We start from the raw sequence: 121,896 nt of genomic DNA on the forward strand, positions 1-121,896 counted from the left end.
GAAAAGGAGCCGCATAGACCCCTGTTTATTGATGAGACTGAGGTGGAGAGGGTGAAAACCTTCAAGTTCCTTGGCACACACATCAGCGAGGACCTCACCTGGTCTCACAACACCCAACAAATTCTGAAGAAGTCCCAAAGGAGACTGTACTTCCTGAGAAGACTGAGGAAATTTGGCATGTCCACCACAATCCTGAGTTGCTTCTACAGATGCACTATGGAAAGTGTCCTTACCGCCTCCATCACTGTTTGGTACGGTAACTGTACAACACGTGATAGGAAGGCACTCCAGCGGGTGATCAAGACCTCACAGAACATTGTTGGGGCAGCCCTCCCCTCACTGCAAGACATTTATAAAACTAGAGTCCTACGAAGAACACACAACCTCATCAAGGACAGCACACATCCACAACACTCATTATTCACACTCCTACCGTCAGGCAGACGCTACAGGAGTTTGAAGTCCAGGACCACAAGGCTGGCAAACAGCTTTTACCCACAGGCCATCAGGCTTCTCAACGAAGCACTCGCACACGCCGCACGCAACACACGCACACACTCATAGCACTTTTATTTATTTATTTATTTATTTGTATTATTTATTTGTATTAATGTCTCTTCTGTTGTTGTTGCTTAATTTATTGGTATTTATGTTTCTTATGTTCTTATTCTTTCTTGTGTTTTCTTTCTTTTCTTGGGAGAATGAACAGAATAAGAATTTCATTGCATAGTAGAACTGCTGTTTTACTATGCATATGACAATAAAACTCTCTTGAATCTTGAGATGTCAGAAGAATACAGTATAGCAAATGGTATTCCACAGGGGAGTGTAATTAGCCCAGTTTTGTTTAATGTAATGATAAATGATATATTCATGAATCTGGATAGAAGGATTGGGTCGGCCCTACATGCAGATGATGGAGTGATTTGGGCAAGGGGACGAGATTCTATAAATGTGACAAGTAAAATGGAGGAAGCAATAAAGAAGATAGAACAATGGTCATATGACTGGGGATTTAAGCTATCACCCAATAAAACATGTTACATGACGATTACCAGGAAAAAAGGCATGAAAAATCAGAACCTGATGCTGTATGGACAAAACATTGCAAAAGTAGACAATTTGAAATACCTTGGTATGTGGCTCGATCAGAAAGGCACATGGAAGACCCATGTGGAAAAGGTAGAAGAGAAATGTAAGAGGATAATAAACTTAATGAGAGCTGTCACAGGTAAGGAGTGGGGGGCAGATAAACAATCACTGATGTGTAAATATAGAGCTTTGATGAGAGCAACTATAGAATATGGAAGTTTTGTTTATGGAGCTGCAGCTAAAACACATTTAATGAAAATAGAAAGAAATCTTCCCAAAGCATTTAGGATACGTACAGGTGCAATCACATCAACACCAATGAAAGCAATGCAGGTGGAGTTAGGAGAAGTAGCGTATGATCTGAGAAGAGATCAACTTATGTTAACATACTGGAGTAGACTTAAAGGATGTAGGCATGGACATCTGGCCAAGGATGTGATGGAGGAATGTTGGGAGTATAATACAACTAAAAGTAATAGCTTTGGGTGGGTAATTAAAGATAAAATAGATAAATATAACATAAAAAATATACATATTAATAATTCTACACCCATAAGCAATATTCCTATCTGGCTATTTCCTAAACCTGAAGTAGATATATACATAACAGAGTTAAAAAATAACTGGAAAGATAGTGAAAAAGGACATAAGGCAAGTCAATATATTAAAAAGAAATATTATGGTTACTTAGATATGTATACAGATGGATGAAAAAGCGAAGAAGGGAAGGTGGGGATTGGAATCTATGTACCAACAATGAATTATAGCATCATTAAAAGATTACCTGACCAGCTCTCGGTTTATACAGCAGAAATGATGGCAATTATTATAGGCTTGCAATCGATAGAGGAAATAAAAGCAGATAGAGGGGTATGTTGTGTGGACTCTCTGGCAGCATTATATAGTATTAAAAATATGGAATCAAGTGGAGAGGATTTACTATTAGAAATACATCAAAGCCTGTTCTTTGTGCTGCCTGCCCCTGTGGGCCTGGTGGCCTTCTGGCGGCGGGGGCTCGGCCTGGCTATTTGGGGCGGGGCTCTCTGGGAAGTGGAAGGCGGCGCCTTTCCTTTCATGCATTCTCAGTGACAATTACACACCCACACATTCTTGCACCTTTATATATATGAAGTCTTCCCCACATACAGAGATACCTGTACATATGCACACTCACAGTACATACGTACTTCCCCACATTACTCACTGAGTTAACCAGGGTGTTATTATGTTGTTGGTTTTATTACAGCGACGGTGATATCAGCAGTATGATTATAGTTTGTTTTTTTTTACAATGATGTGCATTACAGTAATTATCATTGTGATCACTATCATGGATAATCATTTCATTACTACTATTATGTGTGACTGTTTCAATGCAGTATTGTCATTGTGATCACTATCATAGTTCATCATTTCATGACTACTATTATGTGTGATTGTCATTGACAGCGTTGTCATTGTGGTTGTTGATATTATTTTGTCCTTTGTCCTTATGTCCTTGTTCGTCTTTATAGTTGTCACAGACATTTATTTGCTGATGTTGTTCTGTATGTTTCTGTTGTTCTGTTCTTGTTGTCACAATTGTTGTTGTTGCTGCTGTTGTCCTTGTCTCTCGTCTCTTTCCTCTTTTTTTGTAAAGTTAAGGAAAAGGATTAATAAGACGGGAAGGGACTGGAGCATTGAGGGTATTTTAGGAACAGGTGGGGAGGGGGTTAGAAATATATACAGAGGGCAGTGATAGAATATTTGAAGGACACAGGATTATGTAATAGAATATAGATAATTATTAGAATATTTTATTATAGTATTATAAAGATCATTATTAGTAGTAGTATAAGTAGTTTCCTCATTATCTAAGTTAGCATAAAGTAAGATACTATATATGGCCCATGTTACATACTCTGGTACAGTAGGTGGCGGTATGCACCTTTTCAAGTCATGGTTGCAACCCGCCATTAAACTAAAAGAAGAAGAAGAAGACGCTGCCCTTGTGTTTTGGTTGTAACAAGTGGAAAACATGGCGCAAACGTGTTGTGTTATCAACTGCCACAATCGTTCACGCGATCGCTTCGGGAATAAAAAGGATGGGGGGAGATTTTTCTCATTTCCGACGTGGAAGCAAAGCCAAGGAGCTGTGATCTGTGAGCTAACAAAGAGACGCCGAATGGCCTGGATAGCAGCCGTGAGACGACCAAACATCACTTTCAACGCCATCACCCGACACATGTTGGTGTGTTCACGGCATTTTCACACTGGTAAGTTTGAATCAAAGCATGTGTTTTGCTCTTTCACACCTAGCATTTAGTAGGCCGCTAGCGTTAGCCAAGCTAGCTGAGGGCACCGAACAAAGTACCGTGTTTTGGGAATAAAACACGTTGTCTGTTGACTTTGAGTGATTTGTAAGCTCAAGAATGAACGAAAGAACCGTGATCAATGTACACAGTTTTAAAAGTAATAAGGGGAGTGTGTGTTTTTCAGGGAGACCTGCTAATGAAATGGATGAAAGCCATCCAGACTGGGCACCCTCATTACATCTCGGACACACGGAGGTGAAAGCTGCAGATAACGAGAGACTACAGATAACATTGCACGAGGAGGAACTTTCTCCAACAAGAGAGCAGAACGAGCGACTACGACAACAACTGGAAGATGTTTGCAAGACTCAAGTTGTGCTGCACGTTGAAGGTATGTTTCTGCCCTCTATCTGATCAGGAAATGAGCAAATTTCACAGTTTTTACACATTACATGTTAAAATCATGTTGAATACATTTACAACGCACTTCAATGGCTAATATTGATATTTTAAGTTATGATTTTTTGTTTTTCACCTGCCTCCTGATCTTCACTGTTCCATATCCTGTAGTGGCCAAAAGTTTTGAGAATCAGTATTGGTTTTCACAAACTGTTCTGCTTCAGTGTTTTTAGATTTTTTTCTTTGTCAGATGTTATTATGTTATTCCCCAAGCCACTTTGTTAGCACTTTTGCCTTTGGAAAAGGCATTGTTTGTCACTAAACTGTTCTTGGATGGTTGGGAGACGTTGCTTTTGGAGGTTTTGGTATCATTCTTTATTCATGGTTGTGTTCTTAGGCAAAACTGTGAATGAGGCCCCTCGCTTGGCTGAGAACCAACCCCACAAATGAATGATTTCATGTTTCTGCCCTCTATCTGATCAGGAAATGTGCAAATTCAACAATTTTTATTCATTACATGTTAAAATCATACCGCAAATACATACATTTTAGAGAAAATGGTTTTACCCCAGTCTTCAGCAGTCCAACACCTGTATCTTTGCAAAATATCCGTCCTGGTGTTTTTCCTGGAGAGAAGTAGCTACTATGTACAGTTCTTGATGCCTGACCATCTTCCAAAAGTTGATCCAAAAGCACTGGTGGTTCCCCGATCCCACAGCTAAATCAACTTTCAGAGACAGTGCAGGCACTTGCTGGCCCTTTTGGGGCGCACTGATCTGATGCCTTCTTCACCTATACAGTAGTGCAGGGTATGGATGGGGCACACGGATATTTCAAATTGGCTCCTGATACAGAGTTTGTTGACAGAAAGGAACACACCATCATTAAAGCTAAACAGTATAAATTTATGTTTTTGTTTTTACAGTGCACAATAAGCTTACGCTTTTTGTGTCCTGCAGACACCCAGCAGCTGATTGGTCATCAAGAAGCATGTCCCCCTCAGCCACAGGGGCAGCAACAGCCTATTAAACAGGAAGAGGAGGAGCCACAGCCCCCTCACATTAAGCAGGAAGAAGAGCCAGAGCCCACCCACATTAAAGAGGAAGAGGAGGAGCCACAGCCTCCTGCAATTAAAGAGGAAGAAGCGCCAGAGCCCACCCACATTAAAGAGGAAGAGGAGGAGCCACGGCCCCACTTTGTTAAAAAGGAAGAGGATGAACTCTCGATCAATCAGGAGGGAGAGTGTCTTCTAGGACCAGAGGAGGCTGATCTCTCCAGGTTGCAACTGACTGGTGTCTCTGTGAAGACCGAAGACCATGAAGACAAACCACCTGAGTCCTCACAGCTTCATCATAGTCCAAGTGAGGAGAAGAGAGAACCTTCAAGCAGCAGCTCAACACAACACATGACAACAGAAGCTGATGGAGACCACTGTGGAGGATCACAAGCAGACAACCTCTTAGCTCCACTGTCAGATAGTGACGACACAACGTCTCACTCTCCTGAAGATGAAGACAGGGACTACAACCAAGAATCTTTGAGCAGCGATACAGACTGTGAAGGTGATATGACGACTCACACTGGCAACAAACACTCTGAATGCTCTGAAAAGAAGACAGGTAAAAAAACTTTTAACTGCTCAGTTTGTGATAAAAAATTTCCTTGGAAGAGTTTTTTGACTCGACACATGAGAACACACACGGGAGAAAAACCTTTTACTTGCTCACACTGTTTTAAAGGTTTCATTCAAAAGGTACAATTGGTATTACACATGAGAACACACACGGGAGAAAAACCTTTTAGTTGCTCAGACTGTGGTAAAAGTTTCACTCAAAAAGCAAATATGGTAACACACATGAGAACACACACAGGAGAAAAACCTTTTGCCTGCTCAGACTGTGGTAAATGTTTTGCCCTAAAGAGAACTTTAGCATCACATGTGAGAACACACTCAGGAGAAAAACCTTTTACCTGCTTAGACTGTGGCAAATGCTTCAATCAGAAATTTATTATGGTAAAACACATGAGAACACATACAAGACAAAAATGTTTTAGTTGCTCAGACTGTGGTAAAAGCTTCAATCGCAAAGTGCGTTTGGAATCACACATGAGGACACACACGGGAGAAAAGCCTTTTAGTTGTTCAGACTGTGGTAGAAGCTTCACTCACAAAGTAAATATGGTCTCACACATGAGAACGCACACAAGACAACGTTTTGTTTGCTCAGACTGTGGTAAAAGCTTCACTCACAAAGTAAACATGGTATCACACATGAGAACACACACAGGAGAAAAACCCTTTAACTGCTCAGACTGCGGTAAAGGTTTTGCACACAAAGTAACTTTGGCATCGCACATGAGAACGCACACAGGAGAAAAACCTTTTACTTGCTCAGACTGTGGTAAAAGCTTCACTCAGAAATCAAACATGGTAAAACACATGAGAACACACACGGGAGAAAAACGTTTTAGTTGCTCAGACTGTGGGAAACGCTTCTCTCAAAAAGTAGAGGTGGCAAAACACATGAGAACACACACAGGACAGACGTTTTAGTCAAATTGTGGTGATGCATTTCCTCGGAAGTCCTCTTTGAAAAGACTCATGTAGAGCCACTGATGGTCTACTGTAGTTAAAGGTATTTTATTTGACTGTATGCCCTAATTGCTAAAGGCGGTAACTGATGAAGTCACTTCCTGTTCGATTACTTCCCGATTTGGTCCTGAAAGTAGCGATTTGATTCCTTTTACTGACTTGAATATATTATTCACTCATTAAACTGATCTATTGTTTATGTTATTGTTACATTGTCTTGTGTTGTATTCTACATTCAGGCTTTCCGCTACATGTCATGGATCGTGGCGCAGCGCCACAGTAAAATAAAAGCCGCCGCATGTTGGAAATTAGTTTTTTTTTTTTTCATGTAAAAACAATGTTAAGTAACACATTGTATGAATGGACACGTGGTGCCCATTACCGCGATCACAAAGGTAGTGTAGGTCGCATGTCACCTACATCATAACCGCCACTTTATAGATGTCATGTATCAGTCAACTGACATTTAGCCTCCTCCTCCTGATCCGCTGTTGTGCTTTAGCGGAAAATGTTGGAGAACAGATGTCGGCAGTCACACACGAATAATGCAACTTTCATCTTACTGTAATTATTCCTATTAGGAATAAACTGAGGGCCTCACGGTGGTCTAGTGGTTAGCATGTTGGCCACGCAGTAACAGTCTGGAGATCGGGAAGACCTGGGTTGGATTCTCCCTTGTGCATTTCTATGTGGAGTTTGCATGTTCTCCCCGTGTGTGTGGGTTTTCCCCGGGTACTCCGGTTTCCTCCCACATTCTAAAAACATGCAGGTTAACTTCATCGGTGACTCTAAATGGTCCATAGGTGTGAATGTGAATGTGAATGGTTGTTTGTCTATATGTGCCACCAGTCCAGGGTGTCCCCCGCCTGTCGCCCGAAGTCAGCTGGGATAGGCTCCAGCATACCCCCGCGACCCTAATGAGTAGAAGCGGTATAGAAAATGGATGGATGGATGGATAAACTGAACGGTCAGATGCCTATACCTTTTTACAAAAATTCTGTTCACTTGTCGTGGTTGGTTATGTTGGAAAAAGTGTATTGTCTGTTGCGTCATGAACTCCACTATGGAAATGTGTGTTTTCCTCATGTTTGTTTGTCAAACTACTATTTCACGATGAATTGGAAAATGTGCCCAATGCTGAAAGCTTTTTAATATGTTGCCTTGACTTCGGCGGCATTGTCTTTTGCATAAAACTTTTCACTTGTCATTATATGATGTTTGATAGAAAATATTACTCAGTTTATGGACACAACTATTGGGGAATTATGTGTAATTATCTTTATTGCCATAGTGATTTGATTGGGAATTACTGAATGATATCAACTATTTTGATGACCTGTAAACCTTGAAACTGTGACTGTAAAATACTAATCATTGGTATTTTGTATCGTAGTTGCAACGTTTACTGGTTAGGTTTTATATATGTATAATATATAACATACATAATATGTATGTATGTTTTATAGTAACGGGTACATCATTTGGATTGTGTGCACACCTAATATTCATGTACAATGTACATACTCATATTTGTAAATATGCTAAATGTATATAAATATTCCATCCATTCATTTTCTTTAGCGGGTCCGGGTCGTGGGGGCAGCAGTCTCAGTAGGGAAGCGCAGACTTCCCCGTCTCTGGCCACCTCTTCCAGTTCCACCGGGAGGACACCAAGGTGTTCCCAGGCCAGCTGTGAGACATAATCTCTCCAGCGTGTCCTAGGTCTGCCCGGGCCTTCTCCCGGCTGACACAGCAGCGGTAGTCCGCCTCCCATGACGCCTACCACCACAGCTTCAAAAAATCCTAGGGGAATCCTCTAAAATTGATACACAAATCAAAATATTGATACTTTGGGTACTTTTAGGGGGTACAAGATGCAACTCAACAAAACCTAACATCCGCAATCAGACTTAATTGGTGCCACGACGGTGGTTATCAACTTACTTTGTCAAGTCCGGTTTTCGGCATTGTGCTAAGTGCACGTTCACATGAAGCGGGCGTTTGACGTCATATTATACTACTTCCGCTGGAAAGTGAAGCCATACCACTCAGTGTGTTTTACAAAAAATGGGTACACAATTATTATGGAGCGTTATGAGGAGTTCCCAAAAGATTATGACTGCTAAAAGCAACGCTGTCGCCGCCAATAGAGCGACGGAGGACAGCCGACAGAATAATGCTGACCATGTAATGCACAAGTTAACACTTCGTTTCATTTCAACGGTCGACATTGCACAACTTTGACATTTTAACATAACTATTTAAAAAAATAATGTGGAGCAAAAAAATCCAAATCTTTGCAGTATGTCTTCTTGTTGTATCTCGTTGTGACCACTAGATGGCAGTGTTAACGTGAGTACTCCCGCAACGACTGTAGTGACGTTTACGTCCGCTAATGGTGGCCTAATTATTAATATTTCATCTCGCTTTTTATTCCTGGTGCTCGCGTGAGCATATCGTATATCGTATATCGTATTGCCTCGTCTGAAAATCTATCTCACTTAAAGATGGATAATATCATCAGGGAATGCTCTTTTTTTCATTTTTTTTGTCCATGTCCCCTGGCAGGGGTACCCAACCACCGGGCCGTGGCCCAGTACCGGTTCGTGGGCGGGGCCGAACTGGGCCGAGGAAACCTTTCAGGCGCAATGATAAAAAAATACACACACACACAAAAAATACTTTTGTAAATCACTAAATACTGTTTTAAATAAATGCATATTAATTTTGGAAATATGGGCCATTATATTAAAAAAATAATATAGTTTGAAGTTTTTGCATGTTTATTTTGTTTGTTGCAAGTGTCCCACTTTTTTTGACAGTCCTTGAACGCACCATCGTAGTGCGCCAGCCTTCTCCCACTCTGCACAGATCTATACTGTATTTTTATCGGCGTTTTTCACTTCTTATTTGCTCCCAAATGCTGATACTCTGTGGGAATGCGTAAAGGCAAAGTTTGATGACGTTATTGAGTGCTAATGTGTATATTTGTTGTACAGCTTCAAGTTAATTCATGCTAGCACACTGCCTGTTAGCACACACATCACGCAGCGGCGCTGTAATCTTCTCTCTGAAAAACAAACTCCAAGCTTATAGTGGTGGATGGTGGGTCTGTATTCACTTTGTGCTTTTAATTTGATGTTCCTGTCTTAGTTTTCCACAATACAAACTAAATGAGATAAATGACATCACTATGCGACCCCCACCACCACCCCCCCAGGTCCGCGGAGATTTGTGGGAACACGAGCCAGGCCGTGGGTCCAAAAAGGTTGTGGACCACTGCTTTAGGGTGTAAAATAAATACATTACTTACATTCATTTAATAAATGAATTACAAATTAATTATATAGCATTCTTTATATTCTTGCTAATGTGAAATACCCCCGCAACCCTCGTCAGGACAAGCAGCACAGAAGATGGATGGACGGATGATATGAAATGCACTACTTTTAAAAATTGACCAGACACATTAGGTGAATTTGCAGGTGAAGTTTGGGTGTCAACAATCCTACTTGGTATCGAATTGAAAACAAAATCAGTGGTATCGCACATTACTACCTTCTTCAACTACTTCTGACATGACTGTTCGAGCCAAAATAGTTTGTTTATAACTGTGCTTTCTTTGCACTTCTTGGTGTGATCAGTAGCGGGTGCTAAGTTACACTGTTGGGGGGTATAAATCAAGGCTGTGAAGTGGTCCATCATGATCTGGGGTGCTTTTTCATTCGGTGGTGCAGGGTCGTGAAGCGGCGGATGCTTACGTGCAGATGTTGCAGCGGGCATCCCTCATGACTGAGGGCCCTCGTCTGTGTGGTACCAGCTGGGTTCTTCAACAGGACAACGCTGCAGGTCACAATGCTGGCTTGACCAAGGACTTCTTCAGGGAGAATAACATCACTCTTTTGGACCATCCTGCATGTTCCCCTCATTTAAATCCCATAGAGAACATTTGGGGATGGATGGCAAGGGAAGTTTATAAAAATCGTGAGAAGGGACTTACATTTCACAGGTAGGTAAATGCTTATAAATAATAAAAATAATTAATAAAATAGATACTTTAAATCTGTAAGCATCTTTTCATCTAAGTAGTTGTAAATGAGCCCTTATTCTCCTTTAGATTTCCACACTGCAATGCTCAACTTCTAAAGCAATGGGTAGTAAATATGCGGAGAGACAGGTGGATTCCTGCAGCCAGATCGCAACTCTGTTCAAGTCATCACGATTTGTGCAATTAATAGCAGCATAAGACGGCATCTCGAACTCCTCTTAGTTCTGAGGCTTTCTTGTTTTGGGTGAAACAACATGGCGACTTCTACACTTCCGGCGGCTTCAAGCCTCCAATCCGCAGCAAACGATCGGGGCCCTTCCAGTTATAGAGTTCAGTGGTCATCGCCAATGAGCTAGCCAGATATTTAATACAAATCAGTGCTACCGACCCGTTTCTTCCTCGCAAACGCCACAATCTGGACCAATGAGATGAGCCGTCATGCTCACGTGTGAGGGTGCTGTTACCTCATTGGTCACAGAGCAGGAAAACACTGGCATAAGTGGGCCTTAACGGCGCCTTGTCATTCAATAATTACGTTGACATTTTACGAATTTTGGATTCGCACGGTAATACAGAATATGTCAATCACGGAATTTAAAACGTGTTCGTAGTAACAGTATCACTTTATACCTCTATAACTGTGCAGTAAGGGATGCACAAATGCTTAAGATGGAAAATAAAGGATGAATTTCCACCCGATTTTCGCTAAGTGTAGGCACGCTATGACCGGAAGTGCGTGCCGTAGCCTCACATAGATTTGCGAGATAAAGCAAAAATGTGTGTTCTACTCTAATAATAATAATATATATGAGATAACGCAAAATTTTGCGAGCTCTCGCAAAAAAAATCCTCCTTTTCTCCATGTCCCCCCGGGGCTCCTTAACAAAGTACAACGGACTATTGGGTGATAGAATGTAGTAATTTATAAGTACATATATGTACACACACATACAGAAAATGAATGGATACACGTATAAATATGGGAGGGTTATAGGGAGCCCTGGTTCCCACTCCAATGCAGAAGGTGGCGGTAATGCGACTTTTCCTTGAGTGCCACCCGCCATAAACAACAAGAAGAAGAACCGCACTGCATTGTTCGGCTTGAGGGGAAACTGCAAGGTTTGTTGACGTCTGCTGAATGTCGACGCTAGCTTGTTTTTGTTGTAACAAGTCAAAAACATAGTGTAAACGTGTTGTGTTATTAACTGTCACAATCGTTCACGCGATCGCTTCGGGAATAAAAAGGATGGGGTGAGATTTTTCTTATTTCTAACGGGAAGCAAAGCCAAGGAGCTAGCATATAGTAGGCCGCTAGCGTGAGCCAAGCTAGCTGAGCACAGCCAAGAAAGTATCGTGTTTGGGGGAATAAAACACGTTGTCTGTTGAGTTTGAGTGATTTGTAAGCTCAAGAATGAACGAATGAACCGTGATCAATGTACACAGTTTTAAAAGTAATAAGGGGAGTGTGTGTTTTTCAGGGAGACCTGCTAATGAAATGGATGAAAGCCATCCAGACTGGGCACCCTCATTACATCTCGGACACGCGGAGGTGAAAGCTGCAGATAACGAGAGACTACAGATGACATTGCACGAGGAGGAACTTTCTCCAACAAGAGAGGAGAACGAGCAACAACTGGAAGATGTTTGCAAGACTCAAGTTGTGCTGCACATTGAAGGTATGTTTCATGTTCACTAACCTTCTTCCCTCGTCTCAGCTTTCTGCCCTCTATCTGATCAACAAATGTGGAAATTCAACACTTTTTACTCATTACATGTTAAAAATCATACAGAAAATACATAAATTTGAGAGAAAGGGGATTTACCGCAGTCTTGAGGAGTCCAGCACCTGTATCTTTTGCAAAATGTCAGTCTGTCCCTGATGTTTTTCCTGAAGAGAAGTAGCTTCTATGTGCCCTTCTTGATGCCTGGCCATCTTCCAAAAGTTTTTCCAAAAGCACTGGTGGTTCCCCGATCCCACAGCTAATTCAACTTTCAGAGACAGTCCAGATGCTTGCTGGACTTTTTGGGGTGCCCTGATGCCTTCTTCCCCTGGAAAATACTACACAGCACTGCAGGGCATGGTTGGGGCACACAGATGTTTCAAATTAGCTGCTGACAACAGTTTTGCTGAAAGAAACTAATATGAAACTACCAAGAACCCATCATTAAAACGAAATAGCGTCCACAATAATTCCTGTTTGTGTCCTGCAGACACCCAGCAGCTGATTGGTCGTCAAGAAGACTGTCCCCTTCAGCCACAGGGGGAGCAAAAGCCTATTAAAGAGGAAGAGGAGGAGCCACAGCCTTCATTTGTTAAAGTGGAAGAGGACAAGCTCTCGATCACTCAGGAGGAAGAGTGTCTTCTAGGACCAGAGGAGGCTGATCTCTCCAGGTTGCAACTGACTGGTGTTTCTGTGAAGACCGAAGACGATGAAGACAAACAACCTGAGTCCTGTCAGCTTCATCATAGTCCAAGTGAGGAGAAGAGAGAGGCGGAGCCTTCAAGCAGCAGCTCAGCACAACACATGACAACAGAAGCTGATGGAGACCACTGTGGAGGATCACAAGCAGACAACCTGTTAGCTCCACTGTCAGATAGTGACGACACAACGTCTCACTCTCCTGAAGATGAAGACAGGGACTACAACCAAGAATCTTTGAGCAGCGATACAGACTGTGAAGATGATATGACGACTCACACTGACAACAAACACTCAGAATGCTCTAAAAAGAAGACTGAAAAAAAAACTTTTACCTGCTCGGTTTGTGATAACAGTTTTTCTTGTAAGAATGATTTGACACGACACATGAGAACGCACACAGGAGATAAACCTTTTACTTGCTCAAAATGTTCATTTTCTGTCAGGCATTCCCACTGTCATGCCCTCCTGATGGCTAAAGCTAAGAAGCTTTCTCTTTTTGAACGTAGTCGGATTGTGGAGCTGCATAAGCAAGGCCTCTCGCAGCGTGCCATTGCTGCTGAGGTTGGGCGTAGTAAGACAGTCATTCAAAATTTTTTGAAAGATCCTGAGCATTATGGAACAAAAAAGTCAAGTGGTAGACCTAAAAAAATCACACCTGCGCTGAGCCGGAGGATCCGATTGGCTGTCCATCAAGACATAGGGTGGTCTTCGTCCCAAATTAAGGCCCTTACTGGTGCCGACTGCAGCGCAATAACCATCAGACGCCATCTGCGGGAAAAGGGTTTAAAAAACAAAAAATGAATTCAAGACTCAAAAGTGCCCGTTTGGACTTTGCCAGGGAGCATCAAACATGGGACATTGAAAGGTGGAACAAAGTTTTATTCTCTGATGAGATAAAATGGAACCTTGACGGTCCAGATGGCTTCCAGCGTTACTGGCATGACAAGGAGATCCCACCTGAGATGTTTTCTACCCGCACAGTGGAGGGGGGTCCATCATGGTCTGGGTTCATTCAGTGGAACACTGGAGCTTCAGGTGGTGCAGGGTCGTCAAACGGCGGGGACTTATGTGCAGATGTTGGGGCGGGCATCCCTCATGACCGAGGGCCCTCGTCTGTGTGGTAACAGCTGGGTTCTTCAACAGGACAACGCTGCAGGTCACAATGCTGGCTTGACCAAGGACTTCTTCAGGGAGAATAGCATCACTCTTTTGGACCATCCTGCATGTTAAATCCCATAGAGAACATTTGGGGATGGATGGCAAGGGAAGTTTATAAAAATGGCCATCAGTTCCAGACAGTCGATGCCCCTGGTGAAGCCATCTTCACCACTTGGAGCAATGTTCCCACTAGCCTCCTGGAAACACTGGCATCAAGCATGCCCAAAGCCATTTTGGAAGTGATGAACAAGAACGGTGGAGCTCCTCATTACTGAGTCCTACTGAGAACATTTGTTGTTCTGGTTTGGAGAGTTTTTTTTTTTTTTTGAGCGATGGTCTTAAACTCTTGATCAGCTGACAAAAAAACCATTTGTTTTCAATAAATGACTTTTTCAAAATGCTTTTTGTCGCACTCCCCCTTCTTGCTTTTGAATATTGTAGCTCTACTTAAAACCTCATTAAGATTCAAATGTGCAAAATGCAAATTTTAGCAATTTTTCAACCGATCTTAAGCTTTTGATCAGGATGTTTTTGTTGTTATAAGCACCTTTTTATGAGTTACAGTACAGTATGTTAGTCTGGTGGCAACAATGTTTTAATATGTTAATATGAATATAAGACATTTCATGCCAATGTGTGCTCTCTGTATTATGTACAGCATTTAAAGACAACTCAGGAAAGTTACTGCTGTTAATTAAACTAGTTTTGGGGAGTTCGTTTTTCATGTGGCTTTCCTTTTTTTAGGAGACGTGCATGAAACGTATTCAAGTTGCTGTAAATTTTATATGTTGTGCACAGTTATGTCTGCTCCCTCTTTCTGCATGTTTTGTTTAAAATTCTTCAGTCGCCTTCTGGACTGGTGAGGAGAGGAGACGTGTGCATGAAGCTTATTCCGGTTGCTGTACATTTTATTTGTTGTGCACAGAGAATAAACGCCCCCTCTGGCGGGCAAGAAAACTGCAGCTGTCTCCTAGTCACTCACAAACGTCAAAGAACACAACGGAGAATCTATTTTTAGCCATTGTCAGCACCGACCGGCTATATACACTGCTCAAAAAAATGAGAGGAACACTTGGAAAACACATCAAATCTAAACTGCGGGGAAAATGAGCTTGAATATGTTTCCTGATAATAAGTGGGTGATGTATTAGTAACAAAATGATGCCACATCATTTGATAGAAATGAAAATGATCACCCTATAGAGGGGGGAAATCGAAGACATCCCAAAAATGAAAGTGAAAAAATGATGCAGCACACTGGTCCATTTTGCTAAAATGTCATTGTAGCAACTCAAAATGATTCTCAGTAGTTTGTGTGGCCCCCACGTGCTTGTACGCATGCCTGACAACGTGGGGGCATGCTCCTAATGAGACTACGGATGCTGTCCTGGGGGATCTCCTCCCAGATCTGGACCAGGACATCACTGCGGTACCTGGACACATGGAGGAGATTCCAGGAGACAGGTAGTTACTCCAGGAGAGCTGGACAGGGCCGTAGAAGGTCCTTCAACCCTCAGCAGGATCGGCAGATAGATGCTAACGAGCCAGTATCAGAGTCGTTCATACCCAACTCAGGGAGCGACACTTCCCTTTTATCGGAGGTGCTAATAGCAGGAGAGGATTAGACCACTACTCCGCCCAGGCTTAGTGTAAGGAACCAATAGAAGGAGGGTGTTGGCACACCAATTCCGCCCACACTTACTGTATTTAAGGCCTAGGCTACCAGCAATTATTAGTTCGCTGACGAAGCTCTTCGGATGAGGAGCGAAACGTCCGACACCTTCTTCACAGAAGTACAGATGACGTCTCAAGAAGCCTTTCCCTCGATGGACAACTCCTGTACGACTGAGAGCCTACACAGACGCATCCTATGGAGGGTATCAATGATGGTCTTCTGGCCAGTTGTCATGTCTGCAGTCTTCCCCATATTGAACCAAACTGAAGCTATTTAATGACACCTGGGGAAGCCTGTGCAAGTGATTTGAGTTTAGTAGATGATTAGTGTGTGACACTCAGTTTAAAACATTCATGCCCTCCAAAATTTGGGTTGATTTCTTCACAGTATTCTAATTTTTTGAATTCCTGTTTTCGTGGGTTTAATGAGCTGGAAGCCCAAATTATGTAAAAATAAACAAATAAATACTTGAAATCGTTTAAATTGTGGGCCCTGAATCTATAATCTATGAAAGTTGAACTTTTTGAATGGAATTATGAAAATTAAACAACTTTTCCATGACATTCAAATTTTTTGGAAAGGGTCTGTATATATATAGCGGCCACTAGAGGGAGACTGCAAAAGTGGCTGCTATAGACAAGCGGCCTCTACAGACAGGTTGGCGACCATTTTGAATGTTGACCAGTAGAGGGAAAAAAAAGAAAAAAAAGGGGTGGGGGGAAATGAATGTTGACCAGTAGAGAGCACTGTGGGACTGCGGATAAAAGTTGTACAGCACTGCTAGGCTTGTTATTATCCACGACCCACAGAACAAAGCTGTGCTAGTAATGTCTTACGCTTGTTTTTAATATTTTACTTTTTATACGGCAGAGTGTCATTACTGCTTTAGTTCATCAGGAAGTGACGGGAAGTGAAGGTGGGCGTCCCGAGCAGGAGAGCTGGGCTCAGTGCTAGCTGTGAGTTTGGAGAGAGTTGGGAAGTGTGTTTATGTTGGCGTGGATGTAAAGTCCTGCAGTGTTCTCCGCTGTTAATAAAGCCATTAAAGTGCATCGGCGACATGAGTCTCTCCTTCCCCACAACAAGCGGCATTACAGTATTGACCAGTGCACACCAGAAAATAAACGGTGTCATTTCTTACAGGCATTGGCTGGACAGCTATGTAGTGGGGCTTGTTTAACCTTTGCCTTGTGGGCAAGCAGGAAGGAGAGACGATGCTGAGAGATGTGTGTGTGTTCTGAGCTGCTGTCTGGTGGCCGCGTTCAAGAAATAAAGTTGGCAGAAGCAACAGGAGAAGTTTCCTTCTTTGCTTCGGAGCTGAATAACACTGACAAGTTAACAGACTAGTAGCGAACGGAAAAGAAGACGGCTTTTTTGTGTCGAATACAGAAGATGAGGACTTTGATGGATTTGTGGATGAGGATTGATGAAAAATAACGTGAGTACATTCTAAAATACTTCAATTAAGTACAACCAAACTCAGTTTTGCTCCCGCTGCCGCATGCATGCTAGCGTATTTTTTTTTTTATTGTAGCGTCGCTGGGAGCACGTCCTGTTCCCAGCCTATTTTGCGGTAATGTTTTGGTGCAAATGCTCTTAAAGTTACATGTTTGACCAGGAAATAGCAAGCTCAAAAGAAGACGGCTTTTTTATGTGGAACAACTGACAGTTTGTGTGGATCTTGTGAATGATTGTGACTGAGCTAGGACTCAGTAATTAAAGTCTACACACGACGGCTTCATTGATTGAAAAACCAAACTTTTTCGTGCATGAAGCTTCTACTTGAGTTGGTAATTTGGCCGTGAGATGACCAAACATCACTTTCAACGCCATCACCCGACACATGTTGGTGTGTTCACGGCATTTTCACACTGGTAAGTTTGAATCAAAGCATGTGTTTTGCTCTTTCACACCTAGCATTTAGTAGGCCGCTAGCGTTAGCCAAGCTAGCTGAGGGCACCGAACAAAGTACCGTGTTTTGGGAATAAAACACGTTGTCTGTTGACTTTGAGTGATTTGTAAGCTCAAGAATGAACGAAAGAACCGTGATCAATGTACACAGTTTTAAAAGTAATAAGGGGAGTGTGTGTTTTTCAGGGAGACCTGCTAATGAAATGGATGAAAGCCATCCAGACTGGGCACCCTCATTACATCTCGGACACACGGAGGTGAAAGCTGCAGATAACGAGAGACTACAGATAACATTGCACGAGGAGGAACTTTCTCCAACAAGACAGGAGAACGAGCGACTACGACAACAACTGGAAGATGTTTGCAAGAGTCACTACACATTACTACACATTGAAGGTATGTTTCATCTTCACTTCTACCCTCGTTTCATGTTTCTGCCCTCTATCTGATCAGGAAATGAGAAAATTCAACAATTTTTACTCATTACATGTTAAAATCATACAGAAAATACATACATTTCTGAGAAAATAGTTTTACTGCAGTCTTGAGGAGTCCAGCTCCTGTATCTTTTGCAAAATGTCAGTTTGTCCCTGATGTTTTTCCTGAAGAGAAGTAGCTTCTATGTGCCCTTCTTGATGCCTGGCCATCTTCCAAAAGTTGTTCCAAAAGCACTGGTGGTTCCCCGATCCCACAGCTAAATCAACTTTCGGAGACAGTCCAGACGCATGCTGGGGCGCCCTGATGCTTTCTTCACCTGGAAAATACTACACAGTACTGCAGGGCATGGTTGGGGCACACAGATGTTTCAAATTAGCTGCTGACAACAGTTTTGCTGACAGAAACTAATATGAAACTACCAAGAACCCATCATTAAAACGTAATAGCGTCCACAATAATTCCTGTTTTGTCCCACAGACACCCAGCAGCTGATTGGTCGTCAAGAAGACTGTCCCCTTCAGCCACAGGGGGAGCAAAAGCCTATTAAAGAGGAAGAGGAGGAGCCACAGCCTTCATTTGTTAAAGAGGATGAGGATGAACTCGCGATCATTCAGGAGGGAGAGTGTCTTCTAGGACCAGAGGAGGCTGATCTCTCCATGTTGCAACTGACTGGTGTTTCTGTGAAGACCGAAGACCATGAAGACAAACCACTTGAGTCCTCACAGCTTCATCATAGTCCAAGTGAGGAGAAGAGAGAACCTTCAAGCAGCAGCTCAACACAACACATGACAACAGAAGCTGATGGAGACCACTGTGGAGGATCACAAGCAGACAACCTCTTAGCTCCACTGTCAGATAGTGACGACACAACGTCTCACTCTCCTGAAGATGAAGACAACCAAGAATCTTTGAGCAGCGATACAGACTGTGAAGGTGATATGATGACTGACACTGACAACAAACACTCTGAATGCTTTAAAAAGAAGACAGGTAAAACACGTTTTAACTGCTCAGTTTGTGATAAAAGATTTTCTTGTAAGAATAATTTGACGCGACACATGAGAACACACACAGGTGATAAACCTTTTACTTGCTCACACTGTTTTAGAAGTTTCATTCAAAAGGTACAAATGGTATTGCATATGAGAACACACACAGGAGATAAACCTTTTAGTTGCTCAGAATGTGGTAAAAGTTTTGCACAAAGGGTACATATGATATCGCACATTAGAATACACAAAGGAGAAAAACCATTTCCCTGCTCAGACTGTGGTAAAAGTTTCGCACAAAAGGGAGCTTTGACATCACATATGAGAACACACATCGTAGAAAAACCTTTTAAGTGCTTAGATTGTGGTAAAAGTTTTGCACAAAAGGGAAATTTAGAATCGCATATGAGAATACACACAGGAGAAAAACCTTTTACCTGCTCAGACTGTGGTAAAAGCTTCAATCACAAATTAAACATGATAAAACACATGAGAACCCACACAGGAGAAAAACGTTTTAGTTGCTCAGAGTGTGGGAAACGTTTCACTCACAAAGTAGATGTGATGAAACACACGAGAACACACACAGGACAGACGTTTTAGTTGCTCAAATTGTGGTGACACATTTGATCGGAAGTCCTCTTTGAAAAGCCTCATGCAGAGTAACTGATGGTCTATTGTTGTTAAAGATATTTTATTTGACTGTATGCCGTAATTGCTGAATGCAGTAACTGCAGAAGTCACTTCCTGTTTGATTACGTCCAGATTCGGTTCAGAAAGTAGTGCTTTGATTCTTTTTACTGACTTTTGATTCACTCATATTTTTGAGTCACTCGTCAGAGAGCGCATGGTTTGATTTGATTTTGCTCAAATGATTGTATCTAATGAAAGGAAATAATGATATTATGTTATTGTTACATTGCCTTATATTGTATTCTATAGTCAGGGTTTCCGTGAAATAAAAGCCGCCACACTTTGGAAATTAAGTTTTTCTTCTTTTTTTATTTTATTTTGTTTTACGTGAAACCAATTTTAAGTCATACATTGTATGATTTGAGATATATGCGATGTCAGGGGTGCCCATTCCTCGATCACTTTGTCATGACATCTACAACAACAGAGTGCTCCTATCTTATAGATATTTTTTGCAGCAGATTCCTGAAAGCAGCGGGGCGCTCAGTCAGCTGACATTAAGCACCCTGCTGATTCATTGAGAATCAGTTCAGTATGGCCCAGCCCTATCAACTGTATTTCTCTACCTGTCATCTCTAAATTAAAAACAAAGTCCCCCTAATATATTTTTTTGATACTGTATTTTATTGTGGACATTGAATCGTGATACATGGGCCACACAGTGGTCTAGTGGTTAGCATGTTGGCCAACACAGTCACAGTCGAGATCGGGAAGATCTGGGTTTGATTCTCCGTTGGGCATTTCTGTGTGGAGTTTGCTCCGAGTACTCCGGTTTCCTCCCACATTCCAAAGAAAACATATACACACACAGAAAACATATATCCACACAAAAACCATTCACACTGTGAGCGTGAATGTGTGCTGCATCATTTTTTCACTTTCATTTTTGGGGTGTCTTTGATTTCCCCCCTCTATAGGGTGATAATTTTCATTTCTATCAAATTATGCAGCATCATTTTGTTACTAATACATCACCCACTTATTATCAGGAAACATATTCAACATCATTTTTCCCCCAGTTTAGATCTGATGTGTTTTCCAAGTGTTCCTTTATTTTTTTGAGCAGTGTATATACAGACCCTTTCCAAAAAATTAGAATGTCATGGAAAAGTTATTTAATTTCCATAATTCCATTCAAAAAGTTAAACTTTCATAGATTATAGATTCAGGGCCCACAATTTAAACGATTTCAAGTATTTATTTGTTTATTTTTACATAATTTGGGTTTCCAGCTCATTAAACCCACGAAAACAGGAATTCAATAAATTAGAATACTGTGAAGAAATCAGCCCAAATTTTGCAGGGCATGAATGTTTTAAAGTGAGTGTCACACACTAATCATCTACTAAACTCAAATCACCTGCACAGGCTTCCCCAGGTGTCATTAAATTGCTTCAGTTGGGTTCAATATGGGGAAGACTGCAGACATGACAACTGGCCAGAAGACCATCATTGATACCCTCCATAGGATGGGTAAGCCACAAAAGTTCATAGCTAAGGAGGCTGGTTGTTCACAGAGTGCTGTGTCCAAGCATATCAATGGAAAGTCTGGAGGAAGGGCAAAATGTGGCAGGAGAAGATGCACCAGCAAAAGAGATGACCGTGGGCTTCAGCGGATTATCAAACAGGGAAGATTCAAGAATCTGGCAGAGATCCAGAAAGAGTGGAATGAGGCGGGAGTCACAGCTTCAAAAACCAGCACATTCAGACGCATCCGGGAGATAGGCTACAACTGTCGGGTTCCTCGGGTCAAGCCACTTGTGAACCTGAACCTGAGCCAACGTAGGAAGCGTCTCCACTGGGCCAAGGAGAAGAAGGACTGAACTGTTGGCCAGTGGTCCAAGGTCCTCTTTTCCCATGAAAGTAAAGTGTGCCTTTCATTTGGGAATCAAGGTCCAAGGGTTTGGAGGAAGACGGGTGAGGAACAGAACCCAAGCTGCCTGAGGTCCAGTGTGAAATATCCACAGTCCGTCATGATTTGGGGTGCAATGTCCGGTGCAGGTGTTGGTAAACTCTGCTTTCTTAAATCCAAGGTCACCGCAACAGTCTACCAGAATGTTTTAGAGGACTTCATGATTCCTTCTGCTGAGGATCTGTATGGAGATGCAGATTTCATCTTCCAGCAGGACCTGGCCCCTGCCCATACCGCCAGAAGCACCAAAACCTGGTTTGATGCCCATGCCATCACAGTGCTTGACTGGCCAGCCAACTCACCGGACCTAAACCCCATTGAGAATCTATGGGGTATTCTCAAGAGGAAAATGAGGGGCACCAGACCCAACAACAAAGAAGAGCTGACAGCAAGCATCAAGGAAATCTGGGCTTCCATAACTCCCAGGCAATGCCACACGCTGATTGCTTCAATGCCACGTGGCATCGAGGCAGTGATTAAGGCAAAGGGATTCCCAACCAAGTATTGAAGATTGACATATCGTTTTGAAAGTACCATATTTTGATTGATTTGATGTGATCCTAATTTATTTCTTTTTTTCCTGCAAAAACTGAGAAGTAAATGGTGATTTCTTCACAGTACAGTCAAACCTGTCTTAGCGCCACCTTTATAGAACGGCCACCTGCCTATAGCGGCCACTGAAAAATCCCCCGCAGCAAATTTGCATGTTATAGACCCTGTGTATAGCAGTCACCTGTCCAACGTGGCCAGCGGCCACCCATTTTGTCTCCCTTGGTCAATATCTGACCGCATATAGTGGCTAAATTACCGACTCAAGTAGAAGCTTCATGCACGAAAAAGTTTAGTTTTTCAATCAATCAAGCCGTCGTGTGTAGACTTTAATTACTGAGTCCTAGCTCAGTCACAATCATTCACAAGATCCACACAAACTGTCAGTTGTTCCACATAAAAAAGCCGTCTTCTTTTGAGCTTGCTATTTCCTGGTCAAACATGTAACTTTAAGAGCATTTGCACCAAAACATTACCGCAAAGTAGGCTGGGAACAGGACGTGCTCCCAGCGACGCTACAATAAAAAAAAAAAACATACGCTAGCATGCATGCGGCAGCGGGAGCAAAACTGAGTTTGGTTGTACTTAATTGAAGTATTTTATTGTATTGTATTGTATGTACTTTATTTATCCCACAGCGGGGAAATTTACTTGTTACAGCAGCAAGCAAGCAAGACAAGTCAAGAGAACAGTAAAGTAAAGTAAAGTAAAGCATCGTGACTACAACATGGTTCAGGTGGTGCAGGTGTTGTAGAGCCTGACAGCGGTCGGTATGAAGGACCTGCGGAGCCTCTCCTTCTTACACCGTGGGTGTAACAGTCTGCTGCTGAAGGAGCTGCTAAGGGAACCCACAGTGTCATGTAGCGGGTGAGAGGTGTTGTCCATGATGGATGTCAGCTTAGCCAACATCCTTCTCTCCCCCACTTCCTCCACGGAGTCCAGAGGACCGTCCAGGACAGAGCTCGCTCTCCTGATCAGCCTATTGATCCTGCTCCTGTCCCTGTCCGTGCTGCCCCCTCTCCAGCAGCCCACAGCATAGAAGATGGCTGAGGCCACCACAGAGTCATAAAAGGTCCGTAAGAGAGTCCTGCACACACCAAAGGACCTCAGTCTCCTCAGCAGGTGGAGGCGACTCTGGCCCTTCTTGTAGAGGGCGTGGGTGTTGACGGACCAGTCCAGCTTGTTGTTAAGGTGAACACCCAGGAATTTGTAGCTGTCTACCAACTCTATGTCCGCTCCCTGGATGTTCACCGGTGTGAAGTGAGGTGTTTTCCTCTGGAAGTTAATGATCATCTCCTTTGTCTTGCTGGTGTTGAGCTGCAGCTGGTTAAGATCACTCCAGCTGACAAAGTCCCTGATGACCGTCCTGTATTCCAGATCATTCCCCTCTGAAACACAACCAACAATGGCTGTGTCATCGGAGAACTTCTGGATGTGACACTGTGTGGAGTTGTGTGTGAAGTCCGAGGTGTAGAGGGTGAAGAGGAAAGGGGAGAGCACCGTACCCTGAGGGGCACCTGTGCTGCAGAGTACCATGTCAGACACACAGTGATGGAGCCTCACATACTGTGGTCTGTTGGTGAGGTAGTCTATAACCCATGCAGTCAGGTGTTGGTCTACTCCCACACTCTCCATCTTCACTCTGAGTAGTGCCGGCTGGATGGTGTTGAAGGCACTGGAGAAGTCAAAAAACATGACCCTCATAGCGCTCCCGCTGTCCTCCAGGTGTAGCAGTGATCTGTGCAGCAGGTAGATCACTGCGTCGTCCACTCCGATCCGAGGCCGGTAAGCAAACTGCAGGTGGTCCAGCTGAGTGCCCACCAGGGGTCGCAGGTGCTGCAGGATAATCCTCTCCATGGTCTTCATCAGGTGAGAGGTCAAGGCAACAGGCCTGAAGTGGTTAGGCTCCTTGGGACGCGGTGTCTTTGGGATCGGGACCACACAGGAGGTCTTCCACAGGGCCGGGACTTTCTCCAGGCTCAGGCTGAGGTTGAACAAGTGCCTGAGAACTCCACAGAGCTGGTCAGCACAGTCCTTGAGGATTCTAGGGCTGATGCCGTCCGGTCCCGGGGCCTTCCTTGCCTTGATCTTCCTCAGCTGACTTCTCACCTGATCATCAGTTATGGAGAGGGGAGTAGAGGATGGCTGGGATGTGGATGTGGGGGTGAAGAGTGGTGAGTTGGTAGGGGAGGGAGGGAGGGCAGACTCAAATCTGTTAAAAAACACGTTGAGTTAATCTGCCCAGATCTTGTCCCCACTGGCTTGGTCTCTCCCCACTCCTTTACCATGGCCTGTGATGGTCTGCAGGCCTCTCCAGACTTCCCTAGCATTATTCTCCTCCAGCCGCTTCTCCAGTTTCCTCCTGTAGCAGTCCTTCCCCTTCCTGATCTTGTGCCGGAGTTCCCTCTGGACTCTGCACAACTCCTCCTTGTCCCCTGAGTTGAAGACCCTCTTCTTCTTGTTTAGCAGGTCCTTAATCTCAGAGGTCACCCAGGGTTTGTTGTTGGGAAAACACCGCACCAACTTGGAGGGCACAGTGTTCTCCACACAGAAGTTGATATAGTCTGTGATGCAGTGCGTCATGCTGTCAACGTCACTGCCATGGGGACTACAGAGCGCTTCCCAGTCTGTTGTCTGGAAGCAGTCTCTGAGCCTAGCACTGCTCTCCTCAGACCACTGCTTCACAGGCCTCTTCACAGGGGGTTGTCTATTCACTACTGGAGTGTAGTCTGTGACGAGATGGACGAGGTTGTGATCAGAACGACCCAGCGGGGGGAGGGGGGATGAGGTGTATGCATCCTTGATGTTTGCATACAAGAGGTCCAACGTTTTATTGTCTCTAGTGTGGCATTTGACATACTGGGTGAAGGTGGGAAGAGCAGAGGACAGGGAAGCATGATTGAAGTCACCGGAGATGAGGAGGAGGGATTGGGAGTGCTGGTTCTGAAGTTGAGAGACGATGGTGTGGATCTGCTCTATAGCTGCAGCAGCGACCCCTGAGGGGGGGATGTACACAGTCATAGCAATAACATGTGAAAACTCCCTCGCAAGGTAGTACGGCCGCATGCTAACCGCTAACAGTTCCACATCTCTGGTGCACAGTTGCTCCTTCACACAGATGTGTCCCGGGTGGCACCATCTATCATTCACAAACACAGCGATTCCCCCTCCCTTCTTCTTACCGCTCTCCGTTGCATTCCTGTCCGCTTGTACCAACTGGAATCCGTCCAGTGTGACATGTGAATCCGGAGAAAGCTCACTCAGCCACGTCTCCGTGAAGCACATGGGGCTGCATTCCCGGTACTCCCTCTGCAGTCGGGTCAGCGCCGTTAGCTCTTCCATCTTGTTGGGGAGAGATCTTACGTTCCCCATGATGACAGACGGTAGACATGGCTTGTACCGTCTTTTCCGCTTCTTACACTTCACTCCCGACCTGCATCCTCTTCTCCTCCTCTGCAGCTCCTTGGGGATCTCCGGCCTCTCCACGCAGAGAGGGGGTGTGTGGCACAGGGCTAACAGCTGATCCCGAGTGTAAACAATGGAGCCTTGGTTGAATGGGGAGCTGTGGCTGAAGAGGTTTCCCACAGTTGAACTGAAAAGTTGAACTGTTTAGAATGTACTCACGTTATTTTTGATCAATCCTCATCCACAAATCCATCAAAGTCCTCATCTTCTGTATTCGACACAAAAAAAAGCCGTCTTCTTTTCCGTTCGCTACTAGTCTGTTAACTTGTCAGTGTTATTCAGCTCCGAAGCAAAGAAGGAAACTTCTCCTGTTGCTTCTGCCAACTTTATTTATTGAACGCGGCCACCAGACAGCAGCTCAGAACACACACATCTCTCAGCATCGTCTCTCCTTCCTGCTTGCCCACAAGGCAAAGGTTAAACAAGCCCCACTACATAGCTGTCCAGCCAATGCCTGTAAGAAATGACACCGTTTATTTCCTGGTGTGCACTGGTCAATACTGTAATGCCGCTTGGTGTGGGGAAGGAGAGACTCACGTCGCCGATGCACTTTAATGGCTTTATTAACAGCGGAGAACACTGCAGGACTTTACATCCACGCCAACATAAACACACTTCCCAAGTCTCTCCAAACTCACAGCTAGCACTGAGCCCAGCTCTCCTGCTCGGGACGCCCACCGTCACTTCCCGTCACTTCCTGATGAACTAAAGCTGTAATGACACTCTGCCGTATAAAAAGTAAAATATTAAAAACAAGCGTAAGACATTACTAGCACAGCTTTGTTCTGTGGGTCGTGGATAATAACAAGCCTAGTAGTGCTGTACAACTTTTATCCGCAGTCCCACAGTGCCCTCTCCTGGTCAACATTATTATTATTATTCCCCCCCCCCCCCCCTTTTTTCTTCTTTTTTTCCCCCTCTACTGGTCAACATTCAAAGTGGACACCAACCTGTCTATAGAGGCCACCTGTCTATAGCGGCCACTTTTGCAGTCTCCCTCTAGTGGCCGCTATAGACAAGTTTGACTGTATATACATATGTATATGTATGTTTATATGTATATGTATATATATGTATGTGTGTGTGTATATATGTATATACAGTCAAACCTGTCTTAGCGCCCACCTGTCTAGAACGGCCACCTGCCTATAGCGGAGGTGTGCAGAAAATTTACGTGTTATAGACCCTGTTTATAGCGGCCACCTGACTAACGCATTTTGTATCCCTTGGCCAATATCTGACGGCATATAGCGGCCAAAATACCGACTCAAGCAAAAGCTTCATGTGACGGTCACCTGATGCTGCGCCCCGTTTTCTCGCTCTTTCTCTCTCTCTCTCTCTCTCTCCCACAGCTGGGCGTGCAACAGGAGCAGGAACAACTGGACACACCGGCAGCTAATTAATCCTTCCACTACTTAACTCGAAGTAGGGGCTGCTATGAGACGCCGGTTCCTTTTCAGTATAATTACAGTCAAACCTGTCTATAGCAGCCACAAAAGGGAAATGGCAAAAGTGGCCGCTATAGGCAGGTGGCCGTTATAGACAGGTTGGTGGCCATTTTGAATTTGTGCGCGCACATATTAACATGTCTGTGATTAGAAGCTTGTTGTGTTTGCAGATACAGTGGTACCTCTACTTACGAATTTAATTCATTCTGGGAGGAGCTTCGTAACCTGAAACCTTCGTAAGTAGAGACGCCTTTTGAATGTAAATGCGCTAATCCGTTCCAAGCCCCGCAAAAGTATGATATTTTTTTTAATAAATCATAAAAGAGCATCAGAACACGAAACAAATACATGTTAAAATTAGATTACCGCAAAATAAACATAAAACGAGAGGCTCATAATGTAAAAAATCAAAGAATAAAGGAAATAATAAAAATATTCATTTACCTTTTAACTGTCACTTTTTGGCCTCTTTGTTTACTGGTCCAGCAGTGTTTTTGCCTCGCGTTTCTTGAAAAACTGATCCAATGACGTCTGCTTTTGCCGGCTTTTGACAATCCGTCCGACAATCCCCTTTTCATACCTTTCTATTATCTCTTGCTTTGTTTCTATGGCCAGAAAAAGTCTTTTCCTCTTCTTTTCTCCTTGTCCACTTTTCTGCATGTCTTTCTTGGGGTCCATTGTGAATGATAGCTGTTCGTAGTGGTACCATAGACTGTTTACAGAGCGGGACGGGGACACGAAGAGCATGCTGGGATACACGCATACGCACCGGGTTGCCAGGTAGATTTTAGGCGATAGCCAATGGCAGAGCAGCTACAAGTTTGTTTACGTTCGGGAAACTCTGGGAGCGGCGAATAGCAGCGCGTACTGTACTGTATTTTTGACTTTGTATCCTGAAACGCCTTCGTAACTAGAGACAATATTTTCCCGTTCTGGTACTTCGTAACCTGAAAAATTCGTGTGTAGAGACATTCGTAAGTAGAGGTACCACTGTACATATAATTATACTGTTACATGTTGACCAGTAGAGGACACTGTGGGACTGCGGATAAAAGTTGTAAAGAACTACTAGGCTTGTTATTCTACACCACCCACAGAACAAAGCTGTGCTAGTAATGTCTTACGCTTGTTTTTAATATTTTACTTTTTATACGGCAGAGTGTCATTACAGCTTTAGTTCATCAGGAAGTGACGGGAAGTGACGGTGGGCGTCCCGAGCAGGAGAGCTAGGCTCAGTGCTAGCTGTGAGTTTGGAGAGAGTTGGGAAGTGTGTTTATGTTGGCGTGGATGTAAAGTCCTGCAGTGTTCTCCGCTGTTAATAAAGCCATTAAAGTGCATCGGCGACGTGAGTCTCTCCTTCCCCACAACAAGCGGCATTACAGTATTGACCAGTGCACATTGTCTCACACCAGGAAATAAACGGTGTTACTGTCTGCAACAAGCTCCAAAGAAGATGGCTTTTTTATGTGGAACAACTGACAGTTTGTGTGGATCTTGTGAATGATTGTGACTGAGCTAGGACTCAGTAATTAAAGTCGACACACGACGGCTTTGTTGCTGAAAAAACTAAACTTTTTCGTGCTTGAAGCTTCTGCTTGAGTTGGCAGTTTGGCTGCTATATGCGGTCAGATATTGACCAAGGGATACAGGGGACAGGTGACCGCTATACACAGGGTCTATAACACGTAAATTTTCTGCAGGGGATTTTTCAGTTGCCGCTATAGGCAGGCGGCCGTTCTATACAGGTGGCCGCTAAGACAGGTTTGACTGTATATGTATCTGCAAACACAACAAGCTTCTAATCACAGACATGTTAATATGTGCGCGCACAAATTCAAAATGGCCGCCAACCTGTCTACAGCGGACACTTTTGCCGTTTCCCTTTAGTGGCCGCTATAGACAGGTTTGACTGTGACTATGTTTATGTGTATATATATACTGTATATATATATATGTATATGTATCTATGTGTATATATATATATATGTATATGTATGTGTGTATGAATGTATTAACAGTATATGTATATGTATAAAGGCAAGCGGTACAGAAAATGAATGGATAAATGTGAGTGTATTAGGGAGACCTGGTTCACACGCCAATGCTGTAGGTGGCGGTAATGCACCTTTACGTTGAGTGCTACCCGCCAAAAAAAGAAGCACCACAGTGCATTGTGGGCTTGTGGGGGGGAAACTGGAAGGTTTGTTGACACCGGCTGCGTGCTCAACGCTGCCCTTGTTTTTGTTGTTGTGTTGTAACAAGTGAAAAACATGGTGCAAACGTGTTGTGTTATCAACTGCCACAATCGTTCACGCGATCGCTTCGGGAATAAGAAGGATGGGGGGAGATTTTTCTCATTTCCGACGTGGAAGCAAAGCCAAGGAGCTGTGATCTGTGAGCTAACAAAGAGACGCCGAATGGCCTGGATAGCAGCCGTGAGACGACCAAACATCACTTTCAACGCCATCACCCGACACATGTTGGTGTGTTCACGGCATTTTCACACTGGTAAGTTTGAATCAAAGCATGTGTTTTGCTCTTTCACACCTAGCATTTAGTAGGCCGCTAGCGTTAGCCAAGCTAGCTGAGGGCACCAAACTGAGGAGCCCCCTAGGGTACACGGGAGTATGGAGGGAGAAACAATTTTGTGTTCGAATTAATTATTTTTGTTTATTTTTTCAAAAGTCGTTTTTTGTCACCTCTCTGTTACAAATATTGAAATCTGTAATAAAATATGACTCGAGCTTTAATTTGTTACCAAATTCACTTCTTGACCCCAAATATTAAAGACGTTAGAGCAGATTTTATACGGGAAAATAGTGCCTTTGGTCCCCATTGCTTTAACGTTGAGTCAAGACAAAAGCTGTGATCGACCAACAGACCTCGGCGAGTACGACCGTACTACAAAATGTATAGTAAGTGCGGCTGTGGAAATCTGTTTTAAAAGTCAACAGAGTAGCCATTTACATTTTTTGAAACTCAAAAAGCCCACGGAAGAAAATCAAGTGTCATGTTTTTCATGTCAGTGCAGCAGCAGGCTGTGTATTCAAGATTCAAGAGTTTTATTGTCATATGCACAGTAAAACAGGCAGTTATACTATGCAATGATATTCTTATTCTGTTTATTCTCCCAAGAAAAGAAAGAAAACACAAGAAAAAGAATAAGAACATAAGAAACATAAATTCCATCATAACAAACATAAATACCAATAAATTAAGCAACAACAACAGAAGAGACATTAATACAGATAAATAATACAAATAAATGAATAAATAAATAAGTAAATAAATAAAAGTGCTATGAGTGTGTGTTGCGTGCGGCATGTGTGAGTGCTTCGTTGAGAAGCCTGATGGCCTGTGGGTAAAAGCTGTTTGCCAGCCTTGTGGTCCTGGACTTCAAACTCCTGTAGCGTCTGCCTGACGGTCGGAGTGTGAATAATGAGTGTTGTGGATGTGTGCTGTCCTTGATGAGGTTGTGTGTTCTTTGTAGGACTCTAGTTTTATAAATGTCTTGCAGTGAGGGGAGGGCTGCCCCAACAATGTTCTGTGAGGTCTTGATCACCCGCTGGAGTGCCTTCCTATCACGTGTTGTACAGTTACCGTACCAAACAGTGATGGAGGCGGTAAGGACACTTTCCATAGTGCATCTGTAGAAGCAACTCAGGATTGTGGTGGACATGCCAAATTTCCTCAGTCTTCTCAGGAAGTACAGTCTCCTTTGGGACTTCTTCAGAATTTGTTGGGTGTTGTGAGACCAGGTGAGGTCCTCGCTGATGTGTGTGCCAAGGAACTTGAAGGTTTTCACCCTCTCCACCTCAGTCTCATCAATAAACAGGGGTCTATGCGGCTCCTTTTCCCTTGTTCTTGGGTCGATGATCATCTCTTTAGTCTTATCTGTATTGAGAAGGAGATTGTTATCACGACACCAAGCTATGAGGTCCGCCACCTCTCTTCTGTATGATGTTTCAACACCACCAGTGATCAGGCCGATGAATGTAGTGTCATCCGCAAATTTAATGATGCTGGTGTTGTTCTGGGAGGCCACGCAATCGTAGGTGAAGAGCGTGTAGAGGAGCGGGTCCACAGTTGCCAGGATGCTCTTTTTGATGTGGGTCATGACTCATCTTTCAAAGCACTTCATAACAATAGGAGTGAGTGCTATAGGGCGATAGTCATTCAAGCAGGTCACGTTGCTCTTCTTGGGTACGGCACTATGGTGGTGGACTTAAAGCAGGTCGGTACAGATGCTTGTGCAAGCGACAGGTTAGATATGTCAGCAAGCACATCAGCTAGCTCTGATGAGCAAACCTGAAGTGCACGTCCTGAGATGTTGTCTGGGCCTGCTGCTTTTCGTGGGTTTGTTTTGTTCAGAACCCTGCGCACATCAGCTGATGTCACCATGAGAGGTGAGTCCTGTGTGCTCCCCAAGTCCAGCCACCCTCTCTGCTCATCAGGAGTTTGGGTGTCAAAGCGGGCATAGAACTCGTTCAGCTCATCTGGAAGTGTGGTTTGGCTGGACGTGGCTACGCTACTCCGCTGTCGATAGTCTGTGATGTGCTGGAGCCCCGCCCACATGCGCCGAGGGTCTGAGGTGGAATAGTTTTCATTTTCACCCCACACAAAGTACAAGAAATACACCTAGCTATCATCGTTAACCGGAATGTATAACATCCACTCCATATTTGAGAACATGTTTTATAGCCTGATTTTGTTATAAAGAAGCAGCATAGAAAATGTATATGTAAAATGTAAATGATATCTAAATTATCCATATTTTATTTGCTTTTCTATTTACAATCAATGTATCAATATGGAAAATAGGATAATCGAAACACAACATGTAGTATTTCCGGGTCAAAAAATCTCAATCATACTTTCATTAAATTTCATCAGCAGATAGATATTAAAGTAAATGAATATCCGATATACCTTATATCATGTCCTGACACGCCGATCCATGAGTTTGAAAGGCTTAAAGTTGTAGTTAACTTTCCAAGCACTCTTTTAACTTGCTGTGGTCCAACACTAAATATAAATCCAATACGAAATTGAAGATGATAAAGTAATCTACCTAACAAACATGTATACAAATGAAAATACACCCAACATCACAATAAAAAATATCATTTTTAAGGACTCTTAACAGAGCGCACACGCTTAGCATCAGATTTTTGCATTGCTAAAATATGGGTTTTGTAACATTGCTACTCTGTGTTGTACGTATTGTGCAGTAGGGCCGCATCTAACGAGTTTTTTTAATAACCGATTAATCGGTCGATTATTTTTTTCAATTGGATTTTTAAAAAACACTTTTGAATTTCCGTCTCATAGCAGCAGCCCCTTTTAAGAATGCATAATGGGACCTTTTCCCTCCCCAAAATCATAGCAAGGAGGGTGAGGAAGAGAAATTTCTCCGACACCGAAATTGAAGTAGAGAAGTATAAAAAAATCAACTGACAAACATCACAAACACTCTACTGCAAATCATCGAGTCACTGGAGCAGGCTACTACATGTGCATCACCAATAAATAAATAAGAAATAACAAATGAATAAACTTTAGGGACAGTCTTTGCGTTTGGCATCGTCTTATCTGCTCTGGGGCGAGGGGCGGTGCCTTGTTTGATGGCCAAGTTGTGAAGCACGTAGCAAGATGATTTGGCCTGGAGCCATAACAATTTGTAGTTTCACTGTTCCACCACTAGGTTTTGTGCGTACGCATGGTAAGAGTTATGCATAAATGTACGCATTTTCCTACGTACAAGCACAAGTGGATAAATCCCATACTTTGGTTGGGAATGTTCTTACGCGCGCTCTACGCACACGTCTCTGCGGTGGTTTGCATCGCAAGATATTCGAAAGAGGCAAAAATGACGACTGCTCTTTTCCCCGAAGTCTAAGCAGATGTGTGTGACCATCTTGTTTTGCCTGAAACACAAAGATAATTTGGTCTGCTTTTATGGATGACTAAGGAAATTAAAAAATAGTCGCATTTGAGAGGCTGAAATCGGGATATTTGCAGTATATTTTTAAATGAAATGTTTAATCGATAACCGACATAGTTGTCGATTAATTGGATAATTGATTAATCATCGATTAATCATTGCAGCTGCACAGTGCAGTGTAGCACGATGGTGGCATGGAATTCACTTCCAGTTTTTGATTTTTGGAATTACAGTAATTCAGTAACCTCTCATAAAATATTGGGTCTGTATATATTTTCACAAGAATGATTGTCCAATTTGTGTTAGTTTATTTTTATTTTTAATCATTATTTGTATTTTTTTTGTTATTGTTGAGCTGGGTATGTGTACAGTGTTCCCTCGTTCATCGCGGGGCGTAGGTTCCTTTGGAGCCCTATAAGAGACAATCATTCGAAGTGGGCGCAATGCACACTTTGCAATGTTGGGCTCAGCCAAGGAGAGTATATTGTGTGTTTAATTTGGGATCATTGTCGGGGCGTTGTATCATCTTTGAATGTATAGTTACTGTGCATGTATCATTACTTTTTATTGTCTTGCATGTGTGTGGCCTATATTTTAAAAATGGTTTGAAGTCCGCCGACCCGAGGAAGTATAGCTACTCCTTCAATGCATCCGTTTCCCTGTCAGTGAGATGTGAAAAAGATGTCGTGAGCGTGTACTACCCTCGTGGTAATCTATCCATAACCATGAATACATCCCCAAGAAGAAAAATATCGGAAGAAAATAGAGAGTTTATTTGTGAATGGATATATTCCTTTGCCTTCGCTGCCTATGATGCTGGCTTACCCACCCGTGTGCTTGATATGTGAGAAATTAGCAAACAACAGAAAATGTAATGTTGAAAGACATTTTCAAAACAAGCAGTCAGCTTCTTCTGAAAAGTACCCAACTGCAGACGGGCGTAAGGGAACGAGTGCAGAACTGCTACGGAAGGTTGAGCATAGCAAACATACTCTCAAGAAGTGGATGAAGGCTCCAAACTGAACTACAGCTGCTAGCATTGTGACTGCACTGGAGAGAGTCAGGGTGAGGAAGCCGCTCACAGATGGAGAATACATGAAAGAATCGTTCACAAAAATACCAGGGCATCTATTCTCCGAAAAAATAAATTATCTCAGAAAATGAAAGAAATGCCCCTCCCTGCAAAGACAGTCAAGGACAGGACAAATAGAATGACAACAAACATCACTGGTAGGCAAATTGATGCCATTCATTCAGTGCAAGCATATTGAATTGCCTGTGATGAATGAAATGATGTAAAGCAGTGGCTCCCAAACTGTTTACAGTTCCGTACCTCTTCTGACGTACCTGAAGCCATGTACCCTGTACTCCTGCACACCTAAACATAAACCTTTTTATCTTAATTAACTTGAGAAATTGAACATTAAATGGTTCATGAATATTTTGGTAATTCTGGGTCAAAAATTAGCATTTTGCATGGTCAGAGTTTGCTAAAGTTTCACATGAGCACTGATAAATAGATAAGTACTCATCCTACATTTGCTTTATTCCAGGTCTGATGTTGGCATCCTTCCGTTTGAGTGGCTTGAATTTGAGCTTCACTTTTTTATTCCACTCGTGATGGCTGTGGTTTAAGTCTGCATATTTTTTTCATTCCAAATCGAAGGGGAAAGTTTAGCAATCATGACAAAGCAGCATCCGAAGTACAAAATTGTGCCTCCAACGGCACAAATTTCTTTTGATGCGCGATTAACATGCTCACGTCTTGTTTGACCTTCGGCTCACACCGTAGTTTAAGGAAGTAGGGTGACTATGGTGCCAAATATTGAGCAGAAATGGACAAAATCGTCTTCATGCTATTTTGTGGTCATTTGTCATGATACTGTATATGGGCATAAAGTCTGAATCGAACTGTTATGATGCAAAACTAAGCAACTAATTGAAGCAAGTATTCTTTTACCTTTTGTGAGCTACTCAAAATCACTTGGCGAGCTAGGAGACCCCTGTGATAGTATCACCATCATAACGCTGGATTATTATCATTCAACATCATGGATCATTAAACAACTGCACACAAATTGTGTTTTGAGGACAATACATAATTAGTATAATTACACCAAGATAGTGATATTTGAAAAGTATCAGTGAACGTGATATCTACTTCCCCATGGGACAAAAACGAGCTCCGACCTAACCGCATTGCTTGTTTGCTTTAAAAGCAAAATGTCATTGTGGTAAAAAGTCACATTTGGAGTCTGACGGTGATAAGTGAGGCGGATAACTCGAGCTAGCTGGCTAGTTAGATGTGACCATTGACAACTAGGCAAAGCGTGTTAAATAAGATTCAAGAAAAGTTGAACACCAATAGGTTTGGCAAGGAACGAATCAAACACTTGGCATCGATTTGCGTAGCCTGTGTCAAGCTGTCGTACTGAAACCATTGAGATTTTACAGTCTAGTGTTGATTCTCACGGCAATGCGGGACAAAGTGCGTTTGTTGTTGGTTCAAGACGGTTGTTGGCAAACCAACGCGACGAAGCACACATACACATTCATGTCGGGTTTGTGTTGTCATGACATGAACTACGACCTTTTTATTCACAGTGAAAAACAAAAACAACTAGTTGTGGCCGGTTGGGAGGCGGGGGGAGATGAGAGATGGTCTTCACTCTCCAGGTGTCTCCTCTGCCGTTTATGGAAGGCTGGTACCATGTTGCAGCCAATCCAGGGAGCAGGAGTCAGAAAAAGGAACAATACGACCTCAGTCATAACACCAGAAACGGGAGAAAACACCAAAGCTGCTTCACAGACCACAAGGACCACAGTGTCTTAGTGCCCATAGTGGTAGGGACTGCTGGTTCGTGCCAGTGACCATGGTTCCTAGACAGACCACAGAATCTGCTACAATCCCCTCTCCCCCAAATTTGGTCATGGTTGTCTGCCATACATCACAAACAGGAAGCCTTGCCCTACGTTGTTCCACTAATGACATAATTTCTCAGATTCAGTGGCCAACATCAGCTGTCAAACCGCAATGGTGACACTTTAGATACTACAACATTTAGGACGTACATAGTCCAAACTGTGAACATCAGCTAGTAGCAGATGTTTGCATTGAATCTTCAAATTAAGGGCCGCGCATTCGTTCAGTTTCTGACATGACAATGTTTACTTATAGGACAAGCAGTGCACACAAATGAAAGAATCTGATGTATGGCTTATCAATGTATTTCCTTTTGAGTACCAGTACTGAAAGAGACACCAGCTAGGACCGGATGTTAGCAGTTTATTTTTAAAAGACAATCCAAACAACCGCCGTACAGTGGTCGAGTGGTTAGCATGTTGGCCAACACAGTAACAGTCTCGGAAGACCTGGGTTTGATTCTCCCTTGGGCATTTCTGTGTGGAGTTTGCATGTTCTCCCCGTGTGTGTGTGGGTTTTCTCCGGGTACTCCGGTTTCATCCCACATTCCAAAAACATGCATGTTAGGTTAACTGGAAACTCTAGGTGTGAATGTGAATGGTTCTTTGTCGATATGTCCCCTGCCACCATATGTGCTGGCCACCAGTCCAGGGTGTACCCCGCCTGTCGCCCAAAGTCAGCTGGGATAGGCTCCAGCATACCCCGCGACCCCAATGAGTATAGAAAATGGATGGATGGATCCAAACAACCATCACGGATCACTGAAAACTTGTTCCTGTCATAGTATCACTCTAGACCTCTAAAATCATGCAGTAAGTGATGTGCAAATGCTGAAGATGGAAATGAATTTATGCATTTCCAACCAATTTTTGCTATGTGGAGGCAACGCGTTGTCTGCTGACTTTGAGTGATTTGTAAGCTCAAGAATGAACGAAAGAACCGTGATCAATGTACACAGTTTTAAAAGTAATAAGGGGAGTGTGTGTTTTTCAGGGAGACCTGCTAATGAAATGGATGAAAGCCATCCAGACTGGGCACCCTCATTACATCTCGGACACACGGAGGTGAAAGCTGCAGATAACGAGAGACTACAGATAACATTGCACGAGGAGGAACTTTCTCCAACAAGAGAGGAGAACGAGCGACTACGACAACAACTGGAAGATGTTTGCAAGACTCAGGTTGTGTTGCACGTTGAAGGTATGTTTCATGTTCACTAACCTTCTACTTGAGCTTTAAACACACTATTTATGTCTTATTTTTATACAACGCAAATAAGTTATTCATTCAAATTCTACGCCGTCAGAAAGTCGGTAGTTTTTACGAAGGTCATGGCTAGTGAGTGCATTGAGTGGTTTGCTTTGGTGCGGAGTTAGAAAACAGAGTAAGAAATATATATATATATACACAAATATACATATACTTATACAGACCCTTTCCAAAAAATTAGAATGTCATGGAAAAGTTGTTTAATTTCCATAATTCCATTCAAAAAGTTAAACTTTCATAGATTATAGATTCAGGGCCCACAAATTAAACGATTTCAAGTGTTTATTTGTTTATTTTTACATAATTTGGGCTTCCAGCTCATAAAACCCACGAAAACAGGAATTCAAAAAAATTGAATACTGTGAAGAAATCACCATTTACTTCTCAGTTTTTGCAGGAAAAAAAAGAAAGAAATTAGAATCACATCAAATCAATCAAAATATGGTACTTTCAAAACGATATGTCAATCTTCAATACTTGGTTGGGAATCCTTTTGCCTTAATCACTGCCTCGATGCCACGTGGCATTGACACATCCGACACGTCCGACACATTCTTCACAGAAGTACAGATGACGTCTCAAGAAGCCTTTCCCTCGTATGTAAATATATAAATATGTGTTGTGTGTGTGTGTGTGTGTGTGTGTGTATGTATGTGTATGTATATATATATATATATATATATATATATATATGTATGTATGTATGTATGTATGTATGTGTGTGTATATATGTGTGTGTGTGTGTGTGTGTGTGTGTGTATATATTTATATATATGTATATGTATATACAGTCAAACCTGTCTTAGCGGCCACCTTTATAGAACAGCCACCTGCCTATAGCAACCACTGAAAAATCCCCCACCGCAAATGTACATGTTATAGACCCTGTGTATAGCAGTCACCTGTCCAACGCGGCCAGCGGCCACCCATTTTGTCTCCCTTGGTCAATATCTGACCGCATATAGCGTCCAAATTACCAAAAGTTTGGTTTTTCAATCAATGAAGCCGTCGTGTGTAGACTTTAATTACTGAGTCCTAGCTCAGTCACAATCATTCACAAGATCCACACAAACTGTCAGTTGTTCCACATAAAAAAGCCGTCTTCTTTTGAGCTTGCTATTTCCTGGTCAAACATGTAACTTTAAGAGCATTTGCACCAAAACATTACCACAAAGTATGCTGGGAACAGGACGTGCTCCCAGCGACGCTACAATAAAAAAAAACATACGCTAGCATGCATGCGGCAGCGGGAGCAAAACTGAGTTTGGTTGTACTTAATTGAAGTATTTTAGAATGTACTCACGTTATTTTTCATCAATCCTCATCCACAAATCCATCAAAGTCCTCATCTTCTGTATTCGACACAAAAAAGCCGTCTTCTTTTCCGTTCGCTACTAGTCTGTTAACTTGTCAGTGTTATTCAGCTCCGAAGCAAAGAAGGAAACTTCTCCTGTTGCTTCTGCCAACTTTATTTCTTGAACGCGGCCACCAGACAGCAGCTCAGAACACACACACATCTCTCAGCATCGTCTCTCCTTCCTGCTTGCCCACAAGGCAAAGGTTAAACAAGCCCCACTACATAGCTGTCCAGCCAATGCCTGTAAGAAATGACACCGTTTATTTCCTGGTGTGCACTGGTCAATACTGTAATGCCGCTTGTTGTGGGGAAGGAGAGACTCACGTCGCCGATGCACTTTAATGGCTTTATTAACAGCGGAGAACACTGCAGGACTTTACATCCACGCCAACATAAACACACTTCCCAACTCTCTCCAAACTCACAGCTAGCACTGAGCCTAGCTCTCCTGCTCGGGACGCCCGCCGTCACTTCCCGTCACTTCCTGATGAACTAAAGCTGTAATGACACTCTGCCGTATAAAAAGTAAAATATTAAAAACAAGCGTAAGACATTACTAGCACAGCTTTGTTCTGTGGGTGGTGGATATATTCTATCAGTTATTATTAAGCCTCTAGCTTCCTTTTAGTAAGTAAAAACCTTGGTTATGATTGCACTACATTGTCATGTAGACCTACAAAGTACACTTGGAAGAACAAGAGGTGAATAAATGTATTGCAACTGATGTGAAACTGATGAGGGGTAGGATTAAATAAGCTTTGCTTCTTCCTACTCCTTTTTGGACATGCAAAATTGTACTATGTGATGTGCTACTGTTTGACTCATATGCATGTTCAGGATTAAAACCATGAACCATGAACCATGATAATAACAAGCCTAGTAGTGCTGCACAACTTTTATCCGCAGTCCGCAGTGCCCTCTACTGGTCAACATTATTATTATTATTTTTTTCCCTCTACTGGTCAACATTCAAACTGAACGCCAACCTGTCTATAGAGGCCACCTGTCTATAGCGGCCACTTTTGCAGCCTCCCTCTAGTGGCCGCTATAGACAAGTTTGCCTGTATATACATATAGATATATATGTGTATATATATGTGTGTGTGTGTGTGTGTGTGTATGTGTGTATATATATATAAATATATATACATACACACACACATATATACATATGTATATATGTATGTACATATACATATACATTACTGTACATACATACACACACACACACACAAAATAGTCTCTGCCCTATCTGCCCTAAAATGACACCACAATATAAAAGGATAGTTTTTATTTTTTGACTTTTTAAAATGGACTAACCATGGTGTTTATATTATAATAATCGCTTAAAATGATTAATCGAACGATAGAAAAAACAAGGTCGATAATTTTGATGCCTCGATAAATTGACGTGTGCGACATGTACGTATGCCTGTTCCATTTCCTGTTCCATTTCCTGGTCTTGCTGCAGCACACAGGCTGGATGACAAGAGGTTCACTCTGCTTGTGTCTGAGCACATTGGTTGTATGGTCAAATTAAGGGAAAGAGTGAGCCTCCTGTCAGCTATTCAGCGTCTTTTGTCACAGGCGGGGGCTAGCTACATAGTGATTGAATACACTGAGTGTCAGCTAGCAGTTAGCAAGCAAACGCTAATGTGAATGAAAGCACAAAAGCGATAGTTTCTAAAACGAATGCCACAGTTCCAGTGTGGATGTGCTGTGGGGCGGTTGCCGCTTGCTGGGGCGTTTGATCGGCGAAGTGAATGTATAGTGCCGGGCGGTGTGAGCTTGCGGTACCCAGGGTATGTGAAGTGGTGACACCCCACGATTCCTCAGAGGTATATTAGGCATCTTCTGTGCCTCACACAGATACACTACACTTGAGTACCATCCAGTGCCTCAAATTTGACATGACACGGTGATCATTGAATGACAAACATAATGATAATATGGTAAAAAAAAAAAAAAAAGGTTGAAATTATCGATTATTGTCGATAATTTATAGCACAATTATTGACCAGCAAAAATGATTGTGACAGGCCCATATTAATGAAACAATCCTATGAAGGAAAACTTGATGGGCATCCATATCCAGGAAAATACTACACAGTACTGCAGGGCATGGATGGGGCACACAAATATTTCAAATTAGCTCCTGACACCAGTTTTGCTGACAGAAACACAAAAATACCAGGAACCCATCATTAAAACTATCAATAAGCGTTTTTTTTTCCAGTGCACAATAAGAGTCCAGAATAATTCTTGTTTGTGTCCTACAGACACCCAGCAGCTGATTGGTCATCAAGAAGAATGTCCCATTCAGCAGTTGGGGGGGAGCTCCACTTTGGAGCAGGAGGAGCCACAGTCCCCCTATGTTAAAGAGGAAGAAGAGGAGCTCGAGCCGATGCACATTAAAGAAGAAGAAGAGGAGTCACAGCACCCCTGTGTTAAAGACGAAGAGGAAGAACTCTCGATAAGTCAGGAGGGAGAGCATCATCAAGGGCCAGATGAGGCTGTTCTCTCCAGGCTGCCACTGACTGGTGTCTCTGTGAAGACCGAAGACCATGAAGACAAACCACCTGAGTCCTCACAGCTTCATCATAGTCCAAGTGAGGAGAAGAGAGAGGCGGAGCCTTCAAGCAGCAGCTCAACACAACACATGACAACAGAAGCTGATGGAGACCACTGTGGAGGATCACAAGCAGACAACCTCTTAGCTCCACTGTCAGATAGTGACGACATAACGTCTCACTCTCCTGAAGATGAAGACAACCAAGAATCTTTGAGCAGCGATACAGACTGTGAAGATGATATGACGACTCACGCGGACAAACACTCTGAATGCTCTAAAAAGGTAAAGGTAAAAGGTAAAAAACGTTTTAACTGCCCGGTTTGTGATAAAAGATTGTCTTCTAAGAGTAATCTGACACGACACATGAGAACACATACAGGAGAAAGACCTTTTAGTTGCTCAGACTGCGGTAAAAGTTTTGCTGAAAAGGCAAGTATGGTATCACACATGCTAGCACACGCAGGAGAAAAACCTTTTAGTTGCTTAGACTGTGGCAAAAGCTTCACTCAAAATAAAGGCCTGCAAAGACACAGGAGAGCGCATACAGGAGAAAATCTGTTAATTTGCTCAGTATGTGGTAAAAGCTTCACTCAAAATAGAGCCCTGCAATTACACATTAGAACACACACAGGAGAAAAACCTTTTAGTTGCCCAGACTGTGGTAAAGGCTTCACTCAAAAGAGAGACATGCAATTGCACATGAGAACACACACAGGTGAAAAACCTTTCAGTTGCTCAGACTGTGGTAAAAGCTTCACCCGAAAGAAAGGCCTTCAAAGTCACATGAGAATGCACACAGGAGAAAGACCTTTTAGTTGCTTACACTGTGGTAAAGGCTTCACTATAAAGAAAGTGATGAAATTTCACATGAGAACGCACACAGGAGAAAAACCTTTCAGTTGCTCAGACTGTGGCAAAAGTTTTACTCTGAAGACAGCCATGCAGAGACACATGAAAATACATACAGGAGAAAAACCTTTTAATTGCTCCAACTGTGGAAAAAGCTTCATCCAAAAGTCAGATTTGCAATTGCATATGAGAACACACACAGGAGAAAAACCCTTTAGTTGCTCAGACTGTGGCAAACGCTTCATTCAAAAGCAACGCATGCAATTACACATGAGAACGCACACAGGAGAAAAACCTTTCAGTTGCTCAAACTGTGGGAAAACCTTCCTTCGAAAGCAACACATGCAAAGACACATGAGAACACATACAGGATAAAAACATTTTGCTTTCTCAGCCTGTTTTAGAAGTTTAACTACCAAACTAAATTTGGTGTCACATGTGAGAACAGGAGAAAAAATTTGTTGCTCAAATTGTGGCAACACATTTCCTCTGACGTCCTCTTCGAATAGATAGAATAGATGCAGAGTCACTGCTGGTTTACTGTATGTTGTAACTGATGTCTGTATGCCGTCGTTGCAACTGATGAAGCCACTTCCTGTTTGTCCAGATTCGGTCTGGGAAGTCGTGATTTGATTCTTTGAGTTCTTATGAGTCACTCATTGAAGTGAATCAGGTACTTAAGTCTCCCATCACAGAGCCCATGAATTGATTTGACCTTGCTCAAACGACTGCACGTACTATAAGGAAATTACTACATTATTTTGTTTATAGTGTTACATTGTCTTATGTTGCTGTATATTGAGTGTGTTGATACAAATATTTTTTGTGTGCCAGAAATTTTTGTCAGGTGTTTTATTCTGATGACAAACATGATCAATAAATTAAAGGCTAAATGAATCAATTTGATTGAAAAATTAAATTGAAAGGTTTTGATATCAACATCAACAATACTGGCTCTGTCTGTACTTGCTGTACTGACTTGGTATCAGACGGATACCAGAAGTTCAGTATGACCCAGCCCGATCTATCTCGCTGCCTGTCAGCTCCAAATTAAAAACTAAGCCCCCCTAATCTATTTTGTTTTATGCTGTATTTTATTGTGGACATTGAATGCAACACCTAATAGTTCTTGATGTGCCTGTCAGTATCTGAGTATTGTTTTCCAATGTGTTTGTTAGAGCAGGGGTATCCAAACTTTTCCACAGAAGGTCGCATACAGAAAATCAAAGGATAGGAGGGGCCACTTTGATATTTGTATATATTCAAAAAATTATAAAAAGGTTTTTAAAAAATGTGTACATGTATTTAAAGCTAAAACTTTGTGCTATTTTTTTTTTTTGCTCTTTTTTTCCCCCATTTTTGCCTTTTTTTGTGTTTAATTTTATTTCTACAACATGCCACAGGCCAGTAATGAACGAATCACGGCCGCACTTTGGACACCTCTGTGGTAGAGCCTAATTTGCATCATGTCTGTGTTTTGTTTTTCACTACTTGTGTTGGTCAGTAGGGGACACTATGTTTACACGCTTAATTGTTTGGGGGTGGAAGTAACAGTCTACCCCTTGGGCTGGATTCTGTTTTCTGGATTCTGTAGATTTTAACAACTTTGAGCGCTTAAACTGTAATCTATGACGTTTTAATGCATTGTCAAATAAATCTGTAAGTGTGATTTTAACTCAAGTATACGTCTGGAGGTCTGTGATTGACTTTACTGCTTCCCAATAAGTAGGGGTATCACAAGATCTCGCAAGATTAAAACTGGCAGGACTTCTTGTTCAGAAAAAAAATGTCTGGTGGGCACTAGGCCTGGGGCGTTAATACACAAATTAATTAATCACACAATAAATGAAAATTTGTGATTATTTTGCTGACCTCAGTATATTGCCATGTGCACAGGGTTCTGAACAAAACAAACCCACGAAAAGCAGCAGGCCCAGACAACATCTCAGGACGTGCACTTCGGGTTTGCTCATCAGAGCTAGCTGATGCGCTTGCTGACATATTTAACCTGTCGCTTGCACAAGCATCTGTACCGACCTGCTTTAAGTCCACCACCATAGTGCCCGTACCCAAGAAGAGCAACGTGACCTGCTTGAATGGCTATCGTCCTATAGCACCTATAGGTGGAGAGGGTGAAAACCTTCAAGTTCCTTGGCACACACATCAGCGAGGACCTCACCTTGTATTGGTGGGAGAATGAACAGAATAAGATTTTCATTGCATAGTATAACTGCCTGTTTTACTATGCACATGACAATAAAACTCTCTTGAATCTTGAATCTTGAATAGCACTCACTCCTATTGTTATGAAGTGCTTTGAAAGGATAGTCATGACCCACATCAAAAAGAGCATCCCGGCCACTGTGGACCCTCTACAGTTTGCATATCGCCAGAACCGGTCCACTGATGATGCAGTCAACACTGCCATCCACACAGCCCTTTCTCACCTACAGGGCCAGGACACATACGTCAGAATGCTATTTATAGACTATAGCTCTGCTTTTAATATAGTCAGCCCCCACAAACTCACAAATAAGCTCCTCACACTTGGCCTGTCTCCCTCCCTCTGTAACTGGGTGTTTAACTTTCTAACAGGCAGAGCCCAGTCAGTCAGAGTCCACAATCGCACATCCAGCTCAAGAATTGTGAGCACTGGGACCCCACAGGGGTGTGTGCTGAGTCCGCTCCTCTACACGCTCTTCACCTACAATTGCGTGGCCTCCCAGAACAACACCAGCATCATTAAATTTGCGGATGACACTACAGTCATCGGCCTGATCACTGGTGGTGTTGAAACATCATACAGAAGAGAGGTGGCGGACCTCATAGCTTGGTGTCGTGATAACAATCTCCTTCTCAATACAGATAAGACTGAAGAGATGATCATCGACCCAAGAACAAGGGAAAAGGAGCCGCATAGACCCGTTTATTGATGAGACTGAGGTGGAGAGGGTGAAAACCTTCAAGTTCCTTGGCACACACATCAGCGAGGACCTCACCTGGTCTCACAACACCCAACAAATTCTGAAGAAGTCCCAAAGGAGACTGTACTTCCTGAGAAGACTGAGGAAATTTGGCATGTCCACCACAATCCTGAGTTGCTTCTACAGATGCACTATGGAAAGTGTCCTTACCGCCTCCATCACTGTTTGGTACGGTAACTGTACAACACGTGATAGGAAGGCACTCCAGCGGGTGATCAAGACCTCACAGAACATTGTTGGGGCAGCCCTCCCCTCACTGCAAGACATTTATAAAACTAGAGTCCTACGAAGAACACACAACCTCATCAAGGACAGCACACATCCACAACACTCATTATTCACACTCCTACCGTCAGGCAGACGCTACAGGAGTTTGAAGTCCAGGACCACAAGGCTGGCAAACAGCTTTTACCCACAGGCCATCAGGCTTCTCAACGAAGCACTCACACACGCCACACGCACACACTCATAGCACTATATATTTATTTATTTATTTGTATTAATGTCTCTTCTGTTGTTGCTTAATTCATTGGTATTTTTCTTTTTTTTGGGGGGGGAGAATGAACAGAACAAGACTTTCATTCCATAGCAGAACTACCTGTTTTACTGTGCATATGACAATAAAAACTCTTGAATCTTGATGTGCATGTGTGTCTGTTTTCCTCGTCTCTTGCCTCCTAACAGGCAGGAGAGGGATCCACTCTGTGCATTGCATTCAGCATCTCACTGTGTTTACTCCATAGAACAAGGGCATGAATGGAGTGATCCCTTTTGCCAGTCATACAATATCTATGTCTCTGTGGGTGAGAAGAGTGTAACGTACTAGAAATTAAATTGCAATATATTGTCATATATTTTCTATATTTTTTGTTGTTCTTAAAAAAAAAATTAATGCTAAAATCTCATCTTGTTCCGATGAGATCCGATTGCGTGTATCGTCTTGTCTCGGGGACGTAGTTTCCCCAGGTCTGCTGTAGGCCATGGGGTGGAAACACATTCATAATTTTCTTTTAAAAAAGGTTTCTTTTTCAGGAAAAAAATCTTAAAATAATGACTGTATGATTAAAAATTGTTATAGTGGGACTTTATTGTCCTTTTTATTTTAATTTTACTCCTAATCTGATGATGATATTGACGCCTGATGTTTTAAAAAAAACAGCTTCTTAATATTTATAATTGGAAAATAACTCATTTTACATGTATATTTTTAGCAATAAAAAGAGATATCGTCAAATCTGAAGTTAATTGAAGTGAAGTTGATTGAAAGATTTGAGAAAAAAAGTAAAAAAATTGTTAATCTGTTATGTTACGATATACTGGGGGAGGACTTTTTTGTCCTCTAACTGAAAGGGGTAGTAAGTAAAAAAAAAAAGTGCTTCACAACATTTGATTACTATGATATATATATATATATATATATATATATATATATTTTTTTTTTAATAATCCACAACCTTTTAACATTTATTGTATAACAAATAACTAATTTTATGTGGATTTTTCAAAAATAAAAACAGTGACATTATCGAACAAAATGGGCATTTGTAGCTGAGTGAAATTGTTGATTAACAATGCTGTGTTTTTTGTTTCTGCATTTACGCATATTTTTGGCTGAACATTATTTTTGTTCCGATTGCTGTTGCAAGGGGTACTCTTTATAGCGACGCACACGGAGAAACGCTTATACCTTTTCATGTCATAACGTGGACGTTTGAGCAGCTAGTAAGACGTGGTTTAAAGTGCTCGTGGCACAAAACAATTATGTATTTGGAATTTTTGTATTAGAACTGAAGGTGACTGAAAGATTTGAGGTGGGAAAAAACGTAGAAAAAATATGAACGCCTTTGAGCGTGACGTTGCGGAGGTGACGTTACCGCACTGCATTGTGGGCTTGGAGGGAAACAAGGGTTTGTCGACGCTGCCCTTGTGTTTTTGTTGTAACAAGTCTAAAACATGGTGCAAACGTGTTGTGTTGATAGCTGCTATAGTCGTTTACGCGATCGCCTCGGGAATAAAAATGATGGGGTGCGATTTTTCTCATTTCCAACGTGGAAGCAAAGCCAAGGAGCTGTGATCTGTGAGCTAACAAAGAGACGCCGAATGGCCTGGATAGCAGCCGTGAGACGACCAAACATCACTTTCAACGCCATCACCCGACACATGTTGGTGTGTTCACGGCATTTTCACACTGGTAAGTTTGAATCAAAGCATGTGTTTTGCTCTTTCACACCTAGCATTTAGTAGGCCGCTAGCGTTAGCCAAGCTAGCTGAGGGCACCAAACTACGGCGTCTCCTAGGGGCTATGGAGGAAAATAACATTGATGGGTAAAAATAAGACTAATTTTTGTAAGGTCTCACAAAACTTTTGCGATTTATTGCGACGCCCAGCAGGGGTTGTAGCCGATTCTGTGCCCTGCCCCGGGAACACGGTCTCTGGCACGGACCAGTAGTCCCTACCACTACGGGCGCTGAAGACACTGGTCACGACCAGGAAGTGGCACAGTGGTCAGAACCAACTTCTGACTGGCACAGACCAGTAGTCACTAAAGACGCTAAAGACACTGTGGCTTTCGTATTTTCTGTCTTTTCTGTTAGCCGGATGATGTCAGAGATAATAATCTTTTGTATCTAAAATACACCACATAATTGTTATTCATTATGCAGATCCGCGTGGTCAGGGCCATATTTACAGTATATAAAATATATAAGACTTAGTATTTTGGTGGTACTGAGTAGTCAGATGGTGGAGGAGTTCAAGTACCTCGGGGTCTTCACGAGTGAGGGAAGGCTGGAGCGTAAAGTCGACAGGCAGATGGTCGCACCGGCTACAGTAATGCGGTCGCTGTACCGAACCGTCGTGGTGAGCTGAGCCAGAAGGCAAAGCTCTCAATTTACCGACCGATCTATGTTCCCACCCTCACCTGTGGTCATGAGCTTTGGGTCGTGAACGAAAGAATGAGATTGTGGATACAAGCGGCTGAAGTGAGTTTCCTCCGTAGGGTAGCTGGACTCACCCTAAGTCAGGGGTGTCAAACTGGTGCCATGGAGGGCTGAGACACTGCAGGTTTTCTTTCCAGCCAGTCACTAAAGCAGGTGATTTTAATGATAAACACCTTCAGTTTGAGGGAAGGAGCTCATCAATTAAATCACCTGCTGAAGAAACTGGTTGGAGAGAAAACCTGCAGCGTCTCGGCCCTCCAGGGCACCAGTTTGACACATGTGGCCTAAGAGATAGGGTGAGGAGCGCAGTCATCCGGGAGGGGCTCAGAGTAGAGCTGCTGCTCCTTCACATCGAGTGGAGTCAGTTGAGGTGGCTCGAGCATCTAGTCTGGATGCCTCCTGGACGCCTCCCAGCCGGGAGAAGGCCCGGGGCAGACCTAGGACACGCTGGAGGGATTATGTCTCACAGCTGGCCTGTGAACGCCTTGGTGTCCTCCCGGTGGAACTAGAGGAGGTGGCAGGAGACCAGGAAGTGTGGGCTGAGACTGCTGCCCCCACGACCTGGATCCAGAAAAATGGCTGGATGCATGGATGAATGAGCATGAGTGTTTTTCAGGGAGACCTGCTAATGAAATGGATGAAAGCCATCCAGACTGGGCACCCTCATTACATCTCGGACACACGGAGGTGAAAGCTGCAGATAACGAGAGACTACAGATAACATTGCACGAGGAGGAACTTTCTCCAACAAGAGAGGAGAACGAGCGACTACGACAACAACTGGAAGATGTTTGCAAGACTCAAGTTGTGCTGCACGTTGAAGGTATGTTTCATGTTGACCAACCTTCTACTTAAGCTTTAAACACACTTTTTATGTCTTATTTATTTATAATACGAATAAGTTAACATTCAAAATTTGTGCTAAAATTTTGCCTTGGTTTGCGTTAGCCTGCTTGGTTAGCGTGCAATATGGCGTGCGGTTTGCTTTGAGTTCCATACTCAATCTGTTCCATAATTTGATTCCACATACTGAAATGCCGTGGGTCCTTAGCGTTGTTCTCGCGTATAAGTGTTTTAAGTTTAGTTTTTCCACTGAGATCATATTTCTCCTCTCTTGAATGACATTTTTGGGTAACAGGTTATTGTTAACCCCAAACTGTGCATGTTAAAAAGCCTTTAACGGACCTCTCTGGATAGATTTTTGTGGTTTAAAAAAAAAAAAAGTGATTGCCATCTAATAATGATGTGAAATGTTCAGTTGTCCATTAATTTGTCATTTTTAATTATTCTTTTTTTAAACTATGATTTATTTATTCCACATTTTCCCTGTTTTCCAAAACCCTAAATACAGCAGTGTATCGTGATACGTTTACAATGTGAAGGCTCACAGAACACCACACAGAAGAAGGGGAAGAAAACCAAAATAGCTACCAAAATAGCTATTACTATCAAAATAACAGTAGTTGAAATAACAATGGTAATAATAGTGATGACAAAAATAATAAAAACAAAAGAAAAAAACATTTATAGTGGTAATGATACGTGTTCCACTACCATATCTCAAGTGTTATGAGTTGTTCTTTGCCGATGAGCTGAAAAGGGTGAATTGATTTGGGGGCAACATCCAGCCGGAGGGAGGTAACATGATCCTGAAATGCGTGCCACATTCTATTCAACTTTGTGTCAGAACCTCAGAGACAGTGCGACATTCTTTCCAACTTCATGAAGGTCAGAGCATCCCTTATCCAAGTTGAGTGAGAAGGGGGAGAAGAATTTTCCAGCGCATAAGAGCAGCCCTCCTTGCAAGCGAAGTAAGAAAAGCAACAAGGTCAGCAGTATAGGACAATATGGGGGTAACACGGCAAATAGTGCCACTATAGGTGAGGGACTAATCTGAACTGAGGTAATGGCTGAAAGTGAAAGGAACCAAGAGTTCCAGAACTGAGACAGGGCAGGACAGGACCAAATTATGTGGGCAATATTGGCTAGCTGTCTGTGTCTATGTCAATGTTGAGTACCGAGGACCTAGTTGTCCGTGGATGGCCTGATACAGAACGATATGAAAGAATGGCTGTGTGTAATTTGGTAATATAGCCTGTGGAATATGGGTTGGGAGTAATTATAGAGTCTGTCAGAGTTGCAGATGAAATACTAGGAAAACCAGGGAAGTGCTTCTGGGCAAAGTCCCTGACCTGCAGGTATCTAAAAAAACAAAAAAACAACTGGAAAACTGAAACAGAGAATTTGTGAAGGACAAATTATGGGTCAACTGGTCAAAGGACGCAAAATTCCATTGATGTACAGGTCACCAGCCGACAGAATCCCAACATTTTCCCAGGCCAAAAAGGCTCATCGCTGACAAACAAAGGAGCACACAAAGGGTTCAGGTGGATAGGGGATGAGAGAGGTATCATGTGAAGTCCAAATTTTAGAGTTTTTAATGATTTTATTATCAGAGTAAACTAAGGATGACGTAGTCAGAGAGAAACGCGCAAGGGACCTTTAAAGTGGAAAAAGTTGCAGGACGCTTCCTCCATCTGGAGCCACGGTGGTGGCTGGTCAGTTTGTAATTATTTGTGCATTATTTTCTGCATGTAAAACTATAATTAGTGTCTATAAAATGTCTTTTCTGTTAAAGTTTTGGGACGTGTGGAACGGATTAATTGGATGTACATGATTTTCAATGGGAAAACTTGTCTTGGTTCGAGTCCGTTTTGGTTTGAGTGGGACCTTTTGGAACGGAATAATGACGTAAACTGGGGTCTTCAATTAAAATTGAGTAAGGTCCGTTTATGCAATTATTTTCACAGCGCAAGTCCGAACCTTATTTTGCCTTAAATTACGTACAACAGACTCAGCTCGTATAAGTGTCATGAAACCGTGCACATCACCCTACAAGCAGTTCGTCTCCAATAGTGGGGCGGTGAACTGTCGGGGGGGGCGTGAGAGGCAGGTGTCTGAATTTGTCGTACTCGGCATGCAATTTGAATATGCTTGTATGCTTCACTGTTCTCCATTTTGTTGCATTTTGCTGGTTTCCGTTTCCAGTTCAGTCTGTACATTACAGATACAGTAAATAAATAGAAAATATTTCTGGCCCCCAGTGGGGGCATGACAGAAAGTGTGAACCACTGCACTACAACACACTTATTTTGCCTTAAATTGCATTTAAAAGAAAACAGGACCAAATTTCACAAATAATAAAAAGCTTGACTGTACGAACAATGAATGAGCACAAAAGGCTTATTTTTAAGTCCTTATGCATCCTAAAATGCTCGGTTGCACACAACTCTTACAGCCTGAGTGTCACACACGCAGCCGCACTAGCATGCTCCGCTAAGCTAACCCAACCAGCTTACCCTAGCCATTGCTGTAGGTGTGCTCACGCTCATGCTTGGTGACAAGCCAACTTACTTCAGGAGGGGGCTGGTTAGTGTTTGTGAGGACATGCCGCTATGAATGAGTGGTCCACCGAGGAAATATTTCCCCACACAAACGTTCCTTCTCCCACAGCGTTTCATTCACAATATGTCATTACAGGCGAAATTCCGCATTCAGTAGTAGATTCAGTTTTCATTGGGCAATTCCGTCCACGATTCCGTTAACATGGAAATTATAGGTCCTTATGCATGGATGGGGCACACAAATATTTCAGATTAGCTCCTGACTCCAGTTTTGGTTTGTTTTGCAGTGCACAGTAAGATTCCACAATAATTCCTGTTTGTGTCTGCAGACACCCAGCAGCTGATTGCTCGTCAAGAAGAATATCTCCCTCTGCAGTTGGGTGGGAGTTCCACTTTGGAGCAGGAGGACGCACAGCCCCCCTATGTTAAAGAGGAAGAAGAGGAGACAAATCCTACCCACATTAAAAAGGAACAGGGGGAGCCACAGCCCCCATATGTTAAAGAGGAAGAAGAGGAGCCAGATCCCACCCACATTAAAGAGGAAGAGGAGAAGCCACAGCCCCCCTTTGTTAAAGAGGAAGAGGATGAACTCTCGATCGCTCAAGTGGGAGAGCATCTTCTGAGGCCAGAAGAGGCTGATGTCACCAGGTCGCCACTGACTGGTGTCTCTTTGAAGACTGAAGACGATGAAGACAAACCACCTGAGTCCTCACAGCTTCATCGTAGTCCAACATCACAAGCAGACAACCTCTTAGCTCCACTGTCAGATCGTGTCAAAACAACGTCTCACTCTCCGGAAGATGAAGACAGCGACTACAACCAAGAATCTTTGAGCAGCGATACAGACTGTGAAGGTGATATGATGACTCACACTGACAGCAAACACTCTGAATGCTCTAAAAAGAAGACAGGTAAAAATTGTTCTAACTGCTCAGTTTGTGACAAAAGATTTTCTTGTAAGGGTAATTTGACTCGACACATGAGAACACACACAGGAGAAAAACCTTTTACTTGCTTAGACTGTGGTAAAAGCTTCATTCAGAAGATACACATGCAAGTACACATGAGAACACATACAGGAGAAAGACCTGTTAGTCGCTCAGCTATGCAATTACACATCGGAACGCACGCAGGAGAAAAACCTTTCAGTTGCTTAGAGTGTGGCGACCGCTTCACTCTAAAGAGATCCGTGCAAAGGCACATGAGAACGCATACAGGAGAAAGACCTTTCAGTTGCTCAGACTGTGGTAAACGCTTTACCCAAAAGAGACACATGCAATTACACATGAGAACACACACAGGAGAAAAACCTTTCAGTTGCTCAGACTGTGGTAAAAGCTTCACTCAAAAGATACACATGCAATTACACAAGAGAACGCACATACGAGAAAGACCTTTTACTTGCTCAGTTTGTGGTAAAAGCTTCACATCAAAGAAAGTCATGCGATTTCATATGACAACACACATTGGAGAAAAACCTTTTTGTTGCTCAGACTGCGGCAAAAGCTTCATGCGAAAGTCAAACATGGAATTTCATATGAGATCACACACAGGAGAAAAGCCTTTTAGTTGCGCAGACTGTGGTAAAAGCTTTAGTCAAAAGCGAGGCATGCAATTACACATGAAAAGACACAGAGGAGAAAAACCTTTTAGTTGCTCCAACTGTGGGAAAAGTTTCACCCGAAAGTCGGACATGCAAAGACACATGAAAACACACACAGGTAAAAAACCTTTTGCTTGCTCAGCCTGTTTTAAATGTTACACTACCAAAGTAAAATTGGAATCACACGTGAGAACACACACGGGGGAAAAGCCTTTTCCTTGCCAAAACTGTGGTGAAGGCTTCACTCTCAAATCAGACCTTGTAAAACACATGAAAACACACACAGGAGAAAAACCATTTAGTTGCTCAAATTGTGGTAGAAGGTTCAGTCGAAAGGGAAACATGCAGCAACACATGAGAACACACTCAGGGGAAAAAAATTTAGTTGCTCAAATTGTGGCGACACATTTCCTTGGAAGTCCTCATTGAACAGACTCATGCAGAGTCACTGATGGGCTACTGTAGTTAAAGATATTTTAATGGACTGTATGCCCTAATTGCTCAATGATGTAACTGATGAGGCCATTTCCTGTTTGATTACTTCCCAAATCATTATGGAAAGTAGTGACTCCTTTTACTGACTTGAGTTCTTATAAGTCACTCATTGAACTGAATCGGGTACTCGTCACTTGAATCACAGAGCACATGATTTGATTTGAACTATTGTGTGTTGTTAAGGGAATCATCATATTATTTTGTTAGTGTTACATTGTCTTATATTGTTGTATTACTTGTTGATACAGCGTTCACAAATAACTTTGTTGATCCAAGAAAATTTTGCTTGCCAAAAATTTTTGCTAAGCGTTTTACTGTTTTCATAATCATGGTCAACTAATTAAAAACACAATTACAAATATTCAATTTTATTTAAAAAAAATATGTTTTGGAATATCGGCAATACTGCCCCAGTACTGACTTGGAATCGAATCAATACCAAAAGTTCAGAATGTCACAGCCGTATCTATCTATCTATCCATCTGCCTGTCAGCTCCAAATTAAAAACTATGCCACCCTGATATATTTTGTCTGATGCTGTATTTTATTGTGGACATTAAATGCAACACGTGTTTGTCAAGATGTGTTTATTGTTTTCCAGTGTATCTGTTAGAGCAGGGGTGTCTAAACTTTTTCCACAGAAAGCTGCACACAGAAAAATCAAAGGATGCAAGGGGCCACTTTGATAGTTTTTGTTAGGGCTGTCAAAGTTAATGCGTTCATAACATGTTAATGGAAGGTTCGTTTTTTTTTTTTGCCGCACGATTGACGTGCGCACGTCCTGTGTGAGCTTTGGCTCACACCGTAGTTTGTGGGAAGGCAGCGATGGATGTGAAGCCACAAGCGGGAACAAATATTGAGGAGAAACGGAGAAAGAAAATGGTATTTTGAATGGTAAGTTTAGCTTCAAAGCCTTCCAGATGGCTCTCGCAACAAGACCAAAGTTATTTATGTCTACTGTCGCTTTGAGTTGAGTTGTCACGGAATACGCCGACTGCCAGAGAGAAGTGAGAAGGTACTGCAGCACTGCTTGTATTTTTTTATTGTCATTTATACAGTGGTAACTCGGTATGTGTCCCAAATAACTAGTGTTTTTTAGATGCAAGACGTCACTCGGCTGATTTGAGTTACGAGCTGCTAGTTAACGGCAGGCATAGCCAAGGACAGCTGTTTGGGGGCTTGTGTCAGTGTGACCATGGCTGAAGACGAGAATAGATGTAAATAGTATTTGCAGCGCTAGCATTAGCAGCGCACAGGCTAGTCACCGAGAAAGATTTTCAACACATAAGCAAAACATACGTACATTATAGCAATCTAATTTATGTTATCTATTATGTGTTGTGTAAAACTATGACGGGAACAACATCAAATTAAAAGCAAGAAATGAATGCAGACTCCATCCACCAGTACAAGCCTGGGCTTGTTTTTAGAGAGGTTGTGCACCAACAAATGTGCACATTAGCACTCAATAAGGTCATCAAATCTTACCTTTATGCATTCCCACATAGTATCAGCATTTGGGACCAAATATGAGGCAAATGAAAAAGGGGGAAAATAGCGTGTAGTCTCTGTGCCAGGTGGGAGAAAATTAGAAGGTGCGTTCAAGGACCGTCAAAGTAACATGTCCCTGCTTGCATTAAACATGCATGATCTGTGGTGTTTGAAACTGTATTTTATTTTTTGAATAATATAATGGCCCATGTTTCCAAACTTGATATCCATTTACATAAAATTTTATGTAGTTATTTACAAGTTATTTGTAAATGTTTTTTGTTTTTTTTTATCATTGCGCCTGAACGTTTGCCATGGCCAGGTGTAGTTGGAGACCCCTGCCTTATGTACAGCATGCTTGGGGATATGATGTGCTTTTGTTTACACGTTTGAAAATAATGTAAGAATGCCACTTTTATACAATCTGCTTCTTTATTTTCTAATGTAATATTAATATCTAAATCAACAAATGTAACCGTTGAATGTATCGTTTGTACACTGTATCGCATCGTATCAAATCGCTCCATTTTTAAAATGTATCATTTTTTAATCTTATCTTCACCCGTGCATCTAGATGCTTATCCAATCATTTACCACAGAGATGTTATTATTTTATTATAGATAAAAAAAACTTCTATGTGTGATTAATCACAATTATGAGTTAACTATGGGCAAAAATGCAATTAATAGCTATTAAATATATTAATCGATTGACACCCCTAATTTGTATATACAAAAGTATTAAAAGGATAAAAACTATATTTAGACGTATTAAAAGACAAAACTCAGTTTAGTTTTTTTATATTGTGCCTTTTTGCTCCATTTTTACTATTTTTGCTGGGGTTTTTTGTGTGTGTGTGTGTGTGTGTGTTTAATTTTATTTCTACAACCTGCCGTGGGCCAATAATAAAGGAGTCATGGGTTGTAAATGGCACCCAGGCCGCACTTTGGACACCCCTGTGTTGGAGCCTAACTGGTATCGTGTTTGACGTTTGACTACTGGAATTGTAGTCGATATTTTAATGGATTGTCAATAAAGCTGTAAGTGTGATGTTAACTCACACATACGTCTAAAGGTCTGTGATAGACATCACTGCTTACCAGTAAGCAGTGATGTGCGGTGACTCCTTTGGAGAACACCTCAAAAAAGCAGAACTGAGTTTTACAGGTTTTTACTGAATGAGACACCCAGAATGTACATGAATGAAGGATGTGGCATTTACAATATAAACGAACTATAAAACAGTTAATGTATGTGGATGTCACTTGTTTACTTCCCCAGCAACCTTCTCCACATGTTTTGCAAGCAAGCAAAAATACAACAAATAGGACAATACATGAAAGCCAAGGGCAGAAAACACCCAAATGTCGGATTCTGCAGAACTTTGAACGAAAGCTTACTTCTGTATTTCCATCAAATACGCTCCCTGCCTGCTGTGTAAACAGACCCCCCCACTCTGCTTTGTATTATTGCCCCGTCTTCCTGGAGCTACTGTGACATGGTCTCTATGATTACCGTAATGACAGGTATATCACTAGAAAGAACAGACTCTCGCCTCAGAAACTGCTGGAATCATTTTGATAGTTTAAGACTTACGGTAATTTGTAACCAGCATTGCAAACCCTATTGCCGGCAGCAGCTTCCTCGTTAATGGTTTAAAATATATATATATATATATATAGGTGGGGGGGGGGGAACACAAACTACAGTGTGGAACGTCTTTGGATTTCACAAGGGCGCAAAACCTGACCAGCACAACAACAGAGGTAAGTATGGTAACTTTTTTGCTTTGTAACTTGTTTACTTTGAAATGTTGCACCTTTTTGTTAGCCACCTGGAGTGTGGAAAACTCTATGCTCAGGCTGAAATGTTGCACGCTTAATGTTGTGTTTGAGTATGGAGTTGTTTACTATACCAAGCTAACACAGCATTTTCATTGCTTTACTACATTTAATACTTTACTATTTACTTGTCTGTGCTTGGACGTATTTCTGATTCTCTTCCATTTCTCCACTTGCACTACTCATCTGTTTAACCATTTGCACTACTTACAGTCATTTGTACGCCCTAAACAGCTTTTGTATAATGTGCAATGTATTTTTCTTCATTTCCATGTAAATACCCAATAACTACAAATTAACTTTTGTATATATATTTTCTTAACACCTAACTGTCAACGTGCAATATTATTTATTCATTTACAACATCACTTTACTGTTAAATACCTTCAGGGCCTACATTTATTGCACTTTCTGACATACTTGGTCATCTCATACTTTACTGACTTGGCTGGCTCTCTTCCCAGACGAAACGGCACCTGGGATTTATTGGTTTCTTTTGCAGTGTAATTCATGCAGTCAGGGAGCCATTCTTTGATGTAAGCTCTCTCCCCAGACGAATCGGCACCGAAGAGTGATTTGCTTCTTTTACAATGTAAGTCATTTGCATGCAATGGAGTGTAAAGATTGCAGGAAGCCACTCTTGGCCAGACATGCTCTGTGTGCTGTCTGTCCCCTGCAAAGGTATAATAAACTGCTCAAGTTATGTCTTTATTTCAGACATTCTCTTTCTTAGTTAGGTTGATTTTTTCCCCTGCAGAGGCAAATGGTTTTCTGACCACGCACTGCTTGTCTTTTGAGTTGACTTTAATGAGCTCATCTTGTGTTTTTTTTTTTTTACATCCCGGTAAATCGACGGAATCATCAGTTAAAGAAGACCATTTTTTGCACAGCTGGACTCTCGCTGTGGATCGAAACTGCACGTGGGCCAGCACAGTGGAGCTGTGGAATAAAAGGACAGCAGGCGAGTGAAGTGAACTTCAACTGTTTGGAAGAAATGAAGTCTGTTTGCTGCTTGTAGTGCTTTGTGAAGAGTCATCAAGAAGTGAAACTAGCACATTGACGACGAAGCATTTCATAAGCTCTTAGCTATGGATGAAAGCGCGGAAAAAGTGACTGGAAAAACGAGTTGCTCAACTAACAAATCAATGGAAGACAAATATGATAAAAATAAGCTTAGGAAGAATCAAACAGAGCAATCTGATACAGTTAAAGAATGAAATGCATGCATTAATTAGTAGTTTAACGTTCACCTTCTACTTTTTTATGCCTTATTCAGGGTTTCCACTGTATGTAATTGTGGCGGCCCGCCACTACAAAATAAAAGCCGCCACACGTTAAAGGTGATTTCTTTTTAACTTGAAAACAATGTTAAGTAATATATTGTATGAATGGATATAATGTATATGCTATATAGATACATATATAGATTATCATTTATGCACACGTTAACCACAATTAGTTGAAATTGAAAATATTTTGTGATATTTAAAATATCAGAAAAAGGTTTCAATGCGCTTTATTTTGATACATTTATATAACACAGTCCAGTGGCTGTTATGGATATTTTAAGTTAAGATTTTTTGTTTTTTCATCACTGTTCCATATTCTGTATATTTCCAGTAGACACCACCACAACGTAAATAATCCGTTCCAAGAACCTTTATGCTATAGGATTTTATGTTATACGAAGCGTAAAATACATGTAAATAGCCTAATCCGTTCCAAGATCTTCCCAAACTCACACCTTTGGGCCTTCAAAATATTCAAAGTCCACCAAATATGGTGGGAAAATATAAGAAAACGTTAGCATAAACATAGTAGAGTAACATTCCAATATAAAATAAGGTAATAAATAAGATTACTGTAAATGAATAAAACTGAAAAACAAAAACAATCCTACCGTTCACGAGATGTCTTGATCAGGAGCGCAAGTGGAGGCAGGAAGGAGGAGGAGGAGGACTAGCCTGAGTGTTACTCTACTGTGTTTATGCTCTGTTCTTATATTCTTATATTTTTATTTATTCTTATATATTTATTTAAAGCGTGTTGGCACACCAATTCCGCCCACTCTTACTGTATTTAAGGCCTAAGCTACCAGCACTTATTAGTTCGCTGACGAAGCTCTTCGGATGAGGAGCGAAACGTTCGACACTTTCTTCACAGAAGTACAGATGACGTCTCAAGAAGCCTTTTCCTCGATGGACAACTCCTGTACGACTGAGAGCCTACACAGACTCTCAAATATAAGTTACTTTTCTAACAAAAGTCAAATCTATGCAGAGATAAAAGTGGACACCGAGTTATCACACACTCATAGCACTTTATTTATTTATTTGTATTATTTACTTGTATTAATGTCTCTTCTGTTGTTGTTGCTTAATTTATTGGTATTTATGTTTATGTGTTTATGTTTCTTATGTTCTTATTCTTTCTTGTGTTTTCTTTCTTTTCTTGGGAGAATGAACAGAATAAGATTTTCATTGCATGGTATAACTGCTGTTTTACCATGCACATGACAATAAAACTCTCTTGAATCTTGAATTTAAGAAAGAGAACTTGGGAGGGTTGCTGTGGGAAATGGAAGATGTCTCCAGCTCTGGTATGTTGGGTGTGTGTTTTGCAATGTTGATTGTTTGTGTTGATAACATTACCAAGGTCTATCCACCAGTTTGACATTTTACCCAAAATGTAACACTTGGGTACCCTTGATCTGAGCCATGCACATATATATATATATATATATATATATATATATGTATGTATATATATACACACACACACACTAAGTCCCCTACTAACGAACATCCGACGTGCGAACACTGTAGATACGAACAAAAGCTGACTGGTCTATTTTTTCATGTGTTTTGCCTTATAAGCCCATAATTATTTATATTTAAGTCCATATTTCACATACTTGACCAGTAGAGGGCACTGTGACACTGCTAATGGGACCAACAGGCGATTAATACCAGTGGGAGCACTGAAGAAAAGTTAAATTTTAGCTGTACATGCAACCCGGCACAGCTTGTGATTAAAGTTTATGAAGAGTTAATAGGCCTGCTTAATTCTACACCACCCACAGAACACTACCTCTTTTAGAAGAGTCGACTTAAGAACTGTCGTCTGGAACCAATTGTGTTCGTTAGTTGGGGACTTAGTGTGTGTGTGTGTGTGTGTGTGTGTGTGTGTGTGTGTATACACATACATACACTGCTCAAAAAAATGAGAGGAACACTTGGAAAACACATCAGATCTAAACTGGGGGAAAAATGATGTTGAATATCTTTCCTGATAATAAGTGGGTGATGTATTAGTAACAAAATGATGCCACATCATTTGATAGAAATGAAAATGATCACCTTATAGAGGGGGGAAATCAAAAATGAAAAAATGAAAGTGAAAAAATGATGCAGCACACTGGTCCATTTTGCTAAAATGTCATTGTAGCAACTCAAAATGATTCTCAGTAGTTTGTGTGGCCCCCACGTGCTTGTACGCATGCCTGACAACGTGGGGGCATGCTCCTAATGAGACTACGGATGGTGTCCTGGGGGATCTCCTCCCAGATCTGGACCAGGGCATCACTGAGGTACCTGGATGCATGGAGGAGATTCCAGGAGACAGGTAGTTACTCCAGGAGAGCTGGACAGGGCCGTAGAAGGTCCTTCAACCCTCAGCAGGATCGGTATCTGCTCCTTTGTGTAAGGAGGAACAGGATGAGCACTGCCAGAGCCCTACAAAATGACCTCCAGCAGGCCACTGGTGTGAATGTTTCTGACCAAACAATCAGAAACAGGCTCCATGAGGGTGGCCTGAGGGCCCGACGTCCTGTAGTGGGCCCTGTGCTCACTGCCCAGCACCGTAGAGCTCCATTGGCATTTGCCATAGACCACCAGAATTGGCAACTACACCACTGGTGCCCTGTGCTCTTCCCTGATGAGAGCAAGTTCAACCTGAGCACATGCGACAGACGTGAAAGGGTCTGGAGATGCCGTGGAGAACGTTATGCTGCCTGCAACATCATTCAGCATGACCGGTTTGGTGGTGGGTCAGTGATGGTCTGGGGAGGCATATCCCTGGAAGGACGCACAGACCTCTACAGGTTAGATAACGGCACCCTGACTGCTATTAGGTATCGGGATGAAATCCTTGGACCCATTGTCAGAACCTACGCTGGTGCAGTGGGACCTGGGTTCCTCCTGGTCCACGACAATGCCCGACCTCATGTGGCTAGTGTATGCAGGTAGTTCCTGGAGGATGAAGGAATTGATACCATTGACTGGCCCCCACGTTCACCTGACCTAAACCCAATAGAACACCTCTGGGACATTATGTTTAGGTCCATCCGGCGCCGCCAGGTTGCTCCTCAGACTGTCCAGGAGCTCATTGATGCCCTGGTCCAGATCTGGGAGGAGATCCCCCAGGACACCATCCGTAGTCTCATTAGGAGCAGCCCATCAACTAAACAGTAATTTTTTTTTTTCAGATCACAATAAGAGTCCACAATAATTTCAGTTTGTGTCCTGCAGACACCCCACAACTGATTGTTCGTCAAGAAGGATGTCCCCCTGAGCAGCTGGGGCAGAGCTCCAGGAGCCACAGCCTATTAAGGAGGAAGAGGAGGAGCCAAAGCCCCCCTATGTTAAAGAGGAAGAACTCTGGATCGTTCAAGAGGGAGAGCGTCTTCCAGGATCAGAGGAGGCTAATCTCACCAGGTTGCCACTTATTGGTGTCTCTGTGAAGACCGAAGACGATGAAGACAAACCACCTGAGTCTTCACAGCTTCATCATAGTCCAAGTGAGGAGAAGAGAGAGGCGGAGCCTTCAAGCAGCAGCTCAGCACAACACATGACAACAGAAGCTGATGGAGACCACTGTGGAGGATCACAAGCAGACAACCTCTTAGCTCCACTGTCAGATAGTGACGACACAACGTCTCACTCTCCTGAAGATGAAGACAACCAAGGTGGTCGGGTGACTCACACTGAAAACAAACACTCTGAATGCTCTAAAAAGAAGACGAATAAAAAACGTTTTAACTGCTCAGTTTGTGATGCAACATTTTCTTCCAAGAGTAATTTGACTTGACACACGAAAGCACACACAGGAGAAAAACCTTTTAGTTGCTCAGACTGTGGTCAAAGTTTTGCTGAAAAGTCATATATGATATTACACATGAGAACACACACAGGAGAAAAACCTTTTATTTGCTCTGACTGTGGCACAAGCTTTATTCAAAAGTCAGACTTGCAAATACATGCGAGAACACACACACACACACACACACACACACACACACACACACAGCAGAAAAACCTTTCAATTGCTCATACTGTGGCAAAAGCTTCAATCGAAAGTCAGAAATGCAAGGACACATGATAACGCATACAGGAGAAAAACCTTACAGTTGCTCACACTGTGGCAAAGGCTTCCTCGAAAGTCAGACATTCAATTACATATGAGAACCCAGACAGGAGAAAGACCTTTCAGTTGCTTAGACTGTGGTAAAAGCTTCTCACAGAAATTGCAAGCAGTAAAACACATGCGAACACACAGTTAAAGGTGTTTTATTTGACTGTATGCCGCAATTGCTCGATGCTGTAACTGATGAAAATGACTAAAATGCCTGCCAGCTCAAAATTAAAAACTAAGCCCCCCTATTATATTTTGTCTTATGCTGTGTTTTATTGTGGACATGGAATGCAACACCTAATAGTTTTTCTTCTGTCTGTCAAGAAGACTCTCAACTGTTGGAATAATTTTGAGACTTTTTTTTTTTTTACCCCTGTCCTGTCCAGCCTTTAAAGCAGATATCGGTGCAGATAATTTTGAGACTTTAAGACTTGCAGTAATGTCTAACTAGCATTGCATACACTATTCCCCTGCAGCTTCCGTGTTAAAGGTTTACATAAAAATTCTTGAAACGGACTTGATTGAAAGGCTTAACGAGCTGGTTATGATCCGCCGGTCGAAGTTTGCCCAGGTCTGGTCTGCTGTGGGCTATGTGGTGGAAACACATTCCTTTGTAACAGATAGTACACTCAAGGGACAATGGGGACTTATTTGTCCATCCATTCGTTTTCGATGCCGCTTATCCTGAGACTTGAGTTCATGATTATATTATGCAATGACTGTACCCTTTAAAATAGTGGTTATAATGGAACTTTATTTTCCTTCTTTAAGGGTAGTAAGATAACAAAACGTCCTCTTGGAAAAAAATAACAAGGCATCAAAATCGATTTTACTATTAATGTGATGATATTGAAGCCTCATCTTAAAAAAAAAAATCCCCAACCTCTTAACATTTATTATGTGGAAAATAACTCCTTTTATTTGTGTTTTTCTGAATAAAAAGTGATAACATTTAATCAAATAATTTAATCAAATAATTAAAATAGTTAAATAATTATTTTGTATTTTTGATTAGGACTGAAGGTAATTGAAAGATTTGAGGAAGAGAAGTAGAAAAAAATCTGAACGCGTTTGAGCGTGACGCTGCGGAGGTGACGTTACCGAAGTGCATTGCAACAGTTGCAAGTGCAACTGAAAGGTTTGTTGATGCCGGCTGCATCCTCGACACCGATCTTGTGTTTTTGTTGTTTTGTTGTAACAAGTGGAAAACATGGTGCAAACGTGTTGTGTTATCAACTGCCACAATCGTTCACGCGATCGCTTCGGGAATAAAAAGGATGGGGGGAGATTTTTCTCATTTCCGACGTGGAAGCAAAGCCAAGGAGCTGTGATCTGTGAGCTAACAAAGAGACGCCGAATGGCCTGGATAGCAGCCGTGAGACGACCAGACATCACTTTCAACGCCATCACCCGACACATGCTGGTGTGTTCACGGCATTTTCACACTGGTAAGTTTGAATCAAAGCATGTGTTTTGCTCTTTCACACCTAGCATTTAGTAGGCCGCTAGCGTTAGCCAAGCTAGCTGAGGGCACCAAACTACGGAGCCCCCTAGGCACCATGGGGTAAAATATTATTGATGGGTTAAAAAAGACGATTTTTGCGAGCTGTCGCAAAACGACGTATTGCGACGCCCAGCAGGGATTGTGGCCGATTCAGTGGTCTGTCCAGGGACCACGGTCTCTGGCACTGACCAGTGGTAAGGGGTCGCTACTGTACCAATTGGAATGGTTATTGTTCATTCCTTTGTGAGTTCATTGACAGTACTCACCCAGTATCCAACTAAGTTCTGTCTATTTCATACATATTATTTCTTATTATTGCCAGTTGAAGTAGTTACGATGACAAGAATTTTGACTACTATTGTTATATGTAATGTATTCCACTGTAACTTGTATGCATGTTCAAATAAATTAAGCCATTACCAAAACCATTACCATAGTTCTGATTTTTGAATCAGTGGCACTTTCACTATTGTCTGAATATTGTGGAAAAATAGAGAAATAACCCACAAATACTCTGAAGTTCACATTGTCAATGCAGACGTCAGCCTTGATTCGCTTTTAGCAACGTGTGTGGAATACGCGGTTTACATTTAATGGGGTAAAATGTTTTGTCAGAGTTTGGTGAAAGTACATGTTTTGGATGCAGCTAAATGCGTTTTGTGCACAATTAGGTGTCATACTTTGGGAATCACTAAAATGTAAGTTCCATCGTTTTTGTATTAGGCCTATTTATTGAACTGTCTTTGTAGTCGTCCAGTATTTGATCGTGTCGAACACGACACACACAGCAAGCAAGTAGTGCACTCGCTAGCGCAGAGCGCATCTCTCGTCACTCGGGTGCACTCACTCTGTTCATTCCGCTATAGAACCAATGTGACCAGGTGTTGAGACAGATGCACAGAGTGAACTCTCATGACATCCAGCCTGTTTGGTAGAGAGAGGGTGGGAAGCAAACATGCGAGATGAATGTGTCATGTCAAGACATAATGACTATCACCACAGTAATCAGATAGAAGAAACACAAAACAGGAAGCACCTATACGCTGGCATGATGGTTGACAATCCCCTTGTGAAGTTCCAAATAGATTGTGTGGCAACATGTGAAGTCATTCTACTACAACTGAAGATGGAGCACACAGATAAAGTACTTGTCATGTACAATAAAACCAAATTGCTTCCACTGGGGAAATACAAAGTTAAAGTGATAAACACGAGAAACTGTACAGAATGGAGTTTTAGGTGGTGCAGCACTCCACTGTTGCTAAAGCCTGGTGGATAGAGGGATCATTACACCTGTTGAACACAGCACAAATTAAATTAGCAGTATGGTATCTGTCCATAAGACAAGCGGCAGGCCAAGAATCTGCATAAAGCTCAGACCACTTAACAGAGCACTGAAACAAAGTCACTTCCCACTTCCAACTACAGATGACATCACACATCTAACCACAGCTAAAGTGTTTCCTTTCTGTGATGTCAAACATGGATTTTGGCATGTGAAACTGACTGATGAGTCAAGCTACCTCACTACTTTTCCACACCATTCGGGAGATTCCGCTGGCTAAGGATGCCGACGGGTATCAGTCCGGCTCCAGACGTTTCCCATATGAAACTGACACAAGCACTTGAAGGCTTGCCAGGTATACACATCATAGCGGATGATATACTGATCACTGGAGAAGGAGACACAACCTCTGCAGAGGTTCAGGAAAAGGAACATCAAGCTAAACATTGCAAAATTCCAACTCCGAAAACAGGAAGTGGCAGCTACTGACATCACAGAAATGCTACCACCCACAGATTGGAAGGGAGTAAAGAGATTGGTGGGGATGGTCAATTACTTATTCAAGTTTTATGAGCACCTTTCAGACGACTCTTGAGATCCTCAGACAACTGTCACACAAGGAGAATCTATGGGAATGGATGGATGTGCAGGAAAATGCCTTCAAAAGCAAGGCAATGACTATGACTGGAAAAACTGAGAAAGAATGCCTGGCCATAGTGTTTGGAATGGAGACCTTCTATCAATATACATACGGCAGACGTGTCAATGCACAGTCAGAGCACGAACCGCTGGATGTAATAATGAGAAAACCGCTAATGAATGCACCTAAACTTGCAGAAATGTGACATAAATGTCACACATGTGCCAGGAAGGGATATGCTGCTGGCTGACACGTTGAGCAAAGCAGAGCCTACTTACAGGAGACACATGCAAGTCAACCTGAAATGAAGACCTAAGTAGTGAACATGGTGGACTGATTACCAATTTCAATGGAAAGAATGAGGATAATTTGCATGGTGACACAAGCAAACAGAAAACTACAAATGCTAATCACCACCACAAAGAAAGGATGGCCAGAAAACAAAAAAGAGGTGCCTGTGGAAATATCTAATTTTGTCTTATTTCAAGATGAACTGGAGATGGATTGGTGTTCAGAGGTGAGAGAGTTGTGGTTCCGGACCCACTCTGGCATGACATCATTAGGGCCTTATGGTAGCCACGTTAACGGAATCTCAGACGGAATCATGGAATTAGCCAGTAGAAACGGAATTTATTGTTAAAGGTGGAATCTCGCAGAAAGTGAAATAATGTGAATTAAATGTCATCGTGAAGAGAATGAACATTCGTGTGGGGAAGTATTTACTCGGCGGACCGCTCAATCACGGTGGGATCTCATCACGAACACTAACTCGCTCCCTCCCAAACTAAACATCTCAAAACGGTGGCGAAAAAACTTGGAGAGTCCTCTCTTACTGTGAATGGAAGCTAGCGGGATTAGCGTAGTTTAGCAGAGCATGTTAGTGTGTGTGTGTGTGGGCGACTCAGGCTGGATGCGTGTTAGCACCGTGTTGTATTTTACCGCTTTTAGCAAGTGTTTTCCATGCCCGCTAAAGACGTGCAGGTTCTGAGTTAAAAAGTCAAGAGGCACGTTTATTCTTGCACCTAGCTTGCCTTAACCATCAAGACACATTCTCAACACACACAACACACTTTCAGCTTTCAAAATAAGAGCACTGTTTGCCGCATCCTGTCTAATTGTGGGAAAAAAAATAAGAGTGTCATAAAAATATCTTACATTAACACGGCGTTTGGAATTACATTGGTGGCTGTATGTTCCGTAATCTCAAGGACGGGCATTAAAGTTTGTTGAAGATTTTGTAGTTTGATGTGCAGAGGCTGACATCCTGTCATGCTGTGTGTTGCCGCTCTGCTGCCGCCAATTATCCCCTGGGCTTCATAATGCTGCACGCTGACACACTGCCGTCACTATGCTCTTCACCTGCACGCCGTCATTCCGCCACACGGCTGTTGTATCCGATGCTTATTTCTGGTCAAACCTGTAGCCTTGTCAGTCCTGCGTTTTTCCGGCAGTGGCTAGTTAATACCTTTTGCTAAGGTTAGTTCCTGCTTGGTTTTCAGCAGCGCTTTACGTTTTGTACGCTGCTTGGTTCTCTACAGCGTTCCTGTGCTTATTTTAAGCTTCCTATTTTGTCGGTTTGCCCAGTGTCTTTTTGTTGTGGGTGTGGGGGAGAGCGAACTGTATGAGTGTTAGGTGGGTTCGCTGGAGCACCTCATCCATACCAGAACTCCGGTCAGAGAGTGAGTCCGGACACAACAACAGAACTAGATGGACTTTATTTATCTACAGTCCAATTTCTATTCAACAGGTTAAACTGTAATGAGTCTGATGTCTCAAGGAGTCTGGTTTCTGTAATGAATAAACATTGACATAGAAATGTTAAGTCGCTAGCTTAGAGTAGCACATGCGAATTTACACACACACACACACACACACACACACACACACTTTGCTTCACCACAAAATGGGCGCCAACAGGTTAGCTAGCAAAACGTCTGCACAATACACAGGCGCACACACACAACAATGGGCGATATTCGCCGCCTAATTTGCATATTGAAGCGTGAGTTTCTATTGGAGGATATGGGAGTCTAAATAACCAAACCAAAGAATATGAACCGGTGAGATTTATTCCTGACAAAAAGATCTAGTACAGACGTCCGGGCCTATAACAGTTCCCGTATGCCTACTACTAAGCGGGTCTTACAACAGCGCAGCTGCAATAAGCATCCTTTCTTTCCCTGCCCGGCATTTTATACATTTTGAGATTGTGTGGAATGCAGGAAGTCTGGCGATCGTGGACCAATCAGCTCGTGCAGGGGGCTGTTGACGTCGACCAATCAGCTCTTGCAGGAAGTCGGCGACCAATCAGCTCTTGGAGGGGGTTGGTGACATCGACCGTGACGTACACCAATCAGCTCCTGCCATCGCCTCCTTTCATGCTGATTTACCTCCGTGTATGCAGCGTCAATGTGGCGCCTGGATTCGAAAGCCCCGAGCACTTCCTGCTTTGATAAGACAACAGAACAGACATGCACAACAGGGGGGATGGTGTACCTGCAAGGCGACCACTACGTCTCAATGCAGATACAAATGAACAATACAAAAGGAAGAAGAAGCCAGTGACAAAACATTCATACACCTCCGTTAGCAATGCAAGTCAACTAAATAATGCAACTACATGTGAACTAGGCACAATAAAAATAATCTACCACTTTAACTCACCTTCGTCACTAACGCAAATTAAATTACGAGGGAATTTACAATAGTGGTACTCTGTATTTTTATAGTATTGTGCCCTACCCTCCTGTGCAGTGATTTTTTTGTATTAAACTTATTTTGTTCACTACTAGTGTGTTCTCTCTGCATCCTGGGAACCAAACTCCGGCATCCTGCCCCTTCATGACACATCCAATTAGAAAATTTGGCGAGGCTACATCCGTTTCTCAATTACTGTACAAAATTGGCTAATGATGTATTGCAGGGGTGTCAAACTCATTTTCACATAGGGCCACATCGACATAATGGCTGTCCTCAAAGGGCCAGATGTAACTTATAAATAAAGCTAAATGTAATGGAATATAATGTAAAATAAACATAACAACTCCTTAATGTTAAATAAGTCTACATTTATTACTTATTCAAATGACAAACATTACAGTTTATATCTTTACTTGTTCCTCTGTTCTAACATAAATCATTTGAATTTGTCAGCTTATGAAACCCACACTACTCCATCAATCAAGGATCAAACTATCCAAGTGAATTAAGAAAAATAACCTAAAACACAAGTGATGACATTAACTTTGTTCCAAACGTTTTTGTCAAAGTTAAAATGGGCTTAATTACTGTAGAATCAACAATTGTGAGCTGCTAACAGCATGTATGACAGATGTAGCATTTTACACAAAAAAAGGCTGCACAGTCTTGCATCCAACTGATGGTTTGAATACAATCATTTGTCTGCATGCAAATATAAAACCTGCAAATACAAAATAATTGCAACAGCATCCATCCATCCATCCATCCATTTTCTATACCGCTTCTTCCTCATTAGGGTCACGGGGGCATGCTGGAGCCTATCCCAGCTGACTTCGGGCGACAGGCGGGGTACACCCTGGACTGGTCGCCAGCCAATCAATTGCAACAGCAGCTACACATAAATAATACATGTATGTAATCTACTAAAAATTACAAAATAAAAGTTGACTCAGTTTACAACTATATTGGTCAAGTTTTTAGGCTAGTAACTAAGCTAAAAACTGATATTTTTTAAAGTCTGTAATTGGTCGGGACACACCTGCTCACAGACCTTCAGCATGCACTGCTTCAAAAAACGCTCCCTCTGAAAAACACTTGGAAGCATTGGCAATTTCTTCAGCCACAATAAAGCTAGCTTCCACTGCCGCATTGTTTTTGGCTGTGGATTTCGTGACCACACTCTGCTGCAACCGCAGTTTGCCTTTTAATTCTTGGGCAATTTGTTGCTTTTCTTGAAGGCTAGCTTTGGTGGACTTAGCTCTTAGACTTTTAAAGCAGATAGAATTGTACATCTAAATGCCCTCAACTGCTCAACAGATTTACTCTGCCAGGGAGAAGTGTGATATACACACGATAAGAGGGGGGCAAAAAAAAAGAGACAAGGACAACAGCAGCAACAACAATTGTGACAACAAGAACAGAACAACAGAAACATACAGAACTACATCAGCAAATAAATGTCTGTGATGACTATAAAGACCCTGATGGAAAGGACAAAATAATATCAACAACCACAATGACAATACTGCATTGAAACAGTCACACATAATAGTAGTCATGAAATGATGAACTATGATAGCGATCACAATGACAATACTGCATTAAAACAGTCACACATAATAGTAGTAATGAAATGATGAACAATGATAGTGATCACAATGACAATACTGCATTAAACCAGTCACACATAATAGTAGTAATGAAATGATGAACTATGATAGTGATCACAATGATAATACTGCATTGAAACAGTCACACATAATAGTAGTCATGAAATGATGAACTATGATAGTGATCACAATGACAATACTGCATTGAAACAGTCACACATAATAGTAGTAATGAAATGATGAACTATGATAGTGATCACAATGACAATACTGCATTGAAACAGTCACACATAATAGTAGTAATGAAATGAACTATGATAGTGATCACAATGACAGTAACGGTAATGCACATCATTGTAAAAAAAACTATAATCATACTGCTGAAATCACCGTCGCTGTAATAAAACCAACAACATAATAACACCCTGGTTAACTCAGTGAGTAATGTGGGGAAGTACGTATGTACTGTGAGTGTGCATATGTACAGGTATCTCTGTATGTGGGGAAGACTTCATATATATAAAGGTGCAAGAATGTGTGGGCGTGTAATTGTCACTGAGAATGCATGAAAGGAAAGGGGCCGCCCTCCACCTCCCAGAGAGCCCCGCCCCAAATAGCCAGGCCAAGCCCCCGCCGCAAGAAGGCCACCAGGCCCACAGGGGCAGGCAGCACAAAGATCAGCCCCCGCCCGCCCCGCCGCAGACTGGCCACCACCCCACCCCCCGCCCATCCACCAACACGCCAAGGGACAGACCCTGGAGGGAGGGAGACAACCGCCAGCCAGGAAGCAGAGACCAGCCAGACACCAGCAGGTAGCAGGGACTGCCCGCTAGCCCCCCGCCAGCCCCACCCCCAATCCACCGACCAAAGCCACCCCCGACTGCCCCACCCCGGAGCAAACATCACCCCGCCGATCCCGGCCAGCGCCACGCAGAACAACACCACGCCGCCCGCCCACACGCCGAAGTACCAAGGCCACCCAGCGACCAGGACCACACCCAAGCCAGATGAGCGAGACCCCCAGGGGCAGAGCCAGACGCCCTCAGCCCCCCGAGAGTCAGGTCAGGGAGTTAATTATTGGTGCCCATATAGACTGAAATTCTGACATTTGTTCCTTAGATTCAGCAGACATTCTCTCCATAGCTATATGATCTAACAAAAGATTTTTGTAAAGAGCTATGTTCACTTTCTTCCTTGATTTCCAATTGATGAGAATGGTTTTCTTGGCGATGCTTAATGCAGTGATGAGAAGCTGTGTTTGGTTTGTTTCTATATCAATTGTGGAGAGATCGCCCAGCAGGCATAGTAAAGGGGAGGTAGGAATGGAGAACCCAACGGTCTTCCATCCACATCAACTTTTTTCTCCCTGGACATTTTGGGATCATTATTTATTTGTCAATTCAACTCGTTGGCATTGATGTGGAAACACTGTTTAGTGGCGGTGAGCCGTCACTTCGTATTGTAGTCAATAGGCATTGTGGGAAATGAAGTTTTTGATCAAAGCACGCTTTTGACCTATTTAATTGCTCTCGCGGGCCACATAAAATGACGTGGCGGGCCACATTTGGCCCGCGGGCCTTGAGTTTGACACCTGTGATGTATTGCATCAATAAATGTAAGTATTTTTGCATTTAATTCATGGACATTTTATTCACTAACCCAAATAGCACACACTCTATGGTGGTAAAATAAGTGCAAAAGGTAAAAAAACTTTAATTTTTAATTTAGAAAAAAATTAAAATGAACAAAACAGAATTTGGGAAAAGAAGGAAACCGATTTCATAGGGCCCTAAACTGGTTAATGTAACAGAGCGTTTTAGAATAGCCGCTGACTTTGTGCAAGTTTGAAATAAGGACGACAGCCACGGCTGCAAGAGTCAGTCAGCTAGCTATCTCACTTAGCCACAGTCTTTCAACACACACGGCCGTCAAACAAGAGAAGTGCACATCCTGTCTAATCGTAGTGATAACATCAAATAAAAAGGGTGTCATAAAAAATAGCTTACATTAATAAAGGTATTACAGTTGCATCTGGATTTACCACGTTATGAAATTACATTACGAGTTTTTTAAATTATTATTTATGTTGTGACCTTTTTTGAGCCAGTGATTGCATTTATTTTAATTTGGCTTTTTTTTTTTAGTAAGAAAATGTTTATGGTCTTGTGACATGAGTCAGCCCATCCCATGACAGAGAAGAAAGAAGCTTCGAACTTGTGCCTATTCTGTTGCTGGCTGTTTTTTGAGTCCCGCCCACGCAGGGGTGGTACCCTTTCCCTATATGGATCAGTAGTGTGTAGCTATGTGTCTGCATATAACTGGCTCCGGCTTGTCAGTCAAGGGTATGTGTGTGTGCTTTCTATGTGTGCAAGGTGTAGCTGGCTTGACAAGGTTGCCAAGAAACCTGTGCAAAATTCAAGTAACAATGCACCCACTGTTTAAGTCTAAAGTACTAGTAAATTCTAGCTATTGTGAATCCTATATAAAGCATAGCTGTAATTTGGGATTAGCTACAACTGTTGAATCATCATTGAATGAGTAGTTATTGCCAAGGCCAAAATGTCATGGTTTGAAACTATTGCATCATATGCAAATGTCACAGCATGTATTAATTCGTTATTTTCAGGAACATTTTTTGGCTATAATATTGTAAATTAATTTGGCAAGACGTTTGGTAAAGTAAGAGAGACGGAATTTTAATGTGTTAGTATAGAAATTGTGTACTGTGCCTTTAAGAGCAGTAGAGCCTGCATTGTGGGGATAGTTTCACTTCCTTTTTGGTCGGCTACAAGGTTGGCAAATGGTTTTCTTACCGGGCACTGCATGTCTTCTGAGTTGACATTTAATTTGCTCATCTTGTGTCTTTTGCATCCCGGTAAACCGGTGGAATCAGCAATTAAAGCAGAACCTTTTTCTCTTTTTTTTTTGCACAATTGGACTCTTGCTGTGGATCGAAACTGCACATGGGCCAGCATTGTGGAGCTGTGGAATAAAAGGACAGCAGGCGAGTAACGTGAACTTCAACTATTTGGAAGAAATTAAGTTTGTTTGCTGCTTAAAGTGCTTTTGGGAAGAGTCATCAAGAAATGAAACTAGCACATTGAAATTACAAAGCATTTCATAAGCTCTTAGGTATGGATGAAAGTGAAACTGTGGAAGAAGTGACTGGAAAAACGAGTTGCTCAACTAACACTAAAAGCTGTGGAAGGCACAACTGCAGAGAGAAATACGCTTAGGAAGAAGAAAACTAAGCAAAGTGATGCAGTTAAAGAATGACATGCTTGCATTAATGGATGATGATTAACATGTGGAAACAATTAGAAGTTGTTAGAGATGATTAGAATTAAACAATAGAAGCACTGTAAAATTAAACAATAAAAGCACTGTTGCTTGAACTTTGTACAGACAGGTTGCTTGGCAACCTTATCTGCCAGTTGCAGCTTGCTTCACTTAGAAGACACCCATGCACACACACACACACACACACACACACTAGACTGACACAAGCTGGAACCAGTTCGAAGCGGACAAATAACCGCACCATTGCTACACGTAGGGGGGCTTTAATTGCAACCTCTATAGTTATTGCACTATGTATGTGTATGGCAAATTGGTAATTCTTAAAAAAAACAAAAACGTTTGGGCTGATTGTCTGTCTTTATTTCTGTGAAACAATTTTTTTACTATTTTGACACAAACATGTATTTAATTAAATGCACGTTTTTGTTAGAGTTGACTAGAATTAAACAATAGAATTACTGTAGAATTACACAATGGCTGCACCGTTGCTAGAATTTTGCACAGACAGGTTGCTTGGCAACCTTATTAAGCCTGCTACAGCGTGCACACGTAGAAAGCCCACACACATACCCTTGATTGACACAAGCTAGAACCAGTTAGATGTAGACACATAGCCACACACCACTGATCCATGTAGGGAAAGGGTACCGCCCCTGTGTGGGCGGGACTTGAGAACAGTATAGCAGAAAAGGCACTTCCTAGTTCGAGACTTCTTCCTTGTCCCATGGGATGGGCTGAAGTCCAGCGCTGAGCTTTGTGACATCTTCCAGACAATTACTTCACTAAAGATTGAAAATACGGGAACGAGTGTCCAACTCATCTCTTCCAGGATAAACAAACTTGACCGTTTCATTTTGGAGTAATACAAATACATGGGAAATAAACAGTTGAATAATTGTTTTTAGCTTAACGTAACAAAATGAACAGTATAAAAAAATACAAATAAATATATTTATCAAATAGAAATCTGTCCTGCTCAACTTAAAACAGAATAAATTGAGTGTCCAGGTTGCAGGGGTCTCCAACTTTCATCACTATTAGAGCTGTCAACTATTTGTGTTTTATTTATAACTGGCAACATTTAAATTGTACTCTACTTTATTTACCAAGCACATCTCCATTCAAACAGTGTTGCCATCGTGTTTATGCTATTTTGTGCTCATTTGTCATTATATAAAGGCATAAAGTCTGCATTGAACAGTTGGAATAAAAAAATTCTCGGAGTTGGAGCAAATATTCTTTGACCCTTTAGTGAGCTACTCAAAATCAGCTGGTGAGATAGGAGACCCCTGTGATAGTGTCACCATCACAAGGCCGTACACGCTGTGTGTTTATGTTCATTTAACCACCACACACAAATAGTGCTTTGAGGACAAGACAGTTTAATGACAACAAGAGAGAAAAGTTTTTCGATGACACTTGAAAAAGTTAGTACGTTTGTTTTAAAAACAAAATGTCACTGTGGTAAAAAGTCACATTTGGAGTCCGAAGACCAGAGGCGGGGCGGATAACGCTAGCTAGCTCGCTGCCGCCAATGCTACTGTATATTGTGATAGTTGATTGAAAATACATTTTTCAAAGATTTTTGCTGTAGAGTTAATAATGGAAATTGGATGGTAATTGTTGATATCATGTGGGTCTCCTCCCTTATGGAGTGAAGTGACAGTAGCGTGTTTCCAAGTGAAAGATTGAATAGATCACAAAGTGGGTACATTAATATATTTTCAGCGAGTTCAATAAATTTAATCTCGATCATCTGGTCCAGGTCCACAATCATCTGGTCCATGTCCACAATCATCCTTAAATTCATGAAGTGTACACTGAACTTCAGCAGTAGTATTAGGAAAAGAAAATGAACTGTTACAGGAAGAGCTAGTAGAGGAAGCATGTGCTGAAGATGAGTTGAACACATAGGAACTGCCAATTGCACATGTACACTAGGTTCTCTACTTACGAATTTGATTGAAACATTTCTTCCATTCAAGAAAGAAGAAAACAAACAAACAATATTAAAATACTATAACATAAAACCAAACACTCTTCAAACCAGAATGACAGGGAGCAGAAAGAAGACAAGTCTTCTTATCTCTGCCCCTTTTTCAGCCACAAACAAAGTCATATTTAAAAACAATAAAAACAAAAAAATATACCACATTTCAATTACAACTCAACCAATGCCATTTCCCACAACAAAAATAACCGTAGTATGACAGCCAATCATAACTGAGATAGTTCATATTTCCTCAACATACTCGTTTTAACCATTTTTTTAAATATGGTATCAGACTTGGATTCTTTAGTTTCTTTATTCAGATTGTTCCATAAACTGACTCCTTTTACAGAAACACAACGTTCCATCATTTTAGTCCTGAATTTAGTTTTTTGAAAATCATCGTACCTTTTAATAAAATACTTACTTTCTTTTCTTTCAAATCTTTTCTGAATATTAACTGGCAAACTTTTTTTTTATAAGCTTTCAGCATAATTAGCAATATATTATATTCTACTAATTCATAAAATGTCAATAGTTTTAACTTAAGAAATAGTGGATTTGTTGGGTCTCTGTATTGTTTTCTACTGATTATTCTTATTGCTCTTTTTTTGCAAAATAAATATTGACTGAGTTTATGTTTTGCAAGCATTTCCCCATACTTCAATGCAATAGGTCAGATATGGAACAATCATGGTATTGTACAACATATACATTGCTTTGTTATCCAGTGAATCCTTTACTTGATGTAACAATGCTATTATTTTGGATATTTTTACCTTTGTGTACTGTATATGTGATTTCCAACACAACTTCTCATCCAGAATTACACCCAAAAACTTGGTTTCCTTTACTCTATTAATGTCAATACCATCTATGTTAACTGAAGCACCAGAGTCTCCCTGTGTTACTGAATATCATCAAGTTTGTTTTTTCCACATTTACCAATAATTTGTTTACATCAAACCACACTTTTATTTTTTTAAATTCTTGTTTAACCACATCCAACACCTTCCCAAGGTCTTCCCCACAAAAATAGAGTAAAATAAAGTAGTATCATCCGCAAACAAAATACATTTGAGCAGTTTAGATGCACAAACAAAATCATTCACATACAAAACAAACAATTTTGGTCCGAGGACCGATCCCTGAGGTACTCCACACCGAATATGATGCAATTTAGATTCTACCTCATCTATCTGCACAAACTGTTTTCTATTTTCTAAATAACTTGAAACCCATTCAAGTGCAACTCCTCTGATACCATATTTGCTCAGTTTTTTTAAGAAGTACGGTATGATCAATGGTATCAAAAGCCATTTTAAGGTCAACAAAAACACTCACAAAAAACTGTTTCTTTTCTATTGCGGTCGATATTTCTTCCGTTAATTCCATAAGAGCCATAGATGTGGAGTGGTTAGTTCTAAATCCATACTGACTGTTACTTTAAATATTGCTTCTATCTATAAATTTGTCTAACCTGGTTACAAACAATTTCTCTAATATTTTGGAAAATTGTGGAAGCAAGGATACTGGTCTATAGTTGGAGAAACCATGTTTATCTCCATTTTTATACATTGGAATCACCTTGGTCATTTTCATTTTGTCAGGAAAAACTCCTGACAAAAAGGATAGATTACAAATATGTAAATATGTAAATGGTTCAATGACCAATTCAATGATATTCTTTACCAATATCATATCCATATCCATAAAGTCAGTGGATCCTTTACTTGCACAACTTTTTACAATATTCAGTATTTCTTCTTTTTCTACCTGAAAAAGAAAAATACTGTCCACATGATCCATTATTGTGTTTTTATTTACATTGCTTTTTATTGTAGGTATGTTTGCTGCAAGACAAGGGCCTACATTGACAAAAAAGTCATTGAACTCATTTACTATTTTATTTTTTTCAAAAATGTCATCATTATTTTTCACAAAATAATTTGGAAGAGCCGATTCTCATTTATCATTTTTTATGACACTATTTATTATTCCCCAAGTAGCCTTTGTACTATTTCTATTTTCATATAGTAAATTACCATAGTATTCCTTTTTGTGCCTTCTAATTATCAATACTAACTGATTTTTGTATTTCTTATACCTTCTTCTGCTTCTTTCGACCTTGATTTTAAAAAACATCTATATAAGTAATTTTTTTTCTTGCAGGCATTTTGTAGTCCTTTAGTCATCCATGGCTTATCAATAGCAGTTTTCTTTACAATCCTCTTAAGTCCGCAAGGTTTTTCATACAAATCAATCAATATCGTCATAAAAGAATCATAAGCTATCATGTACATACACTCCATCCCATTCCTGTTTTTTTAAGCTTTGTTTCAGTGCTTCCATAGCTTCCTTAGATCTGTTTCTTACATATTTTTCCGTGGTAATGTCCTTAGTATTGTATTGATCATTTTTATAAACTGTAAAAACAGGTAAATGATCACTTACATCAGTTATCATGATCCCATTCACAACTCTTCCATCACCTACATTTGTGAAAATATTATTAATAATAGTTGCACTTTTTGATGTTATTCTTGTGGGTTTAGATATCATTGGAAGCAAATTCAAACTATTCATTGTATTTATAAAATCACACGTGTTCAATGAACTTGAATTTTCCAGATCAATGTTTACATCTCCACATAAAAACACAACCTTGTTGTGACTCCTGTCAAACAGGTCCGTGATTGTATCTACACTGTATGAATGTGTGAACACATGAACCTGGTGGTCTATAAACACAACTCACTAGAACATTTCTAGCCTTTTCACTAATGATTTCCCCTGTGATCATTTCCATAACATCGTCAATAACAGTTGTCATATTATTAACAAGCTTACATTTCAAACTACAGTTGACATACAAAGATACACCTCCACCTTTTTTTGTCCTTCTATTTACATAATACAGTTCATAACCATCTATCTGAACATCATCAATTTCTCCATCCTTCATCCATGTTTCTGACACTGCAATTCTACTAAAATGCCCTCTAATTTTCTTTAAATAATCTTTCATCTTTGATAAATTACATTTTATACTTCTACTGTTGAAATGAAGGATAGACAGTGTTCCATTCATCATTACTTTATCATTACATTTTTCCTCAGTATAATACTCGCATTCATTATTTGGAATTAGTTCTTTTTTGTTCGTACCCTCGTCTATATCATATATTTTACTCTCTCAATCAAAATCTAAATTTATGTATGCATCCATTTTCCAGTATATGTCTATTTCTTATATCCACTCTACAGCCCAGTCTACATCTAATACTCTCAATCAACTCCATTGCTCTGTTTTCTTCTTCTAAATTTTTCTAATTCTTTAAGATCTCCTATCATCTTAGCCTGTGACTCTTCTTGTTCTCTTATCCATACTTTACCATTTCGAGTCCATGTTGCCATGATGTTTTTGTGTTTTCTCAGCATCCTTGCTTCTCATGCAATATCTCCATTTTTTTTTTGGTTAAATGTTCATTTAAGTATACATTAGTACCTTTCAATTTCTTTGCTTGCGTTAACAAATCAATCCTCTTTTTGCAAATGAAACTTAAGATGATAGCTGGTTTTTTTTTCTCTGTCTTTTTTGGTAATACGTGACAAACAGAAATATCTTCACTTTGGATGTTTATGTTCTTACTGTGCAGAAATCCCACTACTTGTTGTTCCAGTGTCAGCAGTTCCTCCTGTGGTGCATCTTCTGATGTCACCCCGTTTACAGTTGCTCGTGCGTAGGATCGGTGTCGAGTTTCTAGGCATGTTAATACCAAATTGTCTCTCTTTGTATATTGTTCCAATTCGGCCACCCTTTGCTCCAACACAATAATCCTTTTATCTTTCTCCGTTAGCATGTCTTTCAATGATCTTACTTCCTCCATTAGTCCAATTAGTCGTTCCTGCTGTGATGCTAGTCTTGAACGCTCACGCGACATAAAGTTTAGTGATCTTTTAATCTCCTCCAAGTCGTCTGTAGTTGCAATGTCTTTATCCCGCATGTTGCTTCTTCCACCCGGCGTTCTCTCTTTCTCAAACAATCAAAAAAATAAATGAAAAATAATCGGTGAGTTTCCGTAACAGTAAAACTTCAGTGAGTCCCAGGTTAGCGATGCAGTCGCCGCGTTAGCTGGAAGCTAACATTGAGTTCCGTAGCGGTGAAACTTCAATGAGTCCCAAGTTAGCAATGTCGTCGGCGCATTAGCTGGAAGCCAACACCGAGTTTCCGTGACGATGAAACCTCAATGAGTCCCAGGTTAGCGGTGACGTCGGTGCGTTAGCTGGAAGCTAACGTTGAGTTTCCATAACGGTGAAACTTCTGTAGCCAGATGTTTCTAGGTCTGCAAGCAGTTTCAAACGTGTGACATCAGTTCCAGACAGTGGATTCCCTCCGTGAAGTCTTCTTCACTATCCGGCGATTTTGTTGCGAAGAGGTTTGCTGGGGAGTTTTAGGGCAACATCCGACTTGCGAACATTCGGAGATACGAACGCAAGCTGACTGGCCTATATTTTCATGTATTTTGTCGAAAATTGCGATATTTTGTCATTTGAATTTGTTCGACAATGGCGCACTACAGTGCTACTATATCATCTACGAGGAGAAGAAAATGAAGACTATACAAACTTCCATTGACACCTTCTTCAAACGTAGATCTGCTACTCCTGCACCATCATCACCAAGTGACTCGCCACCAATGCCTACACCTTCATCTGCACCTTCGTCACCAATTCTTCCAGCTCAGTAGTAACTACCTCTTTTAGAAGAGTCTAACGACGACGATGATTTGTACTTTTTTCAATAACACCTCCTCCTCCTCCACCACTACCACCAACGATGTATGCGCGACCACTCCTCTTCAAAGGTAAATAACATTTATCATTACATATTATTATATCATTTTTATTATTATTGTTTTTTTCATTAATTATCCTCGTTTAATATTACTACTGCATCCAAACTCATATTTACATACATACACATATACTGTATATATGTATACACGTACATGTAGTACCTATATCATTGGTAATATTACCTTTTGTTCGACTTACGAACAAATCGACTCGCGAACGGTCGTCTGGAACCAATTGTGTTCGTAAGTTGGGGACCTAGTGTATATCAGGGGTGCACACAATCAAAATGATGCTGTATGCCAGGGGTCGGGAACCTTTTTGACTAAGAGAGCCATGAAAGCAAAATATTTGGAAATTTATTTCAGTGAGAGCCATATAATATATTTTAAAAGTGAATTCAACTAAATGTCAGTATAATAAGCCTCTGAATTTATTCTTTTAAATAATGTTGTTATAATACTCACCATTAATGCGACTTCTGGTGCTGCATGGATTTGCTCATGTCTTTGTAGTCTGGTTGGTACTTGGTGAGGTTAAGCTTCATGCAAGCGTTGAGACTTTCATCCGTTAAACGTGATCGTAGATTGGACTTGATGTTTTTAAGATGTGAGAATGACTGCTCACATGCATACGTAGATCCAAACATGGTCAACACAGCAATACTCACACGCTGCAGTGTGTGGTATGTGACAGGAAGCGCGTTCCAAGTTTTGAGAATCAGCTGGTCTTCGGGTTGAAGTTTTTTCATTTCTGTCCACATGTGCTTGCTCGCCAACTCCGCTTTCTGTCGTGTGATTCTTTCCAAATCTTCATTCAGTGACTTGAACTTGTTCACCCACATGTCTGAGGCCTTCAGGTCAGCCACTTCTGCTTCAAAATCTCTGACGGAGACACCAGCAATGTAACTCAGGTCGGCTGTGTTCAGTGAACACTCGGTTGGATAGGTGATGAACTTAAAAAGACGAGCGTGCTCACGAAATTCTCCAAAGCGTGCTTTTAAGGACTGTAGGAGACTGGATGTGAAGCCAGCTAGCTGGTGGAGATCAAAGTTTTGAATGGGCTCACTTGCTGTGCATGCATCTTTAAACTGGCTCAGTTTTTCAAAATGTAGTAAACGACCTGTTTCAAGATCCATAATGAAGAGCTCTAGCTTGTTTTCAAAAGCAAACACAGCTTGTTGAAGGGATAACACTGTATTTCCAATGCCTTGCATTTTCACGTTGAGCTGGTTCAGATGTTCAGTCATATCTACGAGATAGTAAAACTTGAGGAGCCACTCAGTTTCGGCTAGCTCAGGATGCTCGATGCCTTTCATTTCAAGGAAAGTCTGGATTTCGTTCAGGCAAGCCGCAAAACGGCTAAGCACCTTCCCTCTTGACAACCAACGCACATTGCTGTGCAAAAGCAGACCAGGATAGTTATTTCCAACTTCATCCAGCAGTGTTTTAAACTGGCGATCATTTAAGGCTCGGGCAGCAATAAAGTTGATCACACGAATGACCAGCGACATCACTTCGCCAAACTGCCCGTCACACATCTGAGCACAAAGTGCCTCCTGGTGTAGAATGCAATGGAAACTTAGGATGGGTCTATTTTCATGTTCACGAAGAAGCGCCACAAATCCTTTGTTTTTCCCCACCATACACGGAGCACCATCAGTACACACTGAGAGAAGTTTATCCATAGGTAGATTTTTTTCTTGAGCAAACTCCATGAAAGACTTGAATAAATCCTCACCTCTTGTGGACCCTTTTATTGGCAGAACAGCAAGACTTTCTTCGCGCAGTGTGTCATCAACAGCATATCTTGCAATCACGCTGAACTGCGACAAATGGCTCACGTCTGTTGACTCATCCAAAGCCAGGGAAAAGAACGGCGCTGCATTTATGTCCTTCACTTGCGTTTCCTCCACTTTGTTTGCCATCATGATGGTACGATCATGAACAGTTCTTGCCGACAGAGGCATGTCTTGTATCCGTTTGATTATCTTGTCTTTGTTCGGAAGATCATCAAAAAGTTCATTGGCTACATCCAGCATGAACGTTTTAGCATACTCGCCATCTGTGAATGGTTTTCCGTTCCTCACTATTGCTAAAGATCCAGCAAAGCTAGCGGAATTATAGTCACCTTGCCGGGTCCATACGCGGAGTTGCTGCTGGCTAGCTTGCACCCTGCTCAGTAGCTCTTGGCACGCTTTCTTTCTGCTGTCTCCCGCAGGGTATTTTGATGCAAAGGTAGCATGGCGCGTGTCGAAGTGCCGCTTTACATTCGACCGTTTCATCGATGCAATTTTGTCATTGCAAATTAGACACACCGCAGAACCTGCTCTCTCCACAAAGGCGAATTCTTCGGTCCATTCGTCCCGAAATGTACGATACTCGTCATCTTTTTTTCTTTTCGCCATCTTCTTTGTCGAAGGGTTAGCTTTGCGCTAATGACCGAGCAGACTGATTCAAAAGGGGGCGTTTACCTGTTTACCCAGCAACGGCCAACGTAGGCCAGTATCATCCAATTAAGCAGTGAAAAATCGATGGATGGATTAAAACAAGTGAGAATATTTTGTTTTATCTGCGAGCCAGATGCAATCATCAAAAGAGCCACAGCTGGCTCGCGAGCCATTGGTTCCCGACCCCTGCTGTATGCTATAAGGCATACAGCATATATTAAATCTAACCCGTAAACTTTGCAACTACTTTTACTAAATACTAATGATTAGTATTTCACGCACGGTGGTCTAGTGGTTAGCATGTTGGCCACACACACAGTCACAGTCAGGAGATCAGGAAGACCTGGGTTCGAATCTCCGTCGGGCATCTCCGTGTGGGGTTTGCATGTTCTCCCGTGCGTGCGTGGGTTTTCTCCGGTTTCCTCCCACATTCCAAAAACATCCATGTTAGGTTAATTGGCGACTCTAAATTGGTCATAGGTATAAATGTGAGTGTGAATGGCTGTTTGTCTATGTGCTCGGCGAGAGTCTAGTGTGTACCCCACCTGTCAGTATACCCCAGCGACCCTAATGAGGAGAAGCGGCGTAGAAAATGGATGGATAGTATTTCACGTTCAGGGTTTCCAAGTTTACAGGTCATCAAAATAGTTGATATCATCCAGTAATTCACTGGAGGCAAGCTATTACTGGAAGTGTGTTGTGAAGCTTCAGATAGTTGAGAAAGTTTTGGGAGATCTCACAAAACAGGTCTGTTTACTTAGAGGGATTTGTAAGCTCAAGAATGAACGAAAGAACCGTGATCAATGTACACAGTTTTAAAAGTAATAAGGGGAGTGTGTGTTTTTCAGGGAGACCTGCTAATGAAATGGATGAAAGCCATCCAGACTGGGCACCCTCATTACATCTCGGACACACGGAGGTGAAAGCTGCAGATAACGAGAGACTACAGATAACATTGCACAAGGAGGAACTTTCTCCAACAAGAGAGGAGAACGAGCGACTACGACAACAACTGGAAGATGTTTGCAAGACTCAAGTTGTCCTACACATTGAAGGTGTGTTTAATGTTTTGCTAATCTTATACTTAAGCTTTAAACACACTTTTTATGTCTTATTTCTGGACACAAATTATATACTGTCAAAAAGGCAGTAGTTTTTACAAAGTCCATGACGAGTGAGTGCACTAACTGCTTTGGATCCAGTGCAGTGATACCCCTTTTCCACTCTAGCGAACTTTGTTTTTGGTGCTACCACAACTCAATAATCTAGTTAACATGTCGTTTCAGACTCGAACATTTCCAAAGGCCCTAAAAACTGGTGTCATTAGCCTCTTCTGAAGAAGAGCAGTCTTGATGCCACAGTACTGAATGACTATCAGCCCATATCAAACCTGCCATTCTTGGGGAAAGTCTTAGAAAAGGTTGTATACTAAAAGATTACTGACTTTCTCCTCTCTAACAATGTGGTTGATACTTTCCAGTCAGGCTTTAGGCCCCACCACAGCACTGAGACAATTCTGATCAAGGTGGCAAATGATATCCGTCTGAACACAGATGCAGGCAGAGTCTCACTTTTAATTCTGCTTGCCAAAATCAAGGGAATAGTGTCTAAGCCAGATTTAGAGAGACTAATCATGCCTTTGTCTCCAGCAGGCTACTGAAACAGCCTTCTCACCAGGCTCTCTAAACATGCTGTAAAACAGCTGAAGTACATCCACAATGTTGCTGCTCAAGTCCTGAATAGAACCAGGAAATATGACCATATGAGTCCAGTTATTTTTGATCAATCCTCATCCACAAATCCATCAAAGTCCTCATCTTCTGTATTCGACACAAAAAAAGCCGTCTTCTTTTCCGTTCGCTACTAGTCTGTTAACTTGTCAGTGTTATTCAGCTCCGAAGCAAAGAAGCAAACTTCTCCTGTTGCTTCCGCCAACTTTACTTATTGAACGCAGCCACCAGAGAGTAGTTCAGAACACACACACACACACGTCTCGTCTCTTCTTCCTGCTTGCCCACAAGGCAAAGGTTAAACAAGCCCCACTACATAGCTGTCCAGCCAATGCCTGTAACAAGTGACACCGTTTATTTCCTGGTGTGCACTGGTCAATACTGTAATGCCGCTTGTTGTGGGGAAGGAGAGACTCACGTCGCCGATGCACTTTAATGGCTTTATTAACAGCGGAGAACACTGCAGGACTTTACATCCACGCCAACATAAACACACTTCCCAACTCTCTCCAAACTCACAGCTAGCACTGAGCCTAGCTCTCCTGCTCGGGACGCCCACCGTCACTTCCCGTCACTTCCTGATGAACTAAAGCTGTAATGACACTCTGCCGTATAAAAAGTAAAATATTAAAAACAGGCGTAAGACATTACTATCACAGCTTTGTTCTGTGGGTCGTGGATAATAACAAGCCTAGTAGATTCAAGAGTTTTATTGTCTTATGCATAGTAAAACGGACAGTTATACTAAGCAATGAAATTCTTATTCTGTTCATTCTCCCAAGAAAAGAAAGAAAACACAAGAAAAAGAATAAGAAAATCAGTAGTGCTGTACAACTTTTATCCGCAGCCCCACAGTGCCCTATGCTGGTCAACATTATTATTATTATTTGTTTTTTCTCCTTTTTTTCCCTTTTTTTCCCTCTACTGGTCAACATTCAAACTGATCGCCAACCTGTCTATAGAGGCCACCTGTCTATAGCGGCCACTAGAGGGAGTCTGCAAAAGTGGCCGCTATATAAGTTTGACTGTATTTTCTGTAATACTTGGTGGTAATCGAGGGAAAGGCTTCTTGAGACGTCATCTGTACTTCTGTGAAGAAGGTGTCGGACGTTTCGCTCCTCATCCGAACCCGTTCCTTACACTAAGCCTGGGCGGAAAGGAACCAATAGAAGGAGGGTGTTGGCACACCAATTCCGCCCACTCTTACTGTATTTAAGGCCTAGGCTACCAGCACTTATTAGTTCGCTGACGAAGCTCTTCGGATGAGGAGCGAAACGTCCGACACCTTCTTCACAGAAGTACAGATGACAGCTCAAGAAGCCTTTCCCTTGATGGACAACTCCTGTACGACTGAGAGCCTACACAGACGCATTGCTACCAACTTTGGGAGAGACATCATTCTGCTGGTACGTAGCTTAGAAAAGGCCACTCTTAAATTAGCAGATTTAAGGAACCACCTCAGATTCAATCTTAGATGCAGGTAGAGTAGGTTAATCCCCAAATGCATGAGGCAAGCGTCCCTTGAGCAAGGACACTTGGCAAGGAAAATGCAACTAAACTACATCAGAAAAATACAGAATTTGAGAATTTGGAGACTTAACATAGAGATAAAAAATAAACAGTCTGAAGTAGAAACCTTCTATCAGAGATTGCAAACCAAGCTTACGCACGAAACCTATCAGGAGGTTTGTGAATTTACTAAATCGGGTTATATGAAGCACCATAGCAAAACCAAAGAAAGGCATAAGGGAAAATTCCAGAAACTTCTATTGGAAAATCGACCACAGCTTGTCGTAAACACTAAAGATGGGGGGAATCAGACCAATACTAAAGAAAATTGGATCAAAAATCTGTCAGACAGAAGCCTCTCGGAGACCGAGAAGGCAGTATTATCAAGGGTCTCAACTTCTCAGTGACTCCTAAAACGATACCCACAGTAGACTATATCACAGCAGCTGAATCGGCCATCAGGAACAATAACCTTTCTAGAACAGAGGCAGGGGACCTTCGTCTGAGAATATCAGCCCTTCTCAGTAGTGCTAAACCACCACCGTCCAATATCACGGTAGGTGAGAGGAAAGCATTAGCGGCTCTGCAGAAAGATGAAAGGATCACCATCTTACCAGCTGATAAGGGCAGATGCACAGTGGTTCTCAACACATTGGACTATGAAGAAAAAATAACAAGTCTAAATAGTGATGCCAACACATATGAGCAACTTAAAAGGGACCCATCCAGTAGGTATAAGAAAGAAATTTCGTAGCTGTCCTCTTTTATTTTACTTTATTTATTTATTATTTTTTTAACTGCATTATAGACACAATCACACCTTATCACATACACGAGTGGGGCGGGCTGGATTGGGGTGCCTCGTGCACCTCGGCGCCTGCCCGCCAGGGTCGGCGGTGTGGCCGGGGGCCTGGCCATCGCGGTGGCTCGCCCGGGGCGGCCTGACCTGTGGGGTGCCCTTGTCTGGTTCGCCTGCCCTTCCTTGGGGTGGCCCTCTGGGGCCTGTTGATGCCGGGGCTTGCGCCGGGGGGGGCGGCTTGCGGTGCTTCCCCTGGACTGACACGTGCTGCGGGCGCCTCTGCGCTCTTGGGGCGGGTTCGGCGGTCTCCGGGGGACGGTGCCGGTGCTGCGGGTGGCCCGTGTGCCGCGGTGGCGGCTGGTGGTTGCTGCGCTGTGGCGGCTGCTGGGGCGCCGGGCCATCTGGTGGGTTGGGGCTTGGTGGGGTGGGGGTGGGGGGGCGGGTGCCCTGGGGCCGGGCCCGCTGGGGGGGTTGTGCTCTGCCGGGCGCTTGGGCGTTTGTCGCCATTGCGCTTTGTGCTCTGCCGGGCCGCTGTCTGTGTCCTCGCCTCCCCCGGTCTGTCTGTGGGCTTGTCGGGGGTGGGGCTCCGGTACGCGGGTGGTGCGCTGTTGGCTCTGGTGGCATGTGGCTGGTGTGGCTTCTGGTGGTTTGTGGGGGCCGTCGGCTGGTCTGCTGCTGGTCTCGCCTTCTCGGCTCTGGTGCTTGGCCTCCCTGCGGCTTGGGGTGTGGTGCTCCCGCTCCCTCTTCATGGTTTGCTGGCCCGCGGGTGTCGGTTGGCGCTGTGTGGTGGTTCGCCTGGATGCTTGCCCGTTTTCCCGCCTGCCTGCTCAGTTTCCCGCTTTCCTCCTCGCTGGCTCCACTGTCTGCCTTGTTGGCGGCGTCCTACCGTTGGGAGGGTGTGGCCTGGTGTCTTCCTGCTCCCCGGCGGTCCGCGCTCTCCGCGCCTGGGTTCTGGATCGTATGTCTGGGACCCCGGGGTCCCCGGCTCCGCTGCTCCTAGGGTTACCAACGGGGGATAGGGTGGGGCTTCCGGGTGTCGGGCAGTCGACCACTGTGTGTGCGTGCGTGCGTGTGCGTGTGCGTGTGTGTGCGCGCTTGAGTGCGTAGGAGTGTGTATGTGCGTGCGCGTAGGGGTGTGTATGTGCGTAGGAGTGTGTATGTGCGTGCGTGTGGGTGCGTAGGAGTGTGTATGTGCGTGCGTGTGTGTACTTTTATTTATTTATTTATTTATTTATTTATTTTAGTTATTTATTTGGGGGGGGGGGGGGGGGGGGCATACAGGGGTTTGCTCCGTGGGGTCGGGTGCTGGGTGATACATCTCTGCCGCCCGTGCCTCCGCCGGGTGGGTGGAGGGTGTGCCTCCTGCATCCCTTGGCGGGGCGGCCCTGTGTCGGGGGTCGGGCGGGGGTTGGCCCGAGGCGGGCCGGGCTCCGCTCCCTGGGGGTGGGGGTGGCGGTGGGCGGGATCGTGGGGTGTGATCTCTCGCTGGTCTCAGGGGTTGGCAGTCCTCCGGCCCGCCGGCGCCCTGTCCTTGGCTGGGATTACCTCTCTTCGGCCCCTTGCTGGTCTTCCCGGGGGGGGGGGCTCTCTGGGCTGGCTCTTGGGGCACTGATCTTTGTGCTGCCTGCCCCTGTGGGCCTGGTGGCCTTCTGGCGGGCTGGCTATTTGGGGCGGGGCTCTCTGGGAGGTGGAAGGCGGCCTCTTTCCTTTCATGCATTCTCAGTGACAATTACACGCCCACACATTCTTGCACCTTTATATATATATGAAGTCTTCCTCACATACAGAGATACCTGTACATATGCACACTCACAGTACATACGTACTTCCCCACATTACTCACTGAGTTATCCAGGGTGTTATTATGTTGTTGGTTTTATTACAGCGACGGTGATTTCAGCAGTATGACTATAGTTTTTTTTTTGTTTTTGTTTTTTTTTTACAATGATGTGCATTACAGTAATTTTCATTCTGTTCACTATCATGGATAATCATTTCATTACTACAATTATGTGTGACTGTTTCAATGCAGTATTATCATTGTGATCACTATCATAGTTCATCATTTCATTACTACTATTATGTGTGACTGTTTCAATGCAGTATTATTAGTGTGACTGTTTCAATGCAATATTGTCATTGTGATCACTGTCATAGTTCATCATTTCATGACTGCTATTATGTGTGATTGTCATTGACAGCTTTGTCATTGTGGTTGTTGATGTTGTTTTGTCCTTATGTCCATGTTCGTCTTTGTGGTTGTCACGGACATTTATTTGCTGATGTTGTCCTGCATGTTTCTGTTGTTCTATCACTATTGTTGTTGTTGCTGCTGTTGTCCTTGTCTCTTGTCTCTCTTTTTTTTTTTGTTGTCCCCCCCCCCCGTTTCCTTTTCTCTTCTTCTCTGTCCCCTCTTGCTCCGGTCCGGTCGCTCCAAATTTGCTTTATAACAAACATCAAAGTCAAATAAATTTTGTATGACAGGGGAAGTGTATATCACACTTCTCCCTGGCAGAGTAAATCTGTTGAGCACTTGACGGCATTTAGATCTACAATTCTATCTGCTTTAAAGGCTGGACAGGACAGGGGAAAAAAAAAAAAAAAAAAAGAAAGAAATCATAGACTGTCTCCAAAAGTTAGAGAAGGAAGAACGAATTGACAGACAGATAGCATGTAGCATTGACTCTACCACATACAATGTAGCTAAATATGTAAAAACAGTCTTATCCCCATTGGTAGGCAACACTGATCATCATATAGAGAACACAAAAGGGTTTGTGGCGAGTATCAAAGACCTCAGATTGGAGCCAGAGGAAACTTTGGTGTCTTATGATGTGACTTCACTTTTCACATCTGTCCCCACCTCAGCAGCAGTCTCGGTGGTGAGGAAGAGACTGCTCGAGGACTCAACTCTGCATAGGAGAACAAAACTTAGTGCTGACCACATCTGCCAATTATTGGAAATTTGCCTTAACACTACATATTTTCAGTTTAGAGGGATATTTTACAGACAAATTCATGGTTGTGCTATGGGCTCACCAGTCTCACCCATAGTGGCGAATCTGTACATGGAAGAGATGGAGAAAGAGGCTCTCACATCCTTCTCAGGGACAAAACCAAGGCACTGGTTTAGATACGTAGATGACGCCTTTGTCATAATCAAAAAACAGGAAATTCAGTCTTTCACAGATCATATCAATGCGGTGGACACCAATATAAAATTTACTCGCGAGGACACTAAAGAGAACCAACTAGCCTTCTTAGACTGCAAGGTAATTATAGGAGAGGACAGACAGCTACTTCCAGAGGTCTTTAGAAAGGCCACACACACTGACCAATACCTGCTTTTTGAATCAAACCATCCACTACAACATAAACTAGGGGTTATTAGGACCCTCCAACATAGAGCGGAACAAATACCAACTAGTGCTGAGGGAAGGAAAAAAGGAGACACAACATGTCCAGAGAGCGCTCTTAACCTGTGGGTACCCGCGGTGGGCTTTTAACAAATGTCAAAAGAAGAGAGTAGGGAAAGAAACCCAAAAGCCCACAGAAGCAAAAAGGAGAGGAGTGGTAGTCCCTTATGTAGCGGGGGTCTCCGAAAAACTCCAGAGGATCTTATGGCAACACAAAATTCCTACCTATTTCAAACCAGTAAATACCCTGAGACAAAAATGACTGCATCCTAAAGACAAGGCTCCAAACCAAAAACAGAGCAATGTGGTCTATTCCATCCACTGTAAAGATGAGGAATGCAAAGAGCACTACATTGGGGAAACTAAGCAAATGCTCCAAAAAAGGCTTTATCAAAATCGCAGGGACAATTCTAGTGGTCCTCAATCAGCAGTACATCTACACCTTAAATCAACCAATCACTCTTTTGAGGACAGCGAGGTAAAGATTTTGGCCAAAGAAAACAGATGGTTTGAAAGAGGAGTAAAGGAAGCTATTTTTGTCAAACAACAGAACCCATCATTGAATCGGAATGGTGGTTTGAGGTTTAATTTGGACCCTGTGTTCAGCAGGTTACTGAGACCAAAACCGACAGCTCTTAGTCTTGCAAATGAGGTGAAGCCAGGACCGAGCCAGAACAATAGATGCTAACGAGCCAGTATCAGAGTTGTTCATACCCAACTCAGGGAGCGACACTTCCCTTTTATTGGAGGCACTAATAGCAGGAGAGGATTATACCACTACTCCGCCCAGGCTTAGTGTAAGGGACCAATAGAAGGAGGGTGTTGGCACACCAATTCCACCCACTCTTACTGTATTTAAGGCCTAGGCTACCAGCACTTGTTAGTTCGCTGACGAAGCTCTTCGGATGAGGAGCGAAACGTCCGACACCTTCTTCACAGAAGTACAGATGACGTCTCAAGTAGCCTTTCCCTCGATGGACAACTCCTGTACGACTGAGAGCCTACACAGACATACTTGGTGGTAATTTATCTTATTTATGATGTATTGTGCAAAACGAAGACATGAACAACATCTAAATGCCGACCCACCATCCACCATTTCAAGCCTGGAGTTTTTCCAGAGAGATGATTACATCGCTGTTTGACGTGTGTGGTAAAAGGCATTGTGCGAGTATGAATTAACTTGACACAAATGTGCACATTAGCAGTCAATAAGTCATCAAAACTTACCTTTATGCATTCCCACATAGTATCAGCGTTTGAGACCATATATGAGGTGAAAGAAAAATGGTAAAAATTCAGTAGTGGTCTATCTGTGCGGCATGAGATAAAGTTAGCACACGCACAATGGACATGTGTCAAGTGAGACGGATGTAACAGAGAAAATCCGGCCACTTTTCAAAATAAAACATCATGGAAATAATTTTTTCTTTCTGTGCGTCCCGGTACCAAATGACCCACAGCCCGGTACCGGGCCGCGGCCCCGGGGTTGGGAATCAATGCTTTACGTGACACTATAGAAATAAATCACATAACAAACATACGCCTAGTTTGATAGTTTTAGTGCAAAATAGCAGCAAGCTTTGACCGGACAGAAGATTCAAGATTCAAGAGTTTTATTGTCATATGCATAGTAAAAGAGGCAGTTATACTATGCAATGAAATTCTTCTTCTGTTCATTCTCCCAAGAAAAGAAAGAAAACACAACAAAAAGAATAAAAACATAAGAAACATATGTACCAATAAATTAAGCAACAACAACAGAAGATACATTAATACCGATAAATAATCACTGTGTTGTGTGCGGCGTGGGTGAGTGCTTCGTTGAGAAGGCTGATGACCTGTGGGTAAAAGCTGTTCGCCTTGTGGTTCTGGACTTCCAACTCCTGTAGCGTCTGCCTGACGGGAGGAGTGTGAATAATGAGTGTTATGGAAGAAGTAAAATGTGTTGTTTCTGGAGTGTTTAGGCACGCTTTGAGAAGAGAAAACCTCAAATAAAAAGCAGTAATGTAACAAAGACTCACCTGTGGAGCTCCAGTATCCAAACCAGAACAAACAAAAAAGAGCCAAGTGTTGCACATGGGGTACATTCATGTCTGTAAGATCTCTTTCCATCCATTCCATTCCATTTTCCTCCGCTTATCCGGGTCCGGGTCACGGGGAAGCAGTCTTAGTAGGGAAGCCCAGACTTCCCGGTCCCCGACCACCTCCTCCAGCTCCACCAGGAGGACACCAAGGCGTTCCCAGACCAGCTGTGAGACATAATAGGTCTTCCCTGGGGCCTTCTCCCGGCTGGGCATGCCCGAAACACCTCACCAGGGAGGCGTCCGGGAGTCATCCGGACTAGATGCCCGAGCCACCTCAGCTGGCTCCTCTCGATGTGAAGGAGCAGCGGCTCTACTCTGAGCTCCTCCCGGATGACCGAGCTCCTCACCCTATCTCTTAGGGTGAGTCCTGCTACCCTACGAAGAAAACTCATTTCAGCCGCTTGTATCTGCGATCTCGTTCTTTCGGTCACGACCCAAAGCTCATGACCATCGGTGAGGGTGGGAACATAGATCGAACGGTAAATTGAGAGCTTTGCTTTCCGGCTCAGCTCTCTCTTCACCACGACGGTCCGGTACAGCAACCGCATTACAGCAGACTTTGCACGGATCCGCCTATCGACCGCACACTCCAACCTTCCCTCACTCGTGAACAAGACCCCGAGATACTTAAACTCCTCCACCTGGGGCAGGACCTCATTCCCAACCTGGAGGGAGTAATCCACCCTTTTCCGATTGAGAACCATGGCCTCAGATTTGGAGGTGCTGAGTCTCATCCCAGAAGCTTCACACTCAGATGCCAACCGTCCCAGTAAACGCTGCAGGTCACAGCCCGATGAGGCCATCAGGACCACATCGTCTGCAAATAGCAGAGATGAGATCCTAAGGCCCCCAAACTGGACTCCCTCGATACCTTGGCTGCGCCTAGAAATTCGCGTCCAGAAAAGGGCAGCCTTGGCGGAGGCCAACGTTCACTGGAAACAGGCTTGACTTACTGCTGGCAATGCGAACCAGGCTCCTGCTCCGGTTGTACAAGTACTGAATGGCACGTAGTAGCGCACCACCAATCCCATACTCCTGGAGCAACCCCCACAGGACACCGCGAGGGACACGGTCAAATGCCTTTTCCAGGTCCACAAACCACATGTAGACCGTTTGGGCAAACTCCCAAGTACCCTCCAGTACCCTGGCAAGGGTGTAGAGCTGGTCCAGTGTTCCGCGACCAGGACGAAAACCACATTGCACCTCCTGTAGCCGAGGTTCAATTAACGGTCGTACCCTTCTCTCCGGCACCCTGGAATAGGCTTTCCCAGGGAGGCTGAGGAGTGGGATCCCCCTATAGTTGGAACACACCCTCCAGTCACCCTCCTTGAAAAGGGGGACCACCACCCCAGTCTGCCAATCCAAAGGTACTGTTCCCGGCTTCCACGCAATGTTGAAGAGACGTGTCAGCCAAGACAGTCCCTCAACATCCAGAGCCTTGAGGAATTCAGGGCGAAACTCATCCACCCCCAGAGCTTTGCCACTGGGGAGCGTTTTGAGTCCCCCAGATACCTCAGCCACGGTGATGGAACTGTCCACGTTCGTGTCCTCAGTCTCTGCTTCCTCAATGGAAGTATGTCAGTGGTATTGAGAAGGGCTTCTAAGTATTCCTTCCACCGCCCAACTATATCCTCAGTCGAGGTCAACAGGCCCCCGTCCCCACTGTAAACAGTGTGGAGCAGGCACTGCTTCCCCTTTCTGAGGCGCCGGACGGTTTGCTAGAACCTCTTCGAGGCCGACCGAAAGTCGTGTTCCATGGCCTCACTGAACTCCTCCCACACCCGAGTTTTTGCCTCAACCACCGCCGAAGCCGTGTGCCGCTTGGCCTGCCGGTACCTATCAGCTGCTTCAGGAGTCCCACAATCCATCCATGCTCGATAGGACTCTGGTGTCCACCATCGGGTTCGGGGCTTGCCGCCACGACTGGCACCGACCACCTTGCGGCCGCAGCTCGGATTGGCTGCCTCAGCAATGGAGGCAAGAAATAGAGGCCATTCGGACTCGATATCCTCGTCCTCCCCCGGGATGCAGGTGAAGCTCTGCCGGAGGTGAGAGCTGAATACTCGACAAACAGGAGACTCTGCCAAACGTTCCCAGCACACCCTCACTACACGTTTGGGTCTCCCGGGTCTGTCCGGCATCCTCCCCCATTATCTAATCCAACTCATCACCAGGTGGTGATCAGTTGACAGCTTAGCCCCTCTCTTTACCCGCGTGTCCAGAACATGCGGACGCAGGTCTGATGATACGACTACAAAATCGATCATAGACCTGCAGTCTAGGGTGTTCTGGTGCCATGTGCACTTATGGACATCCTTATGTTTGAACATTGTGTTTGTGATGGACAAACTGTGGTTCGCCCCTCCGTGAATCACCACCTTACTGTGGTGGAGGGGTTTGTGTGCCCAAGTAATTCTAGGAGCTACTGTATGTTGTCTGGGGCTATATGCCCCTGGTAGGGTCTCCCAAGGCAAACAGGTCCTGGGTGATGGGCCAGACCAAGAGTGATTCAGAAGACCTTTATGAAGAAACACACGAGGAGAGACCGCACCTCGCCCGGACGTGGGATACCGGGGCCTCACCCTTGAGCCAGGCCTGGGGGAGGGGCTCGCAGGCGAGCGCCTGGTGGTCGGGCTCTCACCTGTGGGGCCCGGGCCGGGCTCAGCCAGAACAAGCCACACGGGATCTCCCCCCGGTAGACCCACCACCTGCGGGGCAAGCATAAGGGTCCGGTGCATTGTGCTTTGGGTGGCGGTCGAGGGTGGGCGCCTAGGCGACATAGTCTTCGGCGGCCAAATCTGGTTCTTGGGACATGGAATGTCACTTCTCTGGCGGGGAAGGAGCCCGAACTTGTGGAGAGGTTAAGACATTCCGACTAGATATAGTTGGACTCAACTCGACCCACAGTTTGGGTTCTGGATCCAAACTCCTTGAGAGGGGCTGGACCTTGTTCTACTCTGGAGTTGATGATGGGGAGAGGCGGCGAGCTGGTGTTGGCTTATTAATATATCCCTATGCCTTCGGGTTGGGGAAAGGGTCCTGACTGTTGTTTGTGCGTACGCGCCGAACGGCAGTTCAGATTACCCAGCCTTCTTGGAGTCCATCAGAGGGGTGCTCTCCAGCACCTCTCTGATGACTCCGTCACTTTGCTGAGAAACTTCAACGCCCATGTGGGCAATGACAGTGTGACCTGGAGGGGCGTGATTGGGAGGAACGGCCTCCCCGATCTGAACCCGTGCGGTGTGTAAGATCTTTTTCTTGTGGGTTTTTTTTTTTTTTAATTTTCTACTTAAGTTTTCCAGGTGGATGCTGCTTGTCGATCGATCCTCTTCGGCTTAGTTCGGCTGAGTTCGGCTTGCTCGGTGCCTTCCGGGCGCAGCTGTGAGGCGGGTCCCTAATGAGGCGTGCACTTTTGATGGCTGACATCCCTGCGCGTGTCCGCGAGGGACATCAATTATTGGTGCGCGTGCTTGACAACCAGCCTTTAAAGAAGATAGAATTGTACATCTAAATGCCGTCAAGTGCTCAACAGATTTACTCTGCCAGGGAGAATGTATGTGTATGTATGTATGTATGTACTTTATTTATCCCACAGCGGGGAAATTTACTTGTTACAGCAGCAAGCAAGCAAGACAAGTAAAGAGAACAGTAAAGTAAAGTAAAGCATCATGACTACAACATGGTTCAGGTGGTGCAGGTGTTGTAGAGCCTGACAGCGGTCGGTATGAAGGACCTGCGGAACCTCTCCTTCTGAGAAGTGTGATATACAATTCCCCTGTTATACAGAATTTATTTGACTTTGATGCTTGTTATTAAGCAAATTCGGAGCGACCGGACCGGAGCAGGAGGGGACAGAGAAGAAGTGAAAAGAAAATGGGGGGGGGGGATGAGAGGGGGACAAAAAAAGAGAGACAAGAGACAAGGACAACAGCAGCAACAACAATTGTGACAACAAGAACAGAACAACAGAAACATACAGAACTACATCAGCAAATAAAAATGTCTGTGACAACAATAAAGACGAACAAGGACATAAGGACAAAGGACAAAACAATATCAACAACCACAATGATAATACTGTCAATGACAATCACACATAATAGTAGTAATGAAATGATGAACTATGATAGTGATCACAGTGACAATACTGCATTGAAACAGTCACACATAATAGCAGTCATGAAATGAACTATGATAGTGATCACAATGATAATACTGCATTAAAACAATCACACATAATAGTAGTCATGAAATGATGAACTATGATAGTGATCACAATGATAATACTGCATTAAAACAATCACACATAATAGTAGTCATGAAATGATGAACTATGATAGTGATCACAATGATAATACTGCATTGAAACAGTCACACATAATAGTAGTAATGAAATGAACTATGATAGTGATCACAATGTTCACAAAGTTCATTACTTTTCTTTGTGTTAAAATTACTGTAGTCATAGGCCCTAAACCAAGTATAAGGGATAAGAAAAAAGGGAAAAGTTGTCGATCGAAAGGAAGCAGGAAGTTATACACAAATTCTGATCTTCATGCTCTCATTGGCTGATTATCGGGGCACCGCCTACGCTGTTATCTCATTGGCTGACCTATCCAGTGCGTCCATGTTTGTTTGTGAGCTCCCTTCCTCATCTTAGTCGCCCTTAAACTACTTTGCACGCATTGAAATCTCTTCTTAATTTGTTTACTTTTCTTTGTGTTAAAATTACCGTAGTCATGGGCCCTAAACCAAGTGTAAGTGAGAAGGAAAAAAAGGGAAAAGTTGTCGATCGAAACAAAGCAGGAAATGATCCAGAAGCATGACGGTGGTATGAAATTATTTTATATTGGAATGTTACTCTACTATGTTTATGCTCTTTTGTGATATTTTCCCACCATATTTGGTGGACTTTGAATATTCTGAAGGCCCAAAGGTGTGAGTTTGGGAAGATCTTGGAACGGATTAGGCTATTTACATGTATTTTACGCTTCGTATAACATCAAATCCTATAACATAAAGGTTCTTGGAATGGATTATTTACGTTGTAGGGGCGTCTACTGTACTGTGTGTATATATATATAGGTATATATATATATATATACACTGCTCACAAAAATGAAAGGAGCACTTTAAAGAAACACATTAGATACATCAGATCTCAAGATGAAGTTGGATATCTATACAAATAACGACAGGGAGTGTCTTAGGAACAAAAGGATGCCAAGTCTTTTAATGGAAATAAAGGTTTTCAGCCTACAGAGGGCTCAATTGTGTAGACACCATAAAATCAGAGTGAAATGAAGATATGGCAGGCTAGTCCATTTTTTCCAAAACTTAATTTCTGCAACTCAAAATGCTTTTCAGTATCTTGTGTGGCCCCCACGAGCTTGTATGCATGCTTGACAACGTCGCAGCATGCTCCTAATGAGTTGGATGGTGTCTTGTGGCATTTCCTCCCAGATCTGTGTGAGGGCATCTCTGAGCTGCTGTACAGTCTCAGGAGCAACCTGGCGGCGCCTAATGGACCAAAACATAATGTCCGAGAGATGTTCTATTGGGTTTAAGTCAGGGGATCGTGAAGGCCATTCAATTGTTTCAATTCCTTCATCCTCCAGGAACTACCTGCATACACTAGCCACATGAGGTCGGGCATTGTCGTGGACCAGGAGGAACCCAGGTCCCACTGCACCAGCGTAGGTTCTGACAATGGGTCCAAGGATTTCATCCCGATACCTAATAGCAGTCAGGGTGCCGTTATCTAACCTGTAGAGGTCTGTGCGTCCTTCCAGGGATATGCCTCCCCAGACCATCACTGACCCACCACCAAACCGGTCATGCTGAATGATGTTGCAGGCAGCATAACGTTCTCCACGGCATCTCCAGACCCTTTCACGTCTGTCGCATGTGCTCAGGTTGAACTTGCTCTTGTCTGTGAAAAGTACAGGGCGCCAGTGGCGAACTTGCCAATTCTGGTGTTCTTGAGCAAATGCCAGTTGAGCTCTACGGTGCTGGGCAGTGAGCACAGGGCCCACTACAGGACGTCGGGCCCTCAGGCCACCTTCATGATGTCTGTTCCTACCCTTGTTTGGGTAGAGACATTCACACCAGTGGCCCTCTGGAGGTCATTCTGTAGGGCACTGGCAGTGCTCAGCCTGTTCCGCCTTGCACTAACGAGCAGGTATCGGTCCTGCTGAGGGGTTGAGGACCTTCTACGGCCCTGTCCAGCTCTCCGAGATTAGCCACCAGTCTCCTGAAATCTCCTCCATGTTCTGGAGATTGTGCTGGGAGACACATTAAACCTTCTTGCTGCAGCACGTGTGGATGTGCCATCCTGGAGAAGTTGGACAACCTGTGCAACTTCTGTAGGGTTCAGGAATCGCCTCATACTGCCAGTAGAGATAAGTACGCAAGCCAAAATCAGCACGAGTGGAAAACCAGCCAAAAAAGATCAAGAGGGAGAAACTTGAAATGACCTCCACATGTAAAACCTGTCCTGTTTTGAGGGTTTTCTAATTATTGCCACTGAAGTGCACCTGTTGTTAATTCCATGAACACCAATACAGCTGAAATTGATTAACGAGGCCCTCAGCTGCTTAACCAACCAGAAAATGATCAGACAGGTTTAATTCAATTCATGCCAGGCCCAATAAAAAAGTGTTCCTTTAATTTTTGTGAGCAGTGTATATATACATACACACACACACACATATATATATATATATATATATATATATATATATACAGTGGCTTGAAAAAGTATTCATACCTCTTGAACTTTCCCACATTTTGTCACGTTCCGACCAAAAACATAAATATATTTTATTGGCATTTTAGATGAAAGATCAACACAATGCGACACACAATTGCGAAGTAGAAGGAAAATAGTACATGACTTTGAATTTTTTTTTTTTATAAAAAACTGAAAAATGTGATGTGCAAAAGTATTCAGACCCCCTGTGTCAACACATGGTGGAACCACCTCTCACTGAAATTACAGCTGCAAGTCTTTTGGGGTATGTCTCTACCAGCTTTGCACATCTAGAGACTGGAATTTTTGCCCATTCTTCTTTGCAGAACAGCTCAAGCTCAGCAAGATTAGATGGAGAGCGTTTGTAAACAGCAGTTTTCAGATCTTGCCACAGATTCTCGATTGGATTTAGGTCTGGACTTTGACTGGGCCATTCTAACACAGGAATATCTTTTGTTTTAAGCCATTCCATTGTAGCTCTGGCTTTATGTTGAGGGTCGTTGTTCTGCTGGAAGGTGAACCTCCGCCCCATTCTCAAGTCTTTTGCAGATTCCAGCAGGTTTTCTTCCAAGGTTGTCCTGTATTTGGCTCCATCCATCTTCCCATCAACTCTGACCAGCTTCCCTGTCCCTGCTGAAGAAAAGCAGCCCCACAACATGATGCTGCCACCACCATGTTTGACAGTGTGGATGGTGTGTTGAGAGTCACCTTCTTCCACACGTTTGCTGTGTCCCCCACATGACTTCTTATGGCTTTCTTTCAACAATGGCTTTCTTCTTGCCACTCTTCCATAAAGGCCAGATTTGTGCAGTGCACGACTAATTGTTGTCCTATGGACAGACTCCCCCACCTGAGCTGTGGATCTCTGCAGCTCCTCCAGAGTTACCGTGGGCGTCTTGGCTGCGTCTCTGATCAGTGCTCTCCTTCTTCGGCATGTAAGTTTCGGTGGACGGCCATGTCTTGGTAGGTTTGCAGTTGTGCCATACCCTTCCCATTTCTTGATGATGGATTGAACAGTGCTCCGTGAGATGTTCAAAGCTTGGGAAATCTTTTTATAACCTAACCCTGCTTTAAACTTCTCCACAACTTTCTCCCTGACCTGTTTAGTGTGTTCCTTGGACTTCATGATGCTGTTCACTGACCAGTGTCCTCTGAGCAAACCTCTGAGGCCGTCACAGAACAGCTGTATTCATACTAAGGTTAGATTACACACAGGTGGACTCCATTTGATCATTAGATCCCCCAGGACATCATCCGTAGTCTCATTAGGAGCATGCCCCCACGTTGTCAGGCATGCGTACAAGCACGTGGGGGCCACACAAACTACTGAGAATCATTTTGAGTTGCTACAATGACATTTGAGCAAAATGGACTAGTGTGCTGCATCATTTTTTCACTTTCATTTTTGGGGTGTCTTTGATTTCCCCCCTCTATAGGGTGATCATTTTCATTTCTATCAAATGATGTGGCATCATTTTGTTACTAATACATCACCTACTTATTATCAGGAAACATATTCAACATCATTTTTCCCCCAGTTTAGATCTGATGTGTTTTTTCGAAATGTTCCTTTAATTTTTTTGAGCAGTTTATATGTGTATGTGTGTATATATATATATGTATATATGTGTGTGTATATACAGTATATACATATATATATATATATATATATATATATATATACACAGTGTGTGTGTGTGTGTGTGTGTATACAGTATATACACACCAGATGTAATGGTACACACACCAGTATATATTTTCCCAAAGGTCTTGGGGATCATCAAGATGTTTTCTGGTAAAATTGAGATGAGCCTTAATGTTGTTTTTGTTCAGCAGTGGTTTTGGTCTTGGAACTCTGCCATGCAGGCCGTTTTTGCCCAGTGTCTTTCTTATGGTGGAGTCATGAACTCTGACCTTAACTGAGGCAAGTGAGGCCTGCAGTTCTTTGGATTTTGTTGTGGGGTCTTTTCTGACCTCTTGGATGAGTTGTCTCTGCGCTCTTGGGGTCATTTTGGTTGGCCGGCCACTCCTGGGAAGGTTCACCACTGTTCCATGTTTTCGCCATTTGTGGGTAATGGCTCTCAATTTGGTTGGCTGGATTGGCTTTATAACCTTTTCCAGACTGATAGATCATTTTTTTTATAACTTAACCAAGATTAATCTTGGTTAAGTTATAAAACCAAGATTAATCTTGGTTAAGTTATGTTTTAACGGGGGGTAAGGGGGCAATCACTTTTTCACACAGGGCCATGAAGGTTTGGGTTTTTTCCTCCTTTAAGAATAAAAAGTTTAATTTAAAAACTGTATTGTGTGTTCTTTTGTACTGCAGGGCATGGAGGGGGCACACACATATTTCAAATTAGCTCCTAACACCAGTTTTACTGACAGAACCATGAAACTACCAAGAGCCCATCATAAAAACTAAAATTGTTTAGTTTTGTTTTGTTTTTACAGTGCACAATAAGATTCCACAATAATTTCAGTTTGTGTCCTGCAGACACCCGGCAGCTGATTGGTCATCAAGAACAATGTCCCCCTCAGCAGCTGTGGGGGAGCTCCACTTTGGAGCAGGAGGAGCCACAGCTGATTAAAGAGGAAGAGGAGGAGCCACAGCTCCCTCACATTAAAGAGGAAGAAGACACAGAGCCCACCCACATGAAAGAGAAAGAGGAGGATCCAAAGCCCCCCTATGTTAAAGAGGAAGAACTCTCAGTCACTCAGGGAGGAGAGTGTCTTCTAGGGCCAGAGGAGGCTGATCTCACCCGGTTGCCACTGACTGGTGTCTTTGTAAAGTCCGAAGACCATGAAGACAAACAACCTGAGTCCTCACAGCTTCATCATAGTCCAAGTGAGGAGAAGAGAGAGGCGGAGCCTTCAAGCAGCAGCTCAACACAACACATGACAACAGAAGCTGATGGAGACCACTGTGGAGGATCACAAGCAGACAACCTCTTAGCTCCACTGTCAGATAGTGACGACACAACGTCTCCTGAAGATGAAGACAGACAAGAATCTTTGAGCAGCGATACGGACTATGAAGGTGACTGGATGGCCCACGCTGACAAGAAAAACTTTGAGTGCTCTAAAAAGAAGACAGGTAAAGAACATTTTAACTGCTCAGGTTGTGATAGAAGATTTTCTTCCAAGAGTAATTTGACTCGACATATGAAAACACACACAGGAGAAAGACCTTTTAGTTGTAGTTTAGTAGACTGCAGTAAGAGTTTTGCTGAAAACTCAGGTATGGTATCACACATGACAACGCACACGGGCGAAAAACCTTTCAGTTGTTCAGACTGCAGTAAAAGTTTTGCTGCAAAGGCAAATATGGTATCACACATGAGAATACACGCAGTAGAAAAACCTTTTAGTTGCTCAGACTGTGGTAAAAACTTCACTCAAAAGAAAGCCATGCAAAGGCATATGATAACGCATACAGGAGAAAGACCTTTTAGTTGCTCAGACTGTGGTAAAAGCTTCACTCTAAAGACAGTCATGCAAAGACACATGAGAACACATACAGGAGAAAGACCTTTCAGTTGCCAAGACTGTGGGAAAAGTTTCACTCGCAAGACACACATGCAATTACATATGAAAACGCACACAGGAGAAAGACCTTTCAGTTGCCGAGAATGTGGCAAAACTTTTATTCGAAAGTCAGACATGCTAATACATATGAGAACGCACACCGGAGAAAAACCCTTCAGTTGCTCAGACTGTGGCAAAAGCTTCATTCAAAAGTCAGACCTACAACTACATATGAGAACACACACTGGAGAGAAACCTTTCAGTTGCTCATACTGTGGCAAACGCTTCACTGATAAGAAAGGCATGCAACGACACATGAGAACGCACACAGGTGAAAGACCTTTCACTTGCTCAGACTGTGGCAAAAGCTTCATTCTAAAGTCAGGCATGCGATTACATATGAGAACACACACAGGAGAAAAACCTTTCAGTTGCTCACACTGTGGTAAAAGCTTCACTCGAAAGAGAGTCATGCAATTACACATGAAAAGACACTCAGGAGAAAAACCTTTCAGTTGCTCAGACTGTGGCAAAAGCTTCATTCGAAAGTCAGACATGCAAATACATATGACAACGCACACAGGAAAAAAACCTTTCAGTTGCTCAGAGTGTGGTAAAACTTTCACTTTAAAGCAAGAAATGCAAAGACACATCGGAGCGCATGCAGGAGAAAGACCTTTCAGTTGCTCAAACTGTGGTAAACGCTTCACTCAAAAGCGACATATGCAAAGACACATGAGAACGCACACAGGAGAAAAACCTTTTGGTTGCTCGGATTGCTTGAAACGTTTCACACAAAAGGGAGCTTTGGTATCACACATGAGAACGCACACGGGGGAGAAACCTTTTTCTTGCTCAGACTGCGGTAAAAGCTTCACTCACAAATCGAACGTGTTAAAACACATGCAAACTCACACAGGAGAAAAACCTTTTGCTTGCTCAGACTGCGGTAAAAGCTTCACTACCAAAGTAAATGTGGTAAAACACATGAGAATACACAAGAAAATAAAAATGTAGTTGCTCAATTTATAGTGACTTCCCTTGGAAGTCGTCATTGAACAGACTCATACAGACTCACTGATGGTCTACTGTAGTTAAAGGTATTGTATTTGACTCTGTGCTGTAATTGCTTGATGCTGTAGCTGATGAAGCCGCTTCCTGTTCGATTACGTCCAGATTAGGTCTGGAAATAGTGATTTGATTCTTTTTACTGACTTGAGTTCTTATGAGTCACTCATTGAACTGAAGCAAGTCACTCGAGTCACACAGTGCATGGTTTGATTTAATTCAGCAGAAACTATTGTATGTAATAAAAGGGAATAATGATATTTTGTTATTGATGCACTGTCTTATATTGTTGTATGACATATTGACAAAAAATGTTCTCGAATGAGTGTGTTGATACAAAAAAATGTTGTTTGCCAAAAAGTTTGGTTCGGCGTTTGTATTCTGATTGTAAACCTAATCAATAAATTAAAGGCTAAATGACTAAATGATTTTTTTTGTTTATGTAAAACTATTTGTATCAATATGAGAAACACAGGCTCTGTACTGACTTGGTATCGAATGGATACCAAAAGTTCAATATGGTCCAACCCTATCAATCTCTCTTCCTGTCGGCTCCATATTAAAAACTAAGCCCCTCCATTATATACTGCTCAAAAAAATTAGAGGAACATTTTGAAAACACATCAGATCTAAACTGGGGGAAAAATGATGTTGAATATCTTTCCTGATAATAACTGGGTGATGTATTAGTAACAAAATGATGCCACATCATTTGATAGAAATGAAAATGATCACCCTATAGAGGGGGGAAATCAAAGACACCCCAAAAATGAAAGTGAAAAAATGATGCAGCACACTGGTCCATTTTGCTAAAATGTCATTGTAGCAACTCAAAATGATTCTCAGTAGTTTGTGTGGCCCCCACGTGCTTGTACGCATGCCTGACAACATGGGGGCATGCTCCTAATGAGACTACGGATGGTGTCCTGGGGGATCTCCTCCCAGATCTGGACCAGGGCATCAATGAGCTCCGGCAATACATGAACGCAAAGGGCAGAAAACACCCAAATGTATATCACTAGAAAGCACACACTCTTCCTTCAGAAACTGCTGGAATAATTTTGATAGTTCAAGATTTACAGTAATTTGAAACTCGCTTTGCATATCCCATCGCCGGCTGCAGCTTCCATGTTAAAGGTTTCCAAAAATATATTTGGAAAGGCTTACAGGGCCGTAGTTTGCCCAGATCTGCTGTGGGCTACGTGGTGGAAACACATTCCTGTGTAACAGATAGTCCTGAAGACAGACTTAAGACTTTTTGGTCTTTTTTTTGTTGTTGTTTTCCTCAATTTTGACTAGCTAGTTACTCCATATGGAATGATTTACTGAGAATGTGTTTTTTCCTACAAAGAATCTTAAAGTTATTTTATTTATATATACAGTATATATATATAATAACTACTTTTATGTGGGTTTAAAAAAATAAAAACAGCAATATTGTCTAACAGAATGGCCATTTAAATGGTTAAAAAAAATTAATTATGTATTTGTTATTTTTGATTTGGACTAAAATTGACTGAGATTTGAGGAAAAAAAGTTGAAAAACATGGACGTGTTTGAGGGTGATGTTGCAGGAGGCATGGTGGTAGAGAGATCTGGTGTGGGGACTTTAATGCACATCATAGTTGATGGGGAAGTAAGCAAACGGATCACAATGGAGCAGTAGTAGAAGAACTCATGGATATCAGACAGTTAGTCTGCTTCAACAAGGGAAATGGAACAAGAATAGATATACGCTCAAATAGAATGTCATGCATTGACTTAACTCTGCTCTCACATAGCTTGGCAAGTTCCTGTGAATGGTACGGAAATGAAAGCACAAGTTTAGGAAGTCATCATTTCCCCAGAAGTTGTACAATAAACGCAGAAGTAGATATCCAAGAAAGACCCAGACATAAAAAGTGGTGCTTTTCAAAAGCGCATTGGGGAAAATTCAGGGAGGAATGTAGCAAAGCATTGGTGATATGGAGGAATGCACAGTTAAGATGACAAATAAGATCTTAGATGCAGCAATGAAAAGTATACCGTGGAAGTCAGTTGGAGGGAAAGGAAAATGGCTCCATGGTGGAATGAAAAGTGCACAACAGCGGGAAAAGAAAGAAATAGCGCATTAAGAAGGTTAAGGAAGAACCTCAGCCAGGTGAGAGGAAAAAAGCTATAGCCCCAAGAGGAATTAAAAACAGTAAACAAACGCATGGAGGGATTATTGCTCTGCCATTGGAAGGGAAATCAAGATAGGAGATGTATGGTCAATGCTGAAGATGAGTGGGAAAAGGTGTTTGTTCAAATACCTGCATTAGAAGATAATGGAACAATGGCTGGGACTGATAAAGAAAAAGCAAATGTGCGGGGGGAAAAGTTTGCGGGGGTGCGTAGTGGAGACCATCTGGATGCTAATCATAGACGAGGGAAGGAGAGGATGTTAAAACCAAATAGGGATGTGTTTCTACAACAGGATGGTGAGGAGAGTGTGGTGGATGTTGAAATGAATATCAATGAATTGCTAATAGGATGAAATAAAAGTAAAGATACTGCAACAGGAGAAGACCAGTTGAGTTATATTATGTTCCACTGTGTACAGACTGTGTACATACATCTACTGATGCCTAGTCTGGACACATCTTCAGTGATGTTCCTGGGATCTTAAGACGTTTCGGGTCTTTCAACATCATACGCCCTCCTCCAGGTGACCCAGCCGGGGCTGATCAGACCCCAGCTTGTGTCCAGACGGCTAGCTAGCTTCCATGACTCCATGGCTCCCCTCTTTTGAGCCAAAGCCATCTTGAGGCTCTCTCTGCCGCATCGGTGGAACTGCGGATGGCTCTCCTCTTTCTCTCTCCCTCGATGCCTAAACTACTGAAGGCTCTGGCCAAGGATCAGGCTGCTAAACCCCTACATCCAACCTCCACAGGGAGACACCTTGTTCTCCAGCCGGCCTGCTGGCAGTCGCTGACCAGTCCTGCCTACTTGGAGAGCTTCCTCTCAAAGGCTTCATCCAGTCGATCTTCCCACGGGACTGTCAGCTCCAGCAGCACTATTTGCCTGGTGAACGCTGACACGAGGACAATATCTGGTCGCAGGGTGGTGACGGCAATGTGGCTGGGGAACTTCAGCTGATGTTCAAGATCCACCAACAACTGCCAGTCTTTTGCAGACATCAGTATGCCTGCAGATGTTGTTCTTCTGACAGGAGTTGGCTTGTCCCCAGCTCTGGTTTTGTTAAAGGGTTTTTCTTGGAGGGATGGAACTGCTTTGCCCACTCCAGTCCTGAGCTAATGGCCTCAGCGATGGTTTTAAGGACTTGGTCGTGCCTCCACCTTTACCGTCCATCTCCAGGGTTCCTCGCTTTGAACACAGCGGGCATGCTGGTGACTCTACTATGCCCCATGTGTGCAGGTTTGACGGGCTTGGAAGCACATCATACACTGCCTGGATGAGGAATTTGATGCGGTGAAGCTCAGATTTCCAAAGCTCTGCCCAAGTGACTTTCCTCTCGACCGCATTCTCCCATCTCATCTAAGCTCCCTGATGTTTCATTCCCACTGCCTTGCAGGTTCTGGTCTCCTCCACTGCTGCTCGCACCTCTTCCTGAAAAAGGCATCGCCTTTCCTTCCCCCTGGTGTTCATTTGGGGACACAGAAAGGAACCTAGCCCTGCTCGGCTTTGTGTGACCACTCCCACCAGGCTCCTGTGGTGCAGCCTTGCATCTGCCTCTTGAAGTGCTTCCTCTGCCCTCCATTTCCTGCCCGTCCTTACATGGATCCCTGCTTTAGTCACCTTTGGATCACATGAGTCCCTGTACTGAACCACTTCCCTGGCTCTGGTTACCTTGTATCCCTCCTCCAGGGATTTGAGAGGCAGTTGCAATTTGTTGGTGTTTCCATAAAGTGCAATGCTACTCATGCTCCTTGGCAATCCAAGCCATCTCCGGAGGTGGTTGCTGACCCTCCTCTCCATGGTTTCAACTGTCGAGATGGGGACTGCGTAAACAAGGAGGGGCCACAGGATCCTGGGAAGAATGCCATGTTGGTAGACCCAGGCTTTAAACTTCCCAGGCAGGCGTGACTTGTCCACAGATTTCATCCAGCCATCCAACTCAGTGCAGGTCGACTGTATAGATGTTGTGTCTCTCAGAGAGCAGTCAAAAACCTTTCCCAGGCTCTTGACTGGTTTCTCTGAGATAGTTGGGATGGCTGTGCCTGTGATGTTAAACCGGAACTTGTCTTCTACCTTTCCTTTCCTCAGCACCATTGATCTGGATTTGTCAGGTTTGAAACGCATCCAGGCCCACCCCACCAGCTTCTCAAGCCCCTTCAGAATCCACCGACAGCCTGGGACTGACTCTGTCATGACTGTGAGGTCATCCATGAATGCCCGGATGGGTGGTTGCCGTTGTCCAGATTTCGTGCGGGGCCCTCTGCACTCTGGTTCAGCAGACTTGGTGAGCATGTTCATGGCTAGGGAGAACAACGTCACAGAGATAGTGCACCCTGTGATGATACCGATGTCCACCTTGTGCCAGCTGGATGTTATTGCTCCTGAAGAGACCCTCATCCTGAAATTGTTGTAATAATCAGCGATTAGGTCTCTGCACCTGCTGGGTACGTGATGTTTCGTCAGAGTGAGCCTCCTTTCTGGACTGATGTATCGATGTAGGTGTTCTTTGCCAGGTAGATACACAGCCGTTTGGAAACAGTGCTGAAGAAAACCTTTGCCTCAATGCACAACAGGGAGATGATGCGGAACTGGTCAAGCTGGGTGGAATTTTCCTCCTTTGGGATCCAAACCCCTTCAGCAACTCTCCATTGGTCAGAGATCCTCCCTCTTCTCCAGAAAACTCGCAGGATTTTGCACAGACGCAGGAGTTTGGGACAGTTCTTATACACTTTGTATGAAGTGCCACTTGGTCCTGGAGCAGAGCTTGCCCTTGCTTTGCGGACAACCTCCCTGATTTCCGTTAGCTGCAGCTCTGACATGTCGAACTGCACTTCTGGTTCAGGGGTTCTATAAGGTTGTTACACTCGCCCAACTCCTGCTCTCTTGCGGGGTCGCCGTACGTCTCCTTCAGATGTAGGTCTATATCTTCCTGCGAGGAGACCAGTTTTCCAGAACTTACCGGAAAATATGTTGGGAAAAATATTTTATTTATTTAACAAGATATGGGAAGAAGGGAAAATACAGAAGCAATGGAAAAGTGCTTTAATTTGACCATTTAATAAACCCGGTAAGGATCCAAAACACCCTGTGAATTATCGACCTATTGCTCTAACATCACATCTGTGCAAATGGATGGAGAAAGTTCTAGTCAGAAGACTTGATTATTTCCTTGAAAGTCGAGAGTTACTTGCAAACTATAAGTGTGGTTTAGAAAAGGACGATCAACAATGGACGCTGTAGTGAGAGTAAGTCATGAAATAGAGAAAACCTTTCAAATGAAAGACTTGATGAATATTGTATTCTTTGATGTTGAAAAGGCTTATGATTCCATGTGGCAGGAAGGATTACTGGTTAAGATGAATCGGATGGGAATTAGAGGTAGGTTCTATAACTGGGTCCTTGATTTCATCCATCCATCCATCCATCCATCCATCCATCCATCCATTTTCTATACCGCTTCTTCCTCATTAGGGTCGCGGGGGCATGCTGGAGCCTATCCCAGCTGACTTTGGGCGACAGGCGGGGTACACCGGGGTCCGATTTCATATCGGACAGAAAATTCAAAGTTAAAATAGGATCAGAAGAATACAGTATAGCAAATGGTATTCCACAGGGGAGTGTAATTAGCCCAGTTTTGTTTAACGTAATGATAAATGATATATTCATGAATCTGGATAGAAGGATTGGGTCGGCCCTATATGCAGATGATGGAGTGATTTGGACAAGGGGACGAGATTCTATAAATGTGACAAGTAAAATGGAGGAAGCAATAAAGAAGATAGAACAATGGTCATATGACTGGGGATTTAAGCTATCACCCAATAAAACATGTTACATGATGATTACCAAGAAAAAAGGCATGAAAAATCAGAACCTGATGCTGTATGGACAAAACATTGCAAAAGTAGACAATTTGAAATACCTTGGTATGTGGCTCGATCAGAAAGGCACATGGAAGACCCATGTGGAAAAGGTAGAAGAGAAATGTAAGAGGATAATAAACTTAATGAGAGCTGTCACAGGTAAGGAGTGGGGGGCAGATAAACAATCACTGATGTGTAAATATAGAGCTTTGATGAGAGCAACTATAGAATATGGAAGTTTTGTTTATGGAGCTGCAGCTAAAACACATTTAATGAAAATAGAAAGAAATCTTCCCAAAGCATTTAGGATAAGTACAGGTGCAATCACATCAACACCAATGAAAGCAATGCAGGTGGAGTTAGGAGAAGTAGCGTATGACCTGAGAAGAGATCAACTTATGTTGACATACTGGAGTAGACTTAAAGGATGTAGGCATGGACATCTGGCCAAGGATGTGATGGAGGAACGTTGGGAGGATAATACAACTAAAAGTAACAGCTTTGGGTGGGTAATTAAAGATAGAACATAAAAAATATACATATTAATAATTCTACACCCATAAGCAATATTCCTATCTGGCCATTTCCTAAACCTGAAGTAGATATATACATAACATTGTAAAAAAATAAATGGAAAGATAGTGAAAAAGGGCATAAGGCAAGTCAATATATTAAAAACAAATATTATGGTTACTTAGATATGTATACAGATGGATGAAAAAGCGAAGAAGGGAAGGTGGGGATTGGAATCTATGTACCAACAATGAATTATAGCATCATTAAAAGATTACCTGACCAGCTCTCGGTTTATACAGCAGAAATGATGGCAATTATTATAGGCTTGCAATGGATAGAGGAAATAAAACCAGATAGAGGGGTATGATGTGTGGACTCTCTGGCAGCATTATATAGTATTAAAAATATGGAATCAAGTGGAGAGGATTTACTATTAGAAATACATCAAAGCCTGTTCCAACTACACATGTTAAAAATAGAAATAAGATTCTGCTGGGTGCCTGCACGTGTAGGGGTGGAGGGGAATGAGGTGGCAGATAAAATGGCTAAAATGGGAATTAGAAGGAATGAAATTATAGATATACCTGCTGGTAAAGGCGAAGTAAAGGCAATAATCAAAAAACAAATGATGGAGAAATGGCAAAATAGGTGGGACGAGGGTAGTAGCAGGAGGAAGTATTATAAAGTACAAAAATCTATCAGTGCACAAGGGGTGAAGAGAAAAAACAGAAAAGAGGAAATAGTGTTAACTAGGATGAGGTTCAATCCCACCGGGTTCAATGACAAGATGTTTTTGATAGGGAAATGTAAATCAAAAGTATGTATGGAATGCAAAAGTATAGAGAACGTAGAACACATATTACTACACTGCAAGAGATATCGGGAAGAACGTGTAACGTTAAGGAAAAGAATTAAGAAGATAGGAAGGGAATGGAGCATTGAGGGTATCTTAGGAACAGGTGGGGAGGGGGTTAGAAATATATACAGAGGGCAGTGATAGAATATTTGAAGGACACAGGATTATGTAATAGAATATAGATAATTATTAGAATATTTTATTATAGTATTATAAAGATCATTATTAGTAGTAGTATAAGTAGTTTCCTCATTATCTAAGTTAGCATAAAGTAAGATACTGTATATGGCCCATGTTACATACTCTGGTACAGTAGGTGGCGGTATGCACCTTTTCAAGTCATGGTTGCAACCCGCCATTAAACTAAAAGGAGAAGAAGACGAAGAAGAAGGGTGACGTTGCGGAGGTGGTGTTACCGCAGTGCATTGTGGGCTTGGAGGGAAAACAAAACGTTTGTCGACGCCGACTACATGTTCGCCGTTGCCCTTGTGTTTTGTTGTAACAAGTGGAAAACATGGTGCAAACGTGTTGTGTTATCAACTGCCACAATCGTTCACGCGATCGCTTCGGGAATAAAAAGGATGGGGGGAGATTTTTCTCATTTCCGACGTGGAAGCAAAGCCAAGGAGCTGTGATCTGTGAGCTAACAAAGAGACGCCGAATGGCCTGGATAGCAGCCGTGAGACGACCAAACATCACTTTCAACGCCATCACCCGACACATGTTGGTGTGTTCACGGCATTTTCACACTGGTAAGTTTGAATCAAAGCATGTGTTTTGCTCTTTCACACCTAGCATTTAGTAGGCCGCTAGCGTTAGCCAAGCTAGCTGAGGGCACCGAACAAAGTACCGTGTTTTGGGAATAAAACACGTTGTCTGCTGACTTTGAGTGATTTGTAAGCTCAAGAATGAACGAAAGAACCGTGATCAATGTACACAGTTTTAAAAGTAATAAGGGGAGTGTGTGTTTTTCAGGGAGACCTGCTAATGAAATGGATGAAAGCCATCCAGACTGGGCACCCTCATTACATCTCGGACACACGGAGGTGAAAGCTGCAGATAACGAGAGACTACAGATAACATTGCACGAGGAGGAACTTTCTCCAACAAGAGAGGAGAACGAGCGACTACGACAACAACTGGAAGATGTTTGCAAGACTCAAGTTGTGCTGCACGTTGAAGGTATGTTTCATGTTCACTAACCTTCTACGTAGGCTTTAAACACACTTTTTATATCTTATTTACATGTAACACAAATAAGTTATTCAGTTAAAATCTATGCTGTCAAAAAGTCGTTTTTACTAAGCTCATGGCTAGTGAGTGCACTAACTGCTTTGCAGTGCACTGAGAGGTTCGCGTTGCTGCGCACTAAGAAAAGAGTCATCACAGCGCATCACTGTTCCATATAGAGTGATACCTCCGTTAACGTCCACCACGGTTAGTGCTTTTTTTGCATTTTTTTTATAACATCCAAAACATTTTGTGAAAATGTTGCCTTTGTTTGCGTTTTCCCGCTTGGTTAGTGCGCAATATGGTGCACGGTTTGTTTCCGCAGCGGCAGGTGTTGAAACTCTGTAACCTGTACGAGCCGATGGCAGCAGGGGCCATTTTGTGCTGTTAAAATGAAAGACCGGTGCAGCACCAAGCAAGTAATGTGGCCTCCTTGTACCTTTTGCCGCTGAGAAGGTCGGGATGGGTCCTCCGTCTTTATGAAAAGCTTGACAGAGACACCAAACAGGATGGCGCGGTGTGGTGGGTTTATGATAATAAGTTTTGATGATGATGAGACCAAACCAGGAGAGCAAACAGATACCCTGCATGTGAAGTGATGGCAGATGGCGTGCAGCATGTAAAACTATAATTATTGTAATAATTATAAACATTTGTGTTGTGTTAGGATTTTTGGGTATGTGGAACGGATTAATTAGATTTACATTATTTTCTATGGGAAAATTTGCCTTGGTTAGAGTCCGTTTGGTTTGACCTTCTGGAACGGAATAATGATATTCATGAAACAATGCTATAAAGGAAAACTTGATGGACATCCATATCCTGGAACATACTACACAGTACTGCAGGGCATGGTTGGGGCACACAAATATTTCAAATTAGCTCCTTACGCCAGTTTTGCTGACAGAAACATGAAAATACCAAGAATCCATCATTAAAACCAAACAGTATTTTTTTTGCACAATAAGATTCCATAATAATTCCTGTTTGTGTCCTGCAGACACCCAGCAGCTGATAGGTCGTCAAGAAGAATGCCCCCCTCAGCAGCTGGGGGGGAGTTCCACTTTGGAGCAGGAGGAGCCGCAGCCTATTAAAGAGGAAGAGGAAGAGCCAAAGCCCCCCTATGTTAAAGAGGAAGAACTCTCGATCACTCAGGAGGAAGAGTGTCTTCTAGGACCAGAGGAGACTGATCTCGCCAGGTTGCCACTGACTGGTGTCTCTGTGAAGACCGAAGACGATGAAGACAAACCACTTGAGTCCTCACAGCTTCATCATAGTCCAAGTGAGGAGAAGAGAGAGGCGGAGCCTTCAAGCAGCAGCTCAACACAACACATGACAAGAGAAGCTGATGGAGACCACTGTGGAGGATCACAAGCAGACAACCTCTTAGCTCCACTGTCAGATAGTGATGACATAACGTCTCACTCTCCTGAAGATGAAGACAACCAAGCATCTTTGAGCAGCGATACAGACTGTGAAGGTGGTAGGACGACTCACACTGACGAGAAACACTCTGAATGCTCTAAAAAGAAGACAGGTCAAAAATGTTTTGACTGCTCAGTTTGTGATAGAAGATTTTCTTCCAACAGTCATTTGATTCGACACATGAGAACACACACGGGAGAAAGACCTTTTGGTTGCTCAAATTGCGGAAGACGTTTTGCTGAAAAGGCAAGTATGGTATCACACAAGAGAACGCACACAGGAGAAAAACCCTTTAGTTGCTCAGAATGTGGAAAAAGCTTCACTCTCAAGAAAAGCATGCAATTACACATGAAAACGCACACAGGAGAAAAACCTTTTAGTTGCTCAGACTGTGGAAAATGCTTCACTGACAAGAAAGGCATGCAAAGACACGTTATAATACATACAGGAGAAAGACCTTTTAGTTGTTCAGACTGTGGCAAAAGCTTCATGCGAAAGTCAGACATGCAAGTACATATGAGGTCACACACCAATGAGAAACCTTTTAGTTGCAAAGACTGTGGCAAAAGCTTTACTCTAAGGAAAGTCATGCAGTTACACATGAGAAGACACATAGGAGAAAAACCTTTTGGTTGCTCAAACTGTAGCAAACGCTTCATTCAAAAATCAGATATGCAGTTACACATGAGAATACATACAGGAGAAAAGCCTTTTGGTTGCTCAGACTGTGGCAAAGGCTTCGTTCAAAAGTCAGACATGCAAACACACATGAGAACGCACACGGGAGAAAAACCTTTCAGTTGCTCAGCCTGCTTTAAAAGTTATACTACCAAATTAAATTTGGTAAAACACATGAGAACACACAGAGGGGAAAAGCCTTTTAGTTGCTCTGACTGTGGTAAAAGCTTCACTACCAAAGTAAATGTGGCAAAACACATGAGAACACACAGGGAAAACATTTTTTAAGCTCAAATTTTGGCGACACATTTCCTTTTGAAGTCTTCATTAAATAGACACATGCAGAGTCACTGACGGTCTGGTGCTGACTTTGTGTCAAATGGATCCCAAAAGTTCAATGTGGTTGGCACACCCATGCCTTTCTCTCTGCCTGTCAGCTCCAAATTAAAAACTAAGCCCCCCCCTAATATATTGTCTTATGCTGTATTTTATTGTGGACATTGAATGCAACGCCTAATCGTTTTTGATGAGTCTGTCAAGATCCGAGTATGTTCTACAATGAATCTGTTTGAGCAGGGGTGTCCAAACCTTTTCCACAGAAGGCCACATACAGAAAAATCAAAGGATGAGAGGGGCCACTTTGATATTTTTGTGCATTAAAAAAAATGTATAAAAAGGCTTGAAAAACCTATTTACATGTATTTAAACACAAAATGTTATGCTATTAATTACTAGTATAAACACTTCAGATTTGTTTTTTATATTGTGCCTTTTTGCTGTATTTTTTTGTGATTAATTTGAATTCTTTCAATGTGTGGCGGGCCAATATTAAACAAGTCACGGGCTGTAAATGGCCCCTGGGCCAAACTTTGGACAGCACTGTGTTCGATAGAGCTTGTTGTTTTATTTTTCATGACTTGTTTTGGTCAGAGGGCGCTATGTGTACACTGCTTGATTGTTTGGGGGCGTTAACACAAGGAAGCATCAGTCTTCACCTCTTGTGGCGGGAAATGTTTGTTTGCTGGATTCTATGGATTTTAACAGGTTGGACCACTGAAATTGTAATCTATGAGATTTTAATAGATTGTCAATAAAGCTGTAATTGTGATTTTTAACTCAAGTATGCGTCTGGAGGTCTCTGATTTGACTTTACCACTTACCAATAAGCAGTGACATGAAGTGATGTTCATCATGGCTTCCACAACAACCTTCTCCACATGTTGTGCAAAGGGCAGAAAACACCCAAATGTCGGATTCTGCAGAGCTTCCTTAGAAAGCTTGCTTCCGTGTTTCCTCCAAATACGCTCCCTGCCTCCTCTGTAAACAGACCCCACCCACTCTGCTTCTATTATTGCCCCGTCTTCCCGGAGCTGCCGTGACATGGTCTCTATGATTACCGTAATGACAGGTATATCACTAAAAAGCACACACTCTTCCTTCAGAAACTGCTGGAATCATTTTGATAGTTCAAGACTTACAGTAATTTGAAACTAGCATTGCATATCCCATCGCCGGCTGCAGCTTCCATGTTAAAGGTTTCAAAAAATTACTTGGAAATGTCCAGATTGAAAGGCTTAAGGAGTCGGGTGTGGTCCGTGGGCCGTAGTCTGCCCAGGTCTGCTGTGGGCTATGTGGTGAAAACATTCATTTGTAACAGAGTCCCGAAGAGAGATACCGAGACTTTCTGTTCTTTTTTTTGCTGAATTTCGGCCTTTATTTTGGTTGTGTTACTGAATGATTTACTTACAAGTTTTTTTTCTTCAAAAGAATCTTAATATTCTTATTTAAAAATAAGTAATTTTATGTGGATTAAAAAAACAGTGATGTCGTCTAACGAAGTGGGCATTTAAATGGTTAAAAATATATACATTAAATATATAATTTTATTTTTTGATTAGGACTGAATAAGATTAAAAGATTCGAGAAAAAATTGAATAAAAAATCAGGACGTGTTTGAGGGTGACGTTGCGGAGGTGGTGTTACCGCAGTGCATTGTGGGCTTGGAGGGAAAACAAAACGTTTGTCGACGCCGACTACATGTTCGCAGCTGCCCTTGTGTTATTTTGGTTGTAACAAGTGGAAAACATGGTGCAAACGTGTTGTGTTATCAACTGCCACAATCGTTCACGCGATCGCTTCGGGAATAAAAAGGATGGGGGGAGATTTTTCTCATTTCCGACGTGGAAGCAAAGCCAAGGAGCTGTGATCTGTGAGCTAACAAAGAGACGCCGAATGGCCTGGATAGCAGCCGTGAGACGACCAAACATCACTTTCAACGCCATCACCCGACACATGTTGGTGTGTTCACGGCATTTTCACACTGGTAAGTTTGAATCAAAGCATGTGTTTTGCTCTTTCACACCTAGCATTTAGTAGGCCGCTAGCGTTAGCCAAGCTAGCTGAGGGCACCCAACAAAGTACCGTGTTTTGGGAATAAAACACGTTGTCTGTTGACTTTGAGTGATTTGTAAGCTCAAGAATGAACGAAAGAACCGTGATCAATGTACACAGTTTTAAAAGTAATAAGGGGAGTGTGTGTTTTTCAGGGAGACCTGCTAATGAAATGGATGAAAGCCATCCAGACTGGGCACCCTCATTACATCTCGGACACACGGAGGTGAAAGCTGCAGATAACGAGAGACTACAGATAACATTGCACGAGGAGGAACTTTCTCCAACAAGAGAGGAGAACGAGCGACTACGACAACAACTGGAAGATGTTTGCAAGACTCAAGTTGTGCTGCACGTTGAAGGTATGTTTCATGTTCACTAACGTAACCACTACACTGCTGATGGGGATGTCATACAGCTTCATGTCAAAAAATCTGAACTATCCCTTGAAGCTTTAAACACACTTTTTATGTCTTTATATAGAACGCCAAAAAGTTATTCGATCAAATTGTACGCTGTCAAAAAGTCAGTCGTTTACGAATATGACTGGTTTGGACCCAGTGCACTGAGTGGTTCGCACTAAGAAGAGAGGAGAGGCTAACCACACCCTCGTCTCAGGTTTCTGCCCCCCGTGCTTGATCGGGAAATGTGCACAATCAGTGATTTTTACTCATTAAATGTTAAAACCATACAGAAAATACATTTATAACGCAGTCCAATGGCTAATACTTTCGTTTTTCACCACCTGTCCCATACAGAGTGATACCTTGGTTAACATCCGCCATGGTTAGCGCGTTGGTTTAACATCCAAAGTTTTTGCTGAAATTGGTTGGCGTTTGCCGGCTTCGTTAGCGTTTGTTGTGGAAAAAAAATATTTTTTAAGAAAAGAGAATGCGTGAAATAAAGACCGGGAATTTGAGAAGTTTATTTCTTTTACAAAAGATGTCAGACAGCATACAGAGTGCATGGCTTTCTGCAGATGTCTGGCAAAGACTGGCCTCCTGACTGCAACCCTCTATACTCCATTGCATGCAAATTAATTACATTGGAAAATTTGTCTATGGCATCAAAAGGTAATACTTGGATGTCTTAAGGACCCCCTACTGGTACTTACTGGGGAGAGCTGATCAAACAGTGATATCCTGGTTGATCGTTCACCTGACCTGACAGAGACGCCCTGTGTTGAAATGTAACACTCAGAGTCCCCAAACAATATGTAGACTCAAATAACATGCGACTGAAGTAAACTATACATTTTCCCATCACACGTGCAATATGGCGTGTGGTTTGTTTACGCGGCCATCTTGGATCACGCACCCAAGACGAAATCTCGCGATACTTGCACGTGAACGTGCATTGCATTGTGAGTCGCGGGCGCCGTTTTTAGGACAACAGCATTTATATCAGAGTTGCTGCAGCCAAAGAGAGATACACAACATAAGACAACGTGTTTTTTCGGTTAACAAATTACTGTTATATGGTTCTCTTTTTTTTTTCTTGTTCACGGGTGTGCATTACAGGTAAAATTATGTTATGTGTTCATTTCTCCATGTCACGTGTCATGTTTGTGCCATCCCCGCGACCCTAATGAGGATAATCGGCATAGAAAATGGATGGATAACTGGTTGGATGTTTGTGGCATTGTGTTTTTAATGTAAAACTGTGCATGTTAAAAAGGCTTTAACAGATAGATACTTTATTAATCTCCAAGAAAAATTCACATTTCCAGCAGCTCTGCAAAAATGTCATGATGAACTTAATCACAAAATAAAACAGCCAAGGCAAGACATAAGAGATAAGATAAAATAGAAGAAGAAATAAATACTGAACAGATCACATCAAATTTGTAATAACATTACCTAATAAGATAATAAGTTACATTTTTTAAAAATGGAATAAAGTACAAAGACCTCTGATAGATTTTTTTGCGACAGGAGTGCAGAAACAGTAAAAAAAAGGGATTGCCCTCCAAGCATAATCGCTTCTCCTCCGCCTTTTTCTTTGCAAGACTAGGTAAAAGTAATATAAAATGTTCATTCGTCCATTCATTTGTCATTGTAATTATTTTTCCACCATTTTCTGCATGCAAAACCATAATGATTGTCCATGAAATGCGTTTTATTTTAAGATTTGTGGGTGTCTGTAGTGGATTAATTGGATTTACATTATTTTTTATGGGAAAACATGTCTTAGTTTGAGCCTGCTTTGGTTTGAGTTCGACCGTTGGGAACGGAATATTGACGTAAACCAAGGCACCACTGTACTGTATAATCGGGCCTTACATAAATTGTTCCATTATACAATGGCACCCTCTGCTGAAGCTCCTGACGCCAGTTTTGCTGACAGAAACATGAAAATACCAGTGACCCATCATTAAAACTATCAGGAAACGTTTTTTTGACAGTGCACAATAATATTCCACAATAATTCCTGTTTGTGTCCTGCAGACACCCAGCAGCTGAGTGGTTGTCAAGAAGAACGTTCCCCTCAGCAGCTGGGGGGGAGCACCACTTTGGAGCAGGAGGAGCCACAGCCTATTAAAGAGGAAGAGGAGGAGCCACAGCCCTCTGACATTATAGAGGAAGAAGAAGAGCCAGAGCCCACACACATTAAAAAGGAAGAGGAGGAGTCAAAGCCCCCCTATGTTAAAGAGGAAGAACTCTCGATCACTCAGGAGGGAGAGTGTCTTCTAGGGCCAGAGGAGACTGATCTCGCCAGGTTGCCACTGACTGGTGTCTCTGTGAAGACCGAAGACGATGAAGACAAACCACCTGAGTCCTCACAGCTTCATCATAGTCCAAGTGAGGAGAAGAGAGAACCTTCAAGCAGCAGCTCAACACAACACATGACAACAGAAGCTGATGGAGACCACTGTGGAGGATCACAAGCAGACAACCTCTTAGCTCCACTGTCAGATAGTGACGACATAACGTCTCACTCTCCTGAAGATGAAGACAACCAAGCATCTTTGAGCAGCGATACAGACTGTGAAGGTGATAGGACGACTAACACTGACAACAAACACTCTGAAGGTTCTAAAAAGAAGACAGGTAAAAGACGTTTTAACTGCTCAGTTTGTGATAAAAGATTTTCTGTTAAAGGTTCTTTGACTCGACACATGAGAACACACACGGGAGAAAAATGTTTTACTTGCTCACACTGTGGTAAAGGCTTCACCCAAAACATACACATGTGTAGACACATGAGAGTACACACAGGAGAAAGACCTTTTAGTTGCTCAGACTGTGGTAAAGGCTTTGCTGAAAAGGCAAGTATGGTGTCACACATGAGAACGCACACAGGAGAAAAACCTTTTAGTTGCTCAGACTGTGGTAAACGCTTCACGGATAAGAAAGGCAGACAACTACACATGAGAATACATACAGGAGAAAGACCTTTCAGTTGCTCAGACTGCGGTAAAAGCTTCACTCGAAAGATACACATGCAATTACATATGAAAACGCATACAGGAGAAAAACCTTTCAGTTGCTCAGACTGTGGCAAAAGTTTCATTCAAAAATCAGACATGCAATTACATATGAGAACACACACAGGTGAAAAACCTTTCAGTTGCTCATACTGTGGTAAAGGCTTCACTGATAAGAAAGGCATGCAACGACACATAAGAAGACATACAGGAGAAAAACCTTTCAGTTGCTCGGCCTGTGGCAAAAGCTTCATTCAAAAGTCAGACATGCAATTACACATGAGAACGCACACGGGAGAAAAACCTTTTAGTTGTTCAGACTGTGGCAAAAGCTTCATTAAAAAGTCAAAAATGCAATTACATATGAGAACACACACAGGAGAAAAACCTCACAGTTGCTCATACTGTGGCAAACACTTCACTGGTAAGAAAGGCATGCAACAACACATGAGGACACACACAGGAGAAAGACCTTTCAGTTGCTCGGCCTGTGGCAAAGGCTTCATTGAAAAGTCAAAAATGCAAGTACATATGAGAACACACACAGGAGAAAAACCTTTCAGTTGCACATACTGTGGTAAACACTTCACTCATAAGAATGGCATGCAACGACACATGAGAACGCATACAGGAGAAAGACCTTTCAGTTGCTCAGACTGTGGCAAAAGTTTCACGAGAGCAGGAAATGCAAAGACACATCAGAACACCTGCAGGAGAAAAACATTGTAGTTGCTTAGACTGTGATAAAAGCTTCACTTCACTACCAAAGTAAATGAGGTAAATGAGAACGCACAAGGGAAAAAATGTAGTTGCTCAAATTGTGTCAACACATTTCCTCGGAAGTCCTCGCTGAACAGAAACATGCAGAGACACTGATGGTCTACTGAAGTTAAAGGTGTTTTATTTGACTGCATGCCGTAATTGCTCAATGCTGTGACTGATGAAGCCGCTTCCTGTTTGGTTATGTCCACAATTGGTCTGGAAAGTAGTGATTCGATTCCTTTTACTGTTAGAGCAGAGGTGTCCAAACTTTTTCCCCAGAAGGCCGCCGCATACAAAAAAATCTAAGGATGCGAGGGGCCACTTTATACATCAAAATTGTATAAACAGGCAAAAAAAACTGTTTACATGTTTTGGAAGGAAAATGCACTTTGTTTGGAATTTGGGGGGTGTTGCCACCCCCTCCCATACCTTACCACTTTCAGGAGTAACTGAAAAACCCGCTTGTTCCGCACTGCTTTTAACAGATAACTCCTTAAAACGTACATCACATTGCAGTCTCTTAATCTGGTCTTTTGTATGTCCATTTAACTGCTCTGCTTTTTGGCTTTCACTTTCCACTGTTATTTTGCCGTTTTGCACACTTGTGTTTGTTTGCTTTTCCCATGTAAATGTATTATTGCTGTTCTTATTTTGTCCATCATCCACGATTCTTATGTGAGACATGAACACATATGTCTTTCTCTTATATAATAGATAAAAAGAGACGGCTCGAGCTAATGTGCAGCTTTTACTGCACATTATGGGATCCTGCCTACAAAGGCCGCTATTAAAACACTTCCAACAATGTTTTATGGTGTTGTATACATGCTGTGACCATGTAGTAACAGGTACATTGATGATGCCATGTAATGCTTACTGTATTTTGTTCATTTTCAATAAATAATTACAGTAGACGCCCCTACAACATAAATCATCCGTTCCGAGAACCTTTATGTTATAGGGTTTTTATGTTATACAAAGTGTAAAATACATGTAAATAGCCTAATCCGTTCCAAGATCTTTCCGGACTCACCCCTTTGGCACTTCAAAATATTCAAAGTCCACCATATTTCGTGGACTTTGAATATTTTAAAGAGTGTAAGAGTCAGCTGGTCTCACAGACAAACGCGCACACACTACACGATAATGCTGTGTGCAAAATTTTAATTTGTAACTTAATTGTTTAAGTTAAAGGACGA

The 121,896-nt window shown here is 42.6% G+C and overlaps 7 protein-coding genes and 1 pseudogene across 21 annotated transcripts; 7 read left to right on the forward strand and 1 right to left on the reverse strand.

The window, feature by feature from the left end:
* Positions 1 to 3,052: 3,052 nt before the first annotated feature.
* On the forward strand, positions 3,053 to 10,297 carry LOC129187213 (gastrula zinc finger protein XlCGF57.1-like). Of its 3 annotated transcripts, XM_054786123.1 has the most exons (4): positions 3,053 to 3,347; positions 3,571 to 3,777; positions 4,745 to 5,404; positions 10,116 to 10,297. In XM_054786123.1, the coding sequence occupies exons 1-4, from the start codon at positions 3,110 to 3,112 to the stop codon at positions 10,121 to 10,123; spliced, it is 1,113 nt and encodes a 370-aa protein (XP_054642098.1). In that variant the 5' UTR covers positions 3,053 to 3,109; the 3' UTR covers positions 10,124 to 10,297. The 3 variants fall into 3 exon arrangements, with proteins under 3 accessions (XP_054642098.1, XP_054642097.1, XP_054642096.1); XM_054786122.1 differs by lacking the exon at positions 10,116 to 10,297 and having other exon boundaries at positions 4,711 to 6,577; XM_054786121.1 differs by lacking the exon at positions 10,116 to 10,297 and having other exon boundaries at positions 4,745 to 6,577.
* A 1,207-nt stretch (positions 10,298 to 11,504) lies between these two features.
* Positions 11,505 to 14,955, forward strand: LOC129187217 (zinc finger and SCAN domain-containing protein 2-like). Its single transcript, XM_054786130.1, has 3 exons — positions 11,505 to 11,545; positions 11,905 to 12,102; positions 12,638 to 14,955. The coding sequence occupies exons 2-3, from the start codon at positions 11,922 to 11,924 to the stop codon at positions 13,648 to 13,650; spliced, it is 1,194 nt and encodes a 397-aa protein (XP_054642105.1). The 5' UTR covers positions 11,505 to 11,545; positions 11,905 to 11,921; the 3' UTR covers positions 13,651 to 14,955.
* A 1,889-nt stretch (positions 14,956 to 16,844) lies between these two features.
* LOC129187216 (zinc finger protein OZF-like) lies at positions 16,845 to 20,148 on the forward strand. Of its 2 annotated transcripts, none has more exons than XM_054786129.1 (3): positions 16,845 to 17,117; positions 17,777 to 17,986; positions 18,506 to 20,148. In XM_054786129.1, exons 2-3 carry the CDS (start codon positions 17,794 to 17,796, stop codon positions 19,618 to 19,620), a joined length of 1,308 nt encoding a protein of 435 aa, XP_054642104.1. In that variant the 5' UTR covers positions 16,845 to 17,117; positions 17,777 to 17,793; the 3' UTR covers positions 19,621 to 20,148. The 2 variants fall into 2 exon arrangements, with proteins under 2 accessions (XP_054642104.1, XP_054642102.1); XM_054786127.1 differs by lacking the exon at positions 16,845 to 17,117 and adding an exon at positions 17,322 to 17,553.
* Positions 20,149 to 29,133: 8,985 nt separating this feature from the next.
* Positions 29,134 to 45,446, forward strand: LOC129187214 (oocyte zinc finger protein XlCOF6-like). Of its 2 annotated transcripts, XM_054786125.1 has the most exons (4): positions 29,134 to 29,592; positions 36,945 to 37,151; positions 40,857 to 41,431; positions 44,864 to 45,446. In XM_054786125.1, exons 1-4 carry the CDS (start codon positions 29,355 to 29,357, stop codon positions 44,879 to 44,881), a joined length of 1,038 nt encoding a protein of 345 aa, XP_054642100.1. In that variant the 5' UTR covers positions 29,134 to 29,354; the 3' UTR covers positions 44,882 to 45,446. The 2 variants fall into 2 exon arrangements, with proteins under 2 accessions (XP_054642100.1, XP_054642099.1); XM_054786124.1 differs by lacking the exon at positions 44,864 to 45,446 and having other exon boundaries at positions 29,140 to 29,592; positions 40,857 to 44,262.
* Positions 45,447 to 46,873: 1,427 nt separating this feature from the next.
* On the forward strand, positions 46,874 to 55,556 carry LOC129187230 (oocyte zinc finger protein XlCOF6-like). The gene is made up of 3 exons (XM_054786177.1): positions 46,874 to 47,173; positions 48,539 to 48,745; positions 51,656 to 55,556. Exons 1-3 carry the CDS (start codon positions 46,936 to 46,938, stop codon positions 53,356 to 53,358), a joined length of 2,148 nt encoding a protein of 715 aa, XP_054642152.1. The 5' UTR covers positions 46,874 to 46,935; the 3' UTR covers positions 53,359 to 55,556.
* A 7,746-nt stretch (positions 55,557 to 63,302) lies between these two features.
* On the forward strand, positions 63,303 to 115,222 carry LOC129187227 (gastrula zinc finger protein XlCGF57.1-like). Of its 11 annotated transcripts, XM_054786175.1 has the most exons (5): positions 80,103 to 83,559; positions 99,336 to 99,488; positions 99,593 to 99,731; positions 99,904 to 99,995; positions 101,294 to 101,430. In XM_054786175.1, the coding sequence occupies exons 1-5, from the start codon at positions 83,524 to 83,526 to the stop codon at positions 101,306 to 101,308; spliced, it is 435 nt and encodes a 144-aa protein (XP_054642150.1). In that variant the 5' UTR covers positions 80,103 to 83,523; the 3' UTR covers positions 101,309 to 101,430. The 11 variants fall into 11 exon arrangements, with proteins under 11 accessions (XP_054642149.1, XP_054642139.1, XP_054642141.1 ...); XM_054786174.1 differs by lacking the exons at positions 99,336 to 99,488; positions 99,593 to 99,731 and adding an exon at positions 63,303 to 63,617 and having other exon boundaries at positions 83,353 to 83,559; XM_054786171.1 differs by having other exon boundaries at positions 99,593 to 99,995; positions 101,294 to 103,950.
* Positions 106,128 to 109,513, reverse strand: LOC129187840 (uncharacterized; annotated as a pseudogene).
* Positions 115,223 to 116,117: 895 nt separating the features above from the next.
* On the forward strand, positions 116,118 to 121,502 carry LOC129187229 (zinc finger protein ZFP2-like). Its single transcript, XM_054786176.1, has 3 exons — positions 116,118 to 116,440; positions 116,664 to 116,870; positions 118,956 to 121,502. The coding sequence occupies exons 1-3, from the start codon at positions 116,203 to 116,205 to the stop codon at positions 120,662 to 120,664; spliced, it is 2,154 nt and encodes a 717-aa protein (XP_054642151.1). The 5' UTR covers positions 116,118 to 116,202; the 3' UTR covers positions 120,665 to 121,502.
* Positions 121,503 to 121,896: the final 394 nt, after the last annotated feature.

This window comes from Dunckerocampus dactyliophorus, chromosome 9 (genome assembly GCF_027744805.1).
Source record: "Dunckerocampus dactyliophorus isolate RoL2022-P2 chromosome 9, RoL_Ddac_1.1, whole genome shotgun sequence".
NCBI classification, from domain to species: domain Eukaryota; kingdom Metazoa; phylum Chordata; class Actinopteri; order Syngnathiformes; family Syngnathidae; genus Dunckerocampus; species Dunckerocampus dactyliophorus.

Coding starts and splice junctions, on each gene's coding strand:
- LOC129187213 (XM_054786121.1), top strand. CDS start 3,110: ATGGCGCAAACGTGTTGTGTTATCAACTGCCACAATCGTTCACGCGAT. Junction 3,348..3,570: donor TTCACGGCATTTTCACACTG/GTAAGTTTGAAT, acceptor TGTGTTTTTCAG/GGAGACCTGCTAATGAAATG. Junction 3,778..4,744: donor AGTTGTGCTGCACGTTGAAG/GTATGTTTCTGC, acceptor TGTGTCCTGCAG/ACACCCAGCAGCTGATTGGT.
- LOC129187217 (XM_054786130.1), top strand. CDS start 11,922: ATGGATGAAAGCCATCCAGACTGGGCACCCTCATTACATCTCGGACAC. Junction 12,103..12,637: donor AGTTGTGCTGCACATTGAAG/GTATGTTTCATG, acceptor TGTGTCCTGCAG/ACACCCAGCAGCTGATTGGT.
- LOC129187216 (XM_054786127.1), top strand. CDS start 17,523: ATGTTGGTGTGTTCACGGCATTTTCACACTG. Junction 17,554..17,776: donor TTCACGGCATTTTCACACTG/GTAAGTTTGAAT, acceptor TGTGTTTTTCAG/GGAGACCTGCTAATGAAATG. Junction 17,987..18,505: donor CACATTACTACACATTGAAG/GTATGTTTCATC, acceptor TTTGTCCCACAG/ACACCCAGCAGCTGATTGGT.
- LOC129187214 (XM_054786124.1), top strand. CDS start 29,355: ATGGTGCAAACGTGTTGTGTTATCAACTGCCACAATCGTTCACGCGAT. Junction 29,593..36,944: donor TTCACGGCATTTTCACACTG/GTAAGTTTGAAT, acceptor TGTGTTTTTCAG/GGAGACCTGCTAATGAAATG. Junction 37,152..40,856: donor GGTTGTGTTGCACGTTGAAG/GTATGTTTCATG, acceptor TGTGTCCTACAG/ACACCCAGCAGCTGATTGGT.
- LOC129187230 (XM_054786177.1), top strand. CDS start 46,936: ATGGTGCAAACGTGTTGTGTTGATAGCTGCTATAGTCGTTTACGCGAT. Junction 47,174..48,538: donor TTCACGGCATTTTCACACTG/GTAAGTTTGAAT, acceptor AGTGTTTTTCAG/GGAGACCTGCTAATGAAATG. Junction 48,746..51,655: donor AGTTGTGCTGCACGTTGAAG/GTATGTTTCATG, acceptor TTGTGTCTGCAG/ACACCCAGCAGCTGATTGCT.
- LOC129187227 (XM_054786164.1), top strand. CDS start 63,380: ATGGTGCAAACGTGTTGTGTTATCAACTGCCACAATCGTTCACGCGAT. Junction 63,618..83,352: donor TTCACGGCATTTTCACACTG/GTAAGTTTGAAT, acceptor TGTGTTTTTCAG/GGAGACCTGCTAATGAAATG. Junction 83,560..101,293: donor AGTTGTCCTACACATTGAAG/GTGTGTTTAATG, acceptor TGTGTCCTGCAG/ACACCCGGCAGCTGATTGGT.
- LOC129187229 (XM_054786176.1), top strand. CDS start 116,203: ATGGTGCAAACGTGTTGTGTTATCAACTGCCACAATCGTTCACGCGAT. Junction 116,441..116,663: donor TTCACGGCATTTTCACACTG/GTAAGTTTGAAT, acceptor TGTGTTTTTCAG/GGAGACCTGCTAATGAAATG. Junction 116,871..118,955: donor AGTTGTGCTGCACGTTGAAG/GTATGTTTCATG, acceptor TGTGTCCTGCAG/ACACCCAGCAGCTGAGTGGT.